General features: G+C 44.8%; 6 protein-coding genes and 2 pseudogenes across 6 annotated transcripts in view; all 8 read right to left on the bottom strand.

Moving 5' to 3' along the window:
• Positions 1 to 6,906: 6,906 nt before the first annotated feature.
• On the bottom strand, positions 6,907 to 9,482 carry LOC139262613 (ferritin, higher subunit-like). The gene is made up of 4 exons (XM_070877769.1): positions 9,381 to 9,482; positions 7,809 to 7,955; positions 7,440 to 7,565; positions 6,907 to 7,062 (listed from the first exon to the last, which is right to left on the bottom strand). Exons 1-4 carry the CDS (start codon positions 9,480 to 9,482, stop codon positions 6,907 to 6,909), a joined length of 531 nt encoding a protein of 176 aa, XP_070733870.1.
• A 4,538-nt stretch (positions 9,483 to 14,020) lies between these two features.
• LOC139262612 (ferritin heavy chain, oocyte isoform-like) lies at positions 14,021 to 19,962 on the bottom strand (annotated as a pseudogene).
• Positions 19,963 to 24,324: 4,362 nt separating this feature from the next.
• Positions 24,325 to 39,934, bottom strand: LOC139262611 (ferritin heavy chain-like; annotated as a pseudogene).
• Positions 39,935 to 47,307: 7,373 nt separating this feature from the next.
• On the bottom strand, positions 47,308 to 49,887 carry LOC139262610 (ferritin, higher subunit-like). Its single transcript, XM_070877768.1, has 4 exons — positions 49,786 to 49,887; positions 48,212 to 48,358; positions 47,843 to 47,968; positions 47,308 to 47,463 (listed from the first exon to the last, which is right to left on the bottom strand). The coding sequence occupies exons 1-4, from the start codon at positions 49,885 to 49,887 to the stop codon at positions 47,308 to 47,310; spliced, it is 531 nt and encodes a 176-aa protein (XP_070733869.1).
• Positions 49,888 to 54,881: 4,994 nt separating this feature from the next.
• Positions 54,882 to 70,618, bottom strand: LOC139262609 (ferritin heavy chain-like). The gene is made up of 3 exons (XM_070877767.1): positions 70,517 to 70,618; positions 55,350 to 55,475; positions 54,882 to 55,046 (listed from the first exon to the last, which is right to left on the bottom strand). The coding sequence occupies exons 1-3, from the start codon at positions 70,616 to 70,618 to the stop codon at positions 54,882 to 54,884; spliced, it is 393 nt and encodes a 130-aa protein (XP_070733868.1).
• A 7,791-nt stretch (positions 70,619 to 78,409) lies between these two features.
• Positions 78,410 to 98,888, bottom strand: LOC139262608 (ferritin, higher subunit-like). Its single transcript, XM_070877766.1, has 4 exons — positions 98,787 to 98,888; positions 88,482 to 88,628; positions 78,957 to 79,082; positions 78,410 to 78,586 (listed from the first exon to the last, which is right to left on the bottom strand). The coding sequence occupies exons 1-4, from the start codon at positions 98,886 to 98,888 to the stop codon at positions 78,410 to 78,412; spliced, it is 552 nt and encodes a 183-aa protein (XP_070733867.1).
• Positions 98,889 to 106,974: 8,086 nt separating this feature from the next.
• LOC139262607 (ferritin, higher subunit-like) lies at positions 106,975 to 109,527 on the bottom strand. Its single transcript, XM_070877765.1, has 4 exons — positions 109,426 to 109,527; positions 107,871 to 108,017; positions 107,508 to 107,633; positions 106,975 to 107,130 (listed from the first exon to the last, which is right to left on the bottom strand). The coding sequence occupies exons 1-4, from the start codon at positions 109,525 to 109,527 to the stop codon at positions 106,975 to 106,977; spliced, it is 531 nt and encodes a 176-aa protein (XP_070733866.1).
• A 4,988-nt stretch (positions 109,528 to 114,515) lies between these two features.
• The window catches only part of LOC139262606 (ferritin, higher subunit-like), an 8,143-nt gene continuing 3,616 nt past the window's right edge, over positions 114,516 to 119,042 (bottom strand). The window contains exons 3-4 of the mRNA XM_070877763.1: positions 114,980 to 115,105; positions 114,516 to 114,671 (exon numbers count right to left, since the gene is read on the bottom strand). Coding sequence (XP_070733864.1) covers positions 114,516 to 114,671; positions 114,980 to 115,105 — 282 coding nt within the window. The remainder of the gene's footprint in view (positions 114,672 to 114,979; positions 115,106 to 119,042) is intronic.

The following is a 119,042-nucleotide window of genomic DNA, read 5'->3' as shown; positions in this document are numbered from 1 at the left end:
TGAGCATCATTGGTTGACATCTCAATGAGGATCTCAATTGTCCTAACTATTCTCAAACACAGTTCAAATATCCAGAGTCACAGGTTTAATTGGATTCTCTATTCTTTGGGCTAATTAATTGGAATGTTTAATTCAGCTATCGGAAACACTTAAACCATAACTGCTCCCTTTATAAGGGGGAATAAACTTTCAGATCCACATTACGACAAAACTAACAAAAAAACTAAAAATTTTACATTATTTCCCTGTATCCACGCTGCGCTCCCCTCCCTCTGGTGCCCTCCGATGACGGAAAGCCTCAAGCATACCGGCAGACACCGCGTGCTCCCAATCCAGGGATACCCGCGCGCGGAAATAGCCGCAGAAGAGAGGCAGGCAGACAGAGAGAACACCCTATCGACCGTGCTCTGCCTGGACCAGTTAATGGCCACCTTGAAAGATTCATTGAATCCTCTGTTGTTTGCGAGTCAGTGTTTTTTTAATAGTTCTGGATTGTTCAGTGGGTTGATCATTTGCAGGTATCTGCGGGTTTGAAGCAACATCCAAACAACTCATTGGATATTTGTCTGATAGACTGAGACGATAGACAGAGAAGTCGAGAAAGGGAAGTGAAGTGACAGAAATGGACAATGTGAAGGTGAGTGAAGGGTGGAAATTGGGAAAATAGTGAATTAAATGTTCCAGTTTATTGTGAGAGCAGGAAACAGCACCGATATTATCAATGTGTTGGGAAAAGAGGTGAGGGAAGGGCCATGGTGGGATTTTAATACAAGGATAAGAATCTTGAATTTGAGGCTTGCTTTCACTCCTAAAGTGAGTTCGTTGGTGGCTGAACAGTCCAACATGAAAGCCACAGGCCCTGTCACAGATGGGACAGATATTCGTCGGGGGAAGGCGGTGGGTGTCACTGATATACCACACCTTCCTTCCGCTGCCTGACCTCTTCACGCTCGCAGCGTTGAGATTCGAAGAGCTCAACGCCCTCCCGGATGCACTTTTTCCAACTAGGATGGACTTCGGCCAGGGTCTCCCAGGCATCAGTGGTGCTGTCGCACTTCATCAGAGAGGTTTTGAGGGTGTCCTTGTAACGTTTCCGCTGCTTAACTTTGGCTCGTTTGCCATAAAGGAGTTCCGCATAGAGCAGTTGCTTAGAGAGTCTCATGTCTGGCATGTGGACTAAGTGGCCTGCCCAGAAAAGCTGATCACATGTGGTTAGTGCTTCAATGCTGGGGATGTTAGCCTGCGCGAGGACATTGATGTTGGTGCATCTGTCCTCCCAGAGAATTTACAGCATCTTACGGAGGCATCTTTGGTGATATATCTCCAGCGACGAGATGTGCCTTCTGTAAGTCATCCATGCCTCTGATCCATACAGTAGGGTGGGTATTAATACAGCCCTGTAGAGCGTGAGCTTGGTGGTAGGTTTGAGGGCCTGGTCTTCGAACACTCCTTTCCTCAGGCAGCCGAAGGCTGCACTGGCGCACTGGAGGCGATATTGAATCTCCGCATCGATGTCTGCCTTTGTTGACAGGAGGCTCCCGCGGTATGGGAAGTGGTCCACATTGTCGAGAGCCACGCCGTGAATCTTGATGTCTGGGGGGCCGTGCTGTGCGGCGAAGACAGGCTGATGGAGGCACTTTCCCTTATGGATGTTAAGTGCAAGGCCCATGATTTCATATGCCTCAGTGACTACATCGACTAAATCCTGGAGTTCAGCCTCAGAATGTGCGCAGACGCAGGCGTCGTCCGCATACTGCAGTTCAACGACAGAGGTTTGGGTGGTCTTGGACCTGGTCTGGAGAGGGCATAGATTAAACTGCTTCCCACTGATTCTGTAGTTTAGTTCCACTCCAGCAGGAAGCTTGTTGACAGTGAGGTGGAGTTGGCAGCGAGGAAGATTGAGAAAAGCGTTGGAGCGATGAAGCAGCCCTGTTTGACCCCGCTTCGGACGTGGAATGGGTCTGTAACAAATCTGCTGATAAGGCTCACAGCATGCATGTCGATGTGGAGCAGGCGAAGAACGTTGACAAACTTTTGGGGGTATCCAAAATGGAGGGAGGACGCTCCATAAGCCCTCACTGTCGACAGTCTCAAAGGCCTTAATAAGATCGAAAAATGGCATTTATAAGGGCTGGCGCTGCTCCCTGTATTTTTCCTGCAATTGGCGTGCTGCAAAGATCATGTCCATTGTTACCCTGATAGGGTTAAATGAAGTTGGGAGGAGGTTCAGTGTGTGAAGTCAAGTCCTCTCAGTACTTCGCTCTCCATGCTAATGATTGAAAGACAATTAAATCGATCTTGTCTCAGTCGTTTCCTCACATCATCCTAGATACATTTTACGTTCAAGAAGGACCGCTCACCACTGCAATTTGCCAGGCTGAATGGCCTTTTTCTGTGCTGTAAATTCTATGTAATTCTTAAAACAAGGGCATCTGTAAAGTTTTTCACATCGAGTGAGCTGAAGAATTTGTTTTATCTGAAACATGAAGCCGTGAAACTCATCAGCACGCAAAACCCAACATGACTTGTAGAATTGTGACTCATCAATGTATGAATTGTGGTGACATCGATACTCCAAAAGTGCCATTGAGAGATGCAAAGAGTGCGGTAACATAGTGGTTATGTTCCTGGACAAGTAATTCAGAGGCCTGGACTAATAATCCAAAGTCCCACCATGGCAGCTGGGGAATTGAAATTCAATTAATTAAATTAAAATCTGGAATAAAAAGCTAGTATCAGTAATGTTGCCCAGGGAGCTATCGGATTGTCAAAAAAACCAATCTGCTTCAGTAATGTCCTTCGGGAAGGAAATCTGGCCGATATGACTCCAAACCCAAAGCAATGTGGTTGAGTCTTAACTGCCCTCTGAAATGGCCTCGCAAGCCAATCAGTTGTAACAAACCGTTACGAGAAACAATAATTAGAATAAAACAGGATGGACAACCCGGCATTGACCTCGGCACCGGCTTCTGACATGACAATGGTACACCCTGCCCAGTCGACCCTGCAAAGTCCTCCTCACTAACATCTGGTATCTTGTGCCTAAATGGGGAGAGCTGTCCCACAGGTTAGCCAAGCAACAGCCTGACATAGTCATAATCACAGAATCATACCTTTCGGCCAATGTCCCAGATTCCTCCTTCACCATCCCTGCGTATGTTCTGTCCCATCAGAAGGGCAGACCCACCAGAGGTGGCGGCTCAGTGGTATACAGTCGGGAGGGAGTAGTGGTAGGAGTCCTGAACATTTAATCTGGACTCTATCAAGTCTCATGGGTTCAGATCAAGCTTGGGCATGGAAACCTCCTGCTGAGTACCACCTACCACCCGCGCTCAGCTGATGAATTAGCACTCCTTCATGTTGAAGGCCACTTGGAAGAAGCACTGATTATAGCAATAGGCTTCAATGTCCATCACCAAGAGGGGCTCGGTAGCACTGAGCAAGCGGGCTGAGACCTGAAAGACACAGCATCGAGATTGGGCTTCCGACAGATGGTGAGAGAATCAACACAAAGGAAAAACCTACTGATCTTGTCCACAGCAATCTACCTGTCACAGATTCATCTGTCCATGACAGCATTGGTAGCAGTGACCACCAGACAGTCCTTGTGGAGACAAAGTCTTGTCTTCACACTGAGGACACCCTCCTTCGTGGTGAGTGGTTTGACCAGTGTTAAATGGAATAGATTCAAAACAGATCTCGCAGCTCAAAACTGGGCATCCATGAGGCACTGTGTCATCAGCAACTGCAGAATTGTATTGCACCAAATCTGTAAATTCATGGCCACACCTCAAGCCAAGCTGTTCCAGTACAGAGACACTGGCATCTACCCAACAATGTGAAAAACTGCTCTGGTACGTCCTGTCCAGAAAAAGCCAGACAAATCCATTCAGGCCAATTACCGCCCCATCATTCTACACTCAATCATCAGCAAAGTGAGGGAAGATTTTGTCGACAATAATCTGCTCACCGATGCCCAGTTTGGGTTGTGCCACGACCACTCAGCTCCTGATCTCGTTGCAGCCTTGGTCCAAACATGTACAAAGGAGCTGAATTACAGGTGAGGTGAGAGTGACTACCTTTCACAGCAAGGCAGCACCTGATGGAGTGCGGCATCAAGTAGCCCTTGCAAAATTGAAGTCGATGCGAATATAGAAAATTCTCGATGAGCTGGACTCATATCTAGCACTAAGGAAGTGGTTGTTGGAGGTCAATCATCTCAGCCCCAGGACATCTCTGCAGGAATACATCAAGGCAGTGTCCTTGGCCCAACTATCTTAAGCTGCTTCATCACTGAACTTCCCTCCATCATAAAGGCCAGAAGTGGGAATATTTGCTGATGATTACACAGTGTTCTGTTCCATTTGCAAGACATCAGAAAATGAAGCAGTCCATGCCCACATGCAGCAAGACCTGGATGACATTCGGTGTGGGGCTGATAATGGGCAAGTAACAATGGCACCACACAAGTGCCAGGCAATGACAATCTGCAAAAAGCGAGAGTCTAACCACCTGCCCTTAACATTCACTGCCGCTGAATTCCCCAGCATTAACCCCTGGGGGTCATCGCTGATCAAGACCTGAATTCGCCCAGCCACATAAATAGTCTGGTAATAAGAGCAGGCCAGAGGCTTGGTATTTTGCGGTGAGTGTCTCACCTCCTGACACCTAACGTCTTTCCAGCATCGACAAGGCACAAGTCAGGTGTGTGGTGGAATACTCTCCACTTGACTGGCTGAGTGCAGCTTCAGCAATCATCAAGAAGCTCGACACCATCCAGGACAAAGCAGGCCGCTTGATTGGCATCCCATCCACCACCTTCTACATTCACTGCTTCCACCACCGGTGCACCATGGCTGCAGTGTGTACCATCGACAAGATGCACTGCAGCAACTCGCCAAGGCTTTTTCAGCAGCACAAGCCAACCCACGAGCTCTAGCAATTAGAAGGACAAGGGCAGCAGAAGTTTGGGAATACTATCGCCTGCAAGTTCACCGCCACGTTACATTTCCAAGTCAGGTTGGTGTGTATCACCATTCCTTTTTCGTCATTGCGGCAAAATCCAGGAACTCCCTCCCGAAAAGCACTGTTGGAGTACCTTCACCACAAGACTGCAGCGGTTCAAGAAGATGGCTGACCAGCACCTTCTCAAAGGCAATTAGTGACGGACAATAAATGCTGTCCTTGAGCTCAAACATTGCGGGTCTTGAAAGCTGTTACTCACTTCTTTACCCACACAGCTTAACAGAAAATTCACAGCAGCAGCAGTGCGTTTACTGAGATACTCGCAGTAATAACTCTGAATGCAAAGATCATAGATGCATTTAAGGGAAAGCTTGATCAACACAAAGGAGAAAGGAATAGAAGGATATGCTAATAGGTCTAGATGAAGTGGGGTGGGACATATTTCACATGGAGCATAAACCACAGAATGGCCCAGTTGGCCCAAATGTTCTTGTTCCTGTGCTATAAATTGTAAGTAATTCTTAAAACACGAGCACCTGTAAAGTTTCACATTGAGTGAGCTGGAGATTTGTTGATACATGAAGCCATCAAACCCATCAGCACGCAAACCCAGGCCGACTCGTGGAACTGTGGCTCATCAATATATGACATTTTGTAACATCGATAGCCGAAAGGCGCTCGAGTGTTGCCAAGACATTAACCTGGAATGTCTGTGCATGGCTATTTAATTGCACTCAACACAGTTCTCAATTAAATTCATAAAAATAACTTGTAAACACTGGATTATTGGAGCAGCAGTACCATTTGTATCCATTCACAGCCATTCACAGTGGTACTAACAAAAAAAAATTGATAGGCTTATAAATTGAGTGCTTAAGCATTGTGGCCAGAAAAGGGTTTAACATCTTGTGCCTTTTGCTTTGTGGAATTAAATACATTTACACCTTGCCAAGTATTAAATTTTGTTGGAGTATCATTAGTCTTGCAATACCTTATTCATGTGAATGGAGGTTGTGTTGGCAAGTTATTCAACCATTAGGGGAGCAGGCTGAAGAGAAGCTGTCCCAGAACCACTAGGGTATCCACACAAAGCACTGAAGCTGTGACAGCAAGCTGATGACAACTGTTGCTTTCCCTCCTCACCCAATTCTAGTGCCCAGAGTTCAGTGTGCTGAGATATTGCTTTTCTGCCTACAAAGCTTAACAGCAAAGCTATAGCAGCAGTGGTGAGTCCCATTACTGAAAGACCTGCATAACTGAAGAGGATCTATTGCAGCGATTGAATACAAACTGCTGTTCGTTCACAAGGCAGATAGACTAAATAGGAAGCTAATCCAGGACTTTTTCTTCATTGGACTGAAATGGTGCAACAATGAACTACTGACAAATTGGTCCTGTGTTTAGCAGATGTTACATCTTGTTGGATTGAAGTCTCCTTTGTAAAAAACAGATCGTTGGAACAGGTAATTGTATACAGCTTATCAGTCCCAAGCTCGAGACATGCCTTCCTAAACATCTCTGTACCTCCTCAACACATACCTCTGACCAGAGTTTTGGTCACTGGGCCAACATCCCATGGGGCTGTCAGTTGTCCAAACACATTCTTGAATATTTTAGATCTTATAACAGGTGCCTGAATGGCCCAGTCAATACATAGACATTACACAAGGGGAAAACACATTTCATAGGACTGAATCCCAAATAAATGTTGCACAGGTCAGTGTAATTCTTGTTTGATGGAAACCAAGTTACGTTAAATGAAAAATAAGTAACCACTCAAATTTACAAGGTGACAAAACACAGCCCAATGTTGAACAGTTTATTTACTGTTATGGGTTTTAGCTCTTTTTGTACAAAGTCACAAGCCTTCATTCCCTACAGTATAGGGGCCTGATTATATAAATACAAGTACTAAACACAATAAGCTTGATCCCAGTCAGTTTAGTCACTCTCCCCTAGAGTGTGCTTGTCAAAAAGGTACACTCCCATGCCATTCTCAGGGGCTCCCAGTCTCTTCAGGTTGGTGATGTGATCGCCAAGATTCTTGATCATCTTCACTTGTTCATCCAAGTAGTGGGTCTCCAGGAAGTCACACAACTGAAAGAGAAGAGGGAAATGAGTTATGGCCAGTAACATATCAAGGATCAGTGCATCCCCCCAAAGTTAGGATTTTAATTCTCTAGGAATGGAGAAGGATCAGGTAGGGCAATTGAAATTGATGTACATTTGCTCTAATGATCCAGTAGCTACTGTGCAATGCGAGCTTAGATCCTGGAAACATTTGGACCCATTTATGTCTCAATGTCCACAGTTGGCCAACTTAATGGTCCTCTCCCCCACCCCCTGAAGAATCCAAGAGAGACCACCCCCCCTAAAAAACAAAGCTATTGGGCATGGAGCACTTTTGAAACAGCTCAAGGATAGCAATGTTCCACCACCTCCAAGTTGCCCAGAAACCCACATGAGGAACTTACATGAGGGTCAGTGCTCCCAGTGGAGATTTTGTGCAGATCCAGCAGACTCTGGTTCACATTCTTCTCCATCTGCAGAGCACTCTGCATCGCCTCCAGACCATTGCTCCACTCATCCTGCTCTGGTTTCTGAAGAGGAAAATCACAGGTAGTTCACTTGCAATGGAACAAACAAAATACCAAACACAGTACAATGGAAAATAGGATAAAAAAGCAACCAGAAGTCCATTTTACCATAAACAATGTGTCACAGGAATATAGAATTACTGAATTCCACTACCACAACCATGGAATCAATTGCTTTAGGAGGTATTTGAAACAATCAGGTCTCAGGGTATCCAGACAGAAGGCCACTAGATAATTGAACCAAACCTTGATGTCAGACAAGATGATCCGTCCTCCACGGCGATTCTGGAATTGCATCAGTTTCTCAGCATGCTCACGTTCCTCATGTGACTGCTCCTTGAAGAACTCAGCAAAGTGACGCAGGGCAACATCATCCCGGTCAAAGTAGAAGGACTGCAGAGAGAAATTAAGACAGCCTATTTAGACCTTGATCTTCATATACAATGCAAGAGTTATTTCTCCCCCGAGTGAATGAATTCTTAAAAGATAGACACCATTTGCAAACTAGCAAAATGCCATTGACTTCATCAATTGGAGTTGAGCCTCACCTCCCCATAGCATGATGAAAGTTTTTCCTTTGCTGGTTGAACATATAAAACTAAAGTTCAGGATTATATTTCATGTCCAGTCAAACTAAATTCTACTCCTGGATAAGCAATACCTCCTCTACTTTCTGTCATTCACACAAGAGTGTGTCAGTCATGAGGTGGATGTGAAAGATCAAGGAGGAGAGATTGAGCAGACTGAGCCTCTATTCTAGAGGTTTGAAGGATGAGAGTTGTCATTCAGAATGTACAAAATTCTTACAGGACTTGAGGGATTGGATGCAGGGAGGATGGTTCCCCTTGCTGGAGAGACTAGAACCAGGGGTCATTGAGGACTGATGAGGAGGAATTTCTTCACTCAATGTGATAACCCTTTGAGCCTCCACAGCTCCTGGGTTAGAGAATTCCAGTCATTGAGTATATTCAAGAGCAATAGATTTTTGGCTAGCAAAGGATATGGGGACAATGCAGGAGGTGGAGTTGAGATCCAAGATTAGCAATGATCTTAGTGAATGACAGGAGTCAGCCATTGGTCCCTCAAGCCTTCTCCATGTTCTAGATACTACTGCAAGGAGCTCTCTGCAGTGTCCTGGCTAATATTTATCCCTCAACCAAAACCACTAAAACAGATGATCTGATCATTATCTCATTGCAGTTTGTGGGAGCATCCTGTGCACTAATTGGCTGCTGCATTTCCCACATAACAGGTAACTACACTTAACTCCTTCATTGGCTACAAAGCACTTTGGATATTCCAAGGTAGTGAAAGGCATTATAGAAATGATTCTTCTTCCATTCTAATCAAAGTTTGGACATGGAGTGAGAAAAATCCTCCACTCCAGTAGTTTACACAACAATATTGCAAGAGATCTCAGCAGTGAGCAGGGTTCCAACAGCAGGATTCTCAGTATATCACCTCCAATTAATGAGCACTACAGAGAACCTACCCACATTTCACTCACTGCAGTCCCCCACTGAAACTGAACACTGTCTCAGGTCAACAGGCCCCTGACCAGGTTTGTGCTCTTCTATCACACACTCAGGCAGCAGCTGTGCTGGTTTCCAATATTAAACCTCAATAGAGGGCAGCTGCTGTAGAGAGCAGTCCATGAACTCAACAAGATCCCCTGTATTACACACCTGGAGTTCTCACTGCCCAAAGACTGTGCTCCCCCAGGGAAGGAAGTCCAGAGAAATACAACTTAAAGCCAATTCATTGAACTGGAGAATTAACAACTTTTCAAGATGCAGCAACAAGGAATACACAACTCACCATGGAGAGGTAAACATAGGAGGAACAGAGCTCCATGTTGATCTGCTTGTTGACAGCAGCCTCACAGTCCTTGTGGTAGTTCTGACACACTTGGGAGGCCATCTTCTCTATCTATATTTCACTATCACCTGCACAGTTCTAAAACTCACTCTATCTTGCACAAGCTCCTGTATTTATACTATTGGAACAGCTGCATTCAAACAGGGTATGACATCACCAATGATGATTGACAATCCCTCAGAGCCAATCAGGAATCTTCCCTGAATTGAGGCACCAATTAACAAAGGAGAGGGGGTTCGGGGGAGGGGGCTAGGGGAGATCAGTCTTGGTGATGTCACTGCCTTTGGATTCCTTGAACGTCTTCAAATCTGAAAGTGTGCTGTTGTTTAACGCTCTCACTTGAATGAAATGATAATTTTCTATTTTCGCCAAAGGAGTTTTTCATAATCTGGCGAAGTTTGTTACTTGCAAGTTTCTGTGGCACTGAGACAATATTCAAAGCAATCAAGTCGTCTTGGTGCATTTACAAACCAAGCATTGGCCAGTGGAATGGGAATTCCATCCTGTGGGTGGTGTGAACTTCCCCCAGTTCAAATATAGAGAATGGGCATGTGTCTGAGGATTGGCTACATGGGGGCATCAACGATCTGTCATTTTTATTCTCATGGAATGATGCCTGGTAAAATTCAATATATTGAGTGAGAATGAGAGGGAGTGAACATTACTGAACACATTGTCACCCACATCTCCATTTGATAGAGGGATTCAAAATCATGAGGTGTCTGGACAGAGTCGATAGACAGGAACTGTTCCCATTGGCAGAAGGGTCGAGAACCAGAGGACACAGATTTAAAGTGACTGGCAAAAGAACCAAAGGCGATATGTTTACACAGCGAGTGGTTGGGATCTGGAATGCAATGCCTGAGAGGGTGGTGGAGGGCACTCAATCGTGGCTTTCAAAAGGGAATTGGATAAGTACCTGAAGGAAAAATTAATAGCAGGGTTGCGGGGAAAGGATGGAGGAGTGGGACTAGCTGAAGCGCTCTAGCAAAGAGCCGGCACGGGTTCGATGGGCCGAATGGCCACCCTCTGTGCTGTAACCATTCTATCATTCTATGATTTACTCCGGCATGTTTTGGGGCAGGCTTGATGGACCAGCTGATCTTTTCCTGCCCCTCATTTTGGTGTGTTGGACCCCTCCTTTTACAGTCGCCTTTCAGTGAGGCAAAATAATATTTAAATCTGATTGAAATGATGAGGCTCAGATATGCTCTAACTGTCTGGCTCATCATAGATTCTATCAGCAGAGAAAGAGACCATTCGGCCCATCGTGCCTGTGCAGGCACTTTGAAAGAGCGATCCAATTAGCCCCACTCCTCAGCACCTTCCCCATAGCCCTGCAAATTTTGTCAAGTATATATGCAATTCACTCTTCAAAGTTACTGTTGAATCTGATTCCACCGCCCTTTCAGGCAGTGCGTTCCAGATCACACCGACAAGCTGCGTAAAAATAATCATCCTCATCTCTCCCCTCTGGTCATTGGCCTTTCACGTTGGTGTTTCTCAGAGATCCAAAGCCCTGACGTTGGATTTCAGTGCAGAAGTGGTTCAGTCCTGGATGAGCTGATGAGAGGTGTTCCCTTGGATTAAAACTCTGCTTTAGATGGGGCAGAGGGTGCGGCAGTGATTCAGATCCGGAGCCACCAATCACAATACAGGCACTGCCCTTTCAGGGGAGATGCCACCAATTAGCATAGTTGACCCACGTGAATCAAACATGTGTCTGTGTATTTACACCTGTATTGTTCATAGGAGCAGGGAGGTCTTACTGCAGTTGTACAGAGCCTTAGTGAGGCCTCACCTGGAATATTGTGTTCTGTTTTGGTCTCCTAATCTGAGGAAGGATGTTCTTGCTGTTGACGGAGTGCAGCGAAGGTTCACCAGACTGATTCCCGCGATAGCAGGACTGACATATGAGGAGAGACTGGATCGACTAGGCCTGTATTCACTGGAATTTAGAAGTACGAGAGAGGATCCCATAGAAACATATAAAATTCTGACGGCACTGGACAGGTTAGATGCAGGAAGAATGTTCCCAATGTTGGGGAAGTCCTAAATCAGGGGACATAGTCGAAGGAAGGAGTAAGCCATTTTGGACTTTAGGACTGAGATGAGGAGAAATTTTTTCAGAGAGTTGTTAACCTGTGGAATTCCCTACCACAGAGTGTTGTTGATGCCAGTTTATTGGCTATATTCCAGAAGAACTTAGATATGGCCTTTACAGCTAAAGGGATCAAGGATTATGGAGAGAAAGCAGGAAAGGGGTACTGAGGTGAATGATCAGCCATGATCTTGTTGAATAATGGTGCAGGCTGGAAGGGCCAAATGACCTACTCCTGCACCTATTTTCTATGTTTCTAAGCAGTGAATGTCCTGCAGTCACACAGGGCTTCGAGCAAACAGATGGACATCACATGGTCACACTCAATGGTGACCCCGATGGGCACCAGATACTGCCATTCGATATATGGTGACTGGAAACTTCTTTGTGATGCAAATACATGGAATGACACAACAGCAATTTCATTGCACTCACTGCAGCTCTGAACTAATTTTATAAAGTTAACTTGTGTAAATGAAGTTGAGAGTGGATTTCCCAGTCACCCAATTGTACTTCCATTGACCCCTTGTACCATGGCTCACTCAATAAGCTCAGTCATTGGGGGTGGAGATCAGTAGTATGTGCAATTTGCCCACAAAGCTGACCAGAAAGTCGATAGCAGCAACAATGGGCCCAAGTTTCCACATGATTCGCGCCTGATTTTTAGGAGCAACTGGTGGAGAACGGACTATTTTAGAAATCGCAATTCTCCACATTTTTTTTTCTGCAGTTCTAGTCAGGTAGAACAGTTCTAGTTTAGAACAGTATTTTTTCTTCAAAAGGGGGCGTGTCCGGCCACTGACGCCTGATTTGAAAGTTTCCACAGTGAAAATGTACTCCAAACTAAAGTAGAATGGAGCCAGTGAAGATTTTTGTAGAACTGAAAAAACCTGTTCTACACATTAAAAAATCAGGCGCAGGTTACAAATTAGGCGTCCAGAACGAGGTGGGGGGGGAGGGGAACTTATTAAATTCAACAATAAATCCTTATTTATACTTCTACAAATAAATCCAACCTGAATAAACATTTATAAGCCACGAAAAGATTAAATAAACCATCTTCCTACCTGTGTGAAAGTGCTTCAGCCAAGGAGAATTCTGCAGCCGTTTGTGCCGCTGAGCGGGAGGGGGGGGGGGGGGGAAAGAGAGAGAGAGAGAGAGAGAGAGAGAGAGAGAGAGAGAGAGAGGACGTCGGGTCGGGTCGGGTCAGTCCGGGGGAGCGGTTGTCGGGTCTGGTCGGCTGGGTGGGGGGGGGGTGGGGAAAGAGAGCGAGTGTCGGGTCTGGTCAGGCGGGGAGCAGGAGCTGGCCGTGGGAGGAGCCCCAGTGAGGCCATTCAGCCAGGGCTAGGGGCTGCGTGCTTCGGGCCCCTCCCACACAGTTCGGCGCCTGGAGCTACTGCACTTGCGTGCCCACTGTAGTGCGCATGTGCAGAGGTCCCGGCACTGTTTTCAGCGCCGGGACCTGGCTCCGCCCCCCCACAGCTCATGCTGACTGCGCTAAGAGCCAGAGGACCTGTAAGTAGGTGCAAACTACCGAGGATTTTTTTAGGCGCCGTTTTAGGCACGAAAATCGGGCGCCCAGCTCGGAGGGGTGCCCGTTTTTTTTCTTGTGGAAACTTGGGCCCAATATGTTTAGTTGAGTGAGGGACCTGCAGTGTATGCTACAGGAGTAACTCAGAAGCAGCATTGGTAGCTTACTTGAACTAAATAATACCTCAACTGGGAGGGTTCATTTAAAATGAAATAGTTAAACAAACACTCTTCCTGCATTGAACATTACAGCAGTTGACATTTTGTTGTATCGAGGGGTTAAATTGTTGCTATTGATGCAAAGGGCAGAGAGAATATTCATCACTAGTGGGAGTGGTTACTCGTATTCAGTTGCCTTGACCCCCTATTGTAGAGTCCCTTCCCTACATAAGAAATAGGAGCAGGAGTTGACCATTTGGCCCCTCAAGCCTGCTGTATTATTCAGTAAGATCACGACTGATGTGATCTTGGCCTCAAATCCACTTTCCTGCATGCTCCCCAGAATCATCGACGCCCAAAGAGCTTACCTCTTGGACTATGCTTCTGGGTATCTGTTCCATTCACATGTGGTTCAGGCCTTTTTACAGGTACTACATGAATACAAGTTGTTGGATTACAGCATTACAACAATCATTGAAAGGCACCAAATAATTTACTCTAAATGGATACACAGACTTGGAATGACATCTTCAACACGAGACCTTGACGATGCAACTCAACAAATCAGATGTACACCCAAAGAAAAGGAGGAACAAGAAAGTGGTTACACAGCCCAGTGTAATTCTGGGCTGACATTAATCTGAAAATAAGCAACCACTCACTCAAATTTAAAATATGAGACAAAATCCAGTCCAATACTGAACAGTTTTTTTACATTTCACATCATACAGCCAGGTCTCACAGCCTGTACAAAGTCACAGGCTGTCATTCTCTACAAGACAGGGTCTCACACACAATTATATAAACACTCGTACTGAACACAATAAGCTTGTTCCTGGCAGTCTGTTCAATCGCTCTCCCCAAGGGTGTGCTCATCAAACAGGTACTCTCCCACGCCATTCTCAGGGGCTCCCAATCTCTTCAGGTTGGTGATGTGATCTCCAAGTTTCTTGATCATCTTCACTTGTGCATCCAAGTAGTGGGCCTCCAGGAAGTCACACAACTGAAGGAGAAGAGGGAAACTAGTTGTGACCAGGAGCAGGTATCTAGGAACATCAGAGCTTACCCATCAAGTGTTTGGATTTTAATCCTCTTGAACTGGAGGATAGTCAACTGGTGCAATTGAAATCAATGGAATTACTGCATCATTTAGATTAAACTTGCTGCACGATAGTTGCTGGGACATATTTACTAGTCAATGTCCACAGCAGGCCAACCTCCTGTCCCTTCCTATCGCTGCTGCTCCACCCCCACCCCACTGCACTGCACCAAAAAACACACCCCAACATGAAGCTATTGAGCAGAGATTTTTGTAATAGGCTCAAGGACAGCAAGGTGCCACCACCTCCAACTTACCCAGAACCCCACATGAGAAACTTACATGAGGGTCAGTGCACCCAGTGGAGTGTTTGTGCAGATCCAGCAGACTCTGGTTCACATTCTTCTCCATCTGCAGAGCTCTCAGCATGGCCTCCAGACCATTGCTCCACTCATCCTGCTCTGGTTTCTGAAGAGGAACGTCACAGTGCCTTTACAATGGATTAAACAAAGTATTGAAGGAATTAGGGATGAAAAAAATGCAATCAGAAGTCAAGGATACAATGAACCAATGTGTTAGAATATAGAATTACTGCATTAAGCCATCAACCACTGGAGTCAAATTGATCAGGTGAATAGCATAGATGTATTTAAGCGGGAGCTAAATAAGTACATGAGGGAAAAAGAAATAGAAGGATATGTTGCTGGATAAAGCAAGTGGGAGGAGACATCTGGAGCCTGATCACCAGCATAGACCAGTTTGTCCAAACGGCTGATTTCTGTGCTGTAAATTGGCACCAACTGCTTTAAAATGTTTTGGGAGCAATCAGTCTAAGGGAAGCCAGACAGAAGGCCCCTTGTTTATGGAGCCAAACCTTGATGTCAGACAAGATGATTCGGCCTCCACGCCGATTCTGGAATTCCATCAGTTTCTCAGCATGCTTACGTTCCTCATGTGACTGCTCCTTGAAGAACTCAGCAAAGGTGACACAGGGCAACATCATCCCGGTCAAAGTAGAAGGACTGCAGAGAGATCAGAAGAGTAGTTCTGTATCACATGGCAGATCCATTATTGTGGGTATTGTACAGAAACTCAATTTTGCTTCTTTCAAAGTCTCCCTGAATTTCCATGTACAATGTTACACAAGCTAGCACCAGCCGACTGACTTCACTAATGTGGTCTAGAGTGGATAATCCCCTAGCAATAGGGAAGCTGGATAATGGAAAATCAAAAGTGCTTGGTGAAAGGACTGGAGGCAACAGGAGACAAGCTTTTTTTTTAAATAAATGCCTGGGCTGCTCGAAAGGATGGTGGAAGTAAATTAAATGGCAACAGCTTAAACAAAAAAAAAGACATAATACAGACAAATTTGCAGGGCTATGGGATGGAGCAGGGGAGTGGGGCTAGTTAGATAGCTCCACCCAACTGTCAGTATATGCAGGATGGGCCGAATGGCCTCCTTCAGTGCTGCATCTTCCCATGGTTACCAATTCAGCTTTGATAAAACATGCTCAAAACTATAACCTTAAATCTTGGCACCCAATGCTCAAGTCTAGGTTTAGAAATTAGTGAATGATTATTATTAACAGTACCATTCCAATCATGGTTTATTGACCAAGATCCATTTTGTACAGGCTATGCAAGGGGCACTACTAGAACTGGAAGCAAAGCCCTAAAAGTAGAGGTCTAGTCACAGCACACAATTCACATTGTACATGTGGCCCAAGTGTTGCTGGCTACATTCATCCCATGGAACCAAAACTAAGCAGCATTCATTTGGCACCTTCAAAACTAAACATCAAGGCATTCCAGCGGACAACCAGATACCACCCCTCAGTTTGAGGTCATCGATGAAGCTCAAGGTAGGGAAACAGAGGGGTTAAGGGAGAGTTCTACAGAGTAGGGGGGAAATGACTGAAGGCTTCACCGCCAATAAAGCAAAAGGGAGTTAGAGAAAAAAGACAGAAGGGCAAAAACTAGTAACTAAAGCAAGGAGTTCAGGAACATTAGGAACAAGAGTAGGCCATTCAGCCCCTCAAAGCAGTTCCACCTTTCAATTTGGTCAGATCTGCAGCTTAACTCCATTTATCCAGCAAGTAATTAGGAACGCAAATGGTATGTGAGCTTTTGTTACGAAGGGATTGGAGTTTGTGTAAAAGAAGTCTAGCTATAATTATACAGGACATTAGGTGCGTCCTCACCAAAGTATTGTGTACAGTTCTGGTCTCCTTACCAAATTAAGCACATACTTGAATTAGAGGTGGAACAACAAATGTTCACTCGACATGGTCCTGGAAATGAGGAGATTACCCCATGTGGAAAGATTGAGTAGAGTAACCCAATGTTCTGGAGTTTAGTAGAATGAGGTGCAAATTGTTATGTCATGATGTGTGTATCGTCCCAGTATCTTAAATGTAATGCAAGTACTATGCCACACCACAGAGGGCGCTGCGGTGGGAAACCCTGGTAGTACCTGAAACAAGGGCTATATAAGGCTGACCACTACACCTGGGAGGCACTCTGGAGCTGAACAATAAAGGACGAAGGTCACAGCAGTTAGACTTACACCAGACCCTGTGGAGTCAATGATTTGTGTGCTACATACATCACATCGTCCGCTTCCTCGTTGCCAAACTCCACGCAACCATGGCTACTCTGGGCTCGCTAAAGGATTTTACCATGGGCAATGATTGGGAGGCCTTTACAGAAAGGCTCGAGTACTACTTCACAGCAAATGACCTGACGGAGGACACATACGCAATGAGAGAGAAGCGTAAGGCGATATTGCTCTCCAGTTGTGGAGATGAGGTTTACTGTCTCGTCAGGGATTTGCTGGCACCTGGGAGCACCAGGGACAAGTCATACGAGGAGCTGACTGAACTCATTCGTGACCAGTTGAAACCGAAGGAGAGCATCCTCACGGCCAGATACAAATTTTACCATCACTGCAGACCCGAGGGCCAGGATATCACCAAATATGTTGCGGACCTCAGGAGACTCGCGGCGCCGTGTGATTTTGGCGCACACCTTGACGAGGCTTTGCAGGACGTTTTCGTTATGGGGATTGGCCACGAGGGCCTCCTTCACAAGCTGCTGGCCATGGAACCCACAGTCACTCTGACAAAGGCCATCGCTATCAGCCAGGCATATAGACCTCGACTTGCAGCAGCAAGCAAATAATCCACACAGTCTCGAACCCGGCAGGCACTGTCCACAGGATAGCGTCCACCACGGACAAAACTGCAGAACGTGGCTCTGCCCGGGGCAGAGAGCACGGACCTCGGGATCCTGGAGCTCAGAGTCCGCTGAGGGGGGCCAATCAAGCAGCACCATGCTGGCGCTGTGGAGGAAACCATGGGGCTCACCGGTGCAAGTTTGCGGAGTATACGTGAAATACCTGCCACATTAAAGGCCACCTTCAGCGTATGTGTAAAAGAAATCGAACTCACCAGGTGGCTGAGGAGATGGGGGATGATCCACTGTTCAGCGAGGAGCAGGTAGAAGATGATGAGGTGTTGGGACTGTACACGTGCACCGACGATTCGCCCCCAGTGATAAGTGAAGTAAAAATCAATGGAGTCCCAGTGAGTATGGAAGTGGACACGGGCTCGGGTCCGTCGTTGATGAGTCGGAGAACTTTTGATAAACTGTGGAATCACCCAGCTGCACGACCCAAGCTGGTCCCGGTCACGGCGAAGCTGCGTACCTACACCAGAGAACTAATACCTGTTCTCGGCAGAGCGATGGTGCAGGTATCCCACCGGGACGAGACGCACGCTTTACCTTTGTGGGTCGTTGCAGGGGATGGGCCGACACTCCTTGGCCGGAGGTGGATGGGGAAGGTTCGTGGGAGCTGGGAAGACTTCATTCCTCCACAGGCTGCTGCTCCCTGGGGTGCTGCCATGCCCTGGGTCCCCAGAGAGCAGCGCCGACCGAGCTGGAGCTGCAGCCTCAATCCCCCCACAGGCAAGTCCCAGATCTCTCAGAGACCCTGCAGCCCCAGCCCCCACAGGAAAGCAGCCCTGCACAGAGGGGCCTAAGGGGGGGGTGGGAGTTGAGCCGGCGGGGTGCTGCGGGGGGGGTGCTGAGGAATCCAGGGGCCTGCGGTTTGGAAGGGCCCCGCAGAAGAACAGGCCGTCGGGCAGGCCCCGCCGAGGAGCTGGTAGCGTCGGGACGCGGCAAGTGCAGCCACTGGAGAGGCCACGACAGCCGCAGGAGAGGCGGCAAGTCATGTGGCAGCGGAGGAGAGCAGAGGCTGCGACGGCGGAGGGCATCCGGAACGGCGGAGAAGAAGATGGCGGCGGCATCATGTCGGAGCTGCAGAGCATCAAAGATGGCGGCGCCCAAGGAGAAGCCTCGTGGAATCCTCCTGCATCAAAGATGGCGCCTTAAAAAGGAAATGCACCCGGGAGTCTTAAAAGGGCCTTAAAAAGAGGTGGTCCCCACAAAGGACTTCTGTTTGGCAGAGCGAGTCTAAAATGAGCTATGTTAATGTGAGATAGTGAATTTATAATAAGAATTACTTTTTTTATGCTGAATGGCCAATGTATGTGTGTAAAATAATGGATGAAGTACAATTAATGATAACGGCTAACAAGGAAATCAAGGTTCCACTACCAGTCAATAACCAGTTAATGTACCAGATAATATGTACCATACTAACGCACTATTTATGCCCACCTGCCTTCCGTTGGACAAGTGTGATGTTATGTAATGATGTGTGTATCGTTGTCCTGCGTCCAGGTCGGGGGGGGGGGGGGCGGGGGAGGAGGTGATGTTATGTAATGATGTGTGTATCGTCCCAGTACCTTAAATGTAATGCAAGTACTATGCCACACCACAGAGGGCGCTGTAGGCAGAAACCCTGGTAGTACCTGAAACAAGGGCTATATAAGGCTGACCACCACACCTGGGAGGCACTCTGGAGCTGAACAATAAAGGACGAAGGTCACAGCAATTAGACTTACACCAGACCGTGTGGAATCAGTGATTTTTGTGCTACATACACCACACAAATCTAATTAAACAAAATTCTTAAGTAGCTTTACAGGGTTAATGCAGAAATAATGTTTACCCTAACTGGGGAAATCTAGAACCAGGGGGTCACAGTCCGAGAATAAAGGGTTGGCCATTAAAGACTGAGAAGAGTTGCAATTTCTTCACTCAGAGTGATGAATTTATGGAACTCTACCCCAGAGGGCTGTGGATGCTCAGTCATTCAGTATATTCAAGATAGAGGTCAATAGATTTTTGTGAACTAAAGAAATTATGGCCCATGGGATAGTGCGGGAAGGTGGAATTGAGGGAAGAGATCTGACAAATGGCCTACTTCTATTGCTGATGTTAAAATCCCTTGATACCTTTACCCAACAAAAACCTTGCCCAGGCGGCCACAGCTTTGGGTGGGTGGAATGCAGGAAGCAAGGAGAGAGAATATGATCCAGACTTCCACCACACATGTGAATAGTTGCTTCCTGACTTCTATCATAGTACAGCTTTAACAAATGTGCATCAAGTGAGGGGTGGGCCGGATACAGCACAGAATCTAGTAACTTCACATTGCAACAGATCCATTGTGAAGTGCTCAGAAATACAAGACTCACCATGGAGAGATAAACATAGGAGGAACAGAGCTCCATGTTGACAGCAGCCTCACAGTCCTTGTGGTAGTTCTGACGTACTTGAGAGGCCATCCTAATTTGCTTTTCCAAAAATCTAAGCCTTGTTAAAGCAAGAAGCTGAGAGTTAGCTAATTTCAAACTCCTGTCTTTATACTGCTGGATAATCCAGGGTGGGACAGTCTAGCTGTGAGTGACATTCCTCAATACCCAATCACAAGTTGCAGCCTCTGTCAGAGCACCAATCAAGTAAAGGGAGGAGGGGCCATGACTCCCAGAGCCAGTCATGAACTTTGAAGAATGAGCATCATTAACTGACTCTTTTTGTCAGCAGCAATTGTCAATTTAAAGTTAAGCATGGGCCGTTTTTTAAAGAGGCACAACCAATAAAGACTGCAACTTCACAAAAGATGTTAAAAGAAACTTAACAAATTAAATTAAAATTCTATACCCGGGGTGATGATGCACTCCAGTCCCTCCTCTCACAGAAGGCTGCGAGCGTGCCGATGGACACCACATGCTCCATCTCCAGGGACACCCAGGCGCAAATGTAGCCACGGAAGAGAGGCGGGTTGTCGGGCCGAATGACCACCTGGAATGCCCGCTGGCCAGTCCTCTTGACGGCCTCTTGCCCAGGTTACTTGAATCTTCCGTTGTGTGCGAGTCAGTGTCTTTTTAATAGTTCTGTGTGGTTCAGTGGGTTGGTCATTTTCAGGTATCTGTGGATGCAACATCCAAAGACAGTGCAGTGATGTTGCAACGCAACCGGCAGCGGGTCAGGTGAATGGACAGTGCGTGTGAGGAATTTGACAAGCTCAAGTGCTCAGATACTCCATCACTTCCAAGTTTAGTGATCACCTGTACACACAGGAGCTAGAATGTGGCATGGACCGTGGGATTTTGAGCTCTTATGTTACCTTGACATTTTACAAGCAATGAAATGGACTGAAGTCCAAAAAGAATATCTCCTTGCACCTGGACTTAATTGTGGCAGCCTTGGGAACGTTTATCCTCTTAGAAAGAAGAAATAATTCCATTTATATAGCCCTTTCATGGCCTCAGGATGTCTCAAAGCTCTTTACAACCAATCAAGTTCAGCAGTGTGTTAATGACCAGAGAATCTGTTTTGGTTGCGGGATAAATATTGTCAAGGGCACTGGAGAGAACTCCCCCTCCGCTTCTTTGAAATAGCATCCTGAGATCTTTTACGTCTACCTAAGAGAGCAGAAAGTCAAGCATTTCATCTTAAAGACAGCACCTTCGACAGTGCAGCAATCCCTAAGTACTGCCCCTCTGACAGTGCAACGCTCCCTCAGCACTTCCCCTCTGAAAGTGCGGCACTCCCTCAGTACTGTGTGAGTGTGTGTGTGGAGGCAGGGTCATTGAATAAATTTAAGGTGGAGGTAGATAGATTTTTGAACAATAGGTGAGTCAAGGGTTATGGGGAACAGGCAGGAAAGTGTTGAGACCAAGATCAGACCAGCCGTTGTTTTATTGAATGGTGGTGCAGGCTCGAGGTGCCAAATGACATATGCATGTTATGTAAACCTCTCTACCTCCTTTAAGACACTAACATTTACCTGTGGTCCCACTGCCTTATGTGGCTGAACAAACGTGAACATTTTCAACTGTTGTATTGCAGCATTGCAATGCTAGATTGAAAAGCATGAATAGAATTTGCAAGATATTCTCTTATGTATTAATGCGTGGGGGTCACAAGACACCAGAGGGTGCCACAGTCGGAGGTCGTCGGGCTGTACACACGTGGCATGTGTGTTTGATCACCTGTATGTAAGTTGGGTGTCTTTGTCACGCTGGCACTCTTGGGCTGGAATAAAGATGGATGATGTTGCACCTGAGTGAGTTTACAGTAACGAGATTTTTGAGACATTACATATACAATTGAAATTAGGTCTTCAACATGTCTGAATACCTATCATAGATTGGTATTATGCAATGAGAAGGGATTAATTAATAGTGTTTGCGTGGGGTCCTTTAGGGAAGAATGATCATAACATTCTTGAATTTTTCATGAAGATTGAAAGTGAAGTTGTCCAATCCAAAACTAGGTCCTAAATCTAAACAAAGGTATGAGGAATGGCTATGACATATTGGGAAGATTCATTAAAAGGCATGATGGTGGATAGTCAATGGCTAACATTTAAGGAACGAATGCATGAATCGCAACAATTATACATTCCTTTCTGCTGCAAAAACACAAAATGAAAAGTGGCCCAACCATGATTTACACAAGAAATTAAGGATAATATTAGATCCAAAGAGGAGTCATACAAAGTTGCCAGAACAAGCAGCAATCCTGAGGATTGGGAGCAGTTTAGTATGCAGCAAAAAAGGACCAAGAGATTGTTTAAGAGGGGGAAAATAGTGTATGAGACTAAACTTGCAAAGATCATAAAAACCGACTAAACATTTCTCCCATTATGTAAAAAGAAAAATGAGACAAATGTAGGTCCTTTTCAGTCACAAATGGGATAAATTATAATGGGGAACAAGGAAATGGCAGAACAATTAAATACTTTGGTTCTGTCTTCACAGAAGAGGACACAAATTAACATCCCAGAAATGCTAGGGAACTAAAGGTCTAGTGAGCAAGAGAAATTAAAGGGAATGATTATTAGTAAGAAAATAGTGCTGGAGAAACTAATGGGACTGAAAGCTGATAAATCCCCAGGGCCTGATAATCTGCATCCTAGAGAACTAAAAGTGGTAGTCATGGAAATAGTGGATGCATTGGTTATCATCTTCCAAATTTCTACAGATTATGGAACAGTTGCCACAGAATGGAGGGTGGCAAATGTAACCCCACTATTTTAAAAAGGAAGGAGAAAGAAAACAGGTAACTGCAGCCCGGTTAGCCTAACATTAGTAGAATGTGATAAAGGGACACAGACAATATCAACACGATTAGACAAAGTCAATATGGATTTATGAAACGAAAATGGTGACACAAACCGACTGGAGTTTTTTTTTTTTTGAGGATGTAACTGAGATTAGATAAGGGAGAACAAGTGGATTTAGTGTATTTGGATTGTCAGAAGGCCTTTGATAAAGTCCCACAAGAGGTTAGTGAGCAAAATTAAAGCACATAGGATTGGGGGTAATATACTGCCATGGATTGAAAATTGGTTAATTGATTGAAAAAAGTCAGAATAAACAGGTCTTTTCCTGGGTGGTGGGCAGTGACGAGTGGGATACCACAGGGATCAATGCCTAGGCCCCAGCTAGTCAGATATATAAATAGATTTGGAGGAAGAAACCAAATGTAATATTTTCAATTTTTTCCCACTGTACAGGAGCAAGGATGTCTTACAACAATTATACATGGCCTTGGTGAAATGACACCTGGTGTATTGTGCACAGTTTTGAGTCTCTTTCACCAAGAAAGAGCGCAGCAAAGTTCCACCAGACTGATTCCTTGGATGGAAAGATTGTCGTGTGAAGAGAGAATGGTTTGACCAGGCCTGTATTCACCAGAAGAGTGAAAGGGGATCTTAATGAATCATAAAATTCGGACTGGTTTGGAGAGACTGGATGTGGGGAGGAAGTACCCCCTGGCTGGGAAGTTGAGAATAAAAGGTCACAGGCTCAGGATACGAGGTAGGAAATTTAGCGTGAGATGAGAAATGTTTTCACTCAGGATGGGGAAGCTGGGGAACTGTTGACTACAGAAGGCAGTGGAGCCCAATTGCTGAATATATTTAAGAAGGATATGAGATATCTTGATACAAAAAGGCATCAAGGGCTATGGGGTAAAAGCATGAACATGGTGGTGGTAAAGGATCAGTAATGATCATATTGAATGGCGGTGCAGGCTTCACATGACCAAATGGGTTACTACTGCTCCGATTTATGTTTTTTGTGAATAGGAATGTCAATATATTGAAATTATTCCAGCAAAGTGAAAAATTATAGGACTGTTTGCACTGACAGCAGGGACGAGAACCAGCAGACACAAATTTAAGACAATTGGCAGAAGAACTACAGCTGACACGAGGATAAACTTTTATGCAGTGAGCGGATAATATCTGGATTGCACTGCCCGAGGGGGTGGTGAAGCCAGTTTTAATCATAGGATTGAACAAGTCCATGAAGGAAAATGCAAGGGAGTAGGATGAGCCGAAGTGCTCTTGGAGAGCCAGCAGAGGCTCAACAGGCTGAGTGGTTACAGCACAGGAGGCCAATGTATGATTGTTGCATAACCGAGTGCAATACTTGTGCTGCAAACAAGTTATGGTAAATGGAAAATAAGCAACCACTAATTGCAAGGAGATAAAACCCAGCTCAATATTGAACAGTTTATTTACAGTTGATTACATTTCACATCAAGAGCCCAGGTCTCAGCCTGCACAAAGCCACCATTCTATGTAGGACAGAGTCTCACACACATTGTATAAACATGAGTACTGATCAGAAGCTTTAGTCACTCTCCCCCAGGGTGTGCTTGTCAAACAGGTACTCTCCCATGCCACTCTCAGGGACTCCCAGTCTCTTCAGGTTGGTGATGTGATCGCCAAGCTTCTTGATCATCTTCACTTGTTCATCCAAGTAGTGGGTCTCCAGGAAGTCACACAACTGAAGGAGAAACAGAAAGGAGTTATGGCCAGTAGCAGATATCAAGGAATATTGGAGCTTACTGCTTGAGAGTTTGAATTTTAGTCCTCTTGGACTGAGGATAGTTCAGTGGTGCAATTGAAATTGGTGCAATGTAATTACTGCATCATTTAGATGAAAACTTGCTATACAAAAAGGTGCTGGGATCAGACTAATTTACAATATCTACCCCCAAAAATAGACCAACACAAAGCTATTGGGCACAGAGATCTTTTTAAATTAAGTTCAAGGACAGCAACTTACCCAAAAGCCCACATTGAAGCATTAGGAACTTACATGAGGGTCAGTGCTCCCAGTGGAGAGTTTGTGCAGATCCAACAGACTCTGGTTCACATTCTTCTCCATTTACAGAGCTCTCTGCATGACCTCCAGACCATTGCTCCACTCATCCTGCTCTGGTTTCTGAAGAGGAAAGTCAGATTAAAACAAAACAAGTATTTTGTGTCTTTAGATGCTCTGATAATGACTCCACGAGGCAATGTATTGTACATTAACTGTAGTGACCTTAGTCCATTTTATGTGTCATGTATCTTACATTATATATAACTGTATCCTAACATGCTATACATGAATAATAAGATGACCTGTAACCACCAGCATACCTTACCACCAGGGGTGCACTTTCAAGAGACAGGTATACAAGAACAGGTCTCAGGCAAGTGCAGCATTCCAGAGCTGTGAAATAAAGGTACAGGTCCAGAGTGACCTGGACTTCATGACATGCCTCGTGTTAGTCTGTACTGAGGGGACAGGACTATAGTGGTGATAAGTTACGGGATTACAGAATCCACAGAATGGCGAACGGATCAGATGAAAAGTACAATGCTGGAGACAATTGGGAGGAATTTACAGAAAGGCTCCAGCAATGCTTTGTAACCAAAGACTGGTTAGGAGACGACAAAGCAAACAAGAGCCCATCTCTTGACCAGCTGTGGCTCGAAAACATACGCTTTTATGAAGAATCTGCTGGCACCCGAGAAACCAGCAAGCAAGTCATTTGAAGAATTGAGCACACTGGTGAGACCACCTGAAGCCAGCGAGCAGCCTGCACATGGCCAGACACAGGTTCTCCAACTACAGATGCTGTGTGGGCCAGAGCATACCCGACTTCGTGGCGGAACTTGAGGTTGGCTCGTTTGTGAGTTCTCCGATGAACTGAGGAGAGAAATGCTGAGACTTTCACTGAAGGAATAGGCCATGCAGGCATATTCTGAAAGCTCATCGAGACCAAGAACCTGACCTTAGAGGCAGCAGCACTGGTTGCACAGACATTCTTGGTAGGGGGAAGAAGAAACGAGGTTGATTTACAATGCAGGTACGACAACTAACGAAATATCAAAACAAGTTGGTCACAACAGTAAACAAGCTGCTACCCCCACAGACAAAACCGGGAGAACAAGCTCTCGACAGCAGGCAGTGGCACCAGAAACCATCAAGGGCCACAGAAACGGCTGTTCACACCTCATCAATCCACAATGCGAACAAACAACGACAAACTGAGGAGAAGCTCAAGAGATCAGCCAGACACAGCTCATTCTTTGGGGAACAATGGAAGCAGTCTGTGCTGGAGGTGAGGGTGGGCACTCGTCAAGGGGTTGTTGATTTCAGCAGGCTGTTTGCAGGAACTGTGAAAATATAGGGCATTTGGCCCACATGTGCAAAAAAAACAGCTCGACTGATATACGAATCATATGGGTCGGAAAGCAGACCAGAAGACGGTGGGGACAGTACCCGGGACACTGATGTGCAGCGGGTCAACACGATCAATGGCTGCTGCTCCTACAACAGGACACCTCCTATAATGAAGGTCCTACTCAACAGGATACCTGTCAACATGGAGCTGGATACAGGAGCGAATCAATCTCACGGGCACACAACAATTTCAACAACTGTGGCCGCATTAAAAAAAAGACCAAAACTCAAGGTTCGACACCAAGCTAAGGACCTATACCAAAGAAATCATACCAGTCCTTGGCAGCGCCATGATCTGTCACACACAAAGGGACAGTGAACCAACTTCCCCTGTGGATTGTCCTTGGAGGACCCCCCCCCTGCAATGCTGGGGAGAAGCTGGCTGGCAAAACGAAACTGGAAATGGAATGATGTCCATGCCATATCATTAGAGGGACGGACCTCCTGCTCAGTTATAAAGTGATTTGAACATCACTTTCAGCCAGGTGTGGGCACGTTCAAAGGGGCCAAAGTCAAAATCTACATCACACAGGATGGTAGACCGGTCCATCACAAGGCCAGAGTTGTACCCTATGTGATGAGGGAAAAGATGGAACACGAACTAGACAGGCTTCTGCGGGAAGGCATTATATCACCTGTGGAATTTAGTGACTGGGCAAGTCCCATTGTCCCAGTCATGAAGCCTGATGGATCCATACGAATCTGTGGGGACTACAAATCGACCATGAACAGAGTCTCCCAACAGGACCAGTACCCGCTGCCCAGAGCGGAGGACTTATTTGCCACATTGGCTGGAGGTAAACATCTCAAAACTAGACCTCACATCTGCATATATGACAAGAATTGACCGAGGAATCCAAGCTACTCACCACCATCAACAGAGGCCTTTTCATGTACAATCGATGCCCATTCGGCATCAGGTCAGCAGCTGCCATATTCCAGCGCAACATGGAGTGTCTGCTCAAGTCCATCCCGGGGACAGTTGTATTTCAAGACGACATATTAATCACTGGTAGGGACAGACTCCCATCTCTAATATGGAGGAAATATTAAAGCGGTTGGATCGGGTAGGCAGATGAGTCAAGAAATTCAAGTGCCTGTTTCTCACCAGAGGTTGAATTTTTGGGCAGAAGGATCAGGCTGCTGATGGAATCCGCCCAAGAGAGTCCAATACAGAAGCAATTCGCCTGGCACCCAGGCCCCAGAATGTCTCAGAACTGCATGCCTTTCTCGGGCTACTCAATTATTTTGGGAACTTTATGCAGAACTTAAGCACGCTGCTGGAGCCTCTCCACGTGCTACTCAGGAAGGGGTGCGATTGATTCTGGTGGGGGGGGGGGGGGGGGGGGGGGGATGCCCAGGAACTTGCCCTCAATAAGGCACACAACTTTGTGTTCCAACAGTGTTTTGACTTTCTTTGACGCAAGTAAAAAGTTAGTTCTCACATGCGATGCGTCATCTATTGGGGTTGGGTGCGTTTTGCAACAGGTCAATAGTGCGGGCAAATTACAACCCATAGCTTATGTCTCCAGGTCACTTTTGCGGGTGGAGCACGGGTACAGAATGGTAGAGAAGGAGGTGCTCGCGTGCATGTGCGGTGTCAAAAAGATGCACCAATATCTTTTCGGGCTCAAGTTCGCGTTAGGAACCGACCAGAAGCCCCTCACGTCCCTCCTATCCAAGATAAAGGCAATAAACGCCAACGTCTCAGCGCGAATTCAACAGTGGCCACTCATACTGGCGTCCTACGACTATACCATAAGGCACAGACAACTGTGCCGACGCGCTCAGCAGGCTACCCCTGGTGACCACAGAAGGGTCTCACGAACAGGACTGAGAGATAGTCAAGGCAATCAATGCTTTGAATCCACAGGATTGCCCATGCCGGCTTGCCAAATCAGAGCCTCGATGGCCTGCGACCCCACATTATCCTTAGTAAAAAGATATGTCCTAACCAGTGACTGGGCAGAGGTTTGCGATGCCTGCCCCGAGGAATTAAAACCCTTTCACAGGTGCATGCATGAGCTATCACTACAAGCAGACTGCCTCTGCGAGGCAGAAAGGCATTTGTCCGGGAGCTCCACCGCAAGCACCCAGGGACCGTTTTGAATGCTATAGCCAGATCCCACGTCTGGTGGGCTGGTATTGACGCAGACTTGGAGCTCTGCATCCGAAGGTGCACCATTTGTTCCCAACTCAGCAATGCCCCCAGGGAGGCTTCCCTGAGCCCCTGGCCCTGGCCTACCAAACCATGGTCACGGGTGCACGTAGACTATGCGGGCCCATTCATGGGCAAAATGTTACTCGTAGTTGTAGATGCATTTTCAAAGTGGATTGAATGCACCATTTTAAACTCGAGCACAACCTCCACCACTGTGGAGAGCCTTGCAACCATGTTTGCAATGCACGGAATCCCTGACATATTTGTCAGTGACAATGGCCTGTGCTTCACCAGCACAGAATTCCAAGGTTTTATAATTGACCATGGCATAAATCACGTCAAGACAGCACCGTTCAAGCCGGCCTCCAACGGCCAGGCGGAGAGAGCATTGCAAATCATTAAATAAGGCATGCTTAAAATCCAAGGTCCCACGCTGCAGGGTCGCCTGTTGCGACTGCTGCTGGCATACAGATCTCGTCCGCACTCACTGACTGGGATCCCCCCCACGCAACTGTTGTTTTTAAAGTCCATTTCATCAAGGCTCTCATTAATCCTCCCAGACATCCACGAAATTCTTGAGGCAAAGCGCTTAAGCTGACTGAGTACCATGACAGAAATTCGAGGGGGAGATGGAATGAGATAGCGGACAAAGTGTTTGTACTAAACTATGGCAGGGGTCCCAAATGGCTTGCAGGGACAGTAATGGGCAAGGAAGGAAACAGGCTACTGGTAGTACAAGTGGACAATGGCAAAACCTGCCGGAGGCATGTAGACCAAGTAAAAAGCAGATTTACCAACAACAATGCAGAACCAGAGGCAGACTACAATGTGGAACTCGCATCACACTTGGTGGACAGAGGGAACAACCTGAGGAAAGCGCAATTGCAACAGACAGCCAAGGTGAGATACCAGCAACCACACCCAAAGATAAACAGACACCAAGGCAAACAACTGAACCACAACTCAGACGCTCCACACGAGAGAGTGTAGACCACCTGAGAGACTGAACCTATAAAGACAATAAGACCTTGGGGAGGGTGATGTCATGTATCTTACATTATTTTTTCTAACTGTATCCTAACATACTATACATGACTAATAAGATATGACCTGTAACCACCAGCATACCTTACCACCAGGGGTGCACTTGCAAGAGACAGGTTATACAAGCACAGGTCTCAAGCAAGTGCAGCATTCCAGAGCTGTGAAATAAAGGTGCAGGTCCAGAGTGACCTTGACTTCACTACATGCCTTGTGAGAATCTGTACTAAGGGGACAGGACTTTACATAAATGGAACTCGAGTGGTGAGAATCACACCTGTTGGCCTGCCTTTTATACTGGGCCTGGCACACCTGTGCAGGTCACCTGCAAGTCTGACTGCAGTGCCCTCTGGTGGCACATATGTAATAGTACAAGCAGTAAAAACAGGTTTGGAAATAGGACAGTATTGAAGGAAATTGAGGATGAAAAAATTGCAATCAGAAGTCTAGGTTACCATGAACCAATGTGTTAGAATATTGAATTACTGCATTGAGTCAACGACCGGTGTCAAATTTATGAGGTGAATAGCATAAATGTATTTGAGGGGAAACTAAATAAGTACATGAGGGAAAAAGGAATAGAACGATATGTTGCTGGATAAAGCAAGGTGGGAGGACGACATCTGAAGCTGATCACCAGCATGGACCAGTTTGTCCAAATGGCTGCTTCCTGTGCTGTAAATTGTAACCAACTCCTTTACAATGTATTGTGAACAATCAGTCTAAGGGGAGCCAAACAGAAGGCCCCTCGTTTATGGAGCCAAACCTTGATGTCTGCCAAGATGATTCGGCCTCCACGCAGATTCTGGAATTCCTTCAGTTTCTCAGCATGCTCACATTCCTCATGTGACTGCTCCTTGAAGAACTCAGCAAAGTGACGCAGGGCAACATCATCCCGGTCAAAGTAGAAGGACTGCGGAGGGATCAGAAGAGTAGTTGATTATTCCATGGCACACCAATCATCATGGGCACTGTACATGAAGTCACTCATTTTTCTTGCTTTAAGGGCTCAGTCTCACTGAACTTGTATGTATAGTTATGGAAACTAGCACCTACTCAACTAACCTGGTAAAGACATTGGATAATTTCAGCTCCAGCCATAGGGCAACTTAACATGAGAAATATGAACAAGAGTAGACCCTACAACTCCAAGCCTGTTCCGCCATTTAATATTATGGCTGATCTGATCATGGACTCATCCCCACATAATCCCTTAGCATTTAAGAAACTGTATTACAGTCTTAAATTTATTCAATGTCTCAGCTTTCCACAGCTCAGGCAGCAAATTCCACAGATTGACAACCCTCAAGAAATTTCTCAGTTCTATATGGGCAGCCCCTTATTCCAAGATCATGCCTCTAGTTGTAGTCTCCCTGATCAGCGGGAACATCCTCTCTGTATCCACTCAGTCAAGCCCCCTCAGTCTTATACATTTCAATAAGATCACCTCATTCTTCTGAATTCCATTGAATAGAGGCACCTCACCCCCCACCACTCCTGCTGTACTGTGGCACTTTGCAATCTTGCTCCATTTAAATAAAAATTTGCTCTGATTTTTTTTTTCTGCTAAAGTGCATGACCTCACTTTCCAACAGTCAAATTTTTGCCCACTCACTTAGCCTGCCTATGTCCTTTTGCAGATGTGTGTTCTCACACATCACTGACAAAGTTGGGAGGAACAACAAACTAGGCTACGTTACAGACTTGGATGGAGGGACAGAGTGTAATATATAGATTGTAAATAGTTAGGGTCCCAGCACTGATCCCTGCAGCACCCTACTAGATACTGGTTGCCAACCAGAGAATGAACCATTTATCCCGACTCAGTTCTTTAGCCAATCCTCTATCCATGCTAGTATATTACCCCCAAAGCCTGTGAACTTTCATCGTGCAGTAATTTTGTGGCACCTTGTCAAATGCCTTCTGGAAGTCCAAATACACCACAGCCACTGGTTCACATCAACCCTGTTCGTTACATCCTCAAAGAATGCCAGCAAATATATCAAACACCACTTCCCCTTCACAAATCCATGCCGACTCTACCTGATCAAATTTTACTTTTCCAAATGTCCCTGCTGCTATGTTAATAATGGACTCCAACATTTTTCCAATCAGATATTAGGCAAACTGGTCTATAATTTCCTACTTTAAAAAAAAAAAAATAGGGGCATTACATTTGCAGCTTTCCAATCTGCTGGGACCTCCCCAGAATCCAGGGAATTTTGGTAAATTACAATCAATGCATCCACAATCCCTGCCACTACTTCTAAAGTCCCTAGGATGCAAGCCATCAGGAACATTTATCTGCCTTTAGCCCAATTATCTTACTGAGTCCTAACTCATCAGGTGATTGTTATTGCATTAAGTACCTCCCCTCTATAGCCCCTTGACTATCCACCATTGGAATGTTGTTACTGTCCTCTACTGTCAAAACAGATACAAGATATTTGTTCAGATTTTCTGCCATCTCTATGTTGCCCATTACTAATTCCCCAGTCTCATCCTCTTGCGTGATTTAGAAAAATTTGCAGGCTATGGAAACCGTTGTATCGCTCCACCCAACATTCAGCAAGGCACAATGGACTGAATGGCCTCCTGTGCTGAATCACTCCATAATCACCAATTCAGCTTTGATTGAACATGCTTAAAACTGGAACCTTAATCTTGGCACCCTATATTCATTGTAGCTCTGGAAATTAGAGAAGGAGTTGCCACAAGATTTATACCCTGGTCACCAGTAGCATGCTCCAATAATACTACTTTATTAACCCAAATACATTTTGTACAGGCTAGTTGAGGGGCAGTATTGGCAGTCAAAGCAACTTCCTAAACTAGAGATCGAGTCACAGTGCAGAATTCATATTGTATATAAAAAACAGAGAAAAACTAGCTGAGTTTTACTGTGTTGTAGGCATTAGGCAACTGCTGAATGTATCTAAACTCATACGTTTAAAGTGGCCACACATAAAATGGCTGCCCAGGCATGATGGGTACTCAATTAGTCAAGTAATGAACTGGGGCTGACCAAGCAATGACCTAGTGAGGCCCACTACCAGGAATGCCTTGGATACAAGATAATTATAATGAACCATTATAGTACACTGGTATAATCAGTGACTTCACACAGCCGAGCCCCGAGGAACAGAGATAAGGGGAGATCCTGCCTCACATAGTAATTAATCATCCCGAGCTGACAAAACCGAACAGACAGCCCCTGAGATATATGGGGAATTCTATTGGGTTAAAGAAACCTATATGTAATCTATAATAGTTATGATTGGATTGTGTCCAGCCGAGGTGGGCTGAGTAACTGCAAAGAACTATTGTAAAACCTAAATATCGATGAGTTTCTTTATTCGTCGGAGAGAAGTGCCTGGATCTAATCCTGAGGCTTCCTTCCTGCATGCAAAAATAAAGGCCGCATTGGCGTTGGAACCGACTCAGTGTTGAGTGATTCTTCTGAGAAAACATTCACGCTAACAGTGGTGCTCTTGGAGAAACCGGGTGAGTATACCTTAAACAAAATTTTATAACGGTGCGGAAGGTGGATGCTGGAAGATCAACACGAGGAGACAGTCCAATATCTCAAACACCTAGCCTGAGCCTGAATTAAGAGGACTTTAGTCCCACGTGATGGCCAGGAACTAAGTAGGTGCCGGGAACACACTTGGACCGTGGGATCGTGATACTGAAAGACATCTTCCGGCCTCATTAGTGTAATTTGAAATATACCCCGGTGTACAGTGGCTAACGGAATCCAAACCTGTCAACAGGGTCGGACCAACGGGCAGAGCGGTGGTAGGTAGTCATTAAGGATACGTAGAGCACTGCGGGAATTGCTTAAACGCGTTAAGACTTGAATAAGTTTGTGCAACAGCAGAACTTGTGACCTGAGAGTAGCCAGGAGACGGTCTACTACAAGTTACGCTAGGTAGAAAGCAGACCTCCGAGAGTAGATTCCTAATGGTTCTAGTCCTACCCAGGTATAGCCAATAAAACAAATAACCAAGTGGGGATCAGAAGGGTCCCTTACCCGCCACCTGGCAGAAAAACAAAAGAAACAAAAATCGAGAAAATGATTAGAGCAGGGTGGGATCCTCAGGACCTGCAAGCAGACCAGCGGAAATGGTGGGAGAAGGAAAAGAAAGATAAAAATGAAAAGGCTGTAGTTTTGATACTGTGAGCCCACGTAAAACTAACAGAGGAAGTAAATCAATATGCATGAAATAAAAAAAAAACGATAGTGATTATCTTAAGTGAAGTACGGATCCAAGAATAGAGCCTGCCAAAAAAAAAAATTAATAAGCTTGTTGAATGGAGAGAGAGACTTGTGAATGAATGTTGTTGAGTCCTTGTGATTTCTTGACTGCCGAATGAATTTTTTTGTTTTCATGTTTCCGAAAGCCTGGTTGGAAGAGGAATGCAAGTGTCTGTTTATTTTAACTCCACCCACTTTTCTAAACAGAGTGAAAGTTTTTTTTAACCCTTTGTGTTGTCCTGTATGTGGGAAGTTTTAAGACATTTTAAGTTAGAAACACAGATGTGGATTTATTTGGATGATAATTTACGGAGCTAGGAAATATACAAAGGATAGGTTTGTTGAGCAAAAGATAAAAAAATACATGGTCCAAGTGGTTTAAAAAAAATAATTTATTTGACACGCTCACTTGTCGAAAGAAAACATGCAATGATTGATTACATTGGGTTGAAAGACATAAATTTAGTCTAGGAATGAGATAAAGAATGCCTTTATAAAAAAAAAAACTTCTAGCTCAAAAAAAGATTTTAAATAAAGATTGAAATTACAAAGTTTGAATTGGGATTTTGAGATATTCAGAGAAAGCACAGCAAAATACTGAGGTGGATTCAAAAAAAATTAAATTAAATCTGATCTCTTAAAGGAAAAAAAGGAGATATAAAACTAAAAGGTTTGGAAACAATCTAGAAATACCTTCAGGGATCAGGTCAAACTCCTGGGCGAGTGGCGAGCTATCTGCAAAGGTGTAAAAGGGACTTTTGAAAAATGTTAAAAACAGCAAGCTTTAGCAGTTTAGCAGAGACATTTTAACGATTTTGAAACTGGAGCATTTTGAGATCACAAAAAGCAGCCCTCAAAACCTAATTGCTGGACTCCATTCTAGTCATGGAGAAAAGAAAAAGATAAAGACGACACTTTGAAAGTAAACAAATGATTTTAAATTAACAAATTTATGAAGTCACGAGCCCTCCGTTTAGAATACAAAACCTAATTTGAAGAAAGGAGATCTGAAAAAAAATGTAACGGACTAAATATGTGCTGAAAAAAAAAATGTGTTTGTGATGGAGAAAGACAAAACTAAATACTGGTTGATGTTTGCTGTGAAAACGATATTGGTTTAATTAGAAAAAGAATAAAAAAATGGGAGGTAAAAGACACTCTACATTGATAAAGATTTTAAATTATGAGAAAGTTTCAATGCACTTTGAAAAGATTTGCAAAATGGACAGTGTTTATCAAGAAAAGTCCCGAACAGTCTAAACAAGCAGGAGGGTTTTGAAGAGAACGAGGAGAAAAGATCTAAGCTTTGCGAACTCAGCACAGAAAGAGAAAAAAAAACTGGGAATTGGAGAATCTTACTGAATTTTTAAATTCTTGAGGAAAATGGAACTGGCACAGATGTTTAGATTTTGTGCTGCGAGAGAAATTAAAAAAAAACAAAATTGAATTTCAGTAAACAAAATAGCTATTAAAAATGTGTGGTCTTGTCTTAAATCAATTTTTTAAAAAAATTATTTGGCAAGTACTTGAATTAGAAGTTAAGAAAAAAATTGGAGTTTAATCTAAAATGCTGTCTTTCTTGATGAGAAGATTTTTTATTATGACCACTTTACTAATGATTTATGCTGTTTAACAGATTCCTAATTTCTAAGCAAGTTTAAGGCACAAAGACTTGGGAAAAAAAAAAAAAAATTTTCAGATGATTACAAGAAGTCACGTAATGACATCAGGCTTTCTTACAAACCTGTAAAGGAGTTAACCCTTTCCATTGACAGCTGTTTTATACTAGACATTATTAATTTGGATTTCTTAAAAGAAAGAAGACTCACCTGACAGACAGAGGAAATGGTGGAATATTCAGAATAAAAATAAAACGGAACAAGCTGGTCAAGAGTTAAAAGCTAAGATAAACAAGCTGGAAGAGATGTTTTAAAAAACAGGACTAGATGGATAGTGCAGTACACAGCCATAGCACCATCACCTATGGCAATAGAGCCAATGTACCCCACAGTGGGTAGGTGTAGTCCACAAACCCAACCTAACGGTAAAGCAGACAGCGATGTTTGGAGGAATAATGGTGGCATTGGTGTTGATTGGAGTTTGGATAATATTTAGATGGGTCATCGCGCAGGCTCGAGCACAGCAGGCTCATACGCAAAACCGACAGCAGCCCAGACAGGGACATGAAGTGATAGAGATGGTACGACTATAAAGAATATGGTTAACCTAATCCTTACCTCCGATTCCACAGAGTGACAACGACACAAGTAGACCAGAACCTAACACCTGGTGACAACCAGGCTATCGGTTTAAAATTTTCAGATAAAACACTCACCAAGATGGGACCGCAGTGGTGACTTCGACTCTGGGGACTCATGATACTGGGAACCTCAAGACCCACGCAAACACTGGATGATACCAACGGATTGCAGCGCACTCAGGAAATAAACTACATGAACTATGGAGTCTTGTTTAATTTAACGGATGGAATGTGCATCCCAGCAGCCAAGGACTGGAGCAAGGACAGGACTTATTATAATGCATGGTTACAAGTGAATCCTAATAAGAACAGGGTATGTGTACAGTGCTCCATGGGTATAAGGAGCAGCTGCATTAAACAGAGGGATGTCAAAGGGCCCGATGAATGTACTTTCGGCATAATTTGCGCACCTCCGGGACAGTCCCAGCAATCAGGCATCTGCAAAAAGAAAGTGGGGCTGCGTGGGTACTACGAGGTGGGGGCGGCTGCAATATCATTGCATGTATGCTTCTCACCCCCTCCGACACTGTGCCCCATAAGAACCACTACATTGCCCGAGGAACTGCCTTGTCACATAACTACTGAGGGACCAGAAAATAGGATTGTAATGTACAACGAAGGGGAATTGTTGTATGATAATGTTAAACATGAAATTGTGCCTGTCCTGATCAATGTTTCAGGCATCCAGATGCCGGAATACTAGACAGAACAGTCAGTCAAGGAAAATGTACAATGTATTAAGTAAAGTTGTAATGCAGCAGGCTGCCGATGCAATGGGTGCCAGTAGATTCCGAGGACAGGGGTCAGCCCCCAGGATAAAGAGGGGAATAGTTAATGATGTTGCTACCGGTTTCAATACAGGGGCCTCCGTAGTAAACTCGATAGATATACAAGGGTTAAATGAGAGGGTGGAACAGCTTAGAGGGGTGATGAAGGGGTTAAGTTATTAGAGAGTGGAGCAAAACCAGGAAGACCAAGCCAACCTAGGAAAGGAGGGTGCCGAAATCCAGTTGGATGGCATCTCAGTCCTGGAAGCTCACGCCAAAACCAATCACCTCATTGATAGAGAAAAAGAAGATACAGGAACGCAAAGACTGGGGCAACTCTGTCACGCTTATGGTCTGTGGATGGTGGGACAGATCCGCCACAATCTCGACCAGATCCAACGCAGGGAAGTACCCGATTGGATAGACAGTTCACATTTAGCTCAGTTGGCTAAGCAGAGGGGGACAAAGGATAATTGTACTCTGAAGGGACTGACCAGAGTACACCCAGCAATTCCAGATTGCCAGATGGGTAGCAATACTGGGATAGGGATAGTCCTGATGATCCCTATCGCCACGCCAGACTCAGGGCCGTCCCCCCTGTACCAACTAGAGAATATCGGAGTAATACGGGAAAATGTCTCCATACGTTACTATCTGACCAGCACCTCCGCCGTTCGTCGAAACGACATACAACATACATAATTCAGCTTAGATACTGGGAGGCTGTTTCCCCTCCGGGCTGGGGAGTCTAGAACCAGGAGTCAGTCTCAGGATAAGGGGTCAGCCATTTGGGACTGAGATGAGGAGAAACCAGGATCTCCCTAACAGAATGCAAGCAAATGGGGAGATCACAGTATGCCCTCACCCAGTCGGCCGAGGTGAGCGAGATGAGTGCGGGTTTAACCGAACCGACAGGTGTGTACTAGAAATAGTGCCCGCACACAGGCACTTCGCGAGGGTAGGTTACAGAGGGAAGGGAAGATACTGCGTCTCTACCACAGAGCGTTCATACCGGTATAATGACCTGCAGTGCCCGATACCACAGCCTAACATTTGCTTTGCACCACTACGACTTGTCACAATCGGGCAAGCGCATATCACCCAGGTTAGGCACTGGAAGCCTGAAGTTATTTATGTAACCGATCAGCTCCACGATCGTTTGCAGGATTATGACGAGTCAGAGCAGGTCCCGATCCCACATCGAACCGAAGTATTACGAGAATTGACACTCAGGGTGGGTCAATCCGTAAAGCTCTACCACCAACTGCAAACTAAAATCAATGTACTGAAAGAAGATATCGAAGTAGACTTACAAAGTCAGAGTTGGTGGAGAAAGGTCTGGGACTGGGGAATAAATGTGAACATCCATCCTTGGATTCAAATAATTTCACACATACCGGTCGGGATACAATTGATCTTAGTAGTAACATGGGGCAGAATGGCCTGCCAGGCATGCAGGCACCCAGCACGACGAAGAGGGACCCATGACCGGTCCCCAAATACTAAACAAGCCTGTCTAATAAAGGAGCAGGAGGATTTGGCCTTTGTTAATTTGATTTAAGCAACCGGGACTCCTGAAACCACATGACTCGCCAGCACATTGAGGCAGGGAGTACCAGGCCGTGCACAAAATCTAATAAAAGTAGGACGGTCGGTTAAAGGGGGACTAGGACTAGTCCCTTTACCGAAGGGGGGGGGGGGGGGTGGGGGGGAGAATTGTTGTCGGCATTAGGCACCTGCTGAATATATCAAAACACTAGGCATTAGGCACCTGCTGAATATATCTAAACTCAAGTTTAAAGTGGACACACAAAATGGCTGTCCAGGCATGATGGGTACTCAATTAGTCAAGTAATGAACTCGAGCAATGACTGAGCAATGACCATGTGAGGCCCACTACCAGGAATGCCTTGGATACAAGATAATTATAACGAACCATTATAGTACACTGGTATAATCAGTGACTTCACACAGCCGAGCCACGAGGAACAGAGATAAGGGGAGAACCTGCCTCACATAAACGAGGTCATTAATCAGCCCGAGCTGACAAAACCGAACATACAGCCCCTGAGGTATATGGGGAATTTTATTGGGTTAAAGAAACCGAAGTGTAATCTATAATCGTTATGATTGGATTGTGAACAGCCGAAGTGGGCTGAGTAACTGTAAAAAACTATTGTAAAACAAATATCGCTGAGTTTCTTTGTTCATCAGAGAGAATTGCCTGGATCCAGTCCTGAGGCTTCCTCCCCGCATGCCAAAATAAAGGCCGCATTGGCATGGGAACCGACAGTGTTGAGTGATTCTGCTGAGACAACATTCATGCTAACATACTGGCTACAATCATGCCAAGGAACTAAAATTACCACAAGCAGCATTAATTTGGCACAGTAGCAGAGAAGCAGAGACCACAGAAAAAAAAATGTTTCATGAGAACCCCTCAGAATTTGAAGTGCTTGTTGAAGATCACGGGGTTAAGGTAGAGTCCACAGTGCAGACAATTGATGAACTTTCTTTGCTTTATTGGTGCTAAAAGTTCGAGGAAAAAAAGGATACAATCTGGTACTTAAAATTAAGAGGTTAGAAACACTAGGAACAGGAGGGAAGCAGAAACATTTGTAACACTTTCCTCCCATCCTCCCCCTGTGGAGGTGAGGGATGGCTGGGAGAAAAAGTGTTTCCGATTTTCACCACACTGGCGGGAAAGAATACTTCCTGACTTCCCTCCTAAATGGCCTAAATTTATTTTTATGTCACCACCCATTGAACCAGCAAGGTAAGGAAAGCCCATGCAGTGATTTAGAATGAGGATACTAATTCTGAATTCCTTGCATTGTGTGCAGAATGTATTCCAAATAAACTTAATCAAGCTCAAGATTCCAGGAAAAAGAAAGAATCAAGATAATCAGATGATACAAGGAACAGAGAGAATTTGTTAACAAATACAAATTAAGATAAATTGTATCATATTATAGCTTTAAAAGTGAATTCACTGCATAGATTCAAGGCTGGGGTGGGGTGGGAAGGCAGGGTGGACAGAAAGAGAGCAAGAGGTGAGCTGTGTACAGCACAGGATTTCATAAATTCACATTACATAGTCTCCATTGTAAAGTGGCAAAAAACACAAAACTCACCATAGAGAGATAAACATAGGAGAAAGAAAGCTTCATGTTGATCTGCTTGTTGACAGCATCCTCACAGTCCTGGTGGTAATTTTGACACACTTGAAAAACCATCTTAATATTTTATTTTTCCAAAGTAAAAACTTTGTAGAAGTACAAAGGTAATATTTCACTAATATCAAACACCTATATTTATACTGAGGGATAATCCAGGGTGTGGCATTCTTGATGATGAGTGACAGTGATCAATACCCAATCAGAAGTTGCATCTTCTCAGAGCACCAATCAAGTAAAGGGAGGAGGGAGATGGACTCCCAGAGCCAGTCAGATCTTTGAAGAATGAGCATCATTGGTTGACATCTCAATGAGGATCTCAATTGTCCGAACTATTCTCAAACACAGTTCAAATATCCAGAGTCACAGGTTTAATTGGATTCTCTATTCTTTGGGCTAATTAATTGGAATGTTTAATTCAGCTATCGGAAACACTTAAACCATAAGTGCTCCCTTTATAAGGGGGAATAAACTTTCAGATCCACATTACGACAAAACTAACAAAAAAACTAAAAATTTTACATTATTTCCCTGTATCCACGCTGCGCTCCCCTCCCTCTGGTGCCCTCCGATGACGGAAAGCCTCAAGCATACCGGCAGACACCGCGTGCTCCCAATCCAGGGATACCCGCGCGCGGATATAGCCGCAGAAGAGAGGCAGGCAGACAGAGAGAACACCCTATCGACCGTGCTCTGCCTGGACCAGTTAATGGCCACCTTGAAAGATTCATTGAATCCTCTGTTGTTTGCGAGTCAGTGTTTTTTTAATAGTTCTGGATTGTTCAGTGGGTTGATCATTTGCAGGTATCTGCGGGTTTGAAGCAACATCCAAACAACTCATTGGATATTTGTCTGATAGACTGAGACGATAGACAGAGAAGTCGAGAAAGGGAAGTGAAGTGACAGAAATGGACAATGTGAAGGTGAGTGAAGGGTGGAAATTGGGAAAATAGTGAATTAAATGTTCCAGTTTATTGTGAGAGCAAGAAACAGCACCGATATTATCAATGTGTTGGGAAAAGAGGTGAGGGAAGGGCCATGGTGGGATTTTAATACAAGGATAAGAATCTTGAATTTGAGGCGCTGTCAGACCGGGAGCCAATGATGGTCCACAAGCACAGGGGTCATGGGTGAGTGGGACTAGGTGTGTGTTAGGATACAGGCAGCAGAGTTTTGGATAAGCTTCAGTTTATGGAGCATGTAAGGCTAGCAGGAGAGCATTGAAATAGTCAATTCTAGAGATAAAAAGGCACAGATGAGTGTTAACCATTGGCGCAGTTCTGAGCTCAGAGCGAGGAATACCTGCAGCTGAACCCATCATCATAGGCAGTCGCTCGGCATCGAAGAAGACTTGCTTTCACTCCTAAAGTGAGTTCGTTGGTGGCTGAACAGTCCAACATGAAAGCCACAGACCCTGTCACAGATGGGACAGATATTCGTCGGGGGAAGGCGGTGGGTGTCACTGATATACCACACGTTCCTTCCGCTGCCTGACCTCTTCACGCTCGCAGCGTTGAGATTCGAAGAGCTCAACGCCCTCCCGGACACACTTTTTCCAACTAGGATGGACTTCGGCCAGGGTCTCCCAGGCATCAGTGGTGCTGTCGCACTTCATCAGAGAGGTTTTGAGGGTGTCCTTGTAACGTTTCCGCTGCTTAACTTTGGCTCGTTTGCCATAAAGGAGTTCCGCATAGAGCAGTTGCTTAGAGAGTCTCATGTCTGGCATGTGGACTAAGTGGCCTGCCCAGAAAAGCTGATCACATGTGGTTAGTGCTTCAATGCTGGGGATGTTAGCCTGCGCGAGGACACTGATGTTGGTGCATCTGTCCTCCCAGGGAATTTACAGCATCTTACGGAGGCATCTTTGGTGATATATCTCCAGCGACGAGATGTGCCTTCTGTAAGTCATCCATGCCTCTGATCCATACAGTAGGGTGGGTATTACTACAGCCCTGTAGAGCGTGAGCTTGGTGGTAGGTTTGAGGGCCTGGTCTTCGAACACTCCTTTCCTCAGGCAGCCGAAGGCTGCACTGGCGCACTGGAGGCGATATTGAATCTCCGCATCGATGTCTGCCTTTGTTGACAGGAGGCTCCCGCGGTATGGGAAGTGGTCCACATTGTCGAGAGCCACGCCGTGAATCTTGATGTCTGGGGGGCCGTGCTGTGCGGCGAAGACAGGCTGATGGAGGCACTTTCCCTTATGCATGTTAAGTGCAAGGCCCATGATTTCATATGCCTCAGTGACGACATCGACTAAATCCTGGAGTTCAGCCTCAGAATGTGCACAGACGCAGGCGTCGTCCGCATACTGCAGTTCAACGACAGAGGTTTGGGTGGTCTTGCACTGGTCTGGAGAGGGCATCGGTTAAACTGCTTCCCACTAATTCTGTAGTTTAGTTCCACTCCAGCGGGGAGCTTGTTGACAGTGAGGTGGAGTTGGCAGCGAGGAAGATTGAGAAAAGCGTTGGAGCGATGAAGCAGCCCTGTTTGACCCCGCTTCGGACGTGGAATGGGTCTGTAACAAATCTGCTGATAAGGCTCACAGCATGCATGTCGATGTGGAGCAGGCGAAGAACGTTGACAAACTTTTGGGGGTATCCAAAATGGAGGGAGGACGCTCCATAAGCCCTCACGGTCGACAGTCTCAAAGGCCTTTATAAGATCAAAAAATACCATGTATAAGGGCTGGCGCTGCTCCCTGTATTTTTCCTGCAATTGGCGTGCTGCAAAGATCATGTCCATTGTTACCCTGATAGGGTTAAATGAAGTTGGGAGGAGGCTCAGTGTGTGAAGTCAAGTCCTCTCAGTACTTCGCTCTCCATGCTCATGATTGAAAGACAATTAAATCGATCTTGTCTCAGTCGTTTCCTCACATCATCCTAGATACATTTTATGTTCAAGAAGGACCGCTCACCACTGCAATTTGCCAGGCTGAATGGCCTTTTTCTGTGCTGTAAATTCTATGTAATTCTTAAAACAAGGGCATCTGTAAAGTTTTTCACATCGAGTGAGCTGAAGAATTTGTTTTATCTGAAACATGAAGCCGTGAAACTCATCAGCACGCAAAACCCAACATGACTTGTAGAATTGTGACTCATCAATGTATGAATTGTGGTGACATCGATACTCCAAAAGTGCCATTGAGAGATGCAAAGAGTGCGGTAACATAGTGGTTATGTTCCTGGACAAGTAATTCAGAGGCCTGGACTAATAATCCAAAGTCCCACCATGGCAGCTGGGGAATTGAAATTCAGTTAATTAAATTAAAATCTGGAATAAAAAGCTAGTATCAGTAATGTTGCCCAGGGAGCTATCGGATTGTCAAAAAAACCAATCTACTTCAGTAATGTCCTTCGGGAAGGAAATCTGGCCGATATGACTCCAAACCCAAAGCAATGTGGTTGAGTCTTAACTGCCCTCTGAAATGGCCTCGCAAGCCAATCAGTTGTAACAAACCGTTACGAGAAACAATAATTAGAATAAAACAGGATGGACAACCCGGCATTGACCTCGGCACCGGCTTCTGACATGACAATGGTACACCCTGCCCAGTCAACCCTGCAAAGTCCTCCTCACTAACATCTGGTATCTTGTGCCTCAATGGGGAGAGCTGTCCCACAGGTTAGCCAAGCAACAGCCTGACATAGTCATAATCACAGAATCATACCTTTCGGCCAATGTCCCAGATTCCTCCTTCACCATCCCTGCGTATGTTCTGTCCCATCAGAAGGGCAGACCCACCAGAGGTGGCGGCTCAGTGGTATACAGTCGGGAGGGAGTAGTGGTAGGAGTCCTGAACATTGAATCTGGACTCTATCAAGTCTCATGGGTTCAGATCAAGCTTGGGCATGGAAACCTCCTGCTGAGTACCACCTACCACCCGCGCTCAGCTGATGAATTAGCACTCCTTCATGTTGAAGGCCACTTGGAAGAAGCACTGATTATAGCAATAGGCTTCAATGTCCATCACCAAGAGGGGCTCGGTAGCACTGAGCAAGCGGGCTGAGTCCTGAAAGACACAGCATCGAGATTGGGCTTCCGACAGATGGTGAGAGAATCAACACAAAGGAAAAACCTACTGATCTTGTCCACAGCAATCTACCTGTCACAGATTCATCTGTCCATGACAGCATTGGTAGCAGTGACCACCACACAGTCCTTGTGGAGACAAAGTCTTGTCTTCACACTGAGGACACCCTCCTTCGTGGTGAGTGGTTTGACCAGTGTTAAATGGAATAGATTCAAAACAGATCTCGCAGCTCAAAACTGGGCATCTATGAGGCACTGTGGGTCATCAGCAACTGCAGAATTGTATTGCACCACAATCTGTAAATTCATGGCCACACCTCAAGCCAAGCTGTTCCAGTACAGAGACACTGGCATCTACCCAACAATGTGAAAAACTGCTCTGGTACGTCCTGTCCAGAAAAAGCCAGACAAATCCATTCAGGCCAATTACCGCCCCATCATTCTACACTCAATCATCAGCAAAGTGAGGGAAGATTTTGTCGACAATAATCTGCTCACCGATGCCCAGTTTGGGTTGTGCCAGGACCACTCAGCTCCTGATCTCGTTGCAGCCTTGGTCCAAACATGCACAAAGGAGCTGAATTACAGGTGAGGTGAGAGTGACTACCTTTCACAGCAAGGCAGCACCTGATGGAGTGCGGCATCAAGTAGCCCTTGCAAAATTGAAGTCGATGCGAATATAGAAAATTCTCGATGAGCTGGACTCATATCTAGCACAAAGGAAGTGGTTGTTGGAGGTCAATCATCTCAGCCCCAGGACATCTCTGCAGGAATACATCAAGGCAGTGTCCTTGGCCCAACTATCTTAAGCTGCTTCATCAATGAACTTCCCTCCATCATAAAGGCCAGAAGTGGGAATATTTGCTGATGATTACACAGTGTTCTGTTCCATTTGCAAGACATCAGAAAATGAAGCAGTCCATGCCCACATGCAGCAAGACCTGGATGACATTCGGTGTGGGGCTGATAATGGGCAAGTAACAATGGCACCACACAAGTGCCAGGCAATGACTATCTGCAAAAAACGAGAGTCTAACCACCTGCCCTTAACATTCACTGCCGCTGAATTCCCCAGCATTAACCCCTGGGGGTCATCGCTGATCAAGACCTGAATTCGCCCAGCCACATAAATACTCTGGTAATAAGAGCAGGCCAGAGGCTGGGTATTTTGCGGTGAGTGTCTCACCTCCTGACACCTAACGTCTTTCCAGCATCGACAAGGCACAAGTCAGGTGTGTGGTGGAGTACTCTCCACTTGACTGGCTGAGTGCAGCTTCAGCAATCATCAAGAAGCTCGACACCATCCAGGACAAAGCAGGCCACTTGATTGGCATCCCATCCACCACCTTCCACATTCACTGCTTCCACCACCGGTGCACCATGGCTGCAGTGTGTACCATCGACAAGATGCACTGCAGCAACTCGCCAAGGCTTTTTCAGCAGCACAAGCCATCCCACGAGCTCTAGCAATTAGAAGGACAAGGGCAGCAGAAGTTTGGGAATACTATCGCCTGCAAGTTCACCTCCACGTTACATTTCCAAGTCAGGTTGGTGTGTATCACCATTCCTTTTTCGTCATTGCGGCAAAATCCAGGAACTCCCTCCCGAAAAGCACTGTTGGAGTACCTTCACCACAAGACTGCAGCGGTTCAAGAAGATGGCTGACCAGCACCTTCTCAAAGGCAATTAGTGACGGACAATAAATGCTGTCCTTGAGCTCAAACATTGCGGGTCTTGAAAGCTGTTACTCACTTCTTTACCCACACAGCTTAACAGAAAATTCACAGCAGCAGCAGTGCGTTTACTGAGATACTCGCAGTAATAACTCTGAATGCAAAGATCATAGATGCATTTAAGGGAAAGCTTGATCAACACAAAGGAGAAAGGAATAGAAGGATATGCTAATAGGTCCAGATGAAGTGGGGTGGGACATATTTCACATGGAGCATAAACCACAGAATGGCGCAGTTGGCCCAAATGGTCTTTTTCCTGTGCTATAAATTGTAAGTAATTCTTAAAACACGAGCACCTGTAAAGTTTCACATTGAGTGAGCTGGAGATTTGTTGATACATGAAGCCATCAAAACCATCAGCACGCAAACCCAGGCCGACTCGTGGAACTGTGGCTCATCAATATATGACATTTTGTAACATCGATAGCCGAAAGGCGCTTGAGTGTTGCCAAGACATTAACCTGGAATGTCTGTGCATGGCTATTTAATTGCACTCAACACAGTTCTCAATTAAATTCATAAAAATAACTTGTAAACACTGGATTATTGGAGCAGCAGTACCATTTGTATCCATTCACAGCGGTACTAAGAAAAAAAAATTGATAGGCTTATAAATTGAGTGCTTAAGCATTGTGGCCAGAAAAGGGTTTAACATCTTGTGCCTTTTGCTTTGTGGAATTAAATACATTTACACCTTGCCAAGTATTAAATTTTGTTGGAGTATCATTAGTCTTGCAATACCTTATTCATGTGAATGGAGGTTGTATTGGCAAGTTATTCAACCATTAGGGGAGCAGGCTGAAGAGAAGCTGTCCCAGAACCGCTAGGGTATCCACACAAAGCACTGAAGCTATGACAGCAAGCTGATGACAACTGTTGCTTTCCCTCCTCACCCAATTCTAGTGCCCAGAGTTCAGTGTGCTGAGATATTGCTTTTCTGCCTACAAAGCTTAACAGCAAGGCTATAGCAGCAGTGGTGAGTCCCATTACTGAAGAGGATCTATTGCAGCGATTGAATACAAACTGCTGTTCGTTCACAAGGCAGATAGACTAAATAGGAAGCTAATCCAGGACTGTTTCTTCATTGGACTGAAATGGTGCAACAATGAACTACTGACAAATTGGTCCTGTGTTTAGCAGATGTTACATCTTGTTGGATTGAAGTCTCCTTTGTAAAAAACAGATCGTTGGAACAGGTAATTGTATACAGCTTATCAGTGCCAAGCTCGAGACATGCCTTCCTAAACATCTCTGTACCTCAACACATACCTCTGACCAGAGTTTTGGTCACTGGGCCAACATCCCATGGGGCTGTCAGTTGTCCAAACACATTCTTGAATATTTTAGATCTTATAACAGGTGCCTGAGTGGCCCAGTCAATACATAGACATTACACAAGGGGAAAACACATTTCATAGGACTGAATCCCAAATAAATGTTGCACAGGTCAGTGTAATTCTTGTTTGATGGAAACCAAGTTACGTTAAATGAAAAATAAGTAACCACTCAAATTTACAAGGTGACAAAACACAGCCCAATGTTGAACAGTTTATTTACTGTTATGGGTTTTAGCTCTTTTTGTACAAAGTCACAAGCCTTCATTCCCTACAGTATAGGGGCCTGATTATATAAATACAAGTACTAAACACAATAAGCTTGATCCCAGTCAGTTTAGTCACTCTCCCCTAGAGTGTGCTTGTCAAAAAGGTACACTCCCATGCCATTCTCAGGGGCTCCCAGTCTCTTCAGGTTGGTGATGTGATCGCCAAGATTCTTGATCATCTTCACTTGTTCATCCAAGTAGTGGGTCTCCAGGAAGTCACACAACTGAAAGAGAAGAGGGAAATGAGTTATGGCCAGTAACAGATATCAAGGATCAGTGCATCCGCCCCAAAGTTAGGATTTTAATTCTCTCGGAGTGGAGAAGGATCAGGTAGCACAATTGAAATTGATGTACATTTGCTCTAATGATCCAGTAGCTACTGTGCAATGTGAGCTTAGATCCTGGAAACATTTGGACCCATTTATGTCTCAATGTCCACAGTTGGCCAACTTAATGGTCCTCTCCCCCACCCCCTGAAGAATCCAAGAGAGACCACCCCCCCGAAAAACAAAGCTATTGGGCATGGAGCACTTTTGAAACAGCTCAAGGATAGCAATGTTCCACCACCTCCAAGTTGCCCAGAAACCCACATGAGGAACTTACATGAGGGTCAGTGCTCCCAGTGGAGATTTTGTGCAGATCCAGCAGACTCTGGTTCACATTCTTCTCCATCTGCAGAGCACTCTGCATCGCCTCCAGACCATTGCTCCACTCATCCTGCTCTGGTTTCTGAAGAGGAAAATCACAGGTAGTTCACTTGCAATGGAACAAACAAAATACCAAACACAGTACAATGGAAAATAGGATAAAAAAGCAACCAGAAGTCCATTTTACCATAAACAATGTGTCACAGGAATATAGAATTACTGAATTCCACTACCACAACCATGGAATCAATTGCTTTAGGAGGTATTTGAAACAATCAGGTCTCAGGGTATCCAGACAGAAGGCCACTAGATAATTGAACCAAACCTTGATGTCAGACAAGATGATCCGTCCTCCACGGCGATTCTGGAATTGCATCAGTTTCTCAGCATGCTCACGTTCCTCATGTGACTGCTCCTTGAAGAACTCAGCAAAGTGACGCAGGGCAACATCATCCCGGTCAAAGTAGAAGGACTGCAGAGAGAAATTAAGACAGCCAATTTAGACCTTGATCTTCATATACAATGCAAGAGTTATTTCTCCCCCGAGTGAATGAATTCTTAAAAGATAGACACCATTTGCAAACTAGCAAAATGCCATTGACTTCATCAATTGGAGTTGAGCCTCACCTCCCCATAGCATGATGAAAGTTTTTCCTTTGCTGGTTGAACATATAAAACTAAAGTTCAGGATTATATTTCATGTCCAGTCAAACTAAATTCTACTCCTGGATAAGCAATACCTCCTCTACTTTCTGTCATTCACACAAGAGTGTGTCAGTCATGAGGTGGATGTGAAAGATCAAGGAGGAGAGATTGAGCAGACTGAGCCTCTATTCTAGAGGTTTGAAGGATGAGAGTTGTCATTCAGAATGTACAAAATTCTTACAGGACTTGAGGGATTGGATGCAGGGAGGATGGTTCCCCTTGCTGGAGAGACTAGAACCAGGGGTCATTGAGGACTGAGATGAGGAGGAATTTCTTCACTCAATGTGATAACCCTTTGAGCCTCCACAGCTCCTGGGTTAGAGAATTCCAGTCATTGAGTATATTCAAGAGCAATAGATTTTTGGATAGCAAAGGATATGGGGACAATGCAGGAGGTGGAGTTGAGATCCAAGATTAGCAATGATCTTAGTGAATGACAGGAGTCAGCCATTGGTCCCTCAAGCCTTCTCCATGTTCTAGATACTACTGCAAGGAGCTCTCTGCAGTGTCCTGGCTAATATTTATCCCTCAACCAAAACCACTAAAACAGATGATCTGATCATTATCTCATTGCAGTTTGTGGGAGCATCCTGTGCACTAATTGGCTGCTGCATTTCCCACATAACAGGTAACTACACTTAACTCCTTCATTGGCTACAAAGCACTTTGGATATTCCAAGGTCGTGAAAGGCATTATAGAAATGATTCTTCTTCCATTCTAATCAAAGTTTGGACATGGAGTGAGAAAAATCCTCCACTCCAGTAGTTTACACAACAATATTGCAAGAGATCTCAGCAGTGAGCAGGGTTCCAACAGCAGGATTCTCAGTATATCACCTCCAATTAATGAGCACTACAGAGAACCTACCCACATTTCACTCACTGCAGTCCCCCACTGAAACTGAACATTGTCTCAGGTCAACAGGCCCCTGACCAGGTTTGTGCTTTTCTGTCACACACTCAGGCAGCAGCTGTGCTGGTTTCCAATATTAAACCTCAATAGAGGGCAGCTGCTGTAGAGAGCAGTCCATGACCTCAACAAGATCCCCTGTATTACACACCTGGAGTTCTCACTGCCCAAAGACTGTGCTCCCCCAGGGAAGGAAGTCCAGAGAAATACAACTTAAAGCCAATTCATTGAACTGGAGAATTAACAACTTTTCAAGATGCAGCAACAAGGAATACACAACTCACCATGGCGAGGTAAACATAGGAGGAACAGAGCTCCATGTTGATCTGCTTGTTGACAGCAGCCTCACAGTCCTTGTGGTAGTTCTGACACACTTGGGAGGCCATCTTCTCTATCTATATTTCACTATCACCTGCACAGTTCTAAAACTCACTCTATCTTGCACAAGCTCCTGTATTTATACTATTGGAACAGCTGCATTCAAACAGGGTATGACATCACCAATGATGATTGACAATCCCTCAGAGCCAATCAGGAATCTTCCCTGAATTGAGGCACCAATTAACAAAGGAGAGGGGGTTCGGGGGAGGGGGCTAGGGGAGATCAGTCTTGGTGATGTCACTGCCTTTGGATTCCTTGAACGTCTTCAAATCTGAAAGTGTGCTGTTGTTTAACGCTCTCACTTGAATGAAATGATAATTTTCTATTTTCGCCAAAGGAGTTTTTCATAATCTGGCGAAGTTTGTTACTTGCAAGTTTCTGTGGCACTGAGACAATATTCAAAGCAATCAAGTCATCTTGGTGCATTTACAAACCAAGCATTGGCCAGTGGAATGGGAATTCCATCCTGTGGGTGGTGTGAACTTCCCCCAGTTCAAATATAGAGAATGGGCATGTGTCTGAGGATTGGCTACATGGGGGCATCAACGATCTGTCATTTTTATTCTCATGGAATGATGCCTGGTAAAATTCAATATATTGAGCGAAAATGAGAGGGAGTGAACATTACTGAACACATTGTCACCCACATCTCCATTTGATAGAGGGATTCAAAATCATGAGGTGTCTGGACAGAGTCGATAGACAGGAACTGTTCCCATTGGCAGAAGGGTCGAGAACCAGAGGACACAGATTTAAAGTGACTGGCAAAAGAACCAAAGGCGACATGTTTACACAGCGAGTGGTTGGGATCTGGAATGCAATGCCCGAGAGGGTGGTGGAGGTAGACTCAATCGTGGCTTTCAAAATGGAATTGGATAAGTACCTGAAGGAAAAATTAATAGCAGGGTTGCAGGGGAAGCGCGGGGGAGTGGGTCTAGCTGAAGTGCTCTTGAAGAGAGCCGGCACGGGCTCGACAGGCCGAATGGCCTCCCTCTGTGCTGTACCCATTCTATGATTCTATGATTTGCTCCAGCATGTTTTGGGGCAGGCTTGATGGACCAGCTGGTCTTTTCCTGCCCCTCAATTTGATGTGTTAGACGAGTCCTTTTACAGTCGGTTTTCAGTGACTCGAAAGAATATTTAAATCTGATTGAAATGATGAATATTTAAATCTGATTGAAATGATGAGGCTCAGATATGCTCTAACTGCCTGGCTCATCATAGATCCTATCAGCACAGAAAGAGGCCATTCGGCCCATCGTGCCTGTGCAGGCACTTTGTAAGAGCGATCCAATTCGTCCCATTCCTCAGCTCCTTCCCCATAGCCCTGCAACTTTTGTCAAGTATATATGCAATTCCCTCTTCAAAGTTACTGTTGAATCTGATTCCACCGCCCTTTCAGGCAGTGCGTTCCGGATCACCACAACACGCTGCGTTAAAATAATCGTCCTCATCTCTCCCCTCTGGTCATTGACCTTTCATGCTGGTGTATCCTGGAGATCCAAAGCCGTGACATCTGGTTTCAGTGCAGAAGTGGTTCAGTCCTGGATGAGCTGATGAGAGGTGTTCCCTTGGATTAAAACTCTGCTTTCGATGGGGCAGAGAGTGCGGCAGTGATTCAGATCCGGAGCCACCAATCACACCACAGACACTACCCTTTCCGGGGAGATGTCACCAATGAGCACAGTTGACCCACCTGAATCAAACATGAGTCTGTACAACAATCCCTCAGTACTGCCCTTCAGACAGTGGCAATCCCTGAGTGCTGCTCCTCCAACAGTGAAGAATCCTGTGAGTATTGTCCCTCTGACAGTGCGGCGCTCCCTCAGTAATGCCCCTCTGACAGTGCTGCACTCCCTCAGTACTGTGTGTCTGTGTGCGTGTGTATGGGTGTGTGCGCGCATGTGTGGAGGCAGGGTCATTGAATACATTTAAGGTGGAGATAGATAGATTTTTTAACAATAGCGGAGTCAAGGGTTATGGGGAACAGGCAGGAAAGTGTTGAGACCAAGATCAAACCAGTCACGATTTTACTGATTGGCGGAACAGGCTCGAGGTGCCAAATGGCATACGAATGTTATGTAAACCTCTCTGCCTCCTTTAATACACTAAAATGTACCTGTGGTCCCACTGCCTTATGTGGCTGAACAAACGTGAACATTTTCAATTGTTGGATTACAGCATTGCAATGCTAGATTGAAATGCATGAATAGAATTTGCAAGATATACTCTTATGGATTAATGCTTGGTAGTCACAAGACACCAGAGGTCTCTGCTGTCGGAGATCATCGGGCTGTATACACATGGCATGTGTGCTTGATCACCTGTATATAAGCTGGGTGTCTTTGTCACACTGGCACTCTGGGGCTGGAATAAAGATGGATAATGTTGCACCTGAGTGAGTTTACAGTAACCAGATTTTTGAGTCATTACATATACATGCAAGTGAAATTAGGTCTTCAACATGTCTGAATAGCTATCATAGATTGGGTATTGTGCAATGAGAAGGGGTTAATTAATAGTCTTTTTGTGCGGGATCCTTTAGGGAAGAATGTTCATAACATGATTTTCAATCTTCCTGAAGACTGAAAGTGAAGTTGTCCAATCCAAAACTAGGTCCTAAATCTAAACAAAGGAAACTACAAAGGTATGAGGAATAGCTATGACAGATTGGGAAGATTCATTAAAAGGCATGATAGTGGTTAGTCAATGGCTAACATTTAAGGAACGCATGCATGAATTGCAACAATGATACATTCCTTTATGCTACAAAAACACAAAAGAAAAAGTGGCCCAACTATGCTTTACACAATAAATTAAGGATAGTATTAGATCCAAAGAGGAGTCATACAAAGTTGCCAGAACAAGTACAATCCTGAGGATTGGGAGCAGTTTAGTATCCAGCAAAAAAATGACCAAGAGATTGTTTAAGAGGGGGAAAATAGTGCATGAGACTAAACTTGCAAGGATCATGTAAACCGACTGTAAAAGTTTCTCCCAGTATGTAAAAAGAAAATGACACACAAATGTAGGTTCTTTTGTCACAAATGGGATAAATTATAATGGGGAACAAGGAAATGGCAGAACAATTAAATACTTTGGTTCTGTCTTCACAGAAGAGGACACATAACATCCCAGAAATGCTAGGGAACTAAGGGTCTAGTGAGCAAGAGAAATTAAAGGGAATGATTATTAGTAAGAAAATAGTGCTGGAGAAACTAATGGGACTGAAAGCTGATAAATCCCCAGGGCCTGATAATCTGCATCCCGGAGTACTAAAAGTGGTAGCCATGGAAATAGTGGATGCATTGGTTATCATCTTCCAAATTTCTACAGATTATGGTACTGTTGCCGCAGAATGGAGTGCGGCAAATGTAACCCCACTATTTTAAAAAGGAAGGAGAAACAAAACAGGTAACTGCAGCCCGGTTAGCCTAACATTCGTAGAATGTGATAAAGGGACACTTAGAAAATATCAACACGATTAGACAAAGTTAATATGGATTTATGAAACGAAAATGGTGTTTGACAAACCTACTGTTTTTATTTGAGGATGTAACTGAGATTAGATAAGGGAGAACGAGTGGATGTAGTGTATTTGGATTGTCAGAAGACCTTTGATAAAGTCCCACAAGAGGTTAGTGAGCAGAATTAAAGCACATGGGATTGGGGGCAATATACTGCCATAGATTGAAAATTGGTGAATTGATAGAAAAGTCAGAATAAACAGGTCTTTTCCTGGGTGGTGGGCAGTGACGAGTGGGATACCACAGGGATCAGTGTTTGGGCCCCAGCTTGTCACGTATATAAAGAGATTTGGAGGAGGAAGAAACCAAATGTAATATTTACAATTTTTTCCACTGTACTGGAGCAAGTATGTCTTACAACAATTATACACAGCATTGGTGAAATGACACCTGGTGTATTGTGCACAGTTTTGGGTCTCTAACCAAGAAAGAGCGCAGCGAAGTTCCACCAGACAGATTCCTTGGATGGAAAGATTGTCGTGTGAAGAGAGAATGGGTTGACCAGGCCTGTATTCACCAGAAGAGTGAAAGGGGATCTTAATGAATCATAAAATTCGGACTGGTTTGGAGAGACTGGATGTGGGGAGGAAGTACCCCCAGCTTGGAAGTTGAGAACAAAAGGTCACAGGCTCAGGATACAGGGTAGGAAATTTAGCGATGAGATGAGAAATGTTTTCACTCAGGATGGGGAAGCTGGGGAACTGTTGACTACAGAAGGCAGTGGAGCCCAATTGCTGAATATATTTAAGATGAGATGAGATATCTTGATACAGAAGGCATCAAGGGCTATGGGGTAAAAGCATGAACATGGTGGTGGTAAAGGATCAGTAATGATCATATTGAATGGTGGTGCAGGCTTCACATGACCAAATGGGTTACTACTGCTCCGATTTATGTTTTTTGTGAATAGGAATGTCAATATATTGAAATTATTCCAGAAAAGCAAAAAATTATAGGACTGTTTGCACTGGCAGCAGGGACGAGAACCAGCAGACACAAATTTAAGACAATTGGCAGAAGAACTACAGCTGATATGAGGATAACCTTTTATGCAGTGAGTGGATAATATCTGTATTGCACTGCCCAAGGGGGTGGTGAAGCCAGTTTCAATCATAGGATTGAACAATTACATGAAGGAAAAACATTGCAGGGCTACAGGGAAAATGCAAGGGAGTAGGACGAGCCGAAGTGCTCTTGGAGAGCCAGCAGAGGCTCAACAGGCTGAGTGGTTACAGCACAGGAGGCCAATGTATGATTATTGCATAACCAAGTGCAATTCTTGTGCTGCATTGTTATGGTAAATGGAAAATAAGCAACCAGTAACTTGCAAAGAGATAAAACCCAGCTCAATATTGAACAGTTTATTTACAGTTGATTACATTTCACATCAAGAGCCCAGGTCTCAGCCTGTACAAAGCCACCATTCTATGTAGGACAGAGTCTCACACACTTTGTATAAACACAAGTACTGATCAGAAGCTTAAATCACTCTCCCAGAGGGTGTGCTTGTCAAACAGGTACTCTCCCATGCCACTCTCAGGGACTCCCAGTCTCTTCAGGTTGGTGATGTGATCGCCAAGCTTCTTGATCATCTTCACTTGTTCATCCAAGTAGTGGGTCTCCAGGAAGTCACACAACTGAAGGAAAAACAAAGGAGTTATGGCCAGTAGCAGATATCAAGGAACATTGGGGCTTACTGCTTGAGTTTGAATTTTAGTCCTCTTGGACTGAGGATAGTTAAGTGGTGCAATTGAAACTGATGGAATTACTGCATTTAGATGAAAACTTGCCATTCAAAAAGGTGCTGGGAACAGACACATTTACAATATCTACCCCAAAATATAGACCAACACAAAGCTATTGGGCAGAGAGATCTTTTTAAATTAAGTTCAAGGACAGCAACTTACCCAAAAGCCCACATTGAAGAATTAGGAACTTGCATGAGGGTCAGTGCTCCCAGTGGAGAGTTTGTGCAGATCCAACAGACTCTGGTTCACATTCATCTCCATCTGCAGAGCTCTCTGCATGGCCTCCAGGACATTGCTCCATTCATCCTGCTCTGCTTTCTGAAGAGGAAAGTCAGATTAAACAAACAAGTATTTTTTGTCTTTAGATGCTCTGATAATGACTCCATGAGGCAATGTATTGTACTTTAACTGTAGTGACCTTAGTTCATTTTATGTGTCATGTATCTTACATTATATGTAACTGTATCCTAACATGCTATACATGAATAATAAGATATGACCTGTAACCACCAGCATACCTTACCACCAGGGGTGCACTTGCAAGAGACAGGTATACAAGGACAGGTCTCAGGCAAGTGCAGCATTCCAGAGCTGTGAAATAAAGGTACAGGTCCAGAGTGACCTGACTTCACGACATGCCTCGTGTGAGTCTGTACTGAGGGGACAGGACTTTACAGTGGTGATAAGTTACGGGATTACAGAATCCACAGAATGGCAAACAGATCAGATGAAAAGTACAATGCTGGAGACAATTGGGAGGAATTTACAGAAAGGCTCCAGCAATGCCTTGTAACCAAAGACTGGTTAGGAGATGACAAAACAGACAAGAGCCCATCTCTTGACCAGCTGTGGCTCAAAAACATACGCTTTTATGAAGGATCTGCTAGCACCCGTGAAAGCAGCAAGTCGTTTGAAGAATTGAGCACACTGGTAAGAGACCACCTGAAGCCAGCAAGTAGCCTGCACATGGCCAGACACAGGTTCTACAACTACAGATGCTATGTGGGCCAGAGCATACCTGACTTTGTGGCGGAACTTCGGAGGTTAGCTCGTTTATGTGAGTTCTCAGATGAACTGAGGAGAGAAATGCTGAGAGACTTTCATTGAAGGAATAGGCCATGCAGGCATACGCTGAAAGCTCAGAGACCAAGAACCTGACCTTAGAGGCAGCAGCACTGGTTGCAGACATTCTTGGTCGGGGAGAAGAAGAAACGAGGTTGATTTACAATGCAGGTACGACAACTAACGAACTATCAGAAGGTGGTGGTCACAGCAGTAAACAAGCTGCTACCCCCACACAGACAAAACCGGGAGAACAAGCTCTCGACAGCAGGCAGTGGCGCCAGAAACCATCAAGGGCCACAGGAACAGCCATTCACACCTCATCAACCCACAATGCAAGCAATCAACTACAAACTGAGGAGAAGCTCAAGAGATCAGCCAGACAGCTCATTCTTTGAGAACAATGGAAGTGGTCTGTGCTGGAGGTGAGGGTAGGCACTCGTCAAGGGGTTGTCGATTTCAGCAGGCTGTTTGCAGGAACTGTGAATATATAGGGCATTTGGCCAGCATGTGCAAAAAAAAAAAACAGCTTGGCTGATATACGAATCGTATGGGTCGGAAAGCGGACCAGAAGAAGGTGGGGACAGTACCTGGGACAACGATGTGCAGCGGGTCAACACGGTCAATGGCCGCTGCTCCTACAACAGGATGCCTCCTATAATGATGAGGGTCCTACTCAACAGAATACCTGTCAACATGGAGCTGGATATGAGAGCGAATCAATCTCACGTGTGCTCAACAATTTGAACAACTGTGGCCGCATTAAAAAAGAGACAGACCAAAACTCAAGGTTCGACACCAAACTAAGGACCTATACCAAAGAAATCATACCAGTCCTTGGCAGCGCCATGCTCTGTCACACACAAAGACAGTGAACAAACTTCCCCTGTGGATTGTCCCCGGAGACTCCCCTGCAATGCTGGGGAGAAGCTGGCTGGCAAAACTAAACTGGAAATGGGATGATGTCCATGCCATATCATTAGAGGGACGGACCTCCTGCTCAACAGTTATAAAGTGATTTGAACATCTCTTTCAGCCAGGTGTGGGCACATTCAAAGGGGCCAAAGTCAAAATCTACATCTCAGGATGGTAGACCGGTCCATCACAAGGCCAGAGCTGTACCCTATGTGATGAGGGAAAAAGATGGAACACGAACTAGACAGGCTTCTGTGGGAAGGCATTATATCACCTGTGGAATTTAGCGACTGGGCAAGTCCCATTGTCCCAGTCATGATGCCTGATGGATCCATACGAATCTGTGGGGACTACAAGTCGACCATGAACAGAGTCTCCCAACAGGACCAGTACCCACTGCCCAGAGCAGAGGACTTATTTGCCACATTGGCTGGAGGTAAACTTCTCAAAACTAGACCTCATCTGCGTATGACAAGAATTGACCGAGGAATCCAAGCTACTCACCACCATCAACAGAGGCCTTTTCATGTACAATCGATGCCCATTTGGCATCAGGTCAGCAGCTGCCATATTCCAGCGCAACATGGAGTGTCTGCTCAAGTCCATCCCAAGGACGGTTGTATTTCAAGACATACTTATCACTGGCAGGGACACAGACTCCCATCTCCGTAATTTGGAGGAAGTACTAAAGCGGTTGGATCGGGTAGGCAGACGAGACAAGAAATCAAAGTGCCTGTTTCTCACCCGAGGTTGAATTTTTGGGCAGAAGGATTAGGCCGCTGCTGGAATCCGCCCAACAGAGTCCAATACAGAAGCAATTCGCCTGGCACCCAGGCCCTGGAATGTCTCAGAACTGCACGCCTTTCTCGGGCTACTCAATTATTTTGGGAACTTTATGCAGAACTTAAACACGCTGCTGGAGCCTCTCCACATGCTACTCAGGAAGGGGTGCGATTGGTTTTGGGGGGATGCCCAGGAACTTGCCTTCAATAAGGCACACAACCTTTTGTGTTCCAACAGTGTTTTGACTTTCTCTGACGCAAGTAAAAGTTAGTTCTCACATGCGATGCATCAGCTATTGGGGTTGGGTGCATTTTGCAACACGTCAATAGTGCAGGCAAATTACAACCCAAAGCTTATGTCTCCAGGTCACTTTTGCAGGTGGAGCATGGGTACGGAATGGTAGAGAAGGAGGTGCTCGCGTGCATGTACGGTGTCAAAAAGATAGACCAATAACTTTTCGGGGCCAAGTTCGCGTTAGGAACCGACCACAAGCCCCTCACGTCCCTCCTATCCAAGAGCAAGGCAATAAACGCCAACGCCTCAGCACAAATTCAACAGTGGCCACTCATACTGGCGTCCTACGACTATACCATAAGGCACAGACAACTGTGCCGACGTGATCAGCAGGCTACCCCTGGTGACCACAGAAGGCTCTCACGAACAGGACTGAGAGATTGTCAAGGCAATCAATGCCTTTGAGTCCACAGGTTCGCCCATGACAGCTTTCCAAATCAGAGGCTCGACGGACAGCGACCCCACATTATCCTTAGTAAAATGATATGTCCTAACCAGTGACTGGGCAGAGGCTCGCAATGCCTGCCCCGAGGAATTAAAACCCTTTCACAGGCGCATGCATGAGCTATCACTACAAGCAGACTGCCTGATGTGTGGCAGCCAAGTAGTCATGCCTCTGCGAGGCAGAGAGGCATTTGTCCGGGAGCTCCACCGCGAGCACCCAGGAACCGTTATGAAGGCCATAGCCAGATCCCACATCTGGTGGGCTGGTATTGATGCAGACTTGGAGCTCTGCATCCGAAGGTGCACCATTTGTTCCCAACTCAGCAATGCCCCCAGGGAGGCTCCCCGAGCCCCTGGCCTACCAAACCATGGTCACGGGTGCACGTAGACTATGCGGGCCCATTCATGGGCAAAATGTTCCTCGTAGTTGTAGATGCATTTTCAAAGTGGATTGAATGCACCATTTTAAACTTGAGCACAACCTCCACCACTGTGGAGAGCCTCGCAACCATGTTTGCAATGCACGGAATCCCTGACATATTGGTCAGTGACAATGGTCCGTGCTTCACCATCGCAGATTTCCAAGGTTTTATAATTGACCACGGCATAAATCACGTCAAGACAGCACCGTTCAAGACAGCCTCCAAAGGCCAGGCGGAGAGAGCAATGCAAATCATTAAACAAGGCATGCTTAAAATCCAAAGTGCCACGCTGCAGGGTCGCCTGTTGCGACTGCTGCTGGCATACAGATCTCGTCCGCACTCACTGACTGGGATCCCCTGTGCAACTGTTGATGAAATGGACTTTAAAAACAAGGCTCTCATTAATCCTCCCAGACATCCACGAAATCCTTGAGGCAAAGTGCTCTAAGCTGACCGAGTACCATGACAGAAATTCAAGGGGGAGATGGAATGAGATAGGGGACAAAGTGTTTGTACTAAACTATGGCAGGGGTCCCAAATGGCTTGCAGGGACAGTAATGGGCAAGGAAGGAAACAGGCTACTGGTAGTACAAGTAGACAATTGCAAAACCCGCCAGAGGCATGTAGACCAAGTAAAAAGCAGATTTACCAACACTGCAGAACCAGACTACAATGTGGAACTCGCATCACACCTGGTGGACAGAGAGGGAACAACCTGAGGAAAGTGCAACTGCAACAGACAGCCCAGGCGAGTCAACAACAATCACACCAATTGAAACAGACAGCCCAGGCGAGATAACAGCAACCACACCCAAAGGCAAACAACTGAACCACAACTCAGATGCTCCACGCGAGAGTGTAGACCACCTGAGAGACTGAACCTATAAAGACAATAAGACCTTGGGGAGGGTGATGTCATGTATCTTACATTATAAATAACTGTATCCTAACATACTATACATGACTAAGATATGACCTGTAACCACCAGCATACCTGACCACCAGGGGTGCACTTGCGAGAGACAGGTTATACAAGGACAGGTCTCAGACAAGTGCAGCATTCCAGAGCTGTGAAATAAAGGTGCAGGTCCAGAGTGACCTTGACTTCACTACATGCCTTGTGAAAAGCTGTACTGAGGGGACAGGACTTTACATAATGGAACTCGTGGTGAGAATCACACCTGTTGGCCTGCCTTTTATACTGGGCAAGGCACACCTGTACAGGTCACCTGCAAGTCTGACTGCAGTGCCCTCTGGTGGCACATATGTAATAGTACAAGCAGTAAAAACAGGTTTGGAAATAGGACAGTATTGAAGGAAATTAGGGATGGAAAAATTGCAATCAGAAGTCTAGGTTACCATGAAACAATGTGTTAGAATATTGAATTACTGCATTAAGTCAACTACCGATGTCAAATTTATGAGGTGAATAGCATAGATGTATTTGAGGGGAAACTAAATAAGTACATGAGGGAAAAAGGAATAGAATGATATGTTGCTGGATAAAGCAAGGTGGGATTACGTCGTCTGAAGCTGATCACCAGCATGGACCAGTTTGTCCAAATGGCTGGTTCCTGTGCTGTAAATTGTAACCAACTCCTTTACAATGTATTGTGAACAATCAGTCTAAGGGGAACCAAACAGAAGGGCCCTCGTTTATGGAGCCAAACCTTGATGTCTGCCTAGATGATTCGGCCTCCACGCCGATTCTGGAATTCCATCAGTTTCTCAGCATGCTCATGTTCCTCATGTGACTGCTCCTTGAAGAACGCAAAGTGACGCAGGGCAACATCATCCCGGTCAAAGTAGACGGACTGCGGAGGGCTCAGAAGAGTAGTTGATTATTCCATGGCACACCCATTATGGGCATTGTACATGAAGTCAAACTCATTTTTCTTGCTTTAAGGGCTCAGTCTCACTGAACTTGAATGTATAGTTATGGAAACTAACACCTACTCAACTAACCTGGTAAAGACATTGGATAATTTCAGCTCCAGCCATAGGGAAACTTATGAGAAATATGAACAGGAGTAGATCACACAGCTCTGAGCCTTTTCCACCATTTATTATGGCTGATCTGATCATTGACTTATCCCCACATAATCCCCTAGCATTTAAGAAACTGTATTACAGTCTTAAATTTATTCAATGTCTCAGCTTTCCACAGCTCAGGCAGCAAATTCCACAGGTTGACAACCCTTAAGAACTTTCTCAGTTCTATATGGGCAGCCCCTTATTCTAAGATCATGCCTCTAGTTGTAGTCTCCCCCATCAGCGGGAACATCCTCTCTGTATCCACGCAGTCAAGCCCCCTCAATCTTATACATTTCAATAAGATCACCTCGTTCTTCTGAATTCCATTGAGTAAAGGCACCCCACCCCCCTCCACTCCTGCTGTACTGTGGCACTTTGCAATCTTTCTCCATTTAAATAAAAATTTGCTGATTTTTTTTTTCTGCTAAAGTGCATGACCTCACTTTCCAACAGTCAAATTTTTGCCCACTCACTTAGCCTGCCTATGTCCTTTTGCAGATGTGTGTTCTCACACATCACTGACAAAGTTGGGAGGAACAACAAACTAGGCTACGTTACAGACTTGGATGGAGGGACAGAGTGTAATATATAGATTGTAAATAGTTGGGGTACCAACACTGATCCCTGCGGCACTCTACTAGATACTGGTTGCCAATCAGAGAATGAACCATTTATCCCAACTCGGTTCTTTAGCCAATCCTCTATCCATCCTCGTATATTACCCCCAAAGCCTGTGAACTTTCATCTTGTGCAGTAATTTTGTGGCACCTTGTCAAATGCCTTCTGGAAGTCCAAATACACCACAGCCACTGGTTCACCATCAACTGGGTTTGTTACATCCTCAAAGAATGCCAGCAAATATATCAAACATGACTTCCCCTTCATAAATCCATGCCGACTCTACTGATCAAATTTTGCTTTTCCAAATGTCCCTGCTGCTATGTTAATAATGGACTCCAACATTTTTCCAATCAGATTTTAGGCAAACTGGTCTATAGTTTCCAACTTTTAAAAAAAATAGGGGCATTACATTTGCATCTTTCCAATCTGCTGGGACCTCCCCAGAATCCAGGGAATTTTGGTAAATTACAACCAATGCATCCACAATCCCTGCCGCTACTTCTCAAGACCCTAGGATGCAAGCCTTCAGGACCATTTATCTGACTTTCGCCCAATTATCTTACTGAGTCCTACCTCATCAGGTGATTGTTACTGCATTAAATACCTCCCCTCTATAGCCCCTTGACTATCCACCATTGGAATGTTGTTACTGTCCTCTACTGTCAAAACAGATACAAGATATTTGTTCAGATTTTCTGCCATCTCTATGTTGCCCATTACTAATTCCCCAGTCTCATCCTCTTGCGTGATTTAGAAAAATTTGCAGGCTATGGAAACAGTTGTATCACTCCGCCCAACATTCAGCAAGGCACAATGGGCTGAATGGCCTCCTGTGCTGCATCACTCCACAATCACCAATTCAGCTTTGATTGAACATGCTTAAAACTGGAACCTTAATCTTGGCACCCTATATCCATTGTAGCTTTGGAAATTAGTGACGGAGTTGCCACAAGATTTATACCCTGGTCATCAGTAGCATGCTCTAATAATACTACTTTATTACCCCAAATACATTTTGTACAGGCTAGTTGAGGGGCAGTATTGGCAGTCAAAGCAACTTCCTAAACTAGAGATCGAGTCACAGTGCAGAATTCATATTGTATATAAAAAAAAAAGAGAAAAACTAGCTGAGTTTTACTGTGTTGTCGGCATTAGGCACTTGCTGAATATATCAAAACACTAGGCATTAGGCACCTGCTGAATATATCTAAACTCAACTTTAAAGTGGACACACAAAATGGCTGCCCAGGCATGATGGGTACTCAATTAGTCAAGTGATGAACTGGGGCTGAATGAGCAATGACCTAGTGAGGCCCACTACCAGGAATGCCTTAGATACAAGATAATTATAACGAACCATTATAGTACACTGGTATAATCAGTGACTTCACACAGCCGAGCCCCGAGGAACAGAGATAAGGGGAGAACCTGCCTCACATAACGAGGTCATTAATTAGCCCAAGCTGACAAAACCGAACATACAGCCCTTGAGTTATATGGGGAATTCTGTTGGGTTAAAGAAACCTATATGTAATCTATAATCATTACGATTGGATTGTGTCCAGCCGAAGTGGGCTGAGTAACTGTAAAGAACTATTGTAAAACATAAATATCGATGAGTTTCTTTATTCGTCAGAGAGAAGTGCCTGGATCCAGTCTTGAGGCTTCCTTCCCGCATGCAAAAATAAAGGCCGCACTGGCGTTGGAACCGACTCAGTGTTGAGTGATTCTTCTGAGAAAACATTCATGCTAACAGTGCCATCATTAACAAGATTTTGGGGTCACTGACGCTCTTGGAGAAACCGGGTGAGTATACCTTAAACAAAATTTTATAACGGTGCAGAAGGTCGATGCTGGAAGATCAACACGAGGAGGCGGTCCAATATCTCAAACACCTAGCCTGAGCCTTAATTAAGAGGACTTTAGTCCCACGTGATGGCCAGGAACTAAGTAGGTGCCGGGAACACACTTGGACCGTGGGATCGTGATACTGAAAGACATCTTCCGGACCCATTAGTGTAATTTGAAATATACCCCGGGGTAGAACCAAGCGGTGTACAGCAGCTAACGGAATCCAAACCTGTGAACAGGGTCGGACTAACGGGTAGAGCGGTGGTAGGAAGTCGTTAAGGATACGTAGAGCACTGTGGGAATTGCTGAAACGCGTTTTAAGAATTGAATAAGTTTGTGCAACAGCAGAACTTGTGACCTGACAGTAGCCAGGAGACGGTCTACTACAAGTTACGCTAGGTAGAAAGCGGACCTCCGAGAGTAGATTCCTAACGGTTCTAGTCCTACCCAGGTATGGCCAATAAAACAAATAACCGAGTGGTGACCAGAAGGGTCCCTTACCCGCCACCTGGCGGAAAAACAAAAGAAACAAATCGAGAAAATGATTAGAGCAGGGTGGGATCTTCAGGACCTGCCAGCAGACCAGCAGAATGGTGGGAGAAGGAAAAGAAAGATAAAAATGAAAAGGCTGTAGTTTTGATACTGCGAGCCCACATAAAACTGAGGGGAAGTAAATCAACATGCAAGAAATAAAAAAACCTGATAGTGATTATCTTAAGTGAACTATGGATGCAAGAATAGAGCCAGCCAAAAAAACAAATTAATAAACTTGTTGAATGAAGAGACTTTTGTGAATGTCTGTCATTGAGTCCTTGTGATTTTATGACTGCGGAATGAATTTTTTTATGTTTTCATTTTTCCGAAAGCCTGGTTGGAAGAGGAATGCAAGTGTCTGTTTATTTTAGCTCCACCCACTTTTCTAAACAGAGTGAAAGTTTTTTTTAATTTTTTTAAACCCTTTGTAGTGTTGTCCTGTATGTGGGAAGTTAAGATATTTTAAGTTAGAAATGCAGGTATGGATTTATTCAGATGATGTGTTACAGAGCTCGGAAATGTACAAAGGATAGGTTTGTTGAGCAAAAGATAAAAAATACATGGTCCCGGTGGTTAAAAAAAGAATTTATTTGACACGCTCACTTACTTGTCGAAAGAAAACATGCAATGATTGATTACATTGGGTTGAAAGACATAAATTTAGTCTAGGAATGAGATAAAGAATGCCTTTTTAAAAAAAACTTCTCGCTCAAAAAAATATTTTAAATAAAGATTGAAATTACAACGTTTGAATTGGGATTTTGAGATATTCAGAGAAGGCACAGCAAAATATTGAGGTGGATTCAAAAAAAAATTAAATCTGATCTCTTAAAGGAAAAAAGGAGATAGAAAACTAAAAGGTTTGGAAACAATCTAGAAATACCTTCAGGGATCAGGTCAAACTCCTGGGCGAGTGGCGAGCTATCTGTGAAGGTGTAAAAGGGACTTTTGAAAAATGTTAAAAACAGCAAGCTTTAGCAGTTTAGAAGAGACATTTTAACAACTGAAACTGGAGCATTTTGAGATAACGAAAAGCAGCCCTCAAAACCTAATTGCTGGACTCCATTCTAGTCATGGAGAAAAGAAAAAGATAACTTTGAAAGTAAACAAATGATTTTAAATTAACAAATTTATGGAGTCACGAGCCCTCAGTGTAGAATACAAAACCTAACTTGAAGAAAGGAGATCTGAAAAAAAAGATGCAACGTACTAAATAAGTGCTAAAAAAATGTTTGTGATGGGACAAGACATAACTTACTAAATACGAGTTGATGTTTGCTGTGAAAAAGATATTGGTTTAATTAGAAAAAGAAAAAATTGGAAGAGGTAAAAGACACTCTACATTGATAATGATTTTAAATTATGAGAAAGTTTCAATGCAGTTTGAAAAAATTTCCAAAATGGACAGTGTTTATCAAGAAAAGTCCCGAACAGTCTAAACAAGCAGGAGGGTTTTGAAGATAACGAGGAGAAAAGATCAAAGCTATGCAAACTCAGCACAGAAAGAAAAAAACTGGGAATTAGAGAATCTTACTGAATTTTTAAATTCTTATAGAAAATGGAACTAGCACAGATGTTTAGATTTTGTGCTGAGAGCGAAATAAAACACAAGATTTGCCCAGTGAACAGAACTGTTTAAAAAAAAAACCCGAAATGTTGGAATGTATGAAAACAACAAGAGGAGATCTAAGCTATGCTAACTCAGCACAGAAAGAAGAAATGGAACTGGCACAGAAGTTTAGATTTTGTGCTGAGAGAAATGTAAAAAACAAAATTGAACTTCAGTAAACAAAAGAGCTACTAAAAATGTGTGGTCTCATCTTAAACCAATTTAAAAAAAATTATTTGGCAAGTACTTGAATTAGAAGTTAAGAAAAAATTGGAGTTTAATCTAAAATGCTGTCTTTCCCGATGAGAAGATTTTTATTATGACCACTTTACTAATGATTTATGCTGTTTAACAGATTCCTAATTTCTAAGCAAGTTTAAGGCACAGACTTGAAAAAAAATTATTTTTTGGATGATTATGTGAAGTCACGTAATGACATCAGACTTTCTTACAAACCTGTAAAGGAGATAACCCTTTCCATTGACAGCTGTTTTATACTGGACATTATTAATTTGGATTTCTTAATAAAATAAAGAAGACTCACTTGACAGACAGAGGAAATGGTGGAATATTCAGAACAAAAATAAAACGGAACTAGCTGGTCAAGAGTTAAAAGCTAAGATAAACAGGCTGGAAGAGATGTTTTAAAAAACAGGACTAGATGGATAGTGCAGTGCGCAGCCATAGCACCATCACCTATGGCAATAGAGCCAATGTACCCCACGGTGGGTAGGTGTCGTCCACAAACCCAACCTAAAGGTAAAGCAGACAGCGATGTTTGGAGGAATAATGGTGGCTTTGGTGTTGATTGGAGTTTGGATAATATTTAGATGGGTCATCATGCAGGCTCAAGCACAGCAGGCTCATACGCAAAACCGACAGCAGCCCAGACAGGGACAAGTGATAGAGATGGTACGACTATAAAGAATATGGTTAACCTAATCCTTACCTCCGATTCCACAGAGTGACAACGACACAAGTAGACCAGAACCTAACACCTGGTGACAACCAGGCTATCGGTTTAAAATTTTCAGATAAAACACTCACCAAGATGGGACCGCAGTGGTGACTTCCACTCTGGGGACTCATGATACTGGGAACCTCAAGACCCACGCAAACACTGGATGATACCAAGAGATTGCAGCACACTCAGGAAATAAACAACTACATGAACTATGGAGTCTTGTTTAATTTAACGGATGGAATGTGCATCCCAGCAGCCAAGGACTGGAGCAAGGACAGGACTTATTTTAATGCATGGTTACAAGTGAATCTTAAGAACCGGGTATGTGTACAGTGCTCCACGGGTACAAGGAGCAGCTGCATTAAACGGAGGGATGTCAAAGGGCCCGATGAATGTACTTTCGGCATAATTTGCACACCTCCGGGACAGTCCCAGCAATTAGGCATCTGCAAAAAGAGAGTGGGGCTGTGTGGGTACTACGAGGAGGTGGGGGCGGCTGCAATATCATTGTATGTATGCTTCTCACCCCCTCCGACACTACACCCCATAAGAACCACTACATTGCCCGAGGAATTGCCTTGTCACATAACTACTGAGGGACCAGAAAATGCGATTGTAATGTACAACGAAGGGGAATTATTGTATGATAATGTTAAACATGAAATTGTGCCTGTCCTGATCAATATTTCAGGCATCCAGATGCCAGAATACTGTACAGAACAGTAAAGGAAAATGTACAATGTATTAAGTAAAGTTGTAATGCAGCAGGCTGCCGATGCAATGGGTGCCAGTAGATTCCGAGGACAGGGGTCAGCCCCCAGGATAAAGAGGGAAATAGTTAATGATGTTGCTACCGGTTTCAATACAGGGGCCTCCGTAGTAAACTCGATAGATATACAAGGGTAAAATGAGAGGGTGCAACAGCTTAGAGGGGTGATGAAGGGGTTAAGTTATTAGAGAGTGGAGCAAAACCAGGAAGACCAAGCCAACCTAGGAAAGGAGGGTGCCGAAATCCAGTTGGATGGCATCTCAGTCCTGGAAGCTCACGTCAAAACCAATCACCTCATTGATAGAGAAAAAGAAGATACAGGAAAGCAAAGACAGGGGCAACTCTGTCACGCTTATGGTCTGTGGATGGTGGGACAGATCCGCCACAATCTCAGAAGTACCCAATTGGATAGACAGTTCACATTTTGCTCAGTTGGCTAACCAGAGGGGGACACTGGATAATTGTACTCTGAAGGGACTGACCGAGTACACCCAACAATTCCAGATTGCCAGATGGGTAGGAATACTGGGATAGGGATACTCCTGATGACCCCTATAGCCACACCGGATTCAGGGCCGTTCCCCCTGTACCAACGAGAATATCGGAGTAATACAGGAAAATGTCTCCATACGTTACTATCTGACCAGCACCTCCGCCGTTTGTTGAAACGGCATACGACATATATAATTCAGCTTAGATACTGGGAGGCTGTTTCCCCTCCGGGCTGGGGAGTCTAGAACCAGGAGTCACAGTCTCAGGATAGGGGTCAGGCCATTTGGGACTGAGATGAGGAGAAACCGGGATCTCCCAAACAGAATGCAAGCAAAGGGGGGAGATCACAGTATGCTCTCACCCGGTAGGCCGAGGTGAGCTGGACGAGTGCGGGTTTAAGCGAACCGACGGGTGTGTACTAGAAATAGTGCCCGCACACAGGCACTTCGCGAGGGTAGGCTACAGAGGGAAGGGAAGATACTGCGTCTCTACCACAGAGCGTTCATACCGGTATAATGACCTGCAGTACCCGATACCAACCGAACATTTGCTTTGCGCCGCTACGACCTGTCACAATCGGGCAAGCGCACATCACCCAGGTTAGGCGCCGGAAGCCTGAAGTTATTGATGTAACCGATCAGCTCCACGATCATTTGCAGGATTATGACGAGCCAGTTCAGGTCCCTATCCAACATCTAACCGAAGTATTACGAGAATTGAGGCTCGGTGGGTCAATCCATAAAGCTCTACCACCAACTGCAAACTAAAATCAAAGTACTGGAAGAAGATATCGAAGGAGACTGAAAGTCAGATTTGGTGGATAAAGGTCTGGGACTGGGGAATAAATTTGAACATCCATCCTTGGATTCAAATAATTTCACATACTAGTCGGGATACAATTAATCTTAGTAATAACATGGGGCAGAATGGCCTGCCAGGCATGCAGGCACAAAGCACGACAAAAAGGGACCCATGACCGGTCCCCAAATACTAAACAAGCCTGTCTAATAAAGGGGGAGGATTTGGCCTTTGTTAATTTGATTTAAGCAACCGGGACTCCTGAAACCACATGACTCGCCAGCACATTGAGGCAGGGAGTACCAGGCCGTGCACAAAACTAATAAAAGTAGGACGGTCGGTTAAAGGGGGACTAGGACTAGTCCCTTTACTGAAGGGGGGGGGGGGGGGAGAATTGTTGTTGGCATTAGGCACCTAATGAATATATCTAAACTCAAGTTTAAAGTGGCCACACATAAAATGGCTGCCCAGGCATGATGGGTACTCAATTAGTCAAGTAATGAACTCGAGCAATGACTGAGCAATGACCTAGTGAGGCCCACTACCAGGAATGCCTTGGATACAAGATAATTATAACGAACCATTATAGTACACTGGTATAATCAGTGACTTCACACAGCCGAGCCACGAGGAACAGAGATAAGGGGAGAACCTGCCTCACATAACGAGGTCATTAATCAGCCCGAGCTGACAAAACCGAACATACAGCCCCTGAGGTATATGGGGAATTTTATTGGGTTAAAGAAACCGATATGTAATTTATAATCATTATGATTGGATTGTGACCAGCCGAAGTGGGCTGAGTAACTAAAGAACTATTGTAAAACATATAAATAACGATGAGTTTCTTCGTTCGTCGAAGAGAAGTGCCTGGATCCAGTCCTGAGGCTTCCTCCCCGCATGGGCATTGGAACCGACTGAGTGTTGAGTGATTCTTCTGAGAAAACATTCATGCTAACATACTGGCTACAATCATGCCAAAGAACTAAAACTACCACATGCAGCATTAATTTGGCACAGTAGCGGAGAAGCAGAGACCACAGAAAAAAAAAGTGTTCGGAGAACCCCTCAGAATTTGAGGTGCTTGGTGAAGATCACAGGGGTTAAGGTAGAGTCCACAGTGTAGACAATTGATGAACTTTCTTTGCTTTATTGGTGCTAAAAGTGCGAGGAAAAAAGGATACAATCTGGTACTTAAAATTTAGAGGTTAGAAACACTAGGAACAGGAGGGAAGCAGAAACATTTGTAACACTTTCCTCCCATCCTCCCCCTGTGGAGGTGAGAGATGGCTGGGAAAGAAAGCGTTTCAGATTTTCACCACACTTGTGGGAAAGAATACTTCCTAACTTCCCTCCTAAATGGCTTAGATTTATTTTTATGACACCACCCATTGAACCAGCAAGGTAAGGACAATCCATGCAGTGATTTAGAATGAGGATACTAATTCTGAATTCCTTGCATTGTGTGCAGAATGTATTCCAAATAAACTTAATCAAGCTCAAGATTCCAGGAAAAAGAAAGAATCAAGATAATCAGATGATACAAGGAACAGAGAGAATTTGTTAACAAATACAAATTAAGATAAATTGTATTATATTATAGCTTTAAATGTGAATTCACTGCATAGATTCAGGGCGGGTTGGGGGGGGGGGGGGGAAGGCGGGGTGGACAGAAAGAGAGCAAGAGGTGAGCTGTGTACAGCACAGGATTTCATAAATTCACATTACATAGTCTCCATTGTAAAGTGGCAAAAACACAAAACTCACCAGAAAGAGATAAACATAGGAGAAAGAAAGCTCCATGTTGATCTGCTTGTTGACAGCATCCTTACAGTCCTGGTGGTAATTCTGACGCACTTGAGAAGCCATCTTAATATTTTATTTTTCCAAAGTAAAAACTTTGTTGAAGTACAAAGGTAACATTTTGCCAATCTCAAACACCTATATTTATACTGAGGGATAATCCAGGGTGTGGCATTCTTGATGATGAGTGACAGTCATCAATACCCAATCAGAAGTTGCATCTTCTCAGAGCACCAATCAAGTAAAGGAAGGAGGGAGATGGACTCCCAGAGCCAGTCAGATCTTTGAAGAATGAGCATCATTGGCTGACAACTCAATGAGGATCTCAATTGTCCTAACTATCCTCAAACACAGTTCAAATATCCAGAGTCACAGGTTTAATTGGATTCTCTATTCTTTGGGCTAATTAATTGGAATGTTTAATTCAGCTATCGGAAACACTTAAACCATAAGTGCTCCCTTTATAAGGGGGAATAAACTTTCAGACCCACATTATGACAAAACTAACAAAAAAACTTTTAAAATTTTACATTATTTCCCTGTATCCACGCTGCGCTCCCCTCCCTCTGGTGCCCTCCGATGACGGAAAGCCTCAAGCATACCGGCAGACACCGCATGCTCCCAATCCAGGGATACCCGGGCGCGGATATAGCCGCAGAAGAGAGGCAGGCAGACAGAGGGAACACCCCATCGACCGTGCTCTGCCTGGACCAGTTAATGGCCACCTTGAAAGATTCATTGAATCTTCTGTTGTTTGCGAGTCAGTGTTTTTTTAATAGTTCTGGATTGTTCAGTGGGTTGATCATTTGCAGGTATCTGTGGGTTTGAAGCAACATCCAAACAACTCATTGGATATTTGTCTGATCGACTGAGACGATAGACAGAGAAGTCGAGAAAGGGAAGTGAAGTGACAGAAATGGACCATGTGAAGGTGAGTGAAGGGTGGAAATTGGGAACATAGTGAATTAAATGTTCCAGTTTATTGTGAGAGCAGGAAACAGCACCGATATTATCAATGTGCTGGGAAAAGAGGTGAGGGAAGGGCCATGGTGGGATTTTAATACAAGGATAAGAATCTTGAATTTGAGGCGCTGTCAGACCGGGAGCCAATGATGGTCCACAAGCACAGGGGTCATGGGTGAGTGGGACTAGGTGTGTGTTAGGATACGGGCAGCAGAGTTTTGGATAAGCTTAAGTTTATGGAGCATGTAAGGCAAGCAGGAGAGCATTGAAATAGTCAATTCTAGAGATAAAAAGGCACAGATGAGTGTTAACCATTGGCGCAGTTCTGAGCTCAGAGCGAGGAATACCTGCAGCTGAACCCATCATCATAGGCAGTCACTCAGTATCGAGGAAGACTTGCTTTCACTCCTAAAGTGAGTTCGTTGGTGGCTGAACAGTCCAACATGAAAGCCACAGACCCTGTCACAGATGGGACAGATATTCGTCGGGGGAAGTGGGTGGGTGGCACTAATATACCACACCTTCCTTCCGCTGCCTGACCTCTTCACGCTCGCAGCGTTGAGATTCGAAGAGCTCAACACCCTCCCGGATACACTTTTTCCAACTAGGATGGACTTCGGCCAGAGTCTCCCAGGCATCAGTGGTGCTGTCGCACTTCATCAGAGAGGTTTTGAGGGTGTCCTTGTAACGTTTCCGCTGCTTAACTTTGGCTCGTTTGCCAAAAAGGAGTTCCGCATAGAGCAGTTGCTTAGGGAGTCTCATGTCTGGCATGTGGACTAAGTGGCCTGCCCAGCAAAGCTGATCACATGTGGTTAGTGCTTCAATGCTGGGGATGTTAGCCTGCGCGAGGACACTGATGTTGGTGCATCTGTCCTCCCAGGGAATTTACAGGATCTTACAGAGGAATCTTTGGTGATATATCTCCAGCGACTGGATGTGCCTTCTGTAAGTCGTCCATGCCTCTGATTCATACAGTAGGGTGGGTATTACTACAGCCCTGTAGAGCGTGAGCTTGGTGGTAGGTTTGAGGGCCTGGTCTTCGAACACTCCTTTCCTCAGGCAGCCGAAGGCTGCACTGGCGCACTGGAGGCGATATTGAATCTCCGCATCGATGTCTGCCTTTGTTGACAGGAGGCTCCCGCGGTCTGGGAAGTGGTCCACATTGTCGAGGGCCATGCCGTGAATCTTCATGTCTCGGGGGCCGTGCTGTGCAGCGAAGACAGGCTGATGGAGGCACTTTCCCTTATGGATGTTAAGTGCAAGGCCCATGATTTCATATGCCTCAGTGACTACATTGACTAAATCCTGGAGTTCAGCCTCAGAATGTGCGCAGACGCAGGCGTCGTCCGCATACTGCAGGTCAACGACAGAAGTTTGGGTGGTCTTGGACCTGGTCTGGAGAGGGCATAGGTTACACTGCTTCCCACTGATTCTGTAGTTTAGTTCCACTCCAGCAGGAAGCTTGTTGCCAGTGAGGTGGAGTTGGCAGCGAGAAAGATTGAGAAAAGCGTTGGAGCGATGACGCAGCCCTGTTTGACCCCGCTTCGGACGAGGAATGGGTCTGTAACAAATCCGCTGATAAGGATCACGGCATGCATGTCGACATGGAGCAGGCGAAGGATGTTGACAAACTTTTGGGGCTATCCAAAATGGAGGTAGGACGCTCCAATAGCCCTCACGGTCGACAGTTTCAAAGGCGTGGAAAAGATCTAAAAATGCCATGTATAAGGGCTGGCGCTGCTCCCTGCATTTTCCTGCAATTGGCGTGCTGCAAAGATCATGTCCGTTGTTACCCGTAGGGGACGAAATCCACACTCTGACTCCGGACGGAGCTCCTCGGCCACAGGGAGAACACAGTTGAGGTGAACTGAACCACATCCCTGTGCAGCTTGTTAAGTTTATATAGAACCTTGGCTAGACAACACTTGGAGTATGGTGCAAAGTTCTGATCTCCATAGAATTATATAGAAAGTTAGAATTAATAATCTAAGAGAGACTTCAAAGAAACTTCTTTACTCAGAGAGTGTTCAGAATGTTTAACTCGCTTTCGAAAGGAATAGTTGAGACAAAAAGCATAGACGCGTTTAAGGGGAAGCTGGATGAACACATGAGGGAGGAAGGATTGGCAGGATATGCTGACAGGGTTAAATGAAGTTGGGAGGAGGCTCAGTGTTTGAAGTCAAGTCCTCTCAGTACTTCACTCTCCATGCTCATGATTGAAAGACTATTAAATCGATCTTGTCTCATTCGGTTCCTCACCTCATCCTTGATGCGTTTTACGTTCAAGAAGGACCGCTCACCACTGCAATTTGCCAGGCTGAATGGCCTTTTTCTGTGCTGTAAATTCTATGTAATTCTTAAAACAAGGGTATCTGTAAAGTTTTTCACATCGAGTGAGCTGAAGAATTTGTTTTATCTGAAACATGAAGCCGTGAAACTCATCAGCACGCAAAACCCAACATTACTTGTAGAATTGTGACTCATCAACGTATGAATTGTGGTGACATCGATACTCCAAAAGTGCCATTGAGAGATGCAAAGAGTGCGATAACATAGTGGTTATGTTATTGGACGAGTAATTCAGAGGCCTGGACTAATGATCCAAAGTCCCACCATGGCAGCTGGGGAATTGAAATTCAATTAATTAAATTAAAATCTGGAATAAAAAGCTAGTATCAGTAATGATGCCCAGGGAGCTATCGGATTGTCATAAAAACCAATCTGCTTCACTAATGTCCATAGGGAAGGAAATCTGGCCGATATGACTTCAAACCCAAAGCAATGTGGTTGAGTCTTAACTGCCCTCTGAAATGGCCAAGCTAGCCAATCAGTTATAACAAACCGTTACGAGAAACAATAATTAGAATAAAACAGGACAACCCGGCATTGACCTCGGCACCGGCTTCTGACATGACAATGGTACACCCAGCCCAGTCGACCCTGCAAAGTCCTCCTCACTAACATCTGGTATCTTGTGCCTAAATGGGGAGAGCTGTCCCACAGGTTAGTCAAGCAACAGCTGACATAGTCATAATCACAGAATCATACCTTTCAGCCAATGTCCCAGATTCCTCCTTCACCATCCCTGCGTATGTCCTGTCCCACCAGAAGGGCAGACACACCAGAGGTGGCGGCTCAGTGGTATCTAGTCGGGAGGGAGTAGCGGTAGGAGTCCTGAACATTTAATCTGGACCCGATTAAGTCTCATGGGTTCAGGTCAAGCTTGGGCATGGAAACCTCCTGCTGATTACCACCTACTGCCCTCCCTCAGCTGATGAATCAGTACTCCACCATGTTGAAGGCCACTTGGAAGAAGCACTGATATTAGCAATAGGCTTCAATGTCCATCAGCAAAAGGGGCTCGGTGTCACTGAGCAAGCGAGCTGAGTCCTAAAGGACATAGCATCCAGATTGAGCTTCCGACAGATGGTGAGAGAATCAACACAAGGGAAAAACCTACTGATCTTGTCCACAGCAATCTACCTGTCACAGATTCATCTCTCCATGACAGCATTGGTAGCAGTGACCACCACACAGTCCTTGTGGAGACAAAGTCTTGTCTTCACACGGAGGACACCCTCCTTCGTGGTGAGTGGCTTGACCACAGTGTTAAATGGAATAGATTCAAAACAGATCTCGCAGCTCAAAACTGGGCATCCATGGGGCACTGTGTCATCAGCAACTGCAGAATTGTATTGCAACACAATCTGTAAATTCATGGCCACACCTCTAGCCAAGCTGTTCCAGTACAGAGACACTGACATCTACCCAACAATGTGAAAAATTGCCCTGGCACGTCCTGTCTAGAAAAAGCAGGACAAATCCATTCAGGCCAATTACCGCCCCATCAGTCTACACTCAATCATCAGCAAAGTGAGGGAAGATTTTGTCGACAATAATCTGCTCACCGATGCCCAGTTTGGGTTGTGCCAGGACCACTCGGCTCCTGATCTCGTTGCAGCCTTGGTCCAAACATGTACAAAGGAGCTGAATTCCAGGTGAGGTGAGAGTGACTACCTTTCACAGCAAGGCAGCATCTGATGGAGTGCAGCATCAAGTAGCCCTTGTAAAATTGAAGTCAATGCGAATATAGAAAACTCTCGTTGAGCTGGACTCATATCTAGCACAAAGGAAGTGGTTGTTGGAGGTCAATCATCTCAGCCCCAGGACATCTCTGCAGGAATACCTCAGGGCAGTGTCTTTGGCCCAGCTATCTTAAGCTGCTTCATCAATGAACTTCCCTCCATCATAAAGGCCAGAAGTGGGGATGTTCGCTGATGATTACACAGTGCTATGTTCCATTTGCAAGACATCAGAAAATGAAGCAGTCCATGCCCACATGCAGCAAGACCTGGATGACATTCAGTGTGGGGCTGATAATGGGCAAGTAACAATGGCACCACACAAGTGCCAGGCAATGACTAACTGCAAAAAGCGAGAGTCTAACCACCCACCCTTAACATTCACTGCCGCTGAATTCCTCAGCATTAACCTCTGGGGGTCATCGCTGATCAGGAACTGAACTCGCCCAGCCGCATAACTACTCTGGTAATAAGAGCGGACCAGTGGCTGGGTGTTTTGCGCTGGGTGTCTCACCTCCTGACACCCGAAAGTCTTTCAAGCATCGACAAGGCACAAGTCAGGAGTGTGGTGGAGTACTCTCCACTTGACTGGCTGAGTGCAGCTTCAGCAATCATCAAGAAGCTCGACATCGTCCAGGACAAAGCAGCCCGGTTGATTGGCATCCCATCCACCACCTTCCACATTCACTGCTTCCACCACCGGCGCACCATGGCTGCAGTGTATACCATCGACAAGATGCACTGCAGCAACTCGCCAAGGCTTTTTCAGCAGCACATGTCATCCCAAGAGCTCTAGCAATTAGCAGGACAAGGGCAGCAGAAGTTTGGGAATACTATCACCTGCAAGTTCACCTCCACGTTACCACCAACCTGACTTGGAAATATATCACCATTCCTTTTTCGTCACTGCATCAAAATCCAGGAACTCCCTCCCTAAAAGCACTGTGGGAGTACCTTCACCACAAGACTGCAGCGGTTCCAGAAGATGGCTGACCAGCACCTTCTCAAAGGCAATTAGGGACGGACAATAAATGCTGTCCTTGAGCTCAAACATTGCTGCGCTCAATAGCTGTTACTCACTTCTTTACCCACACAGCTTAACAGAAAATCCACAGCAGCAGCGGTGCGTTTACTGAGCTACACGCAGTAATAACTCTGAATGCAAAGAGCATAGATACATTTAAGGGAAAGCTAGATAAACACAAGGGAGAAAGGAATAGAAGGATATGCTAATAGGTCTAGATGAAGTGGGGTGGGAGAAGACTCACTTGGAGCATAAACCACAGCATGGCCCACTGGCCCGAATGGTCTTTTTCTGTGCTGTAAATTGTAAGTAATTCTTAAAACACGAGCACCTGTAAAGTTTCACATCGAGTGAGCTGGAGACTTTGTTGATACATGAAGCCATCAAACCCTTCAGCACGCAAACCCAGGCCGACTCGTGGAACTGTGGCTCATCAATATATGAAATTTTGTAACATCGATATCCCAAAGGCGCTTGAGTATTGCCAAGACATCAACGTGGAATGTCTGTACATGGCAATTTAATTGCACTCAACACAGTTCTCAGCTAAATTCCTAAAAATAACTTGTAAACACTGGATTATTGGAGCTGCAGCAATACCATTTGTATCCATTCATCGCCACGAAGGAGAGAAATGGAGATCTAACCCAGGGTGATAGTAATGAAATTCACAATGGTACTAAAAAAATAATTGATAGTTGGCTTATAAATTGAGTGTTTATGCATTGTGGCCAGGGTAGAAATGGGTTTAATATCTTGTGCCTTTTGCTTTGTGGAATTAAATACATTTGCTCCTTCCCCAAGCATTAAATTTTGTTGGAGTATCGTTAGTATTTCAATACTTTACCCAATTCCTTATTCATGTGAATGGAGGTTGTGCTGACAAGTTATTCAACCATGAGGGGAGCAGGCAGAAGAGAAGCTGTCCCAGAACCACCAGACTCGGGTATCCACACTAACCACTGAAGCTGTGACAGCAAGCTGATGACAGCTGATGCTTTCCCTCCTCATCCAATTGTAGTGCCCAGAGTTCAGTGTGCTGAGACATTGCTTGTCTGCCTACAAAGCTTAACAGCAAGCCTATAGCAGCAGTGGTGAGTCCTATTACTGAACTACCTGTATAACTGAAGAGGATCTGTTGTGACTATTGAATATAAACTGCTGTTCACGAGGCAGATACACGAAATAGGAAGCTAATTCAGGACTTTTTCTTCACTGGACTGAAATGGTGCAACAATGAATTACTGGCAAATTGGCCCTGTGTTTAACAGATGTTACATCTTGTTGGATTGAATTGTCATTTGTACAAAGACAGATAGTTGGAACAGGTAATTGTATACAGTTTCTCCGTCCCAAGCTCGAGAGATGCCTCTCTATACATCTCTGTACGTCCTTAATACATACCTCTGACCAGACTTTTGGTTACTGGGCCAGTATCCCATGGGGCTGTCAGTTGTCTGACCACACCGTTGAACATTTTAGATCTTATAACAGGTGGCTGAATGTCCCAGTCAATACATAGACATTACACGAGAGGAAAACACATTTCAAAGGACTGAATCCCATATAAATGTTGCACAGCTCAGTGCAATTCTTGTTCGATGGAAACCAAGTTATGTTAAATGAAAAATAAATAACCACTCAAACTTACAAGGTGACAAAACACAGCCCAATATTGAACAGTATATTTACAGTTATGGGTTTCAGCTCTTTGTACAAAGTCACAAGCCTTCATTCCCTACATGACAGGGGCCTGATTATATAAATACAAGTACTAAACACAATAAGCTAGATCCTATCAGTCAGTTTAGTCACTCTCCCCCAGAGAGTGTGCTTGTCAAAAAGGTACACTCCCATGCCATTCTCAGGGGCTCCCAGTCTCTTCAGGTTGGTGATGGGATCTCCAAGCTTCTTGATCAGCTTCACTTGTTCATCCAAGTAGTGGGTCTCCAGGAAGTCACACAACTGAAAGAGGGAAACGAGTTATGGCCAGTAGCAGATATCAAGGAACATCAGAGCATCCCCTCGAGTTAAGATTTTAATTCTCTAGGAGTGGAGAAGGATCAGGTCGGGCAATTGAAATTGATGTACATTTGCTCTAATGATCCAGTAACTCCTGTACAATGTGAGCTTAGATCCTGGAAACATTGGGACCCATTTATTTCTCAATGTCCACAGTAGGCCAACTTCCCGGTCCTCTTCCCACCCCCTGAAGAACCCAGGAGAGACCCTCCCCAAAATAAAGTTATTGTCCACGGCGATCTTTTGAAACAGCTGAAGGACAGCAATGTTCCAGCACCTCCAAGTTACCCAGAAACCCTCATGAGGAACTTACATGAGGGTCAGTGCTCCTAGTGGAGAGTTTGTGCAGATGCAGCAGACTCTGGTTCACATTCTTCTCCATCTGCAGAGCTCTTTGCATCACCTCCAGACCATTGCTCCATTCATCCTGCTCTGGTTTCTGAAGAGGAAAGTCACAGGCAGTTCACTTACAATGGAACAAACAAAATACACAAGACAGTACAAGGAAAATAGGGGTGAAAAAGCAACCAGATGCCAAGTTACCATAAACAATGTGTCATAGGAATATAGAATTACTGCATTCCACTACCACAACCATGGAACCAATTGCTTTAGGAGTTATTTCAAACAATCAGGTCTCAGGGTATCCAGACCAAAAGCCACTAGTTTATTGAACCAAACCTGATGTCAGACAAGATGATCCATCCTCCATGGCGATTCTGGAATTGCATCAGTTTCTCAGCATGCTCACGTTCCTCATGTGACTGCTTCTTGAAGAACTCAGCAAAGTGACACAGAGCAACATCATCCCGGTCAAAGTAGAAGGACTGCGGAGAGAATTTAAAACAGCTTCTTTTGAACTTGATCTTCCGAAACAATGCAACAGTTATTTTTCTCCTAGTAAGTGAATTCTTAATCCTTAAAAATAGACACCATTTGTAAACTAGCAAAATGCCATTGACTTCATCAATCGGAGTTGAGCCTCACTCCCGAAAGCACAATGGAAATATTTCTTTACTGGCTGAACCTATAAACCTAAAGTTCAGGATTATATTTCATGTCCAGTCAAACTAAATTCTTCTCCTGGATAAGCAATACCTCCTCTACTTTCTGTCATTCACACAAGAGTGTGTAAGTCATCAGGTGGATGTGAAAGATTAATGAGGAGAGATTGAGCAGACTAGACCTCTATTCTAGAGTTTAGAAGGATGAGGAGATCTCATTAGAAACGTACAAAATTCTTACAGGGCTTGAAGGATTAGATGCAGGGAGGATGGTTCCCCTTGCTGAGAGTCTAGAACCAGGAGTCAGTCATTGACGACAGAGATGAAGAGGAATTTCTTCATTCAGGGTGGGAAACTTTGGCATTCTCTACCCCAGGAGCTGCAGAGGTTCAGTCATTGAGTATATTCAAGAGAGAGAGAGCACATGATAGATTTTTGGATACCAAGGTATATGGGGACAGTGCAGAGGTGGAGTTGAGATACAAGATCAACAATGATCTTATTGAATGACAGGAATAAGCCATTGGTCCCTCAAGCCTACTCTATGTGCTCGGTACTACTGCAGGGAGCTCTCTGCAGTGTCCTGGCCAATATTTACCCCTCAACCAACACCAGTAAAACAGATGATCTGATCATTATCTCATTGCAGTATGTGGGAGCCTACTTTGCACTAATTGGCTGCTGCATTTCCCACATAACAGGGAACTACACTTAACTCCTTCATTGGAATCTCCCAAAGTGCTTTGTCGCAAGGTAGTGAAAGGCATTATAGAAATTATTATTCTTCCATTCTAGTCCAAGTTTGGGCATGGAATGAGAAAAATCCTCCACTCCAATAGTTTACACAGCAATAGTGTAATAGAGAGATCTCAGCATAGTGAGCAAGGCTCCAGCACCAGGATTCTCAGTACTTCACCTCCAATAAGAACACTAGTGAGGACCTGCCCACATTTCACTCACTGCAGTCCCCCCAGTGAAACTGAACAACAGGCTCCTGACCAGATTTGTGCTCTTCTGTCACACACTCAAGCAGCAGCTAGGCTGGTTTCAGATATTAAACTTCAATGGAGGGCAGCTGCTACAGGGAGCAGTCCATGAACTCAACAAGTTCCCCCTGTATTACACACCTGAAGTCCTCACTGCCCAAAGACTCTGCTCCCCCAGGGAAGGAAGTCCAGAGAAAAACAACTTAAAGCCAGTTCATTGAACTGGAGAATTAACAACTTTTCAGATTGCAGGAACAAGGAATACACAACTCACCATGGAGAGATAAACATAGGAGGAACAGAGCTCCATGTTGATCTGCTTGTTGACAGCAGCCTCACAGTCCTTGTGGTAGTTCTGACACACTTGGGAAGCCATCTTCACGATCTATATTTCACTATCACCTACACAGTTCGAGAACTCACTATGTCTGACACAAGCTCCTGCAGTTATACGATCGGAAGGGCTGCATGCAAACAGAGTATGACATCACCAATGATGATTGACAATCCCTGAGAGCCAATCAGGAATCTTCGCTGAATTCAGGCACCAATTAAAAAAGGAGAGGGGGTTTGGGGGCGGGTTCTGGGGTGATCAGTCTCAGTGCTGTCACTGCCTTTGGGTTCCTTGAACCTCTTCAAATCTGAAAGTGTGCCGTTGTTTAACACTCTCACTTGAATGAAATGATAATTTTCTACTTTCGCCAAAGGGGTTTTTCATAATCTGGCGAAGTTTGTTACTTGCAAGTTTCTGTGGCACTGAGACAATATTCAAAGCAATCAAGTCGTCTCGGTGCATTTACAAACCAAGCATTGGCCAGTGAAATGGGAATTCCATCCTGTGGATGGTGTGAACTGCCCCCAGTTCGAATATAGAGAATGGGCATGTGTCTGAGGATTGGCTACATGGGGGCATCAACGATCTGTCATTTTTATTCTCATGGAATGATGCCTGGTAAAATTCAATATATTGAGCGAGAATGAGAGGGAGTGAACATTACTGAACACATTGTCACCCACAGACACGTCTCCATTTGAAAGAGGGATTCAAAATCATGAGGTGTCTGGACAGAGTCGATAGACAGTAACTGTTCCCTTTGGCGGAAGGGTCGAGAACCAGAGGACACAGATTTAAAGTGACTGGCAAAAGAACAAAGTCGATATGTTTACACAGCGAGTGGTTGGGATCTGGAATGCAATGCCCGAGAGGGTGGTGGAGGTAGACTCAATCGTGGCTTTCAAAAGGGAATTGGATAAGTACCCGAAGGAAAAATTAATAGCAGGTTTGCGGGGGAAGGGCGGGGGAGTGGGACAAGCTGAAATGCTCTTGCAGAGAGCCGGCACGGGTTCGATGGGCCGAATGGCCTCCCTCTGTGCTGTAACCATTCTATGATTCTATGATTTGCTCTGCCGTGTTTTGGGGCAGGCTTGATAGACCAGCTGGTCTTTTCCTGACCCTCAATTTGATGTGTTGGACGCGTCCTTTTACAGTCGGCTTTCAGTGAGGCAAAAGAATATTTAAATCTGATTGAAATGATGAGGCTCAGATATGCTCCAACTGTCTGGCTCATCATAGATTCTATCAGCACAGAAAGAGGACATTCAGCCCATCGTGCCTGTGCAGGCTCTTTCAAAGAGTGATCCAATTAGTTCCACTTCTCAGCTCCTTCCCCATAGACCTGCAACTTTTGTCAAGTATATATGCAATTCCCTCTTTAAAGTTACTATTGAATCTGATTCCTCCGCCCTTTCAGGCAGCGCGTCCCGGATCACCACAACTTGCTGCGTAAAAATAATCGTCCTCATCTCTCCCCTCTGGTCATTGGCCTTTCATGTTTGTGTTTCTCGGAGATCCAAAGCCGTGACTTCTGGTTTCAGTGCAGAAGTGGTTCAGTCCTGGATGAGCTGATGAGAGGTGTTCCCTTGGATTAAAACTCTGCTTTAGATTGGGCAGAGAGTGCGGCAGTGATTGAGAGCCAGAGCCACCAATCACACCACAGGCACTGCCCTTTTGCGGGAGATGCCAACAATGTGCCCAGTTGACCCACCTGAATCAAACATGTGTCTGTGTATTTACACCTGTATTGATCGAAGAAGCAGGGAGGTCTTACTGCAGTTGTACAGGGCATGAGTGAGGTCTCACCTGAAATATTGTGTTCTGTTTTGGTCTCCTAATCTGAGGAAGGATGTTCTTGCTGTTGAGGGAGTGCAGTGAAGGTTCACCAGACTGATTCCCGCAATAGCAGGACTGACATATGAGGAGAGACTGGATCGACTAGTCTTGTATTCACTGGAGTTTAGAAGGATGAGAGGGGATCTCACAGAAACATATAAAGTTCAGACGGGACTGGACAGGTTAGATGCAGGAAGAATGTTCTCAATGTTGGGGAAGTCTTGAATCAGGGGACAAAGTCGAAGGATAAGGGGTAAGCCATTTAGGACTTAGATGAGTAGAAACTTCTTCAGAGAATTGTTAACCTGTGGAATTTACTACCACAGAGAGTGGTTGATGCCAGCTCATTGGATATAGTCAGGAAGGACTTAGATATGGCCTTTATGGCTAAAGGGATCAAGGGTATGGAGAGAGAGCAGGAAAGGAGAACTGAGGTGAATGATCAGTCATGATCTTATTGAATGATGATGCAGGCTCAAACGACCGAATGGCCTGCTCCTGCACCTATTTTCTACATTTCTATGCAGTGGATGTCCTCACAAAGGGCTGCGAGCAAACTGATGGACATCACATGGTTACACTCAATGGCCACCCCGGTGGGCACCAGATACTGCCATTCGATATATGGTGACTGGAAACTTCTTCGTGATGCAAATACATGGAATGACAACAACAATTTCATTACACTCACTGCAGTTCTGAACTAATTTTCTAAAATTAGTTTGTGTAAATGGGAAGTTGAGGGGGGATTTCCTGTCGTGTATGTAGCACACAAATCACTGACTCCACACAGTCTGGTGTTGATACAACTGCTGTGACCTTAGTCCTTTATTGTGTAACTCCAGAGTACCTCTGAGGTGTGGTGGGCAGCCTTTTATACTCTGTCTTGCAGGTACCCCTAGGTCTCCCAACACAGCGCCCTCCGTGGTGCACCATTGTACTTATACATTTAATGTACCTGAACAATACATTACATCTCACTACCCCCGCCAGTTCCAAAAGCCATTGCCCGTGACCTTGGCCTTGTTCGCCCTGGTTGATTTCTGAGTGTGAGTCCATGACCATCCACTTCCCTCTTCTCCCCCATGTGGAGGACCCGGTGCAAGCATGTGGTATTTGCAGTCCTTACCTGGGTGATAAGGTACACGAGCATAACCTCCAACAAAAAGCAGGTATACATAGACGGTACATTTGTATGGTACATACAATATTTGGTACAGATGTTATGTCAAAAGTTTGCAGGTCCACTAAACAGTTATTTAATCCCAACTCCTCTGGGTGAGATATGGTGGCAGTACACAGCCCCTTTTTGCCCAAGGTAAAAACTCTTTCCGTAATTCATATCCATTATTTTAAACACAGTAACCATTCAGCATTAAAATCTTAATTCTCATCATAAATACGTCATCCTACATTCTCATAGCTCATTTAGACTCACTCTTGCCTTCCAAAAGTCTTTATGTGGGGACCGCCAATGGTGTAAGGCCCTTTTAAGACTCCCACATCCATTTCCCTTTTAGGACGCCATCTTGTGGCTCCCACGAGGCTTCCCTTGAGCGCCGCCATCTGAGGTGTTCTGCTGGCCTTTGTCTACAGAGCTCCGTTGCCACGAGGCTCACCACCATCTTGAGCTCGCTGGCGAAGAAAGAGCAGAAGGGACAAGGAAGAAAGGAAGGTAAAAAAACAGCCCAGAGCAACCCATCTTTGCAGAAGTGGCTCCCTGGACTCGATCAGTCACAGTCACTGTGAGTCCCTCTGTACTTGCTGCTGCATCCATCACTCTGGCTCGCGTTCTCCCGAGTCATGCCAGCCGCCGCCGCAGCCTCCGCTCTTACCGCTGTCTCCGCACTTGCCGCCCCTCCTGCGGCCGCCGTGGCCACCTCTCCTGTGGCCGCCACCATTGCAGCCGCTACCGTCGCCTGGCTTTTCCTCTGCGTGGGCCCCCGGATCCGCCAGCCCTCGATGGACCTCCCGCTCATCGCCCGCAGCGCCCCGCCGGCCAGCACCCCAGCAATCGGCCCGCACCTGCAAACTTGCTCTTCCACGGTCTGCTCATCTGTGGAGGCTGAGGCTGCAGGATAGCTTGAGGTCAGGAGTTCTGGGCTGCTGTCGCCTGTGTGTGGATTTAGGTTGCAGCTCCAGCTCGTTGGGAACCCGGGGAACAGTAGTCTGTGGAGGAATGAAGTCTTCCCATTTCCCACGGACTTTTCCCATCCATCTTCTGCCGAGAATCATTGGCCCATCGCCTGCAATGACCCACAAAGTTAAACCGTGTGTCTCACCCCCGAGATACCTGCACATCCGCTCTGCCGAGAACAGGTATCAGTTCCTTGGTGTAGGTACGCTGCTTTGCCGTGTCGGGACCAGTTTGGGTCTTGCAGCCGGGTTACCCCACAGTTTCTCAAAAGTTCTCTGACTCATCAACGACGGACCCGATCCCATATCCACTGCCATACTCACTGGGACTCCGTCAATTTTTACTTCCATTATCACTGGGGGAGAATCGTCATTACATGTATACAATCTCAACACCTCATCTTCTTCTGCCTGCTCCTCGCTGAACAGTGGATCATCCACCATCTCCTCAGCCATATGATGAGTCAGATTTCTTTTACACATACGCTGAAGGTGGCCTTTCAGGTGGCAGGTATTGCACGTATACTCCGCAAACCTGCACCGGTGAGCCCTATGGTTTTCTCCGCAGTGCCAGCATGGTGCTGCTTGATTGGCCCCCCTCAGAGGACTCTGAGTTCTAGGACCATGAGGTCCGTGGTCTCTGCCCCGGGCAGAGCCACGTTCTGCAGTTTTGTCTGTGGCGGGCGCTATCCTGTGGACAGTGCCTGCCGGTTTCGAGACTGTGTGGATCATTTGCTTGGTGCTGCAAGTCGAGATCATATCGGCCCGGTTGATGATGGCTTTTGTCAGGGTGACTCTGGGTTCTGTGGCTAGGAACTTGTGAAGGAGGCACTCATGGCCAATCCCTAGAACAAAAACATCCCGCAACGCCGAGTCAAGGTGTGCGCCAAAATCACAAGGCACCGCGAGTCTCCTGAGGTCCGCAGCATATTTGGTGACATTCTGGCCCTCGGGTCTGCAGTAGAATTTGTATCTGGATGCTCTCCTTTGGTTTCAACTGGTCACGAATGAGAGCGACCAGCTCCTCATGTGATTTGGCTTTGGCGCTCGCAGGTGCCAGCAAATCCTTGATGAGACAGTAAACCTCATCGCCACAACTGGAAAGCAATATCGCCTTATACATCTCAGTGCGTCTGTGTCCCCCTTCAGGTCGTTTGCTGTGAAGTAGTACGCAAGCCTTTCGGTAAAAGCCTCTCGATCATTGCCCACGGTAAAATCCTTTAGCGAGCCCAGAGTAGCCATGGTTGCATGGAGTTCATCCACTTCCTCGTTGTCACTGTAATGGATGTAGTACACACATCACTGACTCCACACAGGCTGGTGTTGATACAACTGCTATGACCTTAGTCCTTTATTGTGTAACTCCAGAATGCCTCAGGTGTGGTGGGTAGCCTTTTATACTCTGTCTTGCAGGTACTTTCACATCTCCCACCACACCACCTTCTGTGATGCACCATTGTACTTATACACTTAATGTACCTGGACAACACATAACATTTCCCAGTCACCCAATTGTACTTCCCTTGCCCCATAATATCATGGCTCACTTAATGAGCTCAGATATTGGGAATCAAAATCAGCATTCTGTGCTACGTTGCCCACAAAGCGGAACAGAAAGTCAATAACAGCAATGATGAGTTCAGTTGAGTAAGCAACCTGCAGTGTAGTCTACAGGAGTAACTGAGTGGTGTTGGTAGCTTACTTTAAATAAATACCTAAACTGGGAGTGTTAGTTTGGAATGAAATGGTTAAACACTAATGGACTGGAAAACTCTCCATGCATTGAACATTACAGCAGCTGACATTTTGTTGTATTGAGGGGTTAAATTGTTGCCATTGATGCAAAGGGCAGAGAGAATATTCATCATTAGTGGGAGCAGTTACTTGTATTCAGCTGCCTTGGCCCCCTGCTCGAGAGTTCCCTCCCTAAGAAATAGGAGCAGGAGTTGGCCATTTGGGCCCTCGAGCTTAGTGCACTATTCAGTAAGATCACAACTGATCTGATCTTAGCCTCAACTTCACTTTGCTGCATGCTCCCCATAATCATCAACTCCCAAAGAGCATACGTTTACAGGTACTACATCAATGCAAGTTGTTAGATTACAGCATTGCAACAATCAGTGAAATGCACCAAATAATTTACTCTAAATGGACACACAGAATTGGAATGACATCTTCAACACAAGACGTTGACAATGCCGCTCAACAAGTCAGATGTACACCAGCAGGAAAGAGGAACAATAAAGTGGTTACACAGCCCAGTGTAATTCTGGGCTGATGTAAAGTTGAAAATAAGCAACCACTCACTCAAATTTACAATGAGACAAAATCCAGTCCCATACTGAACAGTTTATATACACTTCACATCACGAGGCCAAGTCTCACAGCCTGCATAAAGTCACAGGCTGTCATTCTCTACAGGAATGAGTCTCACACATAATTATATAAACACTCGTACTGAACACAATAAGCTTGTTCCTGGCAGTCAGTTCAACCGCTCATCCCTAGCATGTGCTTATCAAACAGGTACTTCCCCAGGCCATTTTCAGGGGCTCCCAGTCTCTTCAGGTTGATGATGTGATCTCCAAGCTTCTTGATCATCTTCACTTGTTCATCCAAGTTGTGGGTCTCCAGGAAGTCACAACTGCAGGAGAAGAGGGAAACTAGTTGTGACCAGGAGCAGATATCAATGAATATCAGAGCTTACCCATCAAGAGTTTGGATTTTAATCCTCTTGAACTGGAGGTTAGTTAAGTGGTGCAATTGAACTTAATGGAATTACTGCATCATTTCGATTAAACTTGCTGCACGAAAGTTGCTGGCACACATTTACTAGTCAATGTCCACAGTAGGCCAACCTCCTGTCCCTTCCTACTACTGCTCCACTCCCCCCACCAAAAAAATACACACCAACATGAAGCTATTGGGCAGAGATTTTTATAATAGGCTCAAGGACAGCAAGGTTCCACCGCCTCCAACTTACCCAGAACCCCACATGAGGAACTTACATGAGGGTCAGTGCTCCCAGTGGAGTGTTTATGCAGATCCAGCAGATTCTGGTTCACATTCTACGCCATCTGCAGAGCTCTCTGCATCACCTCCAGACCATTGGTCCACTCATCCTGCTCTGGTTCCTGAAGAGGAACGTCACAGTTCCTTTACAATGGATTAAACAAACAAGTATTGAAGGAATTAGGGATGAAAAAAATGCAATCAGAAGTCAAGGATGCAATGAACCTATGTGTTAGAATATAGAATTACTGCATTAAGCCATCAACCACTGGAGTCAAATTGATCAGGTGAGTAGAATAGATGTATTGCATGGGGAGCTAAATAAGTAGACAAGGGAAAAATAAATCAAAGGATATGTTGCTGTATAAAAGCAAGGTGGGAGACATCTGGAGCCTAATCACCAGCATAGACCAGTTTGTCCAAATGGCTAGTTTCTGTGCTGTAAATTGGAACCAACTGCTTTAGAATGTATGGGGAGCCATCAGTCCAAGGGAAGCCAGACAGAAGGCCCATTGTTTATGGAGCCAAACCTTGATGTCCGCCAAGATGATGCGGCCTCCACGCCGATTCTGGAATTGCATCAGTTTCTCAGCATGCTCACGTTCCTCATGTGACTGCTCCTTGAAGAACTCAGCAAAGTAACACAGGGCAACATCATCTCGGTCAACGTAGAAGGACTGCAGAGAGATCAGAAGAGTAGTTGGGTATCACATGGCAGATCTATTATTGTGCGTATTGTACATAAACTCAATTTTGCTTCTTTCAAAGGGTACAATGTCTCCCTGAATTTCCATGTACAATGTTATACAAGCTCGCACCAGCCGACTGACTTCACTAATGTGGTAGAGAGGGGATAATCCCCTAGCAATAGGGAAGCTGGATAATGGAAAATCAAAAGGTGATTGGCAAATGGACCAGAGGCAACAAGAGACAACTTTTTTTTTTAAATAAATACATGGGGTGCTAGAAAGGATGGTGGAAGTAATTTAAATGGCAACAGCTTAAAAAAAAACTACATAGACAATTTTGCAGGGCTATGGGATGGAGCAGGGGAGTGGGACGAGTTGGATAGCTCCACCCAACAGTCAGCACAGGCAGAATGGGCCGGATGGCCTCCTTCACTGCTGCATCATCCCATGGTTATCAATTCAGCTTTGATAGAACATGCTCAAAGCTATAACCTTAATCTTGGCACCCAATGCTCAAGGTGTAGGTTTAGAAATTAGTGAATGATTATTAACAGTACCATTCCAATCATGGTTTATTGACCAAGATCCATTTTGTACAGGCTATGTAATGGGCACTACTGGAACTAGAAGCAAAGCCCTTAAAGTAGAGATCTAGTCACAGCACACAATTCATAGTACATCTGGCCCAAGTGTTACTGGCTACATTCATCCCGTGGAACCAAAACTAATCAGCATTCATTTGGCACCTTCAAAACTAAACATCAAGGCATTCCAGCAGACAACCAGATACTACCCTTCAGTTGGAGGTCACCAATGAAGGTCAAGGTAGGGAAGCAGAGGGGTTAAGGGAGAGCTCCACCGAGTCGGGGGGGAAATGGCTGAAGGCTTTACCACCAATAAAGCAAAAGGGAGTTAGAGAAAAAAACAGAAGGGCAAAAACTGGTAACTAAAGCGAGGAGATCAAGAGTAGGCCATTCAGCCCCTCAAACCTGTTCCACCATTCAATTTCGTCAGATCTGCAGCTTAACTCTATTTATCCAGCAAGTAATTAGGAAAGCAAATGGTATGTGAGCTTTTGTTAAAGGGATTGGAGTTTATGTAAAAATGTAGCTATAATTGCACAGGGCATTCGGTGTGTCACCAAAGTATTGTGTACAGTGCTGGTCTCCTTACCCAATGAAGGACATACTTGAATTAGAGGTGAAACAACAAAGTTTCACGAGACTGGTTTCTGGAATGATGAGATGGCCCGATGGGAAAAGGTTGAGTAGACTAGGCCAATGTTCTAGAGTTTAGTAGAATGAGATGCAAATCTAATTAAACAAAATTCTTAAAGGGGCTTGACAGGGTTAATGCAGAAATAATGTTTACCCTAACTGGGGAAATCTCGGACCAGGGGGGTCAAAGTCTGAGAATAAGGGGTTGGCCATTAAAGACTGAGAGCAGTTGAAATTTCCTCACTCACAGGGTGATGAATTTATGGAATTCTCTACCCCAGAGGGCTGTGGATGCTCAGTCATTGAGTATATTCAAGACAGAGGTCAATAAATTTTTTGAAACTTAAGAAATTATGGCCCATGGGGATAGTGCAGGAAGGTGGAATTGAGGGGAGAGATCAGCCAAATGGCCTACTCCTATTGCTGATGTTCCAATCCCTTGATACCCTTAGCCAACAAAAACCTTGCCCAGGCAGCCACAGCCTTGGGTGGGTGGAATGTGGGAAGCAAGGAGAGAGAGAATATGTTCCAGACTTCCACCACACGAGTGAAAATTTGCTTCCCAACCATTATAGCAGAGCTTTAACAAATGAATTCACTGTACATCAAGTGAGGGTGGGCCAGATACAGCACAGAATCTAGTAAATTGACATTGCAGCAGGTGCATTGTGAAGTGCTCAGAAATACAAGACTCACCATGGAGAGATAAACATAGGAGGAACTGAGCTCCATGTTGACCTGCTGGTTGACAGCAGCCTCACAGTCCTTGTGGTAGTTCTGAGAGGCCATCCTAATTTGCTTTTCCAAAAATCTGAGCCTTGTTGAAGCATGAAGCTGAGAGTTACCGATTTTCAAACTCCTGTCTTTACACTGCTGGATAATCCAGGGCGGGACAGTCTAGCTGTGAGTGTCATTCCTCAATACCCAATCACAAGTTGCAGCCTCTGTCAGAGCACCAATCAAGTAAAGGGAGGAGGGGCCATGACTCCCAGAGCCAGTCATGAATTTTGAAGAATGAGCATCTTTGGCTGACTCTTCTTTTTGTCGGCGGCAATTGTCAATTTAAAGTCAAGCATGGGCCCCTTTTTCAAAAGGCACAACCAACAAAGATTGCAACTTCACAAAAGATGTTGAAAGAAACTTAAACTTAAAGGAGGCTTGGGAACGTTTATCCTCTTAGAAAGAAGAAAGAATTCCATTTATATAGCCCTTTCATGGCCTCAGGATGTCTCAAAGCTCTTTACAACCAATCAAGTTCAGCAGTATGTTAATGACCAGATAATCTGTTTTGGTTGCGGGATAAATATTATCAAGGACACCGGAGAGAACACTCCCTGCGCTTCTTCGAAATAGCAACCTGAGAATTTTTACGTCCACCTAAGAGAGCAGACAGCCTCGCATCTCATCTGAAAGATGGTACCTCCGACAGTGCAGCAATCCCTCAGTACTGCCCCTCAGACAGTGCAGAACCCTGTCAGTACTGCCCCTCTGACAATACAATGCTCCCTCAGTACTTCCTCTCCAACACTGCAGCACTCCTTTAGTACTGCCCCTCCGACAGTGCGGCACTCCCTCAGTATTGCCCCTCTGACAGTGCGGCACTCCCTCAGTACTGTGTGTGTGTGTGTGTGTGTGTGCGTGTGTGGGGCAGGGTCATTGAATACATTTAAGGTGGAGATAGATAGATTTTTGAACAATAGGGGAGTCAAGGGTTATGGGGAACAGGCAGGAAAGTGTTGAGACCAAGTTCAGACCAGCCATGATTTTATTGAATGGCGGAACAGGCTCGAGGTGCCAAATGACATTGCATGTTATTATGTAAACCTCTCTGCCTCCTTTAAGACATTAACATTTACCTGTGGTCCCACTGCCTTATGTGGCTGAACAAACGTGAACATTTTCAACTGTTGTATTGCAGCATTGCAACGCTAGATTGAAATGCATGAATAGAATTTGCAAGATATTCTCTTATGTATTAATGCGTGGGGGTCACAAGACATCAGAGGGTGCCACGGTCGGAGGTCGTCAGGCTGTACACACGCGGCATGTGTGCTTGATCACCTGTATGTAAGCTGGGTGTAAGCTGGGTGTCTTTGTCACTCTGGCACTCTTGGGCTGGAATAAAGATGGATGAAGTTGCACCTGAGTGAGTCTACAGTAACCAGATTTTTGAGTCATTACATATAAGTACAATTGAAATTAGGTCTTCAACATGTCTGAATAACTGTCGTAGATTGGGTATTATGCAATGAGAAGGAGTTAATTAATCGTCTTTTTGTGCGGGGTCCTTTCGGGAAGAATGATCAGAACATGATTGAATTCTTCATGAAGATTGAAAGTGAAGATGTCCAATCCAAAACTAGGTCCAAAATCTAAACAAAGGAAACTATGAAGGTATGAGGAATGGCTATGATAGATTGGGAAGAGTCATTAAAAGGCATGATGGTGGATAGTCAATGGCTAACATTTAAGGAACGAATGCATGAATTGCAACAGTTATACTTTCCTTTCTGCTGCAAAAACACAAAAGGAAAAGTGCCCCAACCATGGATTACAAAAGCAATTAAGGATAGTATTAGATCCAAAGAGGAGTTATACAAAGTTGCCAGAAAAAGTAACAAGCCTGAGGATTGGGAGCAGTTTAGAATTCAGCAAAAAAGGACCAAGAGATTGTTTAAGAGGGGGAAAATAGTGTATGAGACTAAACTTGCAAGGATCATAAAAAACGACAGTAAAAGTTTCTCCCAGTATGTAAAAAGAAAAAGATTAGCGAAGATAAATGTAGGTCCTTTACAGTCACAAATGGGATAATTTATAATGGGGAACAAGGAAATGGCAGAACAATTAAATACCTCGGTTCTGTCTTCACAGAAGAGGACACAAATAACATCCGAGGATCGTGAGCAAGAGAAAGTAAAGGAAAGGATTATTAGTCAGAAAACAGTGCTGGAGAAACAAATGCGATTGAAAGCTGATAAATCCCCAGGGCCTGATAATCTGCATCCCAGAGTACTAAAAGTGGTAGCCATGGAAATAGTGGATGCATTGGTTATTATCTTCCAAAATTCTACCGATTATGGAACAGTTGCTGCAGATTGGAGGGTGGCAAATGTAATCCCACTATTTTAAAAAGGAAGGAGAAAGAAAAGAGGTAACTACCGCCTGTTTAGCCGAACATTAGTAGAATGTGATAAAGGGACACTTAGAAAATATCAACGGGATTAGACAAAGTCAATATGGATTCATGAAAATCAAAGTGTTTGACAAACCTACTGGAGTTTCTTTTGAGGATGTAACTGAAATTAGATAAGGGACAACCAGTGCATGTAGTGTATTTGGATTTTCAGAAGGCCTTTGATAATATCCCACAAGAGGTTAGTGTGCAAAATTAAAGCACATAGGATTGGGTGTAATATACTGGCATGGATTGAATATTGGTTAATTGATAGGAAACAGAGTAGGAATAAACAAGTCTTTTCCTGGGTGGTGGCCAGTAACTAGTGAGAAACCACAGGGCTCAGTGCTTGGGCACCAGCTAGTCATATATATATATATCTTTATATAGATATATATAAATAAATAGATTGAGAGGAGGAAACCAAATGTAATATTTACAATTGTTCACAGAACAGGAGCAAGGATGTCTTACTACAATTATACAGGGCCTTGGTGAAACTACACCTGGTGTATTATGCACAGTTTTGGGTCTCCTTAGCCAAGAAAGAGTGCAGCAAAGTCCCACCAGACTGATTCCTTGGATGGAAAGATTATCATGAGAGATTGGGTTGACCAGGCCTGTATTCACTAGAAGAGTGAAAGGGGATCTTATTGGATAGACTGGATGTGGGGAGGAAGTTGCCCCTGGCCGGGAAGTTGAGACTAAAAAGTGTCACAGGCTCAGGATATGGGGTAGGAAATTTAGCACTGAGATAAAAAATGTTTTCACTCAGAGGATGGGGAAGCTGGGGAACTATTAACCACAGAAGGCAGTGGAGCCCAATCACTGAATATATTTAAGAAGGAGATAGATATCTTGATACAAAAGGCATCAAGGGCTATGGGGTAAAAGCATGGTGTTGTTAAAGGATCAGTTATGATCATATTGAATGGGATTGCAGGCTTCAAAGGTCCAAATGGGCTGCTACTGCTCCTAAGTTCTTATGAATATAAATGTCAATATATTGAAATTACCCCAGCAAAAAGCCAAAAATTATAGGACTGTTCCCACTGGCAGAAGGGACAAGAACAGCAGACACAAATTTAAGGCAATTGACAGAAGAACCACAGCTGACATAAGGAAAAACTTTTATGCAGTGAGTGGTTAGTATCTGGATTGTGCTGCCCAAGAGGGTGGTGGAGGCAGTTTCAATCATGGAATTGGACAAGTACCTGAAGGAAAATAATTGCAGGGCTACAGGGAAAATGCAAGGGAGTAGGACTAGCTAAGGTGCTCTTGGAGAGCCGGCACAGGCTCGACAGGCTGAATGGCCTCATGTGCTGTAACCAATGTATGGCTGTTGCATAGCCGAGTGCAATACTTGTGCTGCAACCAAGTTATGGTAAATGGAAAATAAGCAGCCAGTCAAACTTGCAAGGAGACAAAAGCCAGTCCAATATTAGACAGTTTATTTACAGTTAATTATATTTCACATCAAGCGTCCAGGTCCCAGGCTGTACAAAGCCACCATTCTATGTAGGACAAAGTCTCACACACACACACACATTGTTTAAACACGAGTACTGATCAGAAGCTTCAGTCACTCTTCCCCCAGAGTGTGCTTGTCAAACAGGTACTCTCCCAGGCCATTCTCAGGGGCTCCCAGTCTGTTCAGGTTGGTGATGTGATCCCCAAGCTTCTTGATCATCTTCACTTGTTCGTCCAAGTAGTGAGTCTCCAGGAAGTCACACAACTGAAAGAGAAAAGACGGAAACGAGTTATGACAGTAGTAGATATCGAGGAACATTGGAGCTTACCGCTTACGAGTTTGGATTTTAATCCTCTTGGACTGGAAGATAGTTAAGTGGTGTAATTGAAATTGATGGAATTACTGCACCATTTAGAAGAAAACTTGCTATACAAAAAAAGGTGCTGGGATCTCACACATTTACAATATCAACCCCGAAAAATAGATCCAACACAAAGCTGTTGGGCATGGAGATCTTTTTAAATTAAGTTCAATGACAGCAACTTACCCAAAAGCACACATTGAAGCATGAGGAACTTACATGAGGGTCAGTACTCCCAGTGGAGAGTTTGTGCAGATCCAGCAGACTCTGATTCACATTCATCTCCATCTACAGAGCTCTCTGCATCACCTCCAGACCATTGCTCCACTCATCCTGCACTGGTTTCTGAACAGGAAATTATTGTTCACTTACAATGGATTAAACAAACACAAGTATTTTTTGTGTCTTCAGATGCTCTGGTAGTGACTCCATGAGGCAATGTATTGTACTCCAACTGTAGTGACTTTAGTCCATTTAATGTAACTCGAGGGAGGATCACACCTCGTGGCCTGCCTTTTATACTGGGCCTGGCACACCTGTGCAGGTAAGTGACAAGTCTCCGACTGCAGTTACCTCTGGTGGCACATATGTAATAGTACAACCAGTAAACAGCACAGTATTGAAGGAAATTAGGGATAAAAAAAATGCAATCAGTAGTCTAGGTTACCATGAACCAATTTTAGAATATTGATTTACAGCATTAAGCCATCAACCACTGGTATCAAATTGGAGGTGATTGGCATAGATGTATTTAAGAGGAAGCTAAATAAGTACATGAGTGAAAAAGGAATATAACGATATGTTGCATAGATCAGTTTGTCCGAATGGCTGGTTCCTGTGCTGTAAATTGGAACTGACTGCTTTCGAATGTATTGTGAACAATCAGTCTAAGGGGAGCCAGACAGAAAGCCACTTTTTTTATTGAGCTAAACCTTGATGTCCACCAAGATGATCTGTCCTCCACGTCAATTCTGGAATTCCATCAGTTTCTCAGCATGCTCACGTTCCTCATGTGACTGCTCCTTGAAGAAATCAGCTAAGTGACGCAGGGCAACATCATCCCGGTCAAACTAGAAGGACTGCGGAGGAATCAGAAGAGTAGTTGATTATTGCATGGCAGACCCATTATCATAGGCACTGTACATGAAGCCAAACTCATTTTACTTGCTTTCAAGGGCTCAGTCTCACTGAACTTGTATGTACATAGTTTTGGAAACTCGCACCTACTCAACTAACCTGGCAAAGACATTGAATAATCTCACCTCCAGCAATAGAGAAACTGGCAAATGGAAACTTCCTATTTCTCATGTTCTTGTGATCAGGAGTAGGCCATATGGCCCCTTGAGCCTGCTCCTCCATTCAAGATCATGGCTGATCTGATCATGGACTCATCTCCACTTCCCCGCCCGCTCCCCCATAACCCCTTAGCGTTTAAGAAACTGTATTAGAGTCTTAAATTTATTCAATGTCTTAGCTTTCCACAGCTGAGGCAGCGAATTCCACAGATTGACAACCCTCAGAAGAAATTTCTCATCTCAGATTTAAATGGGCAGTCCCTTATTCTAAGATAATGCCCTCTAGTTCTAGTCTCCCTCATTAGTGGAAAGACCCTCTCTGCATCCACCCAGTCAAGCCCCCTCATAGAAACGTGGTAGATTATAAGATCACCTCTCATTCTTCTGAATTCCAATGAGTAGAGCCCCGCCCCCCCACCACTGTACTGTGGCACTTTGCACTCTTGCTCCATTTAAATAAAACTTTGCTCTTTGATTTTTTTTTTCTGCCAAAGTGCATGACCTCACTTTCCACCAGTCAAATTTTTGCCCACTCACTTAGCCTGTCGATGTCCTTTTGTAGAACTGTGTGTCCTCCTCACTCATTACTGACAATACAAAGATGGGAGGAACAGCAAACTAGGCTACATTACCGACTTGGAAGAAGGGACCGAGTGCAATATAGATTGTAAATAGTTGGGGTCCCAGCACTGATCCCTGCGGCACTCTACTAGTTGCCAACCAGAGAATGAATCATTTATTGCAACTCGGTTCTTTAGCCAATCCTCTATCCATGCTAATATATTACCCCCAAAGCCCTTGAACTTTTATCTTGTGCAGTAATCTTTTATGTGGCACCTTGTCCACTGCCTTCTGGAAGTCCAAATATACCACATCCACTGGTTCACCTTAATCGACCCTGTTTGTTACATCCTGAAAGAATTCCAGCAAATTTGTCAAACACGACTTCCCCTTCATAAATCCATGGCGACTCTGCCTGATCAAATTTTCCTTTACCAAATGTCCTGCTTGTTTAATAATGGACTCGAACATTTTCCCAAACACACATTTGGCCAACTAATCGAAACTTTAGTTGCCTGCTTTTTGTTTGCCTCCTTTTTTTAAATGGGGGCATTACATTTGCAGCTTTCCAATCTGCTGGGACCTCCCCAGATTCCAGGGAATTTCAGTTAATTACAACCAATGCATCCACAATCCCTGCCGCTACTTCTCAAGACCCGAGGATGCAAGCCATCAGGTCCATTTATCTGCCTTTAGCCCCATTATCTTACTGAGTACTACCTCCTTAGGTGATTGTGATTGCATTAAGTTCCTCCCCCCTATAGCCCCTTGACTATCCACTGTTGGAATATTGTTAATGTCTATCGTAAAGACAGATACAAAATATTTGTTCAGATTTTCTGCCATCTCTATGTTCCCCATTACTAACTCCCCAATTTCATCCTCTTAGTGATTTGCAAAAACTTGCAGGCTATGGTAACATGGAGTTGGATCACTCCACCCAACATTCAGCAAGGCACAATGGACTGAATGACCTCCTGTAGTGCATCACTCCATGATCACCAATTCAGCTTTGGTTGAACAGGCTTAAAACTGGAACCTGAATCTTGGCACCCTATATTCATTGTAGCTCTGGAAATTAGTGAAGGAATTGCCACAAAATTTATACCCTGGTCACCAGTAGCATGCTCCAATAATAGTTTATTAACCCAAATACATTTTGTACAGGCTAGTATTAGAAGTCAAAGCAACATCCAAAACTAGAGATCTAATCACAGTGCAGAATTCATGTATAAAAAAAAAGTGAAAAACTAGCTGAATTTTACTGCCTACAATCATGCCAAGGAACTAAAACTACCACAAGCAGCATTAACTTGGCACACAGTCTAAACAAATCAAAGCATTGTTGAGGAGAACCAGAGATCACAGAATAAAAGTTTAGAGAACCCCTCAGAATTTGAGGTGCTTGGTGAAGTTCACAGGGGTTAAGGGAGAGTCCACTGAGTACAGACAATTGATGATTAACTTTCTTTGCTTTATTGATGCTAAAAGTTAGAGGAAAGACAGAAGGATACAAACTGGTATTTAAAATTCAGAGGTTCAAAACACTAGGAACAGGAGGGAAGCAGAAACATTTGTAACACTTTCTTCCCATCCTCCCCCTGTGGAAAGAAAGTGTTTCAGATTTCCACCACACTGGTGGGAAAGAATACTTCCTGACATCCCTCAGAAAAATACAGCGAGGCCATTTATGACATCACCCATTGAACCAGCAAGGTAAGGAAAGTCCATGGAGTGATTTAGAATGAAGATACAAATTCTGAATTCCTTGCATTGTGTGCAGAATGTATTCCAAATAAACTTAATCAAGCTCAAGATTCCAGGAAAAGAATCAAGATAATCAGATGATACAGCTGCTGCAAGAAAGAGAGAATGTTAATAAATTCAAATTAAGATAAATTGTTTCATATTATAGCTTTAAAAGTAAATTCACTGCATAGATTCGGGGGGGGGGGGGGGGGGGGGGCGCAGAAAGAGAGAAATAGGTGGGCTGGGTCCAGCACAGGATTTCATAAATTCACATTACATAGTCTCCATTGTAAAGTGGCAAAAAACACAAAACTCACAATAGAGAGATAAACATAGGAGGAATAGAGCTCCATGTTGATCTGCTTGTTGACAGCATCCTCACAGTCCTGGTGGTAATTCTGACACACTTGAGAAGCCATCTTAATATTTTATTTTTCCAAAGTAAAAACTTTCTAGAAGTACAAAGATAACATTTAACCAAACTCAAACTCCTATATTTATACTGAGGGATAATCCAGGGTGTGGCACTCTTGATGATGAGTGACAGTCATCAATACCCAATCAGAAGTTGCATCTTCTCAGAGCACCAATCAAGTAAAGGGAGGAGGGAGATGGACTCCCAGAGCCAGTCAGATCTTTGAAGAATGAACATCATTGGCTGACTTCTCAATGAGGATCTCAATTGTCCGAACTTTCCTCAAATATCCAGAGTCACAAGTTTGATTGGATTCTCGATTCTTTGGGCTAATTAATTGGAATGTTTAATTCAGCTATCGGAAACACTTAAACCATAAGTGCTCCCTTGAAAAGGGGGAATAAACTGTCAGATCCACATTATGACAAAACTAACATAAAAACTTAAAAAATTTACATTATTTCCCTGTATCCACGCTGCGCTCCCCTCCCTCTGGTGCCCTCCGATGACGGAAAGCCTCAAGCATACCGGGAGACACTGCGTGCTCCCAATCCAGGGATACCCTGGCACGGATATCGCCGCGGAAGAGAGGCAGGCAGACTGAGAGAACACCCCATCGACCGTGCTCTGCCTGGACCAGTTAATGGCCACCTTGAAAGGTTCATTGAATCCTCTGTTGTTTGCGAGTCAGTGTTTTTTTAATAGTTCTGTATTGTTCAGTGGGTTGATCATTTGCAGGTATCTGCGGTTTGAAGCAACATCCAAACAACTCATTGGATATTTGTCTGATAGACTGAGACGATAGACAGAGAAGTCGAGAAAGGGAAGTGAAGTGACCGAGATGAACCATGTGAAGGTGAGTGAAGGGTGGAAATTGGGAACATAGTGAATTAAATGTTCCAGTTTATTGTGAGAGCAGGAAACAGCACCGATATTATCAATGTGCTGGGAAAAGAGGTGAGGGAAGGGCCATGGTGGAATTTTAATACAAGGATAAGAATCTTGAATATGAGGCGCTGTCAGACTGGGAGCCAATGATGGTTCACAAGCACAGGGGTCATGGGTGAGTGGGACTAGGTGTGTGTTAGGATACAGGCAGCAGAGTTTTGGATAAGCTTAAGTTTATGGAGCATGTTACGCTAGGAGGAGAGCATTGAAATAGTCAATTCTAGAGATAAAAAGGCACAGATGAGTGTTAACCATTGGCGCAGTTCTGAGCTCAGAGCGAGGAATACCTGCAGCTGAACCCATCATCATAGGCAGTCGCTCAGCATCCAGGAAGACTTGCTTTCACACCTAAAGTGAGTTTTTTGGTGGCTGAACAGTCCAACATGAAAGCCACAGACCCTGTCACAGATGGGACAGATATTCATCGGGGGAAGGGTGGCACTGATTTACCACATGCTCCTTCCGCTGCCTGACCTCTTCACGCTCGCAGCGTTGAGATTCGAAGAGCTCAACACCCTCCTGGATGCACTTTTTCCAACTAGGATGGACTTCGGCCAGAGTCTCCCAGGCATCAGTGGTGCTGTCGCACTTCATCAGAGAGGTTTTGAGGGTGTCCTTGTAACGTTTCCACTGCTCAACTTTGGCTCGTTTGCCATAAAGGAGTTCCGCATAGAGCAGTTGCTTAGAGAGTCTCATGTCTGGCATGTGGACTAAGTGGCCTGCCCAGCAAAGCTGATCGCATGTGGCTCGTGCTTCAATGTTAGGGATGTTAGCCTGCACGAGGACACTGATGTCGGTGCGTCTGTCCTCCCAGGGAATTTGCAGGATCTTACGGAGGCATCTTTGGTGATATATCTCCAGCGACTGGATGTGCCTTCTGTAAGTCGTCCATGCCTCTGATCCATGCAGAAGGGTGGTATTACTGCAGCCCTGTAGAGCGTGAGCTTGGTGGTAGGTTTGAGGGCCTGGTCTTCGAACACTCCTTTCCTCAGGCAGCCGAAGACTGCACTGGTGCACTGGAGGCGACATTGAATCTCCGCATCAATGTCTGCCTTTGTTGACAGGAGGCTCCCGAGGTATGGGAAGTGGTCCACGTTGTCGAGGGCCACGCCGTGAATCTTGATGTCTGGGGGTCGTGCTGTGCAGCGAAGACAGGCTGATGTGGACCTTTGTCTTAAGGATCTTAAGTGTAAGGCCCATGATTTTATATGCCTCGGTGAATACATCGACTATATCCTAGAGTTCAGCCTCAGAATGTGCGCAGACGCAGGCGTCGTCCGCATACTGCAGTTCAACGACAGAGGTTTGGGTGGTCTTGCACTGGTCTGGAGAGGGCATAGGTTAAACTGCTTCCCACTGATTCTGTAGTTTAGTTCCACTCCAGCGGGGAGCTTGTTGACAGTGAGGTGGAGTTGGCAGCGAGGAAGATTGAGAAAAGTGTTGGAGCGATGACGCAGCCCTGTTTGACCCCGCTTCAGACGTTGAATGGGTCTGTCACAAATCCGCTGATAAGGATCACGGCATGCATGTCGTCGTGGAGCAGGCGAAGGAAGTTGACAAACTTTTGGGCATATCCAAAATGGAGGTAGGACGCTCCATAAGCCCTCAAGGTCGACTGTCTCAAAGGCCTTTATAAGATCGAAAAATGCCATGTATAAGGGCTGGCACTGCTCCCTGCATTTTTCCTGCACTTGGCGTGCTGCAGAGATCATGTCCGTTGTTACCCGTAGGGGCCGAAATACGCACTGTGGCTCCGGACGGAGCTCCTCGGCCACAGGGAGAACACGGTTGAGGTGAACTGAACCATATCCCTGTGCAGCATGTTAAGTTTATATAGAACCTTGGCTAGACAACACTTGGAGTATTGCGCACAGTTCTGATCTCCATAGAATTATATAGAAAGTTAGAATTAATAATCTAAGAGAGACTTCAAAAGAAACTTCTTTACTCAGAGAGTGTTCAGAATGTTTAACTCGCTATCAAAAGGAATAGTTGAGACAAACAGCATAGACGCGTTTAAGGGGAAGCTGGATAAACACGTGAGGGAGGAAGGATTGGAAGGATATGCTGATCGGGTTAAATGAGGTTGGGAGGAGGCTCAGTGTGTGAAGTCAAGTCCTCTCAGTACTTCGCTCTCCATGCTCATGATTGAAAGACTATTAAATCGATCTTGTCCCATTCGGTTCCTCACCTCATTCTTGATGTGTTTTACGTTCAAAAAGAACCGCTCACCACTGCAATTTGCCAGGCTGAATGGTCTTTTTCTGTGCTGTAAATTCTATGTAATTCTTAAAACAAGGGCATCTGTAAAGTTTTTCACATCGAGTGAGCTGAAGAATTTGTTTTATCTGAAACATGAAGTCGTCAAACCCATCAGCACGCAAAACCCAACATGACTTGTAGAATTGTGTCTCATCAACGTATGAATTGTGGTGACATCGATACCCCAAAAGTGCCATTGAGAGATGCAAAGATTACGATAAAACAGTGGTTATGTTACTGGACAAAAATTCAAGGACTGGACCAATGAACTCTTTTGGTAGCAAACAAAAAACATTAAACCATGCCCCCCGATCTGGGGGAAACACCAAACATTTACAAGGCCCTTTTATTTTTTTGTGTTTTTTTTTGTGTTTTTTTTTGGGGCACAAAATCGTATTTTTTCTCCAAGTGCCCCCTATAAAAGGGGAGGGGGACACTAACAGCACCGGCAATTAAAACAAATTAACTTAAAAACATAAAATCAAATTAAAATTTGGTTGCCGGGCGTGATGATGCACTCCAGTCCCTCCGTTGCCCACCTCTCACGGAAGGCCGCAAGTGTACCGGTGGACACCGCGTGCTCCATCTCCAAGGACACCTGGACTAATGATCCAAAGTCCCACCGCGGCAGCTGGGGAATTGAAATTCAGTTAATTAAATTAAAATCTGGAATAAAAAGCTAGTATCAGTAATGTTGCCCAGGGAGCTATCGGATTGTTGTAAAAACCCATCTGCTTCACTAATGTCCTTCGGGAAGGAAATCTGGCCGATATGACTCCAAACCCAAAGCAACTGCCCTCTGAAATGGCCTAGCAAGTCAATCAGTTATAACAAACCGCTACGAGAAACAATAATTAGAATAAAACAGGATGGACAACCCGGCACTGATCTTGGCACCGGCTTCTGACATGACAATGGTACACCCAGTCCAGTCGACCCTGCAAAGTCCTCCTCACTAACATCTGGTATCTTGTGCCTAAATGGGGAGAGCTGTCCTACAGGTTAGTCAAGCAACAGCCCGACATAGTCATAAGCACAGAATCACACCTTTCAGCCAATGTCCCAGAATCCTCCTTCACCATCCCTGCGTATGTCCTGTCCCACCAGAAGGGCAGACACACCAGAAGTGGCGGCTCAGTGGTATATAGTCGGGAGGGAGTAGCGGGAATCCTGAACATTTACTCTGGACCTTATCAAGTCTCATGGGATCAGGTCAAGCTTGGACATGGAAACCTCCTGCTGATTACCACCTACCGCCCTCCCTCAGCTGATGAATCAGTACTCCACCATGTTGAAGGCCACTTGAAAGAAGCACTGATATTAGCAATAGGCTTCAATATCCATCACCAAGAGGGGCTCGGTAGCACTGAGCAAGCGGGCTGAGTCCTGAAGGACATAGCATCCAGATTGGGCTTCCGACAGATGGTGAGAAAATCAACACAAGGGAAACACCGACTGATCTTGCCCTCAGCAATCTACCTGTCACAGATTCATCTGTCCATGACAGTATTGGTAGCAGTGACCACCACACAGTTCTTGTGGAGACAAAGTCTTGTCTTCACACTGAGGACACCCTCCTTCGTGGTGACTGGCTTGACCACAGTGTTAAATGGAATAGATCCAAAACAGATCTAGCAGCTCAAAACTGGTCATCCATGAGGCACTGTGGGTCATCAGCAACTGCAGAATTGTATTGCACCACAATCTGTAAATTTATGGCCACACCTCCAGCCAAGATGTTCCAGTACAGAGACACTGGCATCTACCCAACAATGTGAAAAATTGCCCTTGTACGTCCTGTCCAGAAAAAGCAGGACAAATCCATTCAGGCCAATTACCACCCCATCAGTCTACACTCAATCATCAGCAAAGTGAGGGAAGATTTTGTCGCCAATAATCTGCTCACCGATGCCCAATTTGGGTTATGCCAGGACCACTCGGCTCTTGATCTCATTGCAGCCTTGGTCCAAACATGTACAAAGGAGCTGAATTCCAGTTGAGGTGAGAGTGACTGCCTTTCACAGCAAGGCAGCATCTGATGGAGTGCAGCATCAAGTAACCCTTGTAAAATTGAAGTCAATGCGAATATAGAAAACTCTCGATGAGCTGGACTCATATCTAGCACAAAGGAAGTGGTTGTTGGAGGTCAATCATCTCAGTCCCAGGATATCGCTGCAGGAATACCTCAGGGCAGTGTCCTTGGCCCAACTATCTTAAGCTGCTTCATCAATGAACTTCCCTCCATCATAAAGGCCAGAAGTGGGAATGTTTGCTGATGATTACACAGTGTTCTGTTCCATTTGCAAGACATCAGAAAATGAAGCAGTCCATGCCCACATGCAGCAAGACCTGGATGACATTCAGTGTGGGGCTGATAATGGGCAAGTAAAAATGGCAGCACACAAGTGCCAGGCAATGGCTATCTGCAAAAAGCGAGAGTCTAACCACCTGCCCTTAACATTCACTGCCACTAAATTCCCCGGCTTTAACCCCTGGGGGGTGATCGCTGATCAGGAACTGAACTAGCCCGGCTGCATAAATACTGTGGTAATAAGAGCAGGCCAGAGGCTGGGTATTTTGCAGTGAGTGTCTCACCTCCTGACACCCGAAAGTCTTTCCAGCATCGACAAGGCGCAGGTCAGGTGTGTGGTGGAATACTCTCCACTTGACTGGCTGAGTGCAGCTTCAGCAATCATCAAGAAGCTCGACACCATCCAGGACAAAACAGGCAGCTTGATTGGCATCCCATCCACCACCTTCCACATTCACTGCTTCCACCATCGGTGCACCATGGCTGCAGTGTGTACCATCGACAAGATGCACTGCAGCAACTCGCCAAGGCTTTTTCAGCAGCACAAGCCTTCCCACGAGCTCTAGCAATTAGAAGGACAAGGGCAGCAGAAGTTTGGGAATACTATCGCCTGCAAGTTCACCTCCACGTTACACACCAACCTGACTTGGAAATATATCACCATTCCTTTTTCGTCACTGCAGCAAAATCCAGGAACTCCCTCCCGAAAAGCACTGTTGGAGTACCTTCACCACAAGACTGCAGCGGTTCAAGAAGATGGCTGACCAGCACCTTCTCAAAGGCAATTAGTGACGGACAATAAATGCTTTCCTTGATCTCAAACATTGCGGGTCTCTATAGCTATTACTCACTTCTTTACCCACACAGCTGAACAGAAAATCCACAGCAGCAGCGGTGCATTTACTGAGCTACCCGCAGTAATAACTCTGAATGCAAAGAGCACAGATGCATTTAAGGGAAAGCTCGATAAACACAAGGGAGAAAGGAATAGAAGGATATGCTAATAGGTCTCGATGAAGTGGGGTGGGACAGGTTTCATATGGAGCATAAACCACAGCATGGGCCAGTTGGCCCAAATGATATTTTTCCTGTGCTGTAAATTGTAAGAAATTCTTAAAACACGAGCACCTGTAAAGTTTCACATCGAGTGAGCTGGAGAGTTGTTGATACATGAAGCCATCAAATTCTTCAACACGCAAACCCAGGCCGACTCGTGGAACTGTGGCTCATCAATATATGACATTTTGTAACATCGATATCCGAAAGGCGCTTGAATGTTGCCAAGACATTAACGTGGAATATCTGTACTCGGCAATTTAATTGCACTCAACACAGTTCTCAGCTAAATTACTAAAAATAACTTGTAAACACTGGATTATTGGAACTGCAGCAATACCATTTGTATCGATTCATCGCCACGAAGGAGAGAAATGGAGATCTAATCAAGGGTGAAAGTAATGAAATTCACAATGGTAATAACAAAAAAAATTGATAGGCTTATAATTGAGTATTGTGGCCAGAAATGGGTTTGACATCTTGTGCCTTTTGCTTTGTGGAATTAAATATATTTACTCCTTCACCAACTATTAAATGTTGTTAGAGTATCGTTAGTCTTGCGATACCTTACCCAATTCCTTATTCATGTGAATGGAGGTTGTGTTGGTAAGTTATTCAACCATGATAGGAGCAGGCAGAGGAGAAGCTGTTCCAGAACCACTAGAGTATCCACACTAAGCACTGAAGTTATGACAGCTGTTGCTTTCTCTCCTCACCCAATTGTAGTGCCCAGAGTTCAATGTGCTGAGATATTGCTTTTCTGTCTACAAAGCTTAACAGCAAGCCTATAGCAGCATTGATGAGTCCCTTTACTGAACTAGCTGGATAACTGAAATGGATCTGTTGCAGCTATTGAATACAAACTGCTGTTCATTCACAGGGCAGATAGACTAAATAGGAAGCGAATCCAGGACTTTTTCTTCATTGGACTGAAATGGTGCAACAATGAATTACTGGCAAATTGGCCCTGAGTTTAGCAGATGTTACATCTTGTTGGATTGAATTGTCATTTGTACAAAGATAGATAATTGGAACAGGTAATTGTATACAGCTTATCAGTCCCAAGCTCTCGAGATACCTTCCAAAACATCTCTGTACCTCCTCACTACATACCTCTGACCAGACTTTGTCACTGGGCCAATATCCCATAGGGCTGCCAGTTGTCTAAACACACCATTGAACATTTTAGATCTTATAACAGGTGCCTGAATGGCCCAGTCAATACATAGACATTACACAAGGGGAAAACACATTTCATAGGACTGAATCACATATAAATGTTGCACAGCTCAGTGTAATTCTTGTTTGATGGAAATAAAGTTATGTTAAATGAAAAATAAGTAACCACTTAAACTTCCAAGGTGACAAAACACAGCCCAATGTTGAACAGTTTATTTACTGTTATGGGTTTCAGCTCTTTTTGTACAAAGTCACAAGCCTTCATTCCCTACAGGATAGGGGCCTGATTATATAAATACAAGTACAAAACACAATAAGCTTGAGCCCAGTCAGTTTATTCACTCTCCCCTAGGGTGTGCTTGTCAAACAAGTACACTCCCATGCCATTCTCAGGGGCTCCCAGTCTCTTCAGGTTGGTGATGTGATCTCCAAGCTTCTTGATCATCTTCACTTGTTCATCCAAGTAGTGGGTCTCCAGGAAGTCACACATCTGAAAGAGAAGAGGGAAATAAGTTATGGCCAGTCGCAGATATCAAGGATCAGAGCATCCCCCCCAAGTTAGGATTTTAATTCTCTAGGAGTGAAGGATCAGGTAGGGCAATTGAAATTGATGTACATTTGCTCTAATGATGCAGTAGCTACTGTACAATGTGAGCTTAGATCCTAGAAACATTGGGACCCATTTATTTCTCAATGTCCACAGTAGGCCAACTTCATGGTCCTCTCCCCCACCCCCTGAAGAACCAGAGAGACCCCCCCCCAAAAAAAAAAACAAAGCTATTGGGCATGGAGCACTTTTGAAACAGCTCAAGGATAGCAATGTTCCACCACCTCCAAGTTGCCCAGAAACCCACATGAGGAACTTACATGAGGGTCAGTGCTCCCAGTGGAGGTTTTGTGCAGATCCAGCAGACTCTGGTTCACATTCTTCTCCATCTGCAGAGCTCTCTGCAATGCATCCAGACCATTGCTCCACTCATCCTGCTCTGGTTTCTGAAGAGGAAAATCAGAGTTCACTTACAATGGAACAAACAAAATACAAAAGACAGAACAAAGGAAAATAGGATTAAAAAGCAACCAGAATTCCATTTTACCATAAATAATGTCACAGGAATATAGAATTACTGAATTCCACTACCACAACCATGGAATCAATTGCTTTAGGAGATATTTGAAACAATCAGGTCTAAGGGTATCCAGACAGACAGCCACTAGATAATTGAACCAAACCTTGATGTCAGACAAGATGATCAGTCCTCCACGGTGATTCTGGAATTGCATCAGTTTCTCAGCATGCTCACGTTCCTCATGTGACTGCTCCTTGAAGAACTCAGCAAAGTGACACAGGGCAACATCATCCCGGTCAAAGTAGAAGGACTGCAGAGAAATTAAGACAGCCTATTTCGACCTTGATCTTCATATACAATGCAAGTGTTATTTTTCATCCAAGTGAATGAATTCTTAAAAGATAGACACCATTTGTAAACTAGCAAAATGCCATTGACTTCATCAATTGGAGTTGAGCCTCACCTCCCCATAGCATGATGAAAGTTTTTGCTTTGCTGGTTGAACATGAAATATAATCCTGAACTTTAGTTTTATGTCCAGTCAAACTAAATTCTACTCCTGGATAAGCAATACCTCCTCTACTTTCTGTCATTCACACAAGAGTGTGTCAGTCATCAGGTGGATGTGAAAGATCAAGGAGAGATTGAGCAGACTGAGCCTCTATTCTAGAGGTTCAAAGGATGAGAGGTGATGTCATTAGGAATGTACACAATTCTTACAGGGCTTGAAGGATTGGATGCAGGGAGGATGGTTCCCGCTGAAGAGTCTAGAACCAGGGGTCATTGAGGACTAAGATGAGGAGGAATTTCTTCACTCAATGTGATGACTGAGCCTCCACAACTCCTGGGGTAGAGAATTCCAGTCAGAGTATATTCAAGAGCAATAGATTTTTGGATAGTAAAGGATATGGGGACAGTGCAGGAGGTGGAGTTGAGGTACAAGATTAGCAATGATCTTAGTGAATGAGCCATTGGTCCCTCAAGCCTTCTCCATGTTCTAGATACTACTGCAGGAGCTAACTGCAGTGTCCTGGCTAATATTTATCCCTCAACCAACACCACTAAAACAGATGATCTGATCATTATCTCATTGCAGTTTGTGGGAGCATCCAGTGCACTAATTGGCTGCTGTATTTCCCACATAACAGGTAACTACACTTAACTCCTTCATTGGCTACAAAAGCACTTTGGATATTCCAAGGTAGTGAAAGGCATTATAGAAATGATTCTTATTCCATTCTAATCAAAGTTTGGGCATGGAGTGAGAAAAATCCTCCACTCCAGTAGTTTACACAGCAATAGTGCCATAAAGATCTCAGCAGTGAGCAGGGCTCCAACAGCAGGATTCTCAGTACATCACCTCCAATTAATGAGAGCACTAGTGAGAGCCTACCCACATTTCACTCACTGCAGTCCCCACTGAAATTGAACATTGTTTCAGGCCAAGAGGGCACTGACCAGGTTTGTGCTCTTCTGTCACACACTCAGGCAGCAACTGAGCTGGTTTCCAATATTAAACCTCAATAGAGGGCAGCTGCTGTAGAGAGCAGTCCATGAACTCAACAAGATCCCCTATATTACACACCTGAAGTTCTCACTGCCCAAAGACTCTGCTCCCCCAGCAAAGTAAGGCCAGAGAAATACAACTTAAAGCCAATTCATTGAACTGGAGAATTAACAACTTTTCAGAATGCAGCAACAAGGAATACACAACTCACCATGGAGAGATAAACATAGGAGGAACAGAGCTCCATGTTGATCTGCTTGTTGACAGCAGCCTCACAGTCCTTGTGGTAGTTCTGACATACTTGGGAGGCCATCTTCACTATCTTATATCTCACTATCCTCTGCACAGTTCTGGAACTCACAGTGTCTTGCACAAGCTCCTGTATTTATACTATTGGAACAGCTGCATTCAAATAGGGTATGACATCACCAATGATGATTGAAAATCCCTCAGAGCCAATCAGGAATCTTCCCTGAATTGAGGCACCAATTAACAGAGGAGAGGGGGTTTGGGGGAGGGTGCTGGGGGAGATCAGTCTTGGTGATGTCACTGCCTTTGGGTTCCTTGAACGTCTTCAAATCTGAAAGTGTGCCGTTGTTTCACGCTCTCACTTGAATGAAATGATAATTTTCTACTTTCGCCAAAGGGGTTTTTCATAATCTGGCGAAGTTTGTTAATTGCAAGTTTCTGTGGCACTGAGACAATATTCAAAGCAATCAAGTCTTCTTGGTGCATTTACAAACCAAGCATTGGCCAGCGGAATGGAATTTCATTCCTGTGGGTGTGAACTGCCCCCAGTTCGAATATAGAGAATTGGCATGTGTCTGAGGATTGGCTACATGGGGGCATCAACGATCTGTCATTTTCATTCTCATGGAATGATGCCTGGTAAAATTCAATATATTGAGTGAGAATGAGAGGGAGTGAACATTACTGAACACATTGTCACCCACATCTCCATTTGATAGAGGGATTCAAAATCATGAGGTGTCTGGACAGAGTCGATAGACAGGAACTGTTCCCATTGGCAGAAGGGTCGAGAACCAGAGGACACAGATTTAAAGTGACTGGCAAAAGAACAAAGGCGACATGTTTACACAGCGAGTGGTTGGGATCTGGAATGCAATGCCTGAGAGGGTGGTGGGGGTAGATTCAATCGTGGTTTTCAAAAGGAAATTGGATAAGTACCTGAAGGTAAAATTAATAGCAGGGTTGTGGGGGAAGGGCGTGGGACTGGGACTAGCTGAAGTGCTCTTGCAGAGAGCTGGCACAGGCTCGACGGGCCGAATGGCCTCCCTCTGTGCTGCAACCATTCTATGATTCTATGATTTGCTCCGGCGTGTTTTGGGGCAGGCTTGATGGACCAGCTGGTCTATTCCTGCCCCTCAATTTGATGTGTTAGACGTGTCCTTTTACAGTCGGCTTTCAGTGAGGCGAAAGAATATTTCAATCTGATCGAAATGATGAATATTTAAATCTGATTGAAATGATGAATATTTAAATCTGATTGAAATGATGAGGCTCAGATATGCTCTAACTGTCTGGCTCATCATAGATTCTATCAGCACAGAAAGAGGCCATTCGGCCCATCGTGCCTGTGCAGGCACTTTGTAAGAGCGATCCAATTAGTCCCACTCCTCAGCTCCTTCCCCATAGCCCTGCAACTTTTGTCAAGTGTATATGCAATTCCCTCTTCAAAGTTACTGTTGAATCTGATTCCACCGCCCTTTCAGGCAGCGCGTTCCGGATCACAACAACTCGCTGCGTTAAAATAATTGTCCTCATCTCTCCCCTCTGGTCATTGACCTTTCATGCTGGTGTATCTCGGAGATCCAAAGCCGTGACGTCTGGTTTCAGTGCAGAAGTGGTTCAGTCCTGGATGAGCTGATGAGACGTGTTCCCTTGGATTAAAACTCTGCTTTAGATGGGGCAGAGAGTGCGGCAGTGATACAGATCTGGAGCCACCAATCACACCACAAGCGCTACCCTTTCAGGGGAGATGCCACCAATGAGCACAGTTGACCCACCTGAATCAAACATGAGTCTGTGCAACAATGCCTCAGTACTGCCCTTCAGACAGTGTGGCAATCCCTTAGTGCTGTCGCTCCGACAGTGCAAAATCCTGTGAGTATTGCCCCTCTGACAGTGCGGCGCTCCCTCAGTAATGCCCCTCCAACAGTGCGGTGCTCCCTCAGTACTGCCCCTCTGACAGTGCGGCACTCACGCAGTCCTGTCTGTCTGTGTGTGTGTGTGTGTGTAGGCAGGATCATTGAATACATTTAAGGTGGAGATAGATAGATTTTTGAACATTAAGGGAGTCAAGGGTTATGGGGAACAGGCAGGAAAGTGTTGAGACCAAGATCAGACCAGTCATGATTTTACTGAATGGCAGAACAGGCTCGAGGTGCCAAATGGCACACGAATGTTATTATGTAAACCTCTCTGCCTCCGTTAAGACACTAAAATGTATCTGTGGTCCCACTGCCTTATGTGGCTGAACAAACGTGAACATTTTCACTTGTTATATTACAGCATTGCAACGCTAGATTGAAATGCATGAATATAATTTGCAAGATATATTCTGATGTATTAATGCTTGGGAGTCACAAGACTCCAGAGGGCGCCGCGGTCGGAGATCATCGGGCTGTACACACGTGGCATGTGTGCTTGATCACCTGTATATAAGCTGGGTGTCTTTGTCACACTGACACTCTTGGGCTGGAATAAAGATGGATGAGGTTGCACCTGAGTGAGTTTACAGTAACCAGATTTTTGAGATGTTACATATACGTACAATTGAAATTAGGGCTTCAACATGTCTGAATAGCTATCGTAGATTGGGTATTGTACAATGAGAAGGGGTTAATTAATAGTCTTTTTGTGCGGGGTCCTTAAGGGAAGAATGATAACATGATTGAATTCTTCATGAAGATTGAAAGTGAAGTTGTCCAATCCAAAACTAGGTCCTAAATCTAAACAGAGCAAACTACAAAGGTATGAGGAATGGCGATGATAGATTGGTAAGAGTCATTAAAAGGCATGATGGTGTATAGTCAATGGCTAACATTTAAGGAACAAATGCATGAATTGCAACAATTATACATTCCTTTCTGCTGCAAAAACACAAAAGGAAAAGTGGCCCAACCATGGTTTGCACAAGAAATAAGCATAATATTAGATCCAAAGAGGAGTCATACAAAGTTGCCAGAACAAGTAGCAATCCTAAGGATTGGGAGCAGTTTAGTATTCAGCAAAAAAGGACCAAGAGATTGTTTAAGAGGGGGAAAATAGGGTATGAGACTAAATTTGCAAGGATCATAAAAACCGACTGTAAAAGTTTCTCTCAGTATGTAAAAAGGAAAAGATTAATGAAGACAAATGTAGGTCCTTTACAGTAACAAATGGGATAATTTATAATGGGGAACAAGGAAATGGCAGAACAATTAAATACTTTGGTTCTGTCTTCACAGAAGAGGACACAAATAACATCCCAGAAATGCTAGGGAACTAAGGGTCCAGTGAGCAAGAGAAATTAAAGGGAATGATTATTAGCCAGAAAATAGTGCTGGAGAAACTAATGGGACTGAAAGCTGATAAATCCCCAGGGCCTGATAATCTGCATCCCAGAGGAATAAAAGTGGTAGCCATGGATATAGTGGATGCATTGGTTATCAACCTTCCAAATTTCTACAGATTATGGAACAGTTGCTGCAGAATGGAGGGTGGCAAATGTAACCCCACTATTTTAAAAAAGAAGGAGAAAGAACAGGTAACTGCAGCCTGGTTCGCCTAACATTAGTAAAATGTGATAAAGGGACACTTAGAAAAAATCAACAGGATTAGACAAAGTCAATATGGATTTATGAAAAGAACATAGTGTTTGACAAACCTACTGGAGATTTTTTTGAGGATGTAACGGAGATTAAATAAGGGAGAACCAGTGGATGTAATGTATTTGGATTTTCAGAAGGCCTTTGATAAAGTCCCACAAGAGGTTAGTGCGCAAAATTAAAGCACATAGGATTGGGTGTAATATACTGCCATGGATTGAAAATTGGTTAATTGATAGAAAACCGAGTCGGACTAAACAGGTCTTTGCCTGGGTGGTGGGTAGTGACGAGTGGGATACCACAGGGATCAGTGCTTGGGCCCCAGCTAGTCATATATATTAATAGATTTGGAGGAGGAAACCAAATGTAATATTTACAATTTTTCCACAGTACAGGAGCAAGGATGTCTTACAATCATATACTGCCTTGGTGAAATGACACCTGGTGTATTGTGCACAGTTTTGGGTCTCCTTAACCAAGAAAGAGTACAGCGAAGTTCCACCAGACTGATTCCTTGGATGGAAAGATTGTCATATAAAGAGAGAATGGCTTGACCAGGCCTGTATTCACAAGAGTGAAAGAGGATCTTATTGAATCATAAAATTTGGACTGGTTTGGAGAGATTGGATGTGGGGAGGAAGTAGGAAATTTCGCACTGAGATGAGAAATATTTTCAGTCAGGATAGGGAAGCTGGGGGAACTGTTGACTACAGAAGGCAGTGGAGCCCAATTGCTGAATATATTTAACAAGATGAGATGAGATATCTTGATTCAAAAAAAGGAGTCAAGGGCTACGGGGTAAAAGCATAAACATGGTGGTGGTAAAGGATCAGTTATGATCATATTTAAAGCCTGCACCGCCATTCAAGGAGCAAATGGGCGACAACTGCTCCTATTTATGTTTGTGAATATAAAATGTCAATATATTGAAATTATCCCAGCAAAGAGCAAAATTATAGGACTGTTCACACTGGCAGAAGGGATGAGAACCTGCAGACACAAATTTCAGACAATTGGCAGAAGTAACACAGCTGACATGAGGATAAACTTTTATGCAGTGAGTGGTTAATATCTGGATTGCACTGCCCGAGAGGGTGGTGAAAGCAGTTTCAATCATAGGATTGAACAAGTACATGAAGGAAAAACATTGCAGGGCTACAGGGAAAATGCAAGGGAGTAGGACTAGCTGAAGTGTTCTTGGAGAGCCAGCTGAGTGGTTACAGCACAGGAGGCCAATGTATGATTGTTGCATAGTCTAGTGCAATACTTGTGCTGCAAACAAGTTACGGTAAATGGAAAATAAGCAACCACTAATTGCAAGGAGACAAAACCCAGTCCAATATTGAACAGTTTATTTACAGTTGATTACATTTCACATCAAGAGCCCAGGTCTCAGCCTGTACAAAGCCATCATTCTATGTAGGACAGAGTCTCACACATATTGTATAAACAAGAGTACTGATCAGAAGCTTCAGTCACTCTCCCCCAAGGTGTGCTTGTCAAACAGGTACTCTCCCAGGCCATTCTCAGGGGCTCCCAGTCTCTTCAGGTTGGTGATGTGATCTCCAAGCTTCTTGATCATCTTCACTTGTTCATCCAAGTAGTGGGTCTCCAGGAAGTCACACAACTGAAGGAGAAACAGAAAGGAGTTATGGCCAGTAGCAGATATCAAGGAACATTGGAGCTTACTGCTTGAGAGTTGGGATTTTAGTCCTCTTGGATTGGAGGATAGTTAAGTGGTGCAATTGAAATTGATGGAATTACTGCATCATTTAGATGAAAACTTGCTTTACAAAAATGTTCTGGGATCAGACACTTACAAAATCTTCCCTGAAATAGACCCAACACAAAGCTACTGGGCAGATATCTTTTTAAATTAAGTTCAAAGGACAGCAACTTAACCAAAAGCCCACATTGAAGCATTGGGAAACTTACATGAGGGTCAGTGCTCCCAGTGGAGTGTTTGTGCAGATCCAGCAGACTCTGGTTCACATTCTTCTCCATCTGCAGAGCTCTCTGCATGGCCTCCAGACCATTGCTCCACTCATCCTGCTCTGGTTTCTGAAGAGGAAAGTCAGATTATACTACGTTTTTTTTTGTCTTTAGATGCTCTGATAATGACTCCACGAGGCAATGTATTGTACTTTAACTGTAGTGACCTTAGTTCATTTAATGTGTCATATATCTTACATTATTATATATAACTGTATCCTAACATACTATACATGACTGATAAGATATGACCTGTAACCACCAGCATACCTTACCACCAGGTGTGCACTTGCAAGAGACAGGTATACAAGGACAGGTCTCAGGCAAGTGCAGCATTCCAGAGCTGTGAAATAAAGGTACAGGTCCAGAGTGACCTTGACTTCACTACATGCTTTGTGAGAATCTGTACTGAGGGGACAGGACTTTACAGTGGCGACAAGTTACGGGATTACAGAATGGCAAACAACGGATCAGATGAAAAGTACAATGCTGGAGACAATTGGGAGGGATTTATAGAAAGGCTCCAGCAAAGCTTTGTAACAAAAGACTGGTTAGGAGATGACAAAGCAGACAAGAGAAGAGCTCATCTCTTGACCAGCTGTGGCTTGAAAACATACACTTTAATGAAGGATCTGCTGGCACCCAAGTCATTTGAAGAATTGAGCACACTGGTAAGAGACGACCTGAAGCTGGCGAGCAGCCGACACATGGCCAGACACAGGTTCTACAACTACAGACGCTGTGTGGGCCAGAGCATACCCGACTTTGTGGCAGAACTTGAGGTTGGCTAGTCTGGGAGTTCTCCGATGAACTGAGGAGAGAAATGCTGAGAGACTTTTCATTGAAGGAATAGGCCAAGCAGGCATATTCCAAAAGCTCAGAGACCAAGAACTTGACCTTAGAGGCAGCAGCACTGGTTGCAGACATTCTTGGTGGGAGAAGAAGAAACGAGGTTGATTTACAATACAGGTACGACAACTAACAAAATATCAGAACAAGTAGTTCACAGCATTAAACAAGTTGCTCCCCCACAGACCAAACTGGGAGAACAGGCTCTCGACAGCAGGCAGTGGTACCAGAAGCCATCAAGGGCCACAGAAAAGGACATTCACACATCAACCCACAATGCGAGCAATCAACTACAAACTGAGAGAAGCTCGAGAGATCAGCCAGACACAGCTCATTCTTTGGGAACAATGGAAGCGGTCTGTGCTGGAGGTGTGGGGGTGGGCACTCATCAAGGGGGTGTCAATTTCTGCAGGCTGTTTGCAGGAACTGTGAATATACAGGGCATTTCGCCCACCTATGCAAAAAACAGCTCGGCTGGTATACAAATCGGATGGGTCAGAAAGCGGACCAGAAGACGGTGGGGACAGTATCCGGGACACCGATGTACAGCGGGTCAACATGATCAATGGCCGCTGCTCCTACAACAGGACGCCGCCTATAAATGATGAGGGTCTGACTCAATGGTATACCCATCAACATGGAGCTGGATACAAGAGCGAGTCAATCTCTCATGGGCCCTCAACAATTTGAACAACTGTGGCCGCATAAAAGACAGATCAAAACTCAAGGGTCGACACCAAACTAAAGACCTATACCAAAGAAATCGTACTAGTCCTCAGCAGCGCCATGCTCTCTGTCACACACAAAGGGACAGTGAACAGACTTCCCTGTGGATTGTCCCGAGACACCCCAGCACTGCTGGGGAGAAGCTGGCTGGCAAAACTATGACACAGACTCCCATCTCCATAATTTGGAGGAAGTACGAAAGCGGTTGGATCAGGTCTGCCTATGAGTCAAGAAATCAAAGTGCCTGTTTCTCGCACCAGTGGTTGAATTTTTGGGCAGAAGGTTTGCCACTGATGGAATCTGCCCAACAGTGTCCAAAACAGAAGCAATTCGCCTGGCACCCAGGCCCCAGAACTGCACGCCTTTCTCAGGCTACTCAATTATTTTGGGAACTTCATGCAGAACTTGAGCACGCTGCTGGAGCTTCTCCATGTGCTACTCAGGAAGCGGTGTGATTGGTTTTGGGGGTGGCAGGGACGCGCCTTCAATAAAGGCACACAACCTTCTGTGTTCCAACAGTGTTTTGAATCTTTGATCCATTTAAAAAGCTAGTTCTCACATGCGATGAGTCAGCGTATGGGGTCGGGTGCATTTTGCAACATGTCAATAGTGCGGGCAAATTACAACCCATAGCTTATGCCTCCAGGTCACTTTCGCGTGCGGAGCGCGGGTACAGAATGGTAGAGAAGGAGGCGCTCGCGTGCGCAGTGTCAAAAAGATGCACCTATACCTTTTCGGAGCCAAGTTAGTGTTAGAAACCGACCACAAGCCCCTCACATCCAAGAGCAAGGCAATAAACGCTAACGCCCCAGTGAGAATTCAACAGTGGGCACTCATGCTGGCGTCCTATGACTAACATAAGGCACACAGACAACTGTGCCGATGCGATCAGCAGGCTACCCCTGGCGACCACGGAAGGGTCTGATGACTAGGACTAAGATAGTCATGGCAATCAATGCCTTGGAGTCCACAGGTTCGCCAATGACGGCTCGCCAAATCAGAGCCTGGACGGCCAGCGACCCCACGCTATCCTTCGTAAAAAGGTGTGTCCTAACTGGTGACTGGCTCGCGATGAGTGCCCCGAGGAATTAAACCCTTTCACAGGCGCATGCATGAGCTATCACTACAAGCAGACTGCCTGATGTGAGGCAGCCGAGTAGACATGCCTCTGCGAGGCAGAGAGGCATTTGTCTGGGAGCTCCACTGCGAGCACTCGGGTATCATTATGAAGGCCATAGCCAGATCCCACATCTGGTGGCCTGGTGTTGACGCGGACTTGGAGCTCTGCGTACGAAGGTGCACCATTTGTGCCCAGCTCAGCAATGCCCCCAGGGAGGGTCTCCTGAGCCCCGGCCTACCAAACTGTGGTCGCGGGTGCACATAGACTATGCAGGCCCATTCATGGCCAAAATGTTCCTTGTAGTTGTAGATGCATTTTCAAAGTGGATCGAATGCACTATTTTTAACACCTCCACCACTGGAGAACCTTGCAACTACGTTTGCAATGCACGGAATCCCTGACATATTGGTCAGTGACAATGGTCCGTGCTTCACCAGCACAGAATTCCAAGATTTTTTAATTGACCATGGCATAAATCACATCAAGCCGGCCTCCAACAGCCAGGCGGAGAGAGCAGTGCAAATCATTAAACAAAGCATGCTTAAAATACAAGGTCGCATGCTACAGGATCACCTGTCGCGACTGCTGCTGGCATACAGATCTCGTCCGCAGTCATTGACTTGGATCCCCTGTGCAACTGTTGATGTTAAAGACTTTAAAAACAAGGCACTCATTAATCCTCCCAGACATGCATGGAATCATTGAGGCAAAGTGCCATAAGCTGATTGAGTAGCATGACAGAAATTCGAGGGGGAGATGGAATGAGATAGGGGACAAAGTGCTTGTACTAAACTATGGCAGGGGTCCCAAATGGCTTGCAGGGATAGTAACAGGCAAGGAAGGAAACAGGCTACTGGTAGCACAAATGGACAATGGCAAAACCTGCCAGAGGCATGTAGGCCAAGTCAAAATCAGATTTACCAACAACACTGTGGAACCAGAGGGGCAGACTACAATGTGGAACTCGCATCACAGCTGATGGACAGATGGAGAGAACAACCTGAGGAAAGGGCAATCGCAACAGACAGCCCAGGCAAGATACCAGCAACCACACCCAAAGAAAGACACCAAGGCAAACAACTGAACCACAACTCAGACGCTCCATGCGAGAGCGTAGACCACCTGAGACTGAACCTATAAAGACAATAAGACCTTGGGGGGGGGGGGGGGGGGGTGAATATATATAACATACTATACATGACGAATAAGATTGACCTGTAACCACCAGCATACCTTACCACCAGTGATGCACTTGCAAGAGACAGGTATACAAGGACAGGTCTCAGGCAAGTGCAGCATTCCAGAGCTTGA

The sequence above is a fragment of the Pristiophorus japonicus genome, chromosome 4, assembly GCF_044704955.1.
Source record: "Pristiophorus japonicus isolate sPriJap1 chromosome 4, sPriJap1.hap1, whole genome shotgun sequence".
Lineage (NCBI taxonomy): Eukaryota > Metazoa > Chordata > Chondrichthyes > Pristiophoridae > Pristiophorus > Pristiophorus japonicus.
Note: the sequence above shows the minus strand (reverse complement) of the source record. Positions and strands in the feature narration are given on the sequence as shown.

Coding starts and splice junctions, on each gene's coding strand:
- LOC139262608 (XM_070877766.1), bottom strand. CDS start 98,888: ATGGCTTCTCAAGTGTGTCAGAATTACCACCAGGACTGTGAGGATGCT. Junction 79,083..88,481: donor TCATCTTGGCGGACATCAAG/GTTTGGCTCCAT, acceptor TTTCCTCTTCAG/AAACCAGAGCAGGATGAATG. Junction 78,587..78,956: donor CTAGGAGCACTGACCCTCAT/GTAAGTTCCTCA, acceptor TCCCTCTTTCAG/TTGTGTGACTTCCTGGAGAC.
- LOC139262609 (XM_070877767.1), bottom strand. CDS start 70,618: ATGGCTTCTCAAGTGCGTCAGAATTACCACCAGGACTGTAAGGATGCT. Junction 55,476..70,516: donor CCTATGTTTATCTCTTTCTG/GTGAGTTTTGTG, acceptor TTTCCTCTTCAG/AAAGCAGAGCAGGATGAATG. Junction 55,047..55,349: donor CTGGGAGCACTGACCCTCAT/GCAAGTTCCTAA, acceptor TTTTTCCTTCAG/TTGTGTGACTTCCTGGAGAC.
- LOC139262613 (XM_070877769.1), bottom strand. CDS start 9,482: ATGGCCTCCCAAGTGTGTCAGAACTACCACAAGGACTGTGAGGCTGCT. Junction 7,566..7,808: donor TCATCTTGTCTGACATCAAG/GTTTGGTTCAAT, acceptor TTTCCTCTTCAG/AAACCAGAGCAGGATGAGTG. Junction 7,063..7,439: donor CTGGGAGCACTGACCCTCAT/GTAAGTTCCTCA, acceptor CTTCTCTTTCAG/TTGTGTGACTTCCTGGAGAC.
- LOC139262607 (XM_070877765.1), bottom strand. CDS start 109,527: ATGGCCTCCCAAGTATGTCAGAACTACCACAAGGACTGTGAGGCTGCT. Junction 108,018..109,425: donor CCTATGTTTATCTCTCCATG/GTGAGTTGTGTA, acceptor ATTTCTCTGCAG/TCCTTCTACTTTGACCGGGA. Junction 107,634..107,870: donor TCATCTTGTCTGACATCAAG/GTTTGGTTCAAT, acceptor TTTCCTCTTCAG/AAACCAGAGCAGGATGAGTG.
- LOC139262610 (XM_070877768.1), bottom strand. CDS start 49,887: ATGGCCTCCCAAGTGTGTCAGAACTACCACAAGGACTGTGAGGCTGCT. Junction 48,359..49,785: donor CCTATGTTTACCTCGCCATG/GTGAGTTGTGTA, acceptor TTCTCTCTGCAG/TCCTTCTACTTTGACCGGGA. Junction 47,464..47,842: donor CTGGGAGCACTGACCCTCAT/GTAAGTTCCTCA, acceptor CTTCTCTTTCAG/TTGTGTGACTTCCTGGAGAC.